Here is a 144,179-nt window from a genome sequence, read left to right as displayed (position 1 = left end):
TGTACCATAGTACTTTTGCACCATTATGTGAATAATTGGCTGCAAAGACAACAGCGCATCTAAAATAAACTGCACGTGTGAAAATAAATTGGACCTGATGCGCCTGAGACGCACTGAATAAATGGACCGCAAAGGGTTAAGAGCTCTGAGGATAGTAGCTGTTGAAGAGCGTTGAGGATAGTAGCTGTTTAAGAGGTCTGAGGATAGTAGCTGTTTAAGAGGTCTGAGGATAGCAGCTGTTTAAGAGTGTTGAAGATAGCAGCTGTTTTAGAGTGTTGAGGATAGTAGCTGTTTAACAGTGTTGAGGATAGTAGCTGTTTAAGAGTGTTGAGGATATTAGGTGTTTAAGAGTGTTGAGGATAGTAACTGTTTAAGAGTGTTGAGGATAGTAGCTGTTTAAGAGCTCTGAGGATAGTAGCTGTTAGGACCTAGGAGTTTATGTTGACTCAGAAATATCTTCATCTAGACAATGTGGGGAAGCTATAAAAAGGCCAACAAGATGCTCGGATATATTGTGAAAAGTGTTAAATTTAAATCAAGGGAAGTAAACAAGATGGGCCGAATGGCCTCCTCTCGTTTGTAAAGTTTCTTATGTTCTTGTGTTAAGAACATAAGAACATAAGACAGTTTGCAACCGAGAGGAGGCCATTCAGCCCATCTTGCTCGTTTGGTTGTTAGTAGCTTATTGATCCCAGAATCTCATCAAGCAGCTTCTTGAAGGATCCCAGGGTGTCAGCTTCAACAACATTACTGGGGAGTTGGTTCCAGACCCTCACTATTCTCTGTGTAAAAAAGTGCCTCCTATTTTCTGTTCTGAATGCCCCTTTATCTAATCTCAATTTGTGACCCCTGGTCCTTGTTTCTTTTTTCAGGTCGAAAAAGTCCCCATGGGTCGACATTGTCTATACCTTTTAGGATTTTGAATTTTGAATCAGATCGCCACGTAGTCTTCTTTGTTCAAGACTGAATAGATTCAATTCTTTTAGCCTGTCTGCATACGACATGCCTTTTAAACCCGGGATAATTCTGGTTGCTCTTCTTTGCACTCTTTCTAGAGCAGCAATATCATTTTGTAACGAGGTGACCAGAACTGAACACAATATTCTAGGTGAGGTCTTACTAATGCATTGTAAAGTTTTAACATTACTTCCCTTGATTTAAATTCAAGACTTCTCACAATATATCCAAGCATCTTGTTGGCCTTTTTTATAGCTTCCCCACATTGTCTAGATGAAGACATTTCTGAGTCAACATAAACTCCTAGGTCTTTTTCATAGTTCCCTTCTTCAATTTCACTATCTCCCATATGATATTTATAATGCACATTTTTATTGCCTGCATGCAATACTTTACACTTTTCTCTATTAAATTTCATTTGCCATGTGTCTGCCCAGTTCTGAATGCTGTCTAGATCATTTTGAATTACCTTTGCTGCTGCAACAGTGTTTGCCACTCCTCCTATTTTTGTGTCGTCTGCACATTTAACAAGTTTGCTTACTATACCAGAATCTGAATCATTAATGTAGATTAGGAATAGCAGAGGACCTAATACTGATCCCTGTGGTACTCCACTGGTTACCTCACTCCATTGTTCTTGTACTGTGTGTGTTTTTTTAGGCCTGGAGGGGAGGTGGGCAAAGGTCTTGGACCCCCAGAGATTTTTTTCTTTTTAGGTTTTTTTTTCAATGTTGGGTTCAATGTTTTTGTAAAAGATTTTGTATTATAATAAAGGTGGTTATTTAAAGCATGATTGTCCTGACTGAAGTCAGATTATGGTGGCTTATAGCTATACTTTATATTGACTATGGTGCTGCCATAACTGTGATTTAATCCAGCCCCTGGTAAGGTTCTTGGTGGTTCACAACAGAGGATGAATACTGTGTTCCTCTTTTTTGTGCAGCACATTTTATTATGTATAAACTGTGTACTAACATGTTTGGTAACACTTGTGTTTTGTGTTTCTAAAACACTTTTATAAACTAGGTGTGTCTATGATTTGTTCCATAAGATTTGTGTTTAATTGTTAATCATTTGGTTTTCCTGTGCTGTTTTTACAGAATCAAGCAGATGCAGACACAATGAAACTATTGGGTAGCCTTGATAGTGTGCCAGGGACTTTCTATGGAGAAGGGCATTTAGATGATGAAAAGATAGCTGACTGCTTGACATGCAGAAGTACAGAAAACAATGAATTACTTTTGTGAAAGAAATGTTCTTATTTATATCTGTGTCGTCAGCACTAATTATGTCTCTGTCTTAGTACTGTTGGGTATCAAGAGGGTAAAATAACATGAGTGTGTTTGTAGCAGGATAGCATCAGAAACGAGACTCAGAGGCTGAAACACTGCAGTGAAAACGCTGTTGCACACGTTTATTAAACCCACAGGGGGACAAAACAACAATAAACAAACAAATGGGGCATGAGGGCCAAGACAAAACAACAATAAACAAACAAATGGGGCATGAGGGCCAAGACAAAACAACAATAAACAAACAAATGGGGCATGAGGGCCAAAAGAAAGAGTAAAACAGAAAGAAAGAGTAAAAACCACAAGCACTATAGATATAATACAACAAAGTTACCAATGCTAGGCTGGGCAATGCCTTCCCTGGCTTCTCCTTACCCCTTCAACTCCTCCACCAAACAAAGGATTGTTCTTTATATACATGTGGCCGTTCTGCAATTAGCACTTAATTATCTAATTAGGCAATGGCCACATTCCACCTGTGACTGTTGGCAGGGACAGATTTAATCTCATCCCCGCCAACCTTACATTCCCACACACACTATTTACACCAGCAGGGCTTTCATCCTGCCACATGGTAGCTGTGTTATTATATTCATTTATTTCATGCAGAGAAAATAATTAGTTAGCTACAATGACTTTAATAACAATATTGCATGACAGACTGTCACAAAGACGGCCGGAGTGGGTGGCGTCAGACCAGATGCAGGAAATAAATAAACAGAGAGATGTGGTTTGGTATAAGCTGAGCGCGTGATGGCGCTCAGCATTTAATAAACAGAAAATAAAAGGTTTGAAACAACAATAACACAGGACACGGCACTATCGCCAAAATAAATATATAAACAAAACGGACTAAACAGTGACAAACAAGGACGAACAAACACGGTGAGCACAAACAACATTTACGTTCTTTCTTTCTTTCACTTTTTAGTTTCTCCTCTCTCTCCCGTTCTCCACTCACCGAACACCAACCCCGAGTGACTAAAAATGTGCCTATTTATACTGTTGTGCTGGGATTCAATTACTAATTAATTATTCACTTGAATCCCAGCACGTGAATTAATTCTGTGCAACCCCGTGCTCACATATTACATTTAACCAGCACGTGAAGTGATTTGTGCTCTCCTCGTGCCTAAATACAAATCTACACTTTAAATACACGTGAAACACAGACCCGTTTATATCCCGTGTACCAATCTATACACCAACATTAACACACACACGCACGCAACATACAACACAGATCACACAAATGCACACAGGGGCGGGGCACTTTGCCACATATACCCCCCCTTGTGCGCAGCACACATGGCCTCAACGGCCACCTCCCCCCTTAAAAACCCAGCAGTCCAGAACAAAGTCTCGGGCTGGGAAGGGAGGCTTCAGTGGGCCCTTGGCTGGCAATGCTGTCAGCACCCCTGCCGGTAGTGGCACGGCTGACAGCCTGTTGGTCCCATCCTGCAGCGAAAAAGCTGCGGGGGCAGGTGGTCCCCCGACCTCCCCCTTCTTCGTAGCCGGCAGCTCCCTCCTGTGGGGCTCCGGCCACAAGAACTCCTGCAGCGAAACTGCTGCTGGGGAAAGTGGTCTCCAGACCTCCTCCCCCTTCTTTGTGGCCGGCAGCTCCCCTTTCTGGGGCTCCGGCCACCGTACTCCCTGCGGAGGTACGGGCAGCAGAGGCAGCTCCTGCTCCTCTGCTCCGGGCGGTGGCGGAGGCAGAGGCAGCTCCAGCTCCTCTGCTCCTGGCGGTGGTGGAGGCAGAGGCAGCTTCAGCTCCTCTGCTCCTGGCGGTGGTGGAGGCAGAGGCAGCTCCTGCTCCTCTGCTCCTGGAGGTGGTGGAGGCAGAGGCAGCTCCTGCTCCTCTGCTCCTGGAGGTGGTGGAGGCAGAGGCAGCTCCTGCTCCTCTGCTCCTGGAAGTGGTGGAGGCAGAGGCAGCTCCTGCTCCTCTGCTCCTGGCGGTGGTGGAGGCAGAGGCAGCTCCTGCTCCTCTGCTCCTAGTGGAGGAAGCGGTGGAGGTGGCGGAGGCAGAGGCAGCTCCTGCTCCTCTGCTCCTGGTGGTGGTGGAGGCAGAGGCAGCTCCTGCTCCTCTGCTCCTAGTGGAGGAAGCGGTGGAGGTGGCGGAGGCAGAGGCAGCTCCTGCTCCTCTGCTCCTTCCGGTGGAGGTGGCGGAGACAGAGGCAGCTCCTGCTGCTCTGTTCCTGCCGGTGGAGGTGGCGGAGGCAGAGGCAGCTCCTCTGCTCCTGGCGGCGCTGGCTCCCTCCGCTGTGGCGGCTGGGCTGGTGCGCGCCGTGCTGCCTTCAGCAGCATGAATAGAGGCTGCTGGGGGACACCAGCCTCCTGCCCCTCTCCCCCCCAAAAATTTCCAGGGGGTTGGGCCTGTAACTCCTCCCCTTCCGGCTCTTGGGGCTGAACCAGCAGGCATTTTCCCTCTGCTGGTGGCTTGGGTCCCAGAGCTGTGGAAGCCCCGACTTGCCTCCCTTTGGGCTGTGGACGCACCGACTCCTCCCTTTTGGGCTGTGGACGCACCGACTCCTCCCTTTTGGGCTGTGGACGCACCGACTCCTCCCTTTTGGGCTGTGGACGCACCGACTCCTCCCTCTTGGGCTGTGGACGCACCGACTCCTCCCTCTTGGGCGTAGGACGTTCGGGCTCCTCCCACTCAGGCGTAGGACGTTCGGGCTCCTCCCACTCAGGCGTAGGACGTTCGGGCTCCTCCCACTCAGGCGTAGGACGTTCGGGCTCCTCCCACTCAGGCGTAGGACGTTCGGGCTCCTCCCACTCAGGCGTAGGACGTTCGGGCTCCTCCCACTCAGACGTAGGACGCTCGGGCTCCTCCCACTCAGACGTAGGACGCTCGGGCTCCTCCCACTCGGGCTGTGGACGCTCAGGCTCCTCCCACTTGGGCTGTGGACGCTCAGGCTCCTCCCACTTGGGCTGTGGACGCTCAGGCTCCTCCCACTTGGGCTGTGGACGCTCAGGCTCCTCCTCATAACTGCGGAAGGGACAGTTGGCGAACAGATGATCCTGGTCGCAGAGGAGGCACCCCGGCGTTGGCTTCTTAAATCGCCGTGGATGTCTGGCCCTTAGGCGGCACTCCTCCTCCCTGTCCTTCACCTCTTTATCCTCCTTCCATCCCATTTTATTTATTTATATATATTTTTTTTTTTTGTAATCCAACAATTTCTTTTTTTTTTTTTTTTTTCCCCTCAAAAATTGCGGTTCCTGCTCTGGCCTGAGTCCTGGAGGCGCTGTCGATCCCACGCAGGACACCACGTGTCACAAAGACGGCCGGAGTGGGTGGCGTCAGACCAGATGCAGGAAATAAATAAACAGAGAGATGTGGTTTGGTATAAGCTGAGCGCGTGATGGCGCTCAGCATTTAATAAACAGAAAATAAAAGGTTTGAAACAACAATAACACAGGACACGGCACTATCGCCAAAATAAATATATAAACAAAACGGACTAAACAGTGACAAACAAGGACGAACAAACACGGTGAGCACAAACAACATTTACGTTCTTTCTTTCTTTCACTTTTTAGTTTCTCCTCTCTCTCCCGTTCTCCACTCACCGAACACCAACCCCGAGTGACTAAAAATGTGCCTATTTATACTGTTGTGCTGGGATTCAATTACTAATTAATTATTCACTTGAATCCCAGCACGTGAATTAATTCTGTGCAACCCCGTGCTCACATATTACATTTAACCAGCACGTGAAGTGATTTGTGCCATCCTCGTGCCTAAATACAAATCTACACTTTAAATACACGTGAAACACAGACCCGTTTATATCCCGTGTACCAATCTATACACCAACATTAACACACACACGCACGCAACATACAACACAGATCACACAAATGCACACAGGGGCGGGGCACTTTGCCACACAGACCGATAGGGGTCATTAAAGTTTAAAGTTTATTTATTTATATAGCGCCTTTCACCAACAGCAAGGCTTCAGTCTTACCTGAGTTTAACTGCAGAAACTTTTGGGACATCCAGCTTTCCACCTCCGACAGACATGCAATCAGCGTGGAGACAGCCGATACATCCCCAGGTTTCACAGAGATGTAAAGTTGTGTGTCATCAGCATCACATTGAAAATGTACATGGTGTTTATGGATAATCACGCCCAATGGTAGCATGTATAAGGAGAATAGTAAGGGGCCAAGAATAGAGCCTTGGGGGCCCACAGGAGATAGTAGATAACTGTGGTACAGAGTCTGCTATTGAAACAAAATGATGCCTCCAGTAAGATATGACCTAAACCAGTCGAAAGAAGTTCCTGACAGCCCGACCCAGCATGATCAACGGTGTCAAATGCTGCACTTACATCTAACAGAACCAGAAGGGATGGAACTGGAGTCTGCGCTCATTAGTAAATCATTTAGCATTTTGACTAGGACAGTCTCTGCACTGTGACCAGATCTAAAGACTGATTGAAACTTTTCAAGAATTTTGTTACCACCAAGAAATATATTGAGTTGTCCAGCTACCACCTTCTCTAAGCGGTAAAAGGTAAGTTGGATATAGGTCTAAAATTGCTTAAAATAGTAGGATCTGAATGGGTTTTTTGAGTATGGGCTTAACCAGGGCACTGTGAAATACAACAGGAACTATTCCAGCTGACAAGGATTTATTTATCATTTCCAAAACAAAGGGACACAGATCGCTGAAAATGCCTTTGAAGAATTCAGTGGGGATTGGATCTAAAATACAAATGGAGGAGTTCATCTGCATCAATAGCTTATTCAGGTCTTGGAACGTGAGAAGAGAGAACGATTCCATAACAGAACCGACTAGTCTGTTTGGTACATTCCTGTTCGGGTCATTCTGCGAGATCTGATCCCTAATATTAATCATTTTATTTTGAAATGATTAAGAAATTCTTCACACTTAGCAGTTGTGGCTTCAGTCAGAGGAGGCACATTAAAGGGTTAATTAGTTTTTAAATAGTTGAAAAAAGAAACCTAGAATTATTATTGTTTGCACTAATAATACTGGAAACATACGAGCTTCTGGCTGCCCTCAGAGCATTATTGAAATTCACCTGATGCCGTTTCCAGATATCAAAATGGAGAAGCAATTTCGTAGTCCTCCATCTGCGTTCCAATTTACAACCTTCCCTTTTCATCTGACATGTGTCAGCAGCTACCCCAGGGGAAGTGTGTTTAGAGGGGAGTTTGTTTAGCAAGATCTCATTTGAATAAATTATGAAAACCTGAGCCCCTCGAGATGACCATGTCTAAAGTCTGGCCATGATTATGCGTAGGCCCTGCAACATGCTGGGTGTAGTCTAAAGAATCTAAGAGCCTTACAAACTCCACAGACTGTGAACAAGATTCATTATCAATCAGTATATTAAAACACTCCACAGACTGTGAACAAGATTCATTATCAATATGTATATTAAAATCCCCAAATAAAAGAACCCTACTCTGCTTAGCAGAGAGTATTGATAGGAAATGAGCAAACTCAAAAAATAGGAACTATATTTTGTTGGTCGGTATATAACAACAATAAGAATAGGTAGTTTGATATTTAACATTAATATCTAATGTTCAAATGAAGAATAATCTTCAATGTTACCCTGTTTGATATTGTGTGTACTGAGACAGATAGCACTAGGAGCTTCCAGTGCAACCTCACTCAGTGAATCCACACACAGCCCAGTTCAGACAGCTCTCACACTGGCTCGCCTCACCACTCAGTGAATCCACACACAGCCCAGTTCAGACAGCTCTCACACTGGCTCGCCTCACCACTCAGTGAATCCACACACAGCCCAGTTCAGACAGCTCTCACACTGGCTGCCTCACCACTCAGTGAATCCACACACAGCCCAGTTCAGACAGCTCTCACCCAGTGAATCCACACACAGCCCAGTTCAGACAGCTCTCACACTGGCTGCCTCATCACTCAGTGAATCCACACACAGCCCAGTTCAGACAGCTCTCACTCAGTGAATCCACACACAGCCCAGTTCAGACAGCTCTCACACTGGCTGCCTCATCACTCAGTGAATCCACACACAGCCCAGTTCAGACAGCTCTCACACTGGCTCTGCCTCACCACTGATGATGTCATTGGTTATTCTTTTTCTAATTGGTCCTCTCAAACCCATCGCTGTGTGATGGGATTTTAGGAGATTTTTGTAAACAAGAGAAGCTTGTTCATCAACTTCTACAACACTGATGTTTGTTATGTAGGGTTACCATGTGGCTCCAGATTAACCGGACGCTGTGAGACAGAACGGGATTTCAAACTTGCCCCTAAATTGAAATAAATGAAGGTGTAAATGAACCATCCTTAGCTACAATTAATAATGGTGCTTAAATACCCGCATGTGCGTCAAATAATTGTATTATACTAAGAATGATTTGCAGCCAGTCGCTATTTTTTTCTGTTTGTTAAAATTCAATCGCCCATATTATTCTGCAAATACAATTTCATCATCATCTCGATGCTCTATCGATAAATTAGCTATTCGTTCATTAAGATCTGATCAGAAGCAGCTGATCAGTGTGAATTGTTTGCTGCGCCCAAGCAATTCCACCACAGCAGGATTAATCTCAGCAAAGGTGGAGCCCATTTATACGTGAATTACTTTCAATTTAGGGGGAATTTTGAAATCCCGGTCTATCTCAAAGCGTCCGGTTAATCTGGAGCCATATGGTAACCCTATTGTTATGAATGAGGAAAATAAATGTGGAAGTCGCCTTTAAATCTAACACAGCCAAAGGGTTTCTTAACTCCACAAGCACTCAGAATCACTCACTTCATCCTGTATTTAATACACATCTACTGAGATCACAAACACTCTGCCAGTGACAGAGAGGAATCACTCACTTCATCCTGTATTTAATACACTTCTACTGAGATCACAAACACTCTGCCAGTAACAGAGAGGAATCACTCACTTCATCCTGTATTTAATACACTTCTACTGAGATCACAAACACTCTGCCAGTAACAGAGAGGAATCACTCACTTCATCCTGTATTTAATACACTTCTACTGAGATCACAAACACTCTGCCAGTAACAGAGAGGAATCACTCACTTCATCCTGTATTTAATACACTTCTACTGAGATCACAAACACTCTGCCAGTAACAGAGGGGAATCACTCACTTCATCCTGTATTTAATACACTTCTACTGAGATCACAAACACTCTGCCAGTGACAGAGAGGAATCACTCATTTCATCCTGTATTTAATACACTTCTACTGAGATCACAAACACTCTGCCAGTAACAGAGAGGAATCACTCACTTCATCCTGTATTTAATACACTTCTACTGAGATCACAAACACTCTGCCAGTAACAGAGAGGAATCACTCACTTCATCCTGTATTTAATACACTTCTACTGAGATCACAAACACTCTGACAGTGACAGAGAGGAATCACTCACTTCATCCTGTATTTAATACACTTCTACTGAGATCACAAACACTCTGCCAGTGACAGAGAGGAATCACTCACTTCATCCTGTATTTAATACACTTCTACTGAGATCACAAACACTCTGTCAGTGACAGAGAGGAATCACTCACTTCATCCTGTATTTAATACACTTCTACTGAGATCACAAACACTCTGCCAGTAACAGAGAGGAATCACTCACTTCATCCTGTATTTAATACACTTCTACTGAGATCACAAACACTCTGCCAGTAACAGAGAGGAATCACTCACTTCATCCTGTATTTAATACACTTCTACTGAGATCACAAACACTCTGCCAGTAACAGAGAGGAATCACTCACTTCATCCTGTATTTAATACACTTCTACTGAGATCACAAACACTCTGCCAGTAACAGAGAGGAATCACTCACTTCATCCTGTATTTAATACACTTCTACAGAGATCACAAACACTCTGCCAGTAACAGAGAGGAATCACTCACTTCATCCTGTATTTAATACACTTCTACTGAGATCACAAACACTCTGCCAGTAACAGAGAGGAATCACTCACTTCATCCTGTATTTAATGCACTTCTACTGAGATCAAAAACACTCTGCCAGTAACAGAGAGGAATCACTCACTTCATCCTGTATTTAATACACTTCTACTGAGATCACAAACACTCTGCCAGTAACAGAGGGGAATCACTCACTTCATCCTGTATTTAATACACTTCTACTGAGATCACAAACACTCTGCCAGTAACAGAGAGGAATCACTCACTTCATCCTGTATTTAATACACTTCTACTGAGATCACAAACACTCTGCCAGTAACAGAGAGGAATCACTCACTTCATCCTGTATTTAATACACTTCTACTGAGATCACAAACACTCTGCAAGTAACAGAGGAATCACTCATAAGAACATAAGAACATAAGAAAGTTTACAAACGAGAGGAGGCCATTCAGCCCATCTTGCTGGTTTGGTTGTTAGTAGCTTATTGATCCCATAATCTCATCAAGCAGCTTCTTGAAGGATCCCAGGGTGTCAGCTTCAACAACATTACTGGGGAGTTGGTTCCAGACCCTCACATTCTCTGTGTAAAAAAAGTGCCTCCTATTTTCTGTTCTGAATGCCCCTTTATCTAATCTCCATTTGTGACCCCTGGTCCTTGTTTCTTTTTTTCAGGTCAAAGTAGTCCCCTGGGTTGACATTGTCAATACCTTTTAGGATTTTGAATGTTTGAATCAGATCGCCGCGTAGTCTTCTTTGTTCAAGACTGAATAGATTCAGTTCTTTTAGCCTGTCTGCATACGACATGCCTTTTAAACATGGGATAATTCTGGTTGCTCTTCTTTGCACTCTTTCTAGAGCAGCAATATCCTTTTTGTAACGAGGTGACCAGAACTGAACACAATATTCTAGGTGAGGTCTTACTAATGCATTGTAAAGTTTTAACATTACTTCCCTTGATTTAAATTCAACACTTCTCACAATATATCCGAGCATCTTGTTACCCTTTTTTATAGCTTCTCCACATTGTCTAGATGAAGACATTTCTGAGTCAACATAAACTCCTAGGTCTTTTTCATAGTTCCCTTCTTCAATTTCACTATCTCCCATATGATATTTATAATGCACATTTTTATTGCCCGCATGCAATACTTTACACTTTTCTCTATTAAATTTCATTTGCCATGTGTCTGCCCAGTTCTGAATGCTGTCTAGATCATTTTGAATGACCTTTGCTGCTGCAACAGTGTTTGCCACTCCTCCTATTTTTGTGTCGTCTGCAAATTTAACAAGTTTGCTTACTATACCAGAATCTAAATCATTAATGTAGATTAGGAATAGCAGAGGACCTAATACTGATCCCTGTGGTACACCACTGGTTACCTCGCTCCATTTTGAGGTTTCTCCTCTAATCAGTACGTTCTGTTTTCTACCTGTTAACCACTCCCTAATCCATGTGCATGCATTCCCTTGAATCCCTACTGCGTTCAGTTTGAGAATTAATCTTTTATACGGGACTTTGTCAAAAGCTTTCTGGAAATCTAAATAAACCATGTTGTATGCTTTGCAGTTATCCATTTTCAATGTTGCATCCTCAAAAAAGTCAAGCAGGTTAGTTAGACACGATCTCCCTTTCCTAAAACCATGCTGACTGTCTCCCAGGATATTGTTACCATATAGGTAATTTTCCATTTTGGATCTTATTATAGTTTCTATAAGTTTACATATAATAGAAGTCAGGCTTATTGGTCTGTAGTTACCTGGTTCGGTTTTGTCTCCCTTTTTGTGGATCGGTATTACGTTTGCTATTTTCCAGTCTGTCGGTACAACCCCTGTGTCAAGAGACTGTTGCATGATCTTGGTTAGCGGTTTGTAAATAACTTCTTTCATTTCTTTGAGTACTATTGGGAGGATCTCATCTGGCCCAGGGGATTTCTGTATTTAATACACTTCTACTGAGATCACAAACACTCTGCCAGTAACAGAGAGGAATCACTCACTTCATCCTGTATTTAATACACTTCTACTGAGATCACAAACACTCTGCCAGTGACAGAGAGGAATCACTCACTTCATCCTGTATTTAATACACTTCTACTGAGATCACAAACACTCTGCCAGTGACAGAGAGGAATCACTCACTTCATCCTGTATTTAATACACTTCTACTGAGATCACAAACACTCTGCCAGTAACAGAGAGGAATCACTCACTTCATCCTGTATTTAATATAGTTCTACTGAGATCACAAACACTCTGCTAGTAACAGAGAGGAATCACTCACTTCATCCTGTATTTAATACACTTCTACTGAGATCACAAACACTCTGCCAGTGACAGAGAGGAATCACTCACTTCATCCTGTATTTAATACACTTCTACTGAGATCACAAACACTCTGCAAGTAACAGAGAGGAATCACTCACTTCATCCTGTATTTAATGCACTTCTACTGAGATCACAAACACTCTGCAAGTAACAGAGGAATCACTCACTTCATCCTGTATTTAATACACTTCTACTGAGATCACAAACACTCTGCCAGTAACAGAGAGGAATGACTCACTTCATCCTGTATTTAATACACTTCTACTGAGATCACAAACACTCTGCCAGTAACAGAGAGGAATGACTCACTTCATCCTGTATTTAATACACTTCTACTGAGATCACAAACACTCTGCCAGTAACAGAAAGGAATCACTCACTTCATCCTGTATTTAATACACTTCTACTGAGATCACAAACACTCTGCCAGTAACAGAGAGGAATCACTCACTTCATCCTGTATTTAATACACTTCTACTGAGATCACAAACACTCTGCCAGTAACAGAGAGGAATCACTCACTTCATCCTGTATTTAATACACTTCTACTGAGATCACAAACACTCTGCAAGTAACAGAGAGGAATCACTCACTTCATCCTGTATTTAATACACTTCTACTGAGATGGAATGTATGGCACAAAAAACTATTTAAAACTATTTTACAATAAGATGCATGTTTAAATAATGCATTGAAGTAGGTGTCAGTTGAATTGTTTCCTTTTCATCAGCCCATTTAGAGAAGATTAGCTTGGTAGATATTTCCTAATATGTTAGAACATAAGAACATAAGAAAGTTTACAAACGAGAGGAGGCCATTCGGCCCATCTTGCTCGTTTGGTTGTTAGTAGCTTATTGATCCCAGAATCTCATCAAGCAGCTTCTTGAAGGATCAAAGGGTGTCGGCTTCAACAACATTACTGGGGAGTTGGTTCCAGACCCTCACAATTCTCTGTGTAAAAAAGTGCCACCTATTTTCTTTTCTGAATGCCCCTTTATCTAATCTCCATTTGTGACCCCTGGTCCTTGTTTCTTTTTTCAGGTCGAAAAAGTCCCGCGTAACAGTTCACTGCGTAACATGTTAACAGAACAGCAACAAAAAATGAAGCTGTTTGATAAAAGGTTACTTTTTAAATGTGTGTGTTGCTTCCTAACTGTAATAGATTTTGAAGATTTTGTTCTATTCCTGTTTGCTCCATCAAACTGGGCTGCCATGGCTTCCTTTACATTTCTTTACCCAGCTTCACTGTTTCCCTGGCAGTGCAGCTGATTGGTTTCTTCTATTCTGCCAGTGCTCATAATAGCACAGTATCCCAGTGCTCATAATAGCACAGTATCCCAGTGCTCATAATAGCACAGTATCACAGCTCATAATAGCACAGTATCACAGCTCATAATAGCACAGTATCCCAGTGCTCATAATAGCACAGTATCCCAGTGCTCATAATAGCACAGTATCACAGTGCTCGTAAGAGCACAGTATCACAGCTCATAATAGCACAGTATCCCAGTGCTCATAATAGCACAGTATCACAGTGCTCATAAGAGCACAGTATCACAGCTCAAAATAGCACAGTATCCCAGTGCTCATAATAGCACAGTATCACAGTGCTCATAAGAGCACAGTATCACAGCTCATAATAGCACAGTATCACAGTGCTCATAAGAGCAAAGTATCACAGCTCATAATAGCACAGTATCACAGCTCATAATAGCACAGTATCACAGCTCATAATAGCACAGTATCACAGCTCATAATAGCACAGTATCACAGCTCATAATAGCACAGTATCGCAGTGCTCATAATAGCACAGTATCACAGTGCTCATAATAGCACAGTATCGCAGTGCTCATAATAGCACAGTATCACAGTGCTCATAATAGCACAGTATCGCAGTGCTCATAATAGCACAGTATCACAGCTCATTATAGCACAGTATCACAGTGCTCATAATAGCACAGTATCGCAGTGCTCATAATAGCACAGTATCACAGCTCATAATAGCACAGTATCACAGCTCATAATAGCACAGTATCACAGCTCATAATAGCACAGTATCACAGTGCTCATAATAGCACAGTATCGCAGTGCTCATAATAGCACAGAATCACAGCTCATAATAGCACAGTATCACGGTGCTCATAATAGCACAGTATCACAGTGCTCATAATAACACAGTATCACAGCTCATAATAGCACAGTATCACAGTGCTCATAATAGCACAGTATCCCAGTGCTCATAATAACACAGTATCCCAGTGCTCATAATAGCACAGTATCACAGCTCATAATAGCACAGTTTCCCAGTGCTCATAATAGCACAGTATCCCAGTGCTCATAATAGCACAGTATCCCAGTGCTCATAATAGCACAGTATCACAGTGCTCATAATAGCACAGTATCACAGCTCATAATAGCACAGTATCACGGTGCTCATAATAGCACAGTATCACAGCTCATAATAGCACAGTATCCCAGTGCTCATAATAACACAGTATCCCAGTGCTCATAATAGCACAGTATCACAGCTCATAATAGCACAGTATCACAGTGCTCATAATAGCACAGTATCCCAGTGCTCATAATAACACAGTATCCCAGTGCTCATAATAGCACAGTATCACAGTGCTCATAATAGCACAGTATCACAGCTCATAATAGCACAGTATCACAGCTCATAATAGCACAGTATCACAGCTCATAATAGCACAGTATCACAGTGCTCATAATAGCACAGTATCGCAGTGCTCATAATAGCACAGAATCACAGCTCATAATAGCACAGTATCACGGTGCTCATAATAGCACAGTATCACAGTGCTCATAATAGCACAGTATCACAGCTCATAATAGCACAGTATCACAGTGCTCATAATAGCACAGTATCACAGCTCATAATAGCACAGTATCACGGTGCTCATAATAGCACAGTATCACAGTGCTCATAATAGCACAGTATCACAGCTCATAATAGCACAGTATCACAGTGCTCATAATAGCACAGTATCCCAGTGCTCATAATAACACAGTATCCCAGTGCTCATAATAGCACAGTATCACAGCTCATAATAGCACAGTATCCCAGTGCTCATAATAGCACAGTATCCCAGTGCTCATAATAGCACAGTATCCCAGTGCTCATAATAGCACAGTATCACAGTGCTCATAATAGCACAGTATCACAGCTCATAATAGCACAGTATCACAGCTCATAATAGCACAGTGTTATTGCATTGAAATCACATTGATTTCACAGCAGATTGTGTTAAAGAAGCGATATAGTGGGTCACATTGATTTCACAGCAGATTGTGTGGAAGAAGGGATATAGTGGGTCACATTGATTTCACAGCAGATTGTGTTAAAGAAGGGATTGATTTCACAGCAGATTGTGTTAAAGAAGGGATTTACTGGGTAACATTGATTTCACAGCAGATTGTGTTAAAGAAGAGCTATATTGGGTCACATTGATATCAACTGCAGCAGATTGTGCTACAGAAGGAATATATTGGGAGACATTGATTTCCTCTGCAGTCATGGTTTTGATGTGTGGCTTTCTGAAAAGCTCAGGAGAAGCTGTTTGGATGCTCTGGTTTGTTTGATGCATGCTGTCTCACCAAACACTGCTCTGATGTATCAAACTCGCTGACTCCAGAGAAGCAGGCAGGTCACTGCAGGGCACGCAGCACAGAAGTGAAAGCTGTGGCCCTGTGGGTGTGCTTGTGAGAGCAGAGGAACAGAATATCAGAGGTGAGCTGGGGTTAGGGAGCCAGGCTGGGATTCAGTCTCTCCACACGTCAGCTTGTTTGCTGGATTCAGTGATGAGGTTTCAGAGAGCTTGGAGAAGTGGTTTAGATGCCGTGGATTGTTTGTGTTTCAGAGAGCTTGGAGAAGTGGTTTAGATAACGTGGATTGTTTGACGCACACTGTTTCACCAAACACTGTTTAGCTGACTCTAGACAAGCTCAAAGCCACAGCAAGATATAAAACACAGAAGTGACTACAATGCTTGACTGCTATACAGTGATCAAGCCGAACAGAGTAAAAAGCTATTAGATTGCACTAAGTTTGAATTGTTTTATTTACTAAGTGTACTAAACTAATAAGTGTAAACCACTGTATTTTCCCAGGGGCTCAAACCTGGTCCAAGCAGCTTGGCTGGTCTCGTCTAGTCTGTGACACATTTGTAAAAAGGAAAAACAAGAAGATAATGAAATGTTTGCAGAAGCTGTTTGAATCCCAGTCTGTTTCATCATCCTGACATGTACACATGTTTTTGATGGTCTTCAGTTTTTCTCTACTCCAGTCAGAATCAACATTTATTGCTACTCAGGAGAATGTTATTGAAATTGAGGAATATTAGTCTATTCAGTTCCATTATCTGTAACCACTTAATCCTATAGAGGGTCATGGTGAGCCGGAGCCTAACCTGGCAGACACAGGGAGCAAGGCAGGACTAGACCCCAGTCCATCGCAGGGCAACTAAGGGACAATTTAGAGAGGCCAGTCCACCTACCCAGCATGTCTTTGGACTGTGGGAGGAAACCGGAGTACCTGAAGAAAACCAACGTGAACACGGGGAGAACGTGCAAACTCCACACAGACAGACCCCTGAGGCTGGAATCGAACCCAGGACCCTAGAGCTGTGAGGCAGCAGCACTAACCACCGCGCTGCCCTCTGTGCATACACTGCTGTGTAAAAGTCTTAGACACATTCAGGAGTTACAATGTATATGGATGTTGTGAGCATCAGTGGTTTATCCCGGGCCTCCGCTGGTGTTTTCTGCTGTTGTGGCAGTGTTGACTGTTGTTGATGCAGCTTGGTTTGGGTGGGGGGAGGCCAGGCTTGTTGTTTAGTGTCTTTGGTTCGCGTTGATCAATGTCTTCAAGAACTTGTGATCACGGCAACTCAGGGTGAACTGTGCATGGGCAGCTGGTTTGAGGTGTTGTGGTGGCGAGTCCATCACATTTACACAGTGGTTCTCAACAGGGGGGGTGCGAGAAGCATCCAAAAAAAAAAAGTAAAACATATATATATATCAATAGAAAGGCAATTAAAAATCCTTTAAATTGATGTAAGGCATGGCAGGATCAGATAAACATTGCGCAATTGAGACGCGACACAAAAAATGTCTAAGACTTGCACAGCAGTGTATATTTTAAAAAAAAAATGGTTGCCCATGTTAGCAAATTAAAAATGAACAGCAGTACCTGAAAAATTGAAAGTGTCAAGTCCTGCAAAATACAATAAATCTCTGGAAATAAGAGGGTAACACATTTTAGAAAAATTATCTGCAGTGGTTTTAGTACATTTTAGGCTGCTAAAATGACCCAGAATGTATAGCTCATTTTGAGAGATGGACTCCAATTGCCTTTAGGGTGAATTTAATACTCTTATAGTACAATGATACTCCAGAAATGAAAATACTGTGTATTAGTGAGATGCCTTGCTGTGTTGTTATTAAAAAATAAATATAGGGGGCATTAGAGAACTCATAATCTCACTATTTGAATCCGCACACTCGGCTCACACGCAGCTTTGCTTAGCAACGGCTGATGTAATTGCTCTTCATTGTTGTGACTGGACCTGGAAAGCCCCGCAATCTCTCCATTATGTGAAGGGCTTCTTGTAAATAGGTGTGACTCTGCATTCTGAGTGTTCTGTTTCATTACCAGCACCAGAGTCTGCAGCACATTCTCTCACTTTCAAAGATACATTTTACCCGGCAACAGATGATGCATCACTTCCATTCACAGTAATGCTACAAATGATTGACATTGATGATATTGACATGGATCTTAGTGGCTTATTTCTGGAAACTGTTTGCTTTTCAATCTTCCAGTTCCAGGTTTGACAGCAGTTTGTTTTAGCTATTTGTGTATGGGTACTCATGGGCCACTTCCAACAGGAGACGCACCAGTCTGTCCCAGGACTCGAAATGAGCACCGGCCATGCGTCAATTCACGGCCATTATAGCTGCAGTTCCCTTTCAGCTACAGCAATTAGAGAGACGCTTGTATTACATAAGAACATACAAACATAAGAAAGTTTACAAACGAGAGGAGGCCATTCAGTCCATCTTGCTCGTTTGGTTGTTTGTAGCTTATTGATCCCATAATCTCATCAAGCAGCTTCTTGAAGGATCCCAGGGTGTCAGCTTCAACAACATTATTGGGAAGTTGGTTCCAGACCCTCACAATTCTCTGTGTAAAAAAGTGCCTCCTATTTTCTGTTCTGAATGCCCCTTTATCTAATCTCCATTTGTGACCCCTGGTACTTGCTTCTTTTTTCAGGTCAAAAAAGTCCCCTGGGTCGACATTGTCTATACCTTTTAGGATTTTGAATGCTTGAATCAGATCACCGCGTAGTCTTCTTTGTTCAAGACTGAATAGATTCAATTCTTTTAGCCTGTCTGCATACGACATTCCTTTTAAACACAGGATAATTCTGGTCACTCTTCTTTGCACTCTTTCTAAGCAGCAATATCCTTTTTGTAATTAGGTGACCAGAACTGAACACAATATTCTAGATGAGGTCTTACTAATGCATTGTAAAGTTTTAACATTACTTCCCTTGATTTAAATTCAACACTTTTCACAATATATCTGAGCATCTTGTTGGCCTTTTTTATAGCTTCCCCACATTGTCTAGATAAAGACATTTCTGAGTCAACAAAAACTCCTAGGTCTTTTTCATAGATTCCTACTTCAATTTCAGTATCTCCCATATGATATTCATAATGCACATTTTTATTGCCTGCATGCAATACTTTACACTTTTCTTTATTAAATGTAATTTGCCATGTGTCTGCCCAGTTCTGAATGCTGTCTAGATCATTTTGAATGACCTTTGCTGCTGCAACAGTGTTTGCCACTCCTCCTATTTTTGTGTCGTCTGCAAATTTAACAAGTTTGCTTACTATACCAGAATCTAAGTCATTAATGTAGATTAGGAATAGCAGAGGACCTAATACTGATCCCTGTGGTACTCCACTGGTTACCTCGCTCCATTTTGAGGTTTCTCCTCTAATCAGTACTTTCTGTTTTCTACATGTTAACCACTCCCTAATCCATGTGCATGCATTTCCTTGAATCCCTACTGTGTTCAGTTTGAAAATTAATCTTTTATGCGTGATGTAACTTAAAAAAGAGGATGGTGAGTAAGTAGATTCAAGAAACTGCACAGAGTCCTTTTCTTCAGTCAGTTGTTAGGTTTATTGAAATATGCAGGGAGTCTGGTCCCAGGTACAGGACACAGAATACTCGTTCTTACAATTGTTGCATGACATTAAATACCCTTCTGCATAGGTGTCTCTCTCCTCCTCTTTCTCTGACACTTAACCAATAGAAAAGGTACAACTCATTATCATTATGTGTGTGTGTGTGTGTGTGTGTGTGTGTGTGTGTGTTCTAGTGTGAAGATCTCTGAACTCAGTGCTTTCTTCAGACCCTGGTGTCACAAAGGTCCATACATCTGGTTTTTGTCATCTTCCTTGTTCCTATCTCTCCGATTTGCCTAAGACACTTTGATCCCAGTTTCATTATCTCTTTTTGGCTCTTCGGTCCCCCTTGAAAACTAGCTTTATGACCCCGTCATAAACCAGCTGTATTTTCTAAGCAAAAACCTGTTAACTAGTTTTATAACCCAGTGGACTCCCGAAAGGCAAACTTCTTTCATGTCAGGGCTGGAGATCAAAGGACTTGTTTGTACAGCCGTGTGCTGCTGGCCAGCCATTTGCTTTGACACAAATGAATCTTAACTTCTCTACCATATTGCAGCTTTCATCTATCACAGCAGTGCTTGCATTTTTGGAACTAACAGTTTTTTCTATCCAATGTTAAATCACTTTTCAGAAAAATAACATGAATACAGCCGTCATTCCTCATGCGTAGCAAACTGCTATTCAATACTTGTTCCATGTTTTCCAACAATGCGGGACTTTGTCAAAAGCTTTCTGGAATTCTAAATAAATTATTTCGTATGCTTTGCAATTATCCATTGTCGATGTTGCATCCTCAAAAAAATCAAGCAGGTTAGTTGGACACGATCTCCCTTTCCTAATTTTCACAGGCCTTATGTATACTCCCCAGTAATGTTGTTGAAGCTGACACCCTGGGATCCTTCAAAAAGCTGCTTGATGAAATTCTGGGATCAATAAGCTACTAACAACCAAACGAGCAAGATGGGCCGAATGACATCCTCTCGATTGTAAACTTTCTTATGTTCTTATGTTCTTATAACAGAATAATGTCCCCCTTTTTTATATAGACATATAAGTTGTTCAATTTGCAGTTCATTTCTTCTATTCGCGAGGTGGTTTAGCTCACAGCAAGCCCCCCAGGGTAATCTGGTTCACGATGACAATTGTTGTATTGGCTGGGGGGTGGGGGGTGGGGAGGGAGACTGAGGAGGTGGAAGTAGAAGGGGGAGGCTGGGATTTGGGGGTTGATAGGGAGTGGACTCTGTGAGCGAGAGGGAGTACAGATGTTAAATGTGGCTTGAGCTTTCTGATATGTAGTGTGCTCTCTTCTTTATCATTTTACATGTTTGCATCCACGCTCCCTTCTCAGTTTATTTTACTGTGTTTTTGTCAATACTATGCCACTGTCCTATAGGATATTGCTATATGATGAGTGCCGAGTCGGTGGTCTTTCTACATGTCATATTTCCTTGCTTTCTCAGTGCTATGTCTTTTACTCATTCACTCTCCCTGATCTTTATTCCTATCTTTGACCATGGGTAGTGTTGTCATTAATTCCTGGAATTTACGAGGGGCCAATCATCCTGTAAAGAGAGCACAGGGCTTAGATTATCTCTTAAGAAAAAAGGTTGATATTTCATGAAACTCATCTGGTTTCAAGTGATGTTGCTTGTTTTCAAAATAAACATTACAAAGTAATTGCGCGTTCCTCTGCTCAGAATAAACATAGGGGTGTCCTTATTCTTGCCAAGAGACAGCTGAGCCTTCAAATTCATCTCCAAGGAAATGATTCAGAGGGGAGATTCTGTTATGTGACTACGTTGTTGAATAATGTAGAGGTCTGTATTGCCATTCTCTAATATTATTGACGCACAGTTCTTCGACCAGGTGAAACATACATTGGCTTAATTGGTGAATATTCCTGTTATACTGGCTGGGGATTTCAATCCGCTATTCAATCCAGTGTTAGATACTTATCACCCTTCAGCCACACATTCTCCTAAAACTACTCAATTATTAAACGAATTTGCTAAAGATCTATCAATTTGTGACCCCTGGCGGATTCAGAACCCCTCTACATGTGATTATAGTTTTTTCTCGGGCAGGCACAAAACTTATAGCAGAATCAATGCTATTCTAGTATCCTGTAATATTTTGGGGTTTGTGAAGTCCACAGAGATCCAAAAATATATTAATCTCAGACCATGCCCATATTATACACTTTCAATTTTATTCCTGAGGTAAGACGGGCCAAGCACTGGAGGTCTAATACTTTTCTGCTGCAGGATAAAGCTTTTGTTAAGCATTTAATGGAGAGTTTAGAAGAATTCCTGGCACTTAATTTATCCTCAGAGGTGACCCCCCATACAGTATGGGAAGTATGAAATATATTTGAAGTTATGCTTCGCAAATCCAGATCACTAGGTTAGTGGAGGATGTTGAATCGCAACTGAAGCTCATCTTTTGTAGTTCCAAGATGTCTAGAAATCAAGCGGAATTTCTTTTGCATAAATCTAGACAGCTTTATTATGAACATGCTGAACACCCAAGCAGATTATTGGCTTTGCTCTTAAAACAAGCAGAACAATTTGCCTCTATGGATGCAATCAAAGATACAATGGGAAGGGTGGTTTACCAGCCGGAGTGACTTTACACATCTGAGGCTACCGACTGACTGCTTGTTAAAACGTTAGTCTGGAGCCCTGGCTAGGCTGCTAGCTGACAAAAAAAACCCAGCATTTTCTGAATAAATAAATAGGTATTTTTAACTGTGTTTTTCTTCCTGTGGCCATTAATTTGCTTTATTATTATTTATTTCTTAGCAGAGGCCCTTATCCAGGGCAACTTACAATTGTTACAAGATATCACATTATTATTATTTTATTTTTATTTTTTTCACATACAATTAACCATTTATACAGTTGGGTTTTTACTGGAGCAATCTAGGTAAAGTACCTTGCTCAAGAGTACAGCAGCAGTGTCCCCCACCTGGGATTGACCCCACAACCCTCCGGTCAAGAGTCCAGAGCCCTAACCACTACTCCACACGACAATATATCAACAACACTGCACTGAGATCACTGCAGCATGTCAACACTGCCCTGAGATCACTGCAGCATGTCAACACTGCCCTGAGATCACTGCAGCACATCAACACTGCCCTGAGATCACTGCAGCATGTCAACACTGCCCTGAGATCACTGCAGCATATCAACACTGCCCTGAGATCACTGCAGCACATCAACACTGCCCTGAGATCACTGCAGCATGTCAACACTGCCCTGAGATCACTGCAGCATATCAACACTGCCCTGAGATCACTGCAGCACATCAACACTGCCCTGAGATCACTGCAGCACATCAACACTGCCCTGAGATCACTGCAGCACATCAACATTGCCCTGAGATCACTGCAGCATGTCAACACTGCCCTGAGATCACTGCAGCATATCAACACTGCCCTGAGATCACTGCAGTATATCAACAACACTGCCCTGAGATCACTACAGCATGTCGAAAAGGTAGATAGGGGGCACTATTTGAATCCACACAACGTTTCACAGACAGCTTTGCTTTGCAACAGCTGATGTAATTGCTTCCTGTTTTTGTAATTGGTCCTGGCAAGCCTAACAGTCTGTCACAGTTATTCTGATGACTTCTTGTAAATAGGTGTGGTTGAGTCAACAGTGTTGTGTTTTCAGGAACGGCTGAAACCCCCTTTAGTTCAGCAACACAGTCTGGAGCAGAGTTTCAGCCCTTCAGAGATACATCTACCTGGTAACAGATGAGGCATCATTTTTAATTACAGTTACCCATAATACCATAAAAAATAAAACACACACACACACATTTATATATATATATATAAGGGGGGTCGATTAATGACACCTGTGGGCTTTGATCGGTTAAAAAATAATTGACTGATAATCTTGTATCAAATAATAAAAATTTTGAAAAATGTTGCAGGGTACTTACTGGAAGGTATACCCAATGTTTCACAATATCTCCAAATGAAGAAAAAAAGACTGCAACTTGCAACATTCTCTATCGTTGCTATTAATATTGAAAAGCAGTCTGGCTTACTGATTTAACTACAGTGTATACAGTTAGTGTTTGCTGTTAGGAGCGTTAAAACATAAGCTAAAGAAAATATCCAATGCTTGGAAACAAAACTTTATTTTTGTTTTACTTTTAAATGTTACTTTATTGTACGCCGTAAAAACAATGCAATTTATCAATTGATAAAAACATGCAAACAAGAGTTAATCAAATAAACAAATACATCTTGACATTCCAAACAATCAGACACACATCTTCCCTCTCCTTTGCTTTTAAAAGCACGATACACTTTTTAACCCGTCCTCAACACCATTGATTAAAAAGAAAAAGAAAACCTTCTATTTTTAGTTATCCCTTCTTCCCCTTTCAAATTAAAAAGAGCCAGGTGTGAGCCTCCCAACCCATAAAACACCACAAACAACAATTCAAAACTAAGCTCATATTTTAAATGACTCACATTGGCTAACTTCCAATTACATGTAAGTAAGAGACTAACAATGCAAACTGCAAAGCAATATAAGTCGCTAACTCTTTAGCCAGTGACCCTCCTTGGATGATGTTTGAAATTTTAAGACACATATTTTTTAAAACAAATCTCCCAGCAAAAACACAGCAACCTAAAATTACCCGATCCACACTGTCATAAATATGTGATATTAAAAAGGACATGAAAAATATAATTTATAAATATGAATAAGTAGATGGGTTTATACCTCCATTGAGAGGCATGTATTTGGTTCACTGCTACTGAAGTTAATGCTGAGACTTGTGACACTGATGCTACAGCTGCAACTGGTAAGACTAGTGCTGCCACTGCTGGGACTGGCAAGACTGGTGTTGCCACTGCTGGGACTGGTAAGACTGGTGCTGATACTGCTGGGACTGGTAAGACTGGTGCTGATGCTGCTGGAACTGGTAAGACTGGTGCTAACACTGCTGGGACTGGTAAGACTGGTGCTGACACTGCTGGGACTGGCAAGACTGGTGCTGACACTGCTGGGACTGGCAAGACTGGTGCTGATACTGATGGGACTGGCAAGACTGGTGCTGACAATGATGGGACTGGCAAGACTGGTGCTGACACTGATGGGACTGGCAAGACTGGTGCTGACAATGATGGGACTGGCAAGACTGGTGCTGACACTGATGGGACTGGCAAGACTGGTGCTGACACTGATGGGACTGGCAAGACTGGTGCTGACACTGATGGGACTGGCAAGACTGGTGCTGACACTGATGGGACTGGCAAGACTGGTGCTGACACTGATGGGACTGGCAAGACTGGTGCTGACACTGATGGGACTGGTGCAGCTACTGCTGGGACTGGTAAGACTGATGCTGACACTGCTGGGACTGGTAAGACTGGTGCTGACACTGATGGGACTGGCAAGACTGGTGCTGACACTGATGGGACTGGCAAGACTGGTGCTGACACTGATGGGACTGGTAAGACTGGTGCTGACACTGATGGGACTGGCAAGACTGGTGCTGACACTGATGGGACTGGCAAGACTGGTGCTGACACTGATGGGACTGGCAAGACTGGTGCTGACACTGATGGGACTGGCAAGACTGGTGCTGACACTGATGGGACTGGCAAGACTGGTGCTGACACTGATGGGACTGGCAAGACTGGTGCTGACACTGATGGGACTGGCAAGACTGGTGCTGACACTGATGGGACTGGCAAGACTGGTGGTGACACTGCTGGGACTGGTGCAGCTACTGCTGGGACTGGTAAGACTGGTGCTGACACTGATGGGACTGGCAAGACTGGTGCTGACACTGCTGGGACTGGTAAGACTGAAATTGACACTGCTGGGACTGGTAAGACTGAAATTGACACTGCTGGGACTGGTAAGACTGGTGCTGACACATGGGACTGGTGCAGCTACTGCTGGGACTGGTGCTGACACTGCTGGACTGGTAATACAGGTGCTACCACAGCTGGGACTAGTAAGGCTGGTGTTGGTGCTGACACTGTTGAGACTGGTGTTGACACTGCTGAGACTGGTAAGACTGGTGCTGACACTGCTGGGACTGGTAAGATTGCTGATACTAGTGCTTAGACTGATCAGACTGCTGAGACTGTATGATGCCACGATTTAGAAGTCTTACTTTAAATATAGAGTTTGCCAATCCTCCTCCTGATCTATCGAAACGCTGTAACACTTCCTCCGTCTCTGTGGAGATATCAGTGTATGGCGGAGTGTCCCGTCCCTTTGTTTATTATTTATTTATATTATGATTTATATGTTTATATGACGGTGAAAGCCGATATTATGCAGACTATGGCCGAGGTGTAATAAGATAATTAATTAACAGCTAGTTAACCCCTCGGCCAGAATATAAAAGCCTGCAGCTATCTGCGCTCAGGGAAGAGTGTTTGAGAGTGGAGAACGAGTGAGAAGTTAGGAGGTAGAATTATTAAAATATAAACAATTGCTAAGTGTACTGGTTTGTACACCAGCACGATACGTATTTGTTTATTTGTTTGGCCAACGTGCAATTCTCTGTGTAAAAAAGTGCCTCCTATTTTTTGTTCTGAATGCCCCTTTATCTAATTTCCATTTGTGACCCCTGATCCTTGTTTCTTTTTTCAGGTCGAAAAAGTCCCCAGGGTCAACATTGTCTATACCTTTTAGGATTTTGAATGTTTGAATGTTAGATTGTGAGGGTCTAGAACCAACTCCCCAGTAATGTTGTTGAAGCTGACACCCTGGGATCCTTCAAGAAGCTGCTTGATGAAATTCTGGGATCAATAAGCTACTAACAACCAAATGAGCAAGATGGGCTGAATGGTCTCCTCTCGTTTGTAAACTTTCTAATGTTCTTATGTTCTAAAATAAATATAGGGGGCATTAGAGAACTCATAATCTCACTATTTGAATCCGCACACTCGGCTCACACACAGCTTTGCTTAGCAACGGCTGATGTAATTGCTCTTCATTGTTGTGACTGGACCTGGCAAGCCCCACAATCTCTCCATTATGTGAAGGGCTTCTTGTAAATAGGTGTGACTCTGCATTCTGTGTGCTCTGTTTCATTAACAGCACCAGAGTCTGCAGCACATTCTCTCACTTTCAAAGATACATTTTACCCGGCAACAGATGATGCATCACTTCCATTCACAGTAATGCTACAAATGATTGATATTGATGATATTGATATGGATCTTGTAGCTAATTTCTGGAAACTGTCTGCTATTTAATCTTCTTTTAGTCTTTAAGTCATTTGTGTATGGGTGCTCACTGGGTCACTTCCAACAGGAGACGCATGAGTCTGATTTTGCCAGTCCACTGTACTAACTGGGGCTGACATATAAACTGGTTCTCTCTGCTGCTGACATGAACACTGCTGATTTATACTGGTTTCCTTTTTTTGTTCCATTTTTTTACGCTAATATGCTCCTCACACTCTCATGCAAAAATCGACTATTTATAGGTGATTGAAAAAATTGTCCTGTTGGTTATTAAAAATGTTACAAAATAAAAAAGCAGTTACATATGGTATAGGACCAGGCAAGCCGTGCATAAAACTGCCAGGCTGTGAAAAACAACCTTGTCTTTATACAATGATATGAAGAAGTGTTTAACCTTTCACTTTCACCTTCTTATTTATACTGCAGCTAATCACTGCTTGTGACCCAGTATTCATATTATAAGAACATAAGAACATAAGAACATAAGAAAGTTTACAAACGAGAGGAGGCCATTCAGCCCATCTTGCTTGTTTGGTTGTTAGTTGCTTATTGATCCCAGAATCTCATCAAGCAGCTTCTTGAAGGATCCCAGGGAGTCAGCTTCAACAACATTACAAACAATTACCCATTTTTACAGTGGGGTTTTTACTGGAGCAATCTAGGTAAATTACCTTGCTGAAGGGTACAGCAGCAGTGTCCCCCACCTGGGATTGAACCCACGACCCTTTATGCACTGTTAATACTCACTCACAAACACAGAGGTACAAAGCACTTTATTTAATATACATTGAAAAGCTGCTGTATTTTCTGGTTACTCTACAATGAGGGCATTTGTATTTTTTACACCGGGAAGAAGTTTTTAAAAAGAGGCGACCGTTTGCTTTTGGACACGTGCTGGATTATAGCTTTTGAATTTCTTATAAAGAAAAAGTTAATTACAAAACAATGGGACTGATGTAACTGAGCCACCTTGTATATGTGTTTTCAAGTGCTAGTAAACATTAGTTAGTCTGCACATTTTGATTCAGTTATATTTTTTAAAAATTAAACATAAAATGCAGTAAAGGTTCACTCAACTGTAAAGGTTAACAAAAAAATAAATTATTAAATAATATAAAGCCCATATTTCATACCTGTGATTTTATTCCATGTCTTTCTAAGTGCACCTTTTCTTTGTGTGTCGGGTTTGAAAATATATGCGACCAACAGCAAAATAATAATAAGTGCATATTCAAATTTTAAACAGGATGGACTAAATTACTTCCTGTAATTATGAAATATGAGGTGCAGTCCTCTGTATTGAAAACATGTTTCATGCAAATCTGTATTTTTCATAGCAGCTCTGAAGTTAATGAAGCCACGTTCCAAATCACAATTCCCATATACATCTTAAATAAGCTCTTTATTGCAAAGGTTGGAAGTATAACACATATATAAAATATAATGGTTTATGAACGAAACACTGCAGTCACATATGCCAAAATTGTTAAATGAATAAATATTTCTAATTACTGCAACACCATGAGGCAAGGCTGTCTGAATCTTATCTATTCTCCATGTTCACCAAGAAATCTTGAGATAAGCAACATGATTTGGACATTTTGACTTTACTGTGAATTATGAACATGAAGTTGTGATAACGAGAGAAAGAATCGAAGCCGTAAATCTCCCTCCCGACCAGAAAGGGCGCTGTGTAAGGATGGTAGTACACTTCCCCATAGATGGGTCGGCTTGACGGTGGGCAGAAACAATTCCCATGCGATCAGCTGAGGGCCAGGCAGTGATTGGTTACACCGGGGCGCCGGGCTGATTGGTTACACCGGGGCGCCGGGCTGATTGGTTACACCGGGGCGCCGGGCTGATTGGTTACACCGGGGCACCGGGCTGATTGGTTACACCGGGGCGCCGGGCTGATTGGTTACACCGGGGCGCCAGGCTGATTGGTTACACCGGGGCGTCGGGCTGATTGGTTACACCGGGGCGCCGGGCTGAGTGGTTACACCGGGGCGCCGGGCTGATTGGTTACACCGGGGCGCCGGGCTGATTGGTTACACCGGGGCGCCGGGCTGATTGGTTACACCGGGGCGCCAGGCTGATTGGTTACACCGGGGCGACAGGCTGATTGGTTACACCGGGGCGCCGGGCTGATTGGTTACACCGGGGCGCCGGGCTGATTGGTTACACCGGGGCGCCGGGCTGATTGGTTACACCGGGGCGCCGGGCTGATTGGTTACACCGGGGCGCCGGGCTGATTGGTTACACCGGGGCGCCAGGCTGATTGCAGGGAGGAGTTGGGCAGTACAAAGGAGACGCAGCTACGTGAGTACAGCACCTTGCGCTGAAAACGTAACCGACAGCCGGAACTTTGTCTGTTTGTTTTGTGTTACGTGTTTGTTATTGTCTTGCAGAGGAGGAGTAAGGAGCCAACCGATACCACTGAGCACTTCCCTCCCCTCACAGCACCAGCACTCACCACGATCCCGGATTCTGAAGAGCACACTTTCGAAGAGAATTGTGAGAGCTGATTCGGAAAATGTAGTCCTAATATGACAGGGGCATGATCAGATATAACTATGCTGTGATACGTACAAGAGTGAACAGAGGACAGCAGTTTATTATCCAGAAAAAAATAATCAATACGTGAGTGTGTGGTGAACAGAAGAAAAAAAGAGTATTGTTTACCTGTAGGAAATAAAAAGCACCACGGGTCAGAAAACCTGTAGTCTGAAAGAAAGGATCGGGTGGCTGAAGCAGTTTTAGAAAGTGAGTTCGATTTTGAGGATGAGCGATCTCACGTAGGATTTATGCAACAGTTAAAGTCCCCACCCAAAAGTAAGTGATGTGTATTTAAATCAGGAAGTGAAGCCAAAAAATGTGTAATAAAATCCCTGTCATCCCAGTTTGGGGCATAAACATGGCCAAAATCATGGGAATATTGAAAAGTCTGCCTACAACAACATAACGACCGTTCTTATCTGCATTAACTTCAGAAGCAACAAATGATATGTTTGTATGTGCTGCAGCACCTCTGGCCTTGGCATGAAATGCTGAATGATAGAGCTGCCCCACCCGATCCCTGCGCACGCGGAAGTGATCTGACATTCGAAAATGGGTCTCCTGCAAGAATGCAATTCCAGCATTTTAATGCTGGAGATGCGCTAGAACCTTGTTTCGTTTCATTAGCACACATCATAATGACAACAAAAATACAAGATCAAACTATAGGCTGTTAAAAATAAGACAAGGTAAGAGAACTCCATTATCAACTTTAAATCAAATGGTTGCATAAATAGTGCAGTTGTCTGAGACCCAAGAGAAAAAAATCGTTAGGTTAATTACCGTAACCCTGGTTCCCTGAAAGAGATGATGACCACCAAAGGCATTACGTATGAGATATGCCTGCTCATTGGGTAGGTATCACTGAGCTCTCTATACCAGAGCTTCCTGGGATGATGCACTCGGTCCCGCTCACCGAGGGGATAAAACTCTCATCCAAAGGAAGCCATTTCTTTTTTTCCATCGAACCCGTGAGGGCGACCGATGCGACCTCGTGGTTGGTGGTTGTCTTTCAGGGAACCAGGGTTACAGTAAGTAACCTAACGTTCCCTTTCAATTCGAAGACGACCACCAACATAACGTATGGGATAATGTATACCAGAGCCGTCGAGAGGGAGAAGGAACGGCAGCATATGAGGGACGCACAAGCACTGTCTAACCCAGAGGTTAGCGGTGTGAACTCACACCCTCAAGGACCCTTGTGCCTACAGAAGGCAAGGCAGGGTCTACCACATTAAGATGGTAGAACCTGGAGAAGGTATGTGGTGTAGCCCAGCTAGCCGCAGTACAAATATCAGACAGCGAGGCACCACTGAAGAGGGCCCAAGATGTAGCCAACCCTCTAGTTGAGTGTGCAGCTACCCTACCAGGTGGGGGCAAGCACTATATGCAGTCGAGACTGTATCCACAATCCATTGTGACAGACACTGCTTAGAGAGGGGCTGTCCTAGGGTCCGTGTCCTGTGATAGACGAAGAGCTGGTCAGATTGACGCAGAGCTCTTGTCCTGTGCACGTAGCATCTCAATGCCTGCACTGGGCAGAGGAAATTTTATCTCTCATCCTCCGTTGATGCAAACGGAGGTGGATGGAAGGACTCCAGTTCCACAGACTGATTAATGTGGAAGGCTGTGATCACCTTGGGGGGGAAAGCACGGTTGGTGCACAGCAACACCCTGCTGCCATCTTCCCAAATACGCATGAAGAAGCTGGGCACAGACAGCACCTGCAGCTCACTGACCCGCTTAGCGGAGGTGATAGCCAAGAGGAAGGCTGTCTTCATAGACAGGTACTTCAGCTCTGTGGAGTGTCTGGGCTCAAACGGGGCCTTCATGAGAGCCTCCAGTGCAACATTGAGGCTCCATTCGGGGAGAACAGTCCTTCTAGGAGGAGTAGCCAAAAAATGTGCACCCGGAGACATTGAATCTACGGGGACATGGCAAGCAGAGATAAACGCTAAATACACCTTCAAGGTGGAAGGTGACCTACCAGCATCAAGCAGTTCTTGCAGAAACTGTAAGATGACTGGCATAGGGCAAGATATGGGGTCATAGTTTCTAGCCAGACAACAAGCTTGGAAATACCTCCACTTACAGGTATACAAAGATCTAGTGAAGGCTGCCCTCGCGCTCTGCAATGTACCCACAACCGCATCTGATAGACCTAGGGCTAACCAGTGGTCCCTTTCAGGGGCCAGACCCATAGACAGAACCTGCCCGGTTCCGGGTGCCAAAGAGAGCCTTTCGCCTGCTTGAGGGTGGAGTCGCCACTCTGACGGATGTGGACCGCTCCTGGAGAGGAGGTCCACTGCCCAGTTCACTGCTCTGGAAATGTGCGTCGCCTGTAGGGACAGTAAGTTCCTCTGAGCCCAATTCAATAGCCTGCAACCCCGGGGACCATAGGCCCCCCTGGTGGTTGACATACGCTACCACTGTCATGTTATCTGTCCGGATCAACACATCCGTGGTGGAGAGCAAGGGATACCTCTTGCAACTCCAGCATGTTTATGTGCAGGGATGTCTGGCCAGGATCCACATACTCCTCTGCCTCCCCAGACCACCCCCCAATTCAAGTTGGAGGCATCTGTCGTCACCACTTGGTGGTTTGACACTACTCCCATTAGCACACCTTCACGCAGGTGAGAGGATGTCCTCCATCAGCATAGGGCTGCCGAGCACGCGTGAGACACAGTCAGCTGACGGTGTCTGTCATGTTTGGCGTTGAGGTGGAACGCGTTGAGCCACGCTTGTAGTGGACGCATGCGAAGCAGACCCAGCTGAATGGCTGATGTGGCTGCGGCCATCAGGCCCAATAGTTTCTGCACAATAGGAGGGAGACCTGCAATCCCTGTTGAAACAGGGAGAGGCAACCTTGGATAGCTGCAGCTCTGTCGTCTGACAGGTATGTGCGCATCGCAATTGAGTCCACCCAAAGCCCTAAGTATGTAGTGCACTGCACCGGTGTAAGCCGACACTTTGCGTCGTTGATGGTGAGGCCCTACCTCGCCAGATACTCTGTCACAACCGCCGTGTGGGCCAGTGCTCCCTCCCGCGACTGGGAACAGATCAACCAGTCATCGAGATAGTTTAACACTCTGATCCCCTGCAGCTGCAGGGGAGCCAGGATAGCGTCCATGCACTTTGAAAATGTACAAGAAGCTAGGGAGAGGCCGAATGGCAGCACAGCAAACTCGTAAATGCTTAGTAGGGAGGAGAGGTCTACAAGACGACTGGCTCACTTGCACAGCAAGGCGGCCACTTCCTTCTGAAGTACTGAGGCCTGGAGAGGGTCTGTCATGAAAATATTCATGATGCCTTGAAAAGGAGGCGGTCCGAAGCGAAACTGAAGCACGTAACCGTTTTGCACGGTGGCGAGCACCCAGGAGTTTGAGGTGCAAGTGCGCCAGTACTGCAGCTGTTGTGTCAAAAAGGGGGTCTCAGGCCACCAGCCTTCAGGGGCCCTGCTCGGGCTGCCGAGGCTGAGGCGGGGCAGTTTGGGGTGGATGTTTAGGGCACTGGCCCTGAAAACGACCCTGTGACGCTGGTGTGTGGACTGGCCACGTCCTGCATTCCCTGCCGGTTGGGCCCAGTTGCTTGCTGCTGATGTGCTCTGTAGAGTATGCCTTAGGTCACCCAGCGGAGCCGTTGGGACTGTGACTGTTCTGGTGACAGTCCACATCTGAGAAGCTCGCCAGCGGCTCGACCTGCCCCAGGCGGAGGCACAGGGAGGTAACAATGCAGCCACCTGCCGGGACGCCTCGCTTTCCCGGTGGGATTTCTGAAATATCTCCTCCATGGCTGGCCCAAAGGTATGTCCTGGGGATATAGGCACGTCAAGGAGCGCGGCCTTATCCGCATCAGGGACCCTGGCTTGTGACAGCCACAGCTGTCTACGAGCCAAAATCAAGGTGGCCAGGCTCCAGCCAAGAGCTTGCCCTTGGAGACCGGAGATTTGCAGCAGTGTGCTGGACAGGAGACGTAACTCCATGGCCACCGGCTCGGGGAGCAGGGCCTTGCGCAACATGCCGTCCAAGTACGCAGTAAGCACACTCTCTGTATTAGACAGATGTGTTGCCTGCGCCTCTGCTGCATAAGCCTGCTTGAGATGCATTTCCGTCACCTTACACTGAGGGTTCAGGCACGCAGAGTCTCTAGCCAGTCCACCCACCGGCTGGGCCTTAACCAGGGCCGCGATGGTGGAGTCTACTGGAGGGAACCCCGCTAGGCCAAGCTTATCCACGCCCTCCAAGGAGGCAAGTGGTGCTGCATGTTTTAGCACGCTAGGATCCAAGGCCAGGGCCGCGATGGTGGAGTCTACTGGGAAGGCTGGGAACTTCTGAGGGCGAGGAGCCATCGTCTGCGTCCAGAACACGGACCAGCGTGGTTCCACCGCTGGCATCCAGGGGACCTGCAAGAAAGCTGCAGCGCGTCCCATAAGAGCCGAAACTGAGCTGGACAACGGGGGGGGGGGGGGGGGGGACACTGGCTTCTTCCTCAGCAAGGGTCTCGTCCACCTGCATGTCAGAGGAGAAGGAGGACTCTTCCCCAGAGGCCACTATGGAGAGCTTGTCCTCTTGCACCGGCTGATACGTCTCTTCCCATCCACCCTGGGGAGTGGGGGTATGGCAATTGGGGCTGCAACGGGGCCGCTGGCGCCTGTTTAGCCAAGAGCTCTAAGACCTGAGAACAAATAGTTATAATATTAAAGAGACTTAAATATGCAAGTAAGCAAAGACAGTAGCGACCATAGGAGCCAATCCAGCTTGCATATTGTAAAAAACAAATAAACAAAAAAAAACTGTTTGATACTAGCAGTGCAGGTACCATGGCCAGTATTAAGCAGTGCAACTCAAACTACTTACAGCGTAATGTTTTGAAAAATAACTAATTAACATAAAAAAAATACTGAAAGTCTCTCAGCTCTGCGCAAATCACTTGATACCCTGTGCCCACGTTGAAAAAAGGGAAAAGAAAAAAAGGAAATATATAGATAAGCACATACAAACATGCACACGTATACAGTATAAAAAACAGACATATAAATATATAAAATAAAAACCAATAATAAAAGGGGGTATTTAGCATCTAAAAATGACTACAATTACTCAATCAGTATGTGTAAACAATAACAGTTTTAAATATCCACAATGGTGCTAATAACGATATAGAAATAAGTAAGGTACATTCTTAGAAGAATAATATTCTAGTTCACCTAACCATTTTCTAAAAATATATATCCGTAGACCTACTTAACTATTTTCATTGACCAAATAGTTATCTGTACAGTCTATATAAGAAAGGAAAAAAAAGAGGTTTAAGTAACACAGCCAGGCAAACCGTATGTTAGCCACTGAAACCAGGGCTTAATTAAAACCCTATTGACCAGTTCAGCATGGTCTACAAAAACAAAACAGAAAACGATCATAATATATCACTACTTAGGTTACTGGGGGGTTACTGGCATCCAGGCAAGACTGTCACTTTTATAGAAAGCTTCAGCCTCCTGTACCGAAGAGAAGATCAAATTCCGACCCTTAAAGAAAATACGAAATTTGGTTGTATAGAGCAAGCTGAACTTAATACCCTGTTTGTATAGCCTTGTCTTTATGTCCTTAAAAGATTCACAGTTTCTGGCGACAACTGAGCTAAGGTCTGAAAAAATAAAGATATTTTGCTCCCGAAAGGCAAGGGTTCCCCGCTCCCTCGCCACCCAGAGGACAAGCTCCTTGGTCTGATAATGATGGAAGTGGATGATCCTGGGTCTGGGCCGGCTTCGGTGCTAGAGAGCGATGGGGCCAATCCAGCTCCGGAGCCGATCCCAGTGCCTCAACCCCAAGTAGCTCCGCAAAGAAATCAGACATAAACTTAGTAGGGTATGAGCCCTCAGCCCCCTCTGGCAGACCGACGATTCAGAGATTCTGACACGTATTACGATTTTCCAGATCCGAAAACTTCTCCCTGATCGCCCTGTTGTAAACAAGAAGTGTAGCACAGGAGGCCTCCTACTCACGAACCTGATCCCCGGTGTCGTCAGCCGAATGCTCGAGGCTGTCAATGCGGTGTCCATGTGAAGTAACTGTGGTCTGGATGGCATTGATGTTTTAAAAGAGGCAAACAAGTTGTGAAACTCTGCAGTAAGATAAGCGGTAAGGGCTGCGCGAGCTTTTCCAGCTCGGAGACCACGGCGCACATAGAAACCGGCACAGGCTCGGCAGGATCAGCAGGCCCCTTGGTCGCAGAATCCAAAGGTAAAGAATCTGTCATCCCACGCTTAGGTTTATTTGGCTTGGACATCGTATGGCCGGTGTACCAATACGTTACCAAAAAAAGTACAGTGAAAATATATATAAAAATAATGGGTTTGATAAGTAATATTATAATAGTTTGTGGGAGCGAGCGTCACACACTACATCTATCGTTCGACCGGAAGTCCAGTGAACACTTTTAAACATTATTTAATGAAACCATATTTAACCATGGAGCCGCCATCTCTGTAAAGTACAGCGCTGTAATTGTGTTAAACAAATCTGACTTTCAGTTTGCCTTCATGATGTTGATGTTTTGGAGAAGTTGTTTGGGTGTCACGTTGCTCACATGTTTCTCAATGGAATGTGACCCATCTGAGCCACAATATTGTATATGAATGCAGTTACAATTAGAGAGAAACAATGCAGCACTGAATCACTGAATGAAGGAACACACATTATTTGACTGGGCTGAGTCTGGCAGTCCTCCATCACTTAGACTCACACTAAAGGAGAGAAACACATCACTTAATTCAGACAAGGCTGAAACTCAGTGTCTCACACACATTTACCTGGCAACTGGTGTCACAGCTCCCAAGCTTATTTCTGTTTGGCTGTTGAGAGCCTTGGATTGTATGGGGATTTTCTTAAACTGATTCTGCAGTCCAGATTTCCTGTTTTTGTCAAGCAAAGTGAAACTGAAACCAACTGAAGTTTTTCTAAAACACTGTTCCTGTTTATCAAACTTCCACAGATGCATTCTACAGGTGATGGATGTGAAGTAAATAAATTAGTGATCTCTAGTCCATGTGTAATGCTCTGTACAGTTTTCATTTCATGCCAGCAGGAGATAATAAGAAAACATGTTTCTTTTATTTTGGTTTTATTGTTACAGTAGATTATTAATAATAGTAGTTGCTTTTTTATTTTTTGTTTCAATGGATAATTTGAACAACTAACTTTAAAGATGTTGAGCCTCTTTATTTGAAAGAAACTTTTGCAATTCTTTGAATTAGTTGAACAGTGAGGGTTACTGATATCAAGACCATGTCAAAGGCAGGGTTCCCCACCTGCTTCCCCTAAAATCATAGAGAACCCAGAGGAGCTCCTCAGAGAGGGTCCTGCAGCAACCCTGCCAGAGGAGCTCCTTAGAGAGGGTCCTGCAGCAACGCTGCCAGAGGAACTCCTCAGAGAGGATCCTGCAGCAACCCTGCCAGAGGAGCTCCTTAGAGAGGGTCCTGCAGCAACGCTGCCAGAGGAGCTCCTCAGAGAGGGTCCTGCAGCAACGCTGCCAGAGGAGCTCCTTAGAGAGGGTCCTGCAGCAACGCTGCCAGAGGAGCTCCTCAGAGAGGGTCCTGCAGCAACGCTGCCAGAGGAGCTCCTCAGAGAGGGTCCTGCAGCAACGCTGCCAGAGGAGCTCCTTAGAGAGGGTCCTGCAGCAACGCTGCCAGAGAAGCTCCTTAGAGAGGGTCCTGCAGCAACGCTGCCAGAGGAGCTCCTTAGAGAAGGTCCTGCAGCAACGCTTTCTCACTCATTTAAATTGTCACAGTGTTTAAAGGAGACTGCCTAAAGTAAATACATTGTGAATCCTAATCTAGTTTGACATGAGGGTATTTAGTAAAGTCTATTAAATACATAAAGTATCAAGCACCCTATTCACAATGTCAGCATCACCAGAAAGAAGGGTCATGTCCAGCATCCTTGCAGAACTGGGTAGTTCTCAGTATCTGTGAAGGGGACTTCTGTGTGGCACAATAGCAACAATCTGGATCAATCTGTCCATTTGTGCAGCTCACTGGATCAATCTGTCCATGTCTGCTGCTCATTGGATCAATCTGTCCATGTGTGCTGCTCATTGGATCAATCTGTCCATGTGTGCAGCTCACTGGATCAATCTGTCCATGTGTGCTGCTCATTGGATCAATCTGTCCATGTGTGCTGCTCATTGGATCAATCTGTCCATGTGTGCAGCTCACTGGATCAATCTGTCCATGTGTGCTGCTCATTGGATCAATCTGTCCATGTGTGCTGCTCATTGGATTAGTTTGTCCACGTCTGCAGCTCATTTTGCAGATGGGGAAGTCCTAGCACCACACCATCCCCATCAAAGCTTATTTACTGCAGCTTCACCATGTTTTTAATTAATTATTTGTATTTATCAGTGGGGTGTTCTGATCACTAGACACCGAGGAGTTCCAACACTCTATTCTATTGTATTTTTCAATAAAGGAGTTCCAACACTCTATTCTATTGTACTTTTCAATAAAGGAGTTCCAGGCATAGTTGAACATGTTCTCTCTTCTTTAATAAACATTGACAGCATGTGTGTTAACATAGTAAACCTTTTATAGTTATATATCAGGCTCATTTTATTTCTTTAGAATCAGGTTTCTAGTATGCCCACCTCTACTAAGATTTTTCTTTTGTAAGGGTATAAATGGTGATCCATTTCATGTAGACATATTAAAAAGTACTGATTAGAGGAGAAACCTCAAAATGGAGCAAGGTAACCAGTGGAGTACCACAGGGATCAGTATTAAGAACATAAGAACATAAGAAAGTTTACAAACAAGAGTAGGCCATTCAGCCCATCTTGCTCGTTTGCTTGTTAGTAGCGTATTGATCCCAGAATCTCATCAAGCAGCTTCTTGAAGGATCCCAGGGTGTCAGCTTCAACAACATTACTGGGGAGTTACTTCCAGACCCTCACAATTCTCTATGTAAAAAAGTGCCTCCTATTTTCTGTTCTGAATGCCCTTTTATCTAATTTCCATTTGTGACCCCTGGTCCTTGTTTCTTTTTTCAGGTCGAAAAAGTCCCCTGGGTCGACATTGTCTATACCTTTTAGGATTTTGAATGCTTGAATCAGATCGCTGCGTAGTCTTCTTTGTTCAAGACTGAACAGATTCAATTCTTTTAGCCTGTCTGCATACGACATGCCTTTTAAAACCGGGATAATTCTGGTTGCTCTTCTTTGCACTCTTTCTAGAGCAGCAATATCCTTTTTGTAACAAGGTGACTAGAACTGAACACAATATTCTAGGTGAGGTCTTACTAATGTATTGTAAAGTTTTAACATTACTTCCCTTGATTTAAATTCAACACTTTTCACAATATATCTGAGCATCTTGTTGGCCTTTTTTATAGCTTCCCCAAATTGTCTAGATGAAGACATTTCTGAGTCAACATAAACTCCTAGGTCTTTTTCATAGATTCCTTCTTCAATTTCAGTCTCTCCCATATGATATTTATAATGCACATTTTTATTGCCTGTGTGCAGTACCTTACACTTTTCTCTATTAAATGTCATTTGCCATGTGCCTGCCCAGTTCTGAATGCTGTCTAGATCATTTTGAATGACCTTTGCTGCTGCAATAGTGTTTACCACTCCTCCTATTTTTGTGTCGTCTGCAAATTTAACAAGTTTGCTTACTATACGAGAATCTAAATGATTAATGTAGATTAGGAATAGCAGAGGACCTAATGCTGATCCCTGTGGTACACCACTGGTTACCTCGCTCCATTTTGAGGTTTCTCCTCTAATCAGTACTTTCTGTTTTCTACATGTTAACCACTCCCTAATCCATGTGCATGCATTTCCTTGAATCCCTACTGTGTTCAGTTTGAGAATTAATCTTTTATGCGGGTCTTTGTCAAAAGCTTTCTGGAAATCTAAATAAACCTACTGCGTTGTGTTCATTAGGTCCTCTGCTATTCCTAATCTACATTAATGACTTAGATTCTCGTATAGTAAGCAAACTTGTTACATTTGCAGACAACACAAAAATAGGATGAGTGGTAAACACTGTTGCAGCAGCAAAGGTCATTCAAAATGATCTAGACAACTTTCAGAACTGGGTAAACACATGGCAAATTACATTTAATAGAGAAAAGTGTAAGGTACTGCACGCAGGCAATAAAAATGTGCATTTTAAATATCATATGGGAGATACTGAAATTGAAGAAGGAATCTATGAAAAAGACCTAGGAGTTTATGTAGACTCAGAAATGTCTTCATCTAGACAATGTGGGGAAGCTATAAAAAAGGCCAACAAGATGCTCGGATATATTGTGAGAAGTGTTGAATTTAACAAAAGGGAAGTAATGTTAAATTTTTCAATGCATTAGTAAGACCTCACCTAGAATATTGTGTTCAGTTCTGGTCACCTCGTTACAAAAAGGATATTGCTGCTCTAGAAAGAGTGCGAAGAAGAGCAACCAGAATTATCCCGGGTTTAAAAGGTATGTCGTATGCAGACAGGCTAAAAGAATTGAATCTATTCAGTCTTGAACAAAGAAGACTACGCGGTGATCTGATTCAAACATTCAAAATCCTAAAAGGTATAGACAATGTCGACCCAGGGGACTTTTTTGACCTGAAAAAGAAACAAGGACCACGTGTCACAAATGGAGATTAGATAAAGGGGCATTAAGAACAGAAAATAGGAGGCACTTTTTTACACAGAGAATTGTGAGGGTCTGGAACCAACTCCCCAGTAATGTTGTTGAAGCTGACACCCTGGGATCCTTCAAGAAGCTGCTTGATGAGATTCTGGGATTAATAAACTACTTACAGCCAAACGAGCAAGATGGGCCGAATGGCCTCCTCTCATTTGTAAACTTTCTTATGTTCTTATGTTCTTGTACTACCTTTTTGTAGGGAGATATAGGAAGAGAGTGAGAGAGAGATTTGGGGAGCCGTGTGTGTGTCAGGATTAGAGTTAGGGTTAGGGAGATTAATCCAACCCCTTATAGTGCATTAATTCAATACGTGAGGATCATGCATTCTGTCACCTGTTTGCACTGCTGGTTGTCCATGTCCTGCTGTGATGTTTTATTCAGTCTTGAATCTTCTGCTTTTTATTTGGAAAGTCCCAGAGTAATAAAGAGCTGCATGTATTTCCTTATTTATAAGTAATTCCATAGTGTGCTTGCACATGTGCACTTTGAGTCCTGACAGAGGGAATAACCATGTAAACTACCAAGGGCACAAGAATTAAACACAATACCACTTCTATTGGAGCATTGCTACTAATTTAAACAAGTCTCTATACATTCAAAACCACAGTATTTACAAACAGGACATGTACTACTATTAAAAGTAACAAGTGATAATGTGCATGCAATCGACCAGGGTCAGATACCAGAGCGGTGTGTATAGATTGTATAAAGATCTCATCCTGGTACATTGAGTGATTCACTGGTAGAACAGTTTGCAGAACAGTGTGTATAGATTGTATAAAGATCTCATCCTGATACATTGAGTGATTCTCTAGTAGAACAGTTTGCAGAACAGTGTGTATAGATTGTATAAAGATCTCATCCTGGTACATTGAGTGATTCTCTAGTAGAACAGTTTGCAGAACAGTGTGTATAGATTGTATAAAGATCTCATCCTGGTACATTGAGTGATTCTCTAGTAGAACAGTTTGCAGAACAGTGTGTATAGATTGTATAAAGATCTCATCCTGGTACATTGAGTGATTCACTGGTAGAACAGTTTGCAGAGCAGTGTGTATAGATTGTATAAAGATCTCATCCCGGTACATTGAGTGATTCGCTGGTAGAACAGTTTGCAGAGCAGTGTGTATAGATTGTATAAAGATCTCATCCTGGTACATTGAGTGATTCGCTGGTAGAACAGTTTGCTAACACTGAAAGGTTCCACTCATACATATTTATTAAAACAACAACATTTCATTGATTGCAAAATAGGTTATTAAAAGCATACAGGAGTTTGGTAGTAAAAGGAACTTTTATTGAACTTAAAACAGGTACAGAGATTAGCTGCATAAAACACTTTAAAATCAACAGAAAAATACATCTATGTTCTTAAATCAAAATGTATACCGTAAGTCAAACATCTTTATTAACACACAATTCATATGTTGTAATAACTCTATCAGAAAAGCTCTTAATGTAGCGAATTTATTTAAGCAAATGCCATTACTGAACAAATATATAGGCCTGGTCTAACCCGGTTAATGAATACAGAGTAGGAAAATGTTAATCAAGGTCACATTGAAACTGTAATCAGGTATAAACTGTAAAGACTGAAGCATCTGTAGCAAATACAATGACTAAAAGCATGACTGTTTACCTTTATTCCCATTAGCATTCAATGTGGTGAAACAAACGGTAAAGTTGATTACTGTAAAGTTACTGCATTATTGAAATTACCAATTTTGTATGAATGATTTGAAAGAATCTACATGAATGTTATACAAAGTAATACAATTTTAAATCTTCACATCCACCCCTTCAAGGTGTGCACCAGTGACCAAAGAATCCTGTTTAGCCGCCACTTCAGGAACCTGTCAAATACAATAAATGAAGGCATTACATTGTCATAAAATAAAAATCTATTTCAACCAGAAAGTCTTTATACTCTGCCTTGTGTTCAAACAAGCAATTCACAATATTGATACAGGGCTGAACAGACAGATACTCAGATTGAGTAATTCACAATGCGATACAGCACTGAGCAGATACTCAGATTGAGTAATTCACAATGCTGATACAGGGCTGAGCAGATACTCAGATTGAGTAATTCACAATGCTGATACAGCACTGAGCAGATACTCAGATTGAGTAATTCACAATGCTGATACAGCACTGAGCAGATACTCAGATTGAGTAATTCACAATGCTGATACAGCACTGAACAGATACTCAGATTGAGTAATTCACAATGCTGATACAGCACTGAACAGATACTCAGATTGAGTAATTCACAATGCTGACAGAGGGCTGAACAGACAGATACTCAGATTGAGTAATTCACAATGCTGATACAGCACTGAACAGATACTCAGATTGAGTAATTCACAATGCTGATACAGCACTGAACAGATACTCAGATTGAGTCATTCACAATGCTGACAGAGGGCTGAACAGACAGATACTCAGATTGAGTAATTCACAATGCGATACAGCACTGAGCAGATACTCAGATTGAGTAATTCACAATGCTGATACAGGGCTGAGCAGATACTCAGATTGAGTAATTCACAATGCTGATACAGCACTGAGCAGATACTCAGATTGAGTAATTCACAATGCTGATACAGCACTGAGCAGATACTCAGATTGAGTAATTCACAATGCTGATACAGCACTGAACAGATACTCAGATTGAGTAATTCACAATGCTGATACAGCACTGAACAGATACTCAGATTGAGTAATTCACAATGCTGACAGAGGGCTGAACAGACAGATACTCAGATTGAGTAATTCACAATGCTGATACAGCACTGAACAGATACTCAGATTGAGTAATTCACAATGCTGATACAGCACTGAACAGATACTCAGATTGAGTCATTCACAATGCTGACAGAGGGCTGAACAGACAGATACTCAGATTGAGTAATTCACAATGCTGATACAGCACTGAGCAGATACTCAGATTGAGTAATTCACAATGCTGATACAGCACTGAGCAGATACTCAGATTGAGTAATTCACAATGCTGACAGAGGGCTGAACAGACAGATACTCAGATTGAGTAATTCACAATGCTGATACAGGGCTGAGCAGATACTCAGATTGAGTAATTCACAATGCTGATACAGCACTGAACAGATACTCAGATTGAGTAATTCACAATGCTGATACAGGGCTGAGCAGATACTCAGATTGAGTAATTCACAATGCTGATACAGCACTGAGCAGATACTCAGATTGAGTAATTCACAATGCTGATACAGCATTGAGCAGATACTCAGATTGAGTAATTCACAATGCTGATACAGCACTGAGCAGACACTCGGATTGAGTAATTCACAATGCTGATACAGCACTGAACAGATACTCAGATTGAGTCATTCACAATGCTGATACAGCACTGAGCAGATACTCAGATTGAGTAATTCACAATGCTGATACAGCACTGAGCAGATACTCAGATTGAGTAATTCACAATGCTGATACAGCACTGAACAGATACTCAGATTGAGTAATTCACAATGCTGATACAGGGCTGAGCAGATACTCAGATTGAGTAATTCACAATGCTGATACAGCACTGAGCAGATACTCAGATTGAGTAATTCACAATGCTGATACAGCACTGAACAGATACTCAGATTGAATAATTCACAATGCTGATACAGGGCTAAACAGATACTCAGATTGAGTAATTCACAATGCTGACAGAGGGCTGAACAGATACTCAGATTGAGTAATTCACAATGCTGACAGAGGGCTGAACAGATACTCAGATTGAGTAATTCACAATGCTGATACAGCACTGAGAAGATACTCAGATTGAGTAATTCACAATGCTGATACAGCACTGAGAAGATACTCAGATTGAGTAATTCACAATGCTGATACAGCACTGAGCAGACACTCAGATTGAGTAATTCACAATGCTGATACAGCACTGAGCAGACACTCAGATTGAGTAATTCACAATGCTGATACAGCACTGAACAGATACTCAGATTGAGTCATTCACAATGCTGATACAGCACTGAGCAGATACTCAGATTGAGTAATTCACAATGCTGATACAGCACTGAGCAGATACTCAGATTGAGTAATTCACAATGCTGATACAGCACTGAGAAGATACTCAGATTGAGTAATTCACAATGCTGATACAGCACTGAGCAGACACTCAGATTGAGTAATTCACAATGCTGATACAGCACTGAACAGATACTCAGATTGAGTCATTCACAATGCTGATACAGCACTGAGCAGATACTCAGATTGAGTAATTCACAATGCTGATACAGCACTGAGCAGATACTCAGATTGAGTAATTCACAATGCTGATACAGCACTGAACAGATACTCAGATTGAGTAATTCACAATGCTGATACAGGGCTGAGCAGATACTCAGATTGAGTAATTCACAATGCTGATACAGCACTGAGCAGATACTCAGATTGAGTAATTCACAATGCTGATACAGCACTGAGCAGATACTCAGATTGAGTAATTCACAATGCTGATACAGCACTGAACAGATACTCAGATTGAGTAATTCACAATGCTGATACAGCACTGAACAGATACTCAGATTGAGTAATTCACAATGCTGACAGAGGGCTGAACAGACAGATACTCAGATTGAGTAATTCACAATGCTGATACAGCACTGAACAGATACTCAGATTGAGTAATTCACAATGCTGATACAGCACTGAACAGATACTCAGATTGAGTCATTCACAATGCTGACAGAGGGCTGAACAGACAGATACTCAGATTGAGTAATTCACAATGCTGATACAGCACTGAGCAGATACTCAGATTGAGTAATTCACAATGCTGATACAGCACTGAGCAGATACTCAGATTGAGTAATTCACAATGCTGACAGAGGGCTGAACAGACAGATACTCAGATTGAGTAATTCACAATGCTGATACAGGGCTGAGCAGATACTCAGATTGAGTAATTCACAATGCTGATACAGCACTGAACAGATACTCAGATTGAGTAATTCACAATGCTGATACAGGGCTGAGCAGATACTCAGATTGAGTAATTCACAATGCTGATACAGCACTGAGCAGATACTCAGATTGAGTAATTCACAATGCTGATACAGCATTGAGCAGATACTCAGATTGAGTAATTCACAATGCTGATACAGCACTGAGCAGACACTCGGATTGAGTAATTCACAATGCTGATACAGCACTGAACAGATACTCAGATTGAGTCATTCACAATGCTGATACAGCACTGAGCAGATACTCAGATTGAGTAATTCACAATGCTGATACAGCACTGAGCAGATACTCAGATTGAGTAATTCACAATGCTGATACAGCACTGAACAGATACTCAGATTGAGTAATTCACAATGCTGATACAGGGCTGAGCAGATACTCAGATTGAGTAATTCACAATGCTGATACAGCACTGAGCAGATACTCAGATTGAGTAATTCACAATGCTGATACAGCACTGAACAGATACTCAGATTGAATAATTCACAATGCTGATACAGGGCTAAACAGATACTCAGATTGAGTAATTCACAATGCTGACAGAGGGCTGAACAGATACTCAGATTGAGTAATTCACAATGCTGACAGAGGGCTGAACAGATACTCAGATTGAGTAATTCACAATGCTGATACAGCACTGAGAAGATACTCAGATTGAGTAATTCACAATGCTGATACAGCACTGAGCAGACACTCAGATTGAGTAATTCACAATGCTGACAGAGGGCTGAACAGACACTCAGATTGAGTAATTCACAATGCTGATACAGCACTGAACAGATACTCAGATTGAGTCATTCACAATGCTGATACAGCACTGAGCAGATACTCAGATTGAGTAATTCACAATGCTGATACAGCACTGAGCAGATACTCAGATTGAGTAATTCACAATGCTGATACAGCACTGAGAAGATACTCAGATTGAGTAATTCACAATGCTGATACAGCACTGAGCAGACACTCAGATTGAGTAATTCACAATGCTGATACAGCACTGAGAAGATACTCAGATTGAGTAATTCACAATGCTGATACAGCACTGAGCAGACACTCAGATTGAGTAATTCACAATGCTGACAGAGGGCTGAACAGACACTCAGATTGAGTAATTCACAATGCTGATACAGCACTGAACAGATACTCAGATTGAGTCATTCACAATGCTGATACAGCACTGAGCAGATACTCAGATTGAGTAATTCACAATGCTGATACAGCACTGAGCAGATACTCAGATTGAGTAATTCACAATGCTGATACAGCACTGAGAAGATACTCAGATTGAGTAATTCACAATGCTGATACAGCACTGAGCAGACACTCAGATTGAGTAATTCACAATGCTGATACAGCACTGAACAGATACTCAGATTGAGTCATTCACAATGCTGATACAGCACTGAGCAGATACTCAGATTGAGTAATTCACAATGCTGATACAGCACTGAGCAGATACTCAGATTGAGTAATTCACAATGCTGATACAGCACTGAACAGATACTCAGATTGAGTAATTCACAATGCTGATACAGGGCTGAGCAGATACTCAGATTGAGTAATTCACAATGCTGATCCAGCACTGAACAGATACTCAGATTGAATAATTCACAATGCTGATACAGCACTGAGCAGATACTCAGATTGAATAATTCACAATGCTGATACAGGGCTAAACAGATACTCAGATTGAGTAATTCACAATGCTGATACAGCACTGAGCAGATACTCAGATTGAGTCATTCACAATGCTGACAGAGGGCTGAGCAGATACTCAGATTGAGTAATTCACAATGCTGACAGAGGGCTGAACAGACAGATACTCAGATTGAGTAATTCACAATGCTGATACAGGGCTGAGCAGATACTCAGATTGAGTAATTCACAATGCTGATACAGCACTGAACAGATACTCAGATTGAGTAATTCACAATGCTGATACAGGGCTGAGCAGATACTCAGATTGAGTAATTCACAATGCTGATACAGCACTGAGCAGATACTCAGATTGAGTAATTCACAATGCTGATACAGCATTGAGCAGATACTCAGATTGAGTAATTCACAATGCTGATACAGCACTGAGCAGACACTCGGATTGAGTAATTCACAATGCTGATACAGCACTGAACAGATACTCAGATTGAGTCATTCACAATGCTGATACAGCACTGAGCAGATACTCAGATTGAGTAATTCACAATGCTGATACAGCACTGAGCAGATACTCAGATTGAGTAATTCACAATGCTGATACAGCACTGAACAGATACTCAGATTGAGTAATTCACAATGCTGATACAGGGCTGAGCAGATACTCAGATTGAGTAATTCACAATGCTGATACAGCACTGAGCAGATACTCAGATTGAGTAATTCACAATGCTGATACAGCACTGAACAGATACTCAGATTGAATAATTCACAATGCTGATACAGGGCTAAACAGATACTCAGATTGAGTAATTCACAATGCTGACAGAGGGCTGAACAGATACTCAGATTGAGTAATTCACAATGCTGACAGAGGGCTGAACAGATACTCAGATTGAGTAATTCACAATGCTGATACAGCACTGAGCAGACACTCAGATTGAGTAATTCACAATGCTGACAGAGGGCTGAACAGACACTCAGATTGAGTAATTCACAATGCTGATACAGCACTGAACAGATACTCAGATTGAGTCATTCACAATGCTGATACAGCACTGAGCAGATACTCAGATTGAGTAATTCACAATGCTGATACAGCACTGAGCAGATACTCAGATTGAGTAATTCACAATGCTGATACAGCACTGAACAGATACTCAGATTGAGTAATTCACAATGCTGATACAGGGCTGAGCAGATACTCAGATTGAGTAATTCACAATGCTGATACAGCACTGAGCAGATACTCAGATTGAGTAATTCACAATGCTGATACAGCACTGAACAGATACTCAGATTGAATAATTCACAATGCTGATACAGGGCTAAACAGATACTCAGATTGAGTAATTCACAATGCTGACAGAGGGCTGAACAGATACTCAGATTGAGTAATTCACAATGCTGACAGAGGGCTGAACAGATACTCAGATTGAGTAATTCACAATGCTGATACAGCACTGAGAAGATACTCAGATTGAGTAATTCACAATGCTGATACAGCACTGAGCAGACACTCAGATTGAGTAATTCACAATGCTGACAGAGGGCTGAACAGACACTCAGATTGAGTAATTCACAATGCTGATACAGCACTGAACAGATACTCAGATTGAGTCATTCACAATGCTGATACAGCACTGAGCAGATACTCAGATTGAGTAATTCACAATGCTGATACAGCACTGAGAAGATACTCAGATTGAATAATTCACAATGCTGATACAGCACTGAGCAGACACTCAGATTGAGTAATTCACAATGCTGATACAGCACTGAACAGATACTCAGATTGAGTCATTCACAATGCTGATACAGCACTGAGCAGATACTCAGATTGAGTAATTCACAATGCTGATACAGCACTGAGCAGATACTCAGATTGAGTAATTCACAATGCTGATACAGCACTGAACAGATACTCAGATTGAATAATTCACAATGCTGATACAGGGCTAAACAGATACTCAGATTGAGTAATTCACAATGCTGACAGAGGGCTGAACAGATACTCAGATTGAGTAATTCACAATGCTGACAGAGGGCTGAACAGATACTCAGATTGAGTAATTCACAATGCTGATACAGCACTGAGAAGATACTCAGATTGAGTAATTCACAATGCTGATACAGCACTGAGCAGACACTCAGATTGAGTAATTCACAATGCTGACAGAGGGCTGAGCAGACACTCAGATTGAGTAATTCACAATGCTGATACAGCACTGAACAGATACTCAGATTGAGTCATTCACAATGCTGATACAGCACTGAGCAGATACTCAGATTGAGTAATTCACAATGCTGATACAGCACTGAGCAGATACTTAGATTGAGTAATTCACAATGCTGATACAGCACTGAACAGATACTCAGATTGAGTAATTCACAATGCTGATACAGGGCTGAGCAGATACTCAGATTGAGTAATTCACAATGCTGATACAGCACTGAGCAGATACTCAGATTGAGTAATTCACAATGCTGATACAGCACTGAACAGATACTCAGATTGAATAATTCACAATGCTGATACAGGGCTAAACAGATACTCAGATTGAGTAATTCACAATGCTGACAGAGGGCTGAACAGATACTCAGATTGAGTAATTCACAATGCTGACAGAGGGCTGAACAGATACTCAGATTGAGTAATTCACAATGCTGATACAGCACTGAGAAGATACTCAGATTGAGTAATTCACAATGCTGATACAGCACTGAGCAGACACTCAGATTGAGTAATTCACAATGCTGACAGAGGGCTGAACAGACACTCAGATTGAGTAATTCACAATGCTGATACAGCACTGAACAGATACTCAGATTGAGTCATTCACAATGCTGATACAGCACTGAGCAGATACTCAGATTGAGTAATTCACAATGCTGATACAGCACTGAGCAGATACTCAGATTGAGTAATTCACAATGCTGATACAGCACTGAGAAGATACTCAGATTGAGTAATTCACAATGCTGATACAGCACTGAGCAGATACTCAGATTGAGTAATTCACAATGCTGATACAGCACTGAGCAGATACTCAGATTGAGTAATTCACAATGCTGATACAGCACTGAACAGATACTCAGATTGAGTCATTCACAATGCTGATACAGCACTGAGCAGATACTCAGATTGAGTAATTCACAATGCTGATACAGCACTGAGCAGATACTCAGATTGAGTAATTCACAATGCTGATACAGCACTGAACAGATACTCAGATTGAGTAATTCACAATGCTGATACAGGGCTGAGCAGATACTCAGATTGAGTAATTCACAATGCTGATCCAGCACTGAACAGATACTCAGATTGAATAATTCACAATGCTGATACAGCACTGAGCAGATACTCAGATTGAATAATTCACAATGCTGATACAGGGCTAAACAGATACTCAGATTGAGTAATTCACAATGCTGATACAGCACTGAGCAGATACTCAGATTGAGTCATTCACAATGCTGACAGAGGGCTGAGCAGATACTCAGATTGAGTAATTCACAATGCTGACAGAGGGCTGAACAGACAGATACTCAGATTGAGTAATTCACAATGCTGATACAGGGCTGAGCAGATACTCAGATTGAGTAATTCACAATGCTGATACAGCACTGAACAGATACTCAGATTGAGTAATTCACAATGCTGATACAGGGCTGAGCAGATACTCAGATTGAGTAATTCACAATGCTGATACAGCACTGAGCAGATACTCAGATTGAGTAATTCACAATGCTGATACAGCATTGAGCAGATACTCAGATTGAGTAATTCACAATGCTGATACAGCACTGAGCAGACACTCGGATTGAGTAATTCACAATGCTGATACAGCACTGAACAGATACTCAGATTGAGTCATTCACAATGCTGATACAGCACTGAGCAGATACTCAGATTGAGTAATTCACAATGCTGATACAGCACTGAGCAGATACTCAGATTGAGTAATTCACAATGCTGATACAGCACTGAACAGATACTCAGATTGAGTAATTCACAATGCTGATACAGGGCTGAGCAGATACTCAGATTGAGTAATTCACAATGCTGATACAGCACTGAGCAGATACTCAGATTGAGTAATTCACAATGCTGATACAGCACTGAACAGATACTCAGATTGAATAATTCACAATGCTGATACAGGGCTAAACAGATACTCAGATTGAGTAATTCACAATGCTGACAGAGGGCTGAACAGATACTCAGATTGAGTAATTCACAATGCTGACAGAGGGCTGAACAGATACTCAGATTGAGTAATTCACAATGCTGATACAGCACTGAGCAGACACTCAGATTGAGTAATTCACAATGCTGACAGAGGGCTGAACAGACACTCAGATTGAGTAATTCACAATGCTGATACAGCACTGAACAGATACTCAGATTGAGTCATTCACAATGCTGATACAGCACTGAGCAGATACTCAGATTGAGTAATTCACAATGCTGATACAGCACTGAGCAGATACTCAGATTGAGTAATTCACAATGCTGATACAGCACTGAGAAGATACTCAGATTGAGTAATTCACAATGCTGATACAGCACTGAGCAGACACTCAGATTGAGTAATTCACAATGCTGATACAGCACTGAACAGATACTCAGATTGAGTCATTCACAATGCTGATACAGCACTGAGCAGATACTCAGATTGAGTAATTCACAATGCTGATACAGCACTGAACAGATACTCAGATTGAGTAATTCACAATGCTGATACAGGGCTGAGCAGATACTCAGATTGAGTAATTCACAATGCTGATACAGCACTGAACAGATACTCAGATTGAGTAATTCACAATGCTGATCCAGCACTGAACAGATACTCAGATTGAATAATTCACAATGCTGATACAGCACTGAGCAGATACTCAGATTGAATAATTCACAATGCTGATACAGGGCTAAACAGATACTCAGATTGAGTAATTCACAATGCTGATACAGCACTGAGCAGATACTCAGATTGAGTCATTCACAATGCTGACAGAGGGCTGAGCAGATACTCAGATTGAGTCATTCACAATGCTGACAGAGGGCTGAACAGATACTCAGATTGAGTAATTCACAATGCTGATACAGCACTGAACAGATACTCAGATTGAGTAATTCACAATGCTGATACAGCACTGAGCAGATACTCAGATTGAGTAATTCACAATGCTGATACAGGGCTGAGCAGATACTCAGATTGAGTAATTCACAATGCTGATACAGGGCTGAGCAGATACTCAGATTGAGTAATTCACAATGCTGATACAGGGCTGAGCAGATACTCAGATTGAGTAATTCACAATGCTGATACAGGGCTGAGCAGATACTCAGATTGAGTAATTCACAATGCTGATACAGCACTGAGCAGATACTCAGATTGAGTAATTCACAATGCTGATAGAGGGCTGAACAGATACTCAGATTGAGTAATTCACAATGCTGATACAGCACTGAACAGATACTCAGATTGAGTAATTCACAATGCTGATACAGGGCTGAACAGATACTCAGATTGAGTAATTCACAATGCTGATACAGCACTGAACAGATACTCAGATTGAGTAATTCACAATGCTGATACAGCACTGAACAGATACTCAGATTGAGTAATTCACAATGCTGATACAGCACTGAACAGATACTCAGATTGAGTAATTCACAATGCTGATACAGGGCTGAGCAGATACTCAGATTGAGTAATTCACAATGCTGATACAGCACTGAGCAGATACTCAGATTGAGTAATTCACTTTAATATGTTTGTCAGCAGCTATTAATTAAAGCCTATTTAAAAACATGTCAGTACCACAAAAAGAAAGCTTCCTTTTACTGATCCATACAATGGAGTACAGATCAATGACAATGAGCTTCCATGTTGAGCACATGTTCCTTTCACTCGGGACGCTGGCATTTCCACAGCCACACTGCGAGGAGTACTAATCAGCAACAATGTGACAGTGGGATTTAATACAGAACCTGTCGTGATCAAACACAATACAACCAGGCATATATGTATCTGTGATTTGTCACACCTTTCTGATTGATTACCTGTTTGATTTCACATCCTGATTTTTCACTTTGCTCGTTTCCATAGCCATGTGTCTCACAGTGTGCACAGTGCATTGTAGTCCTGGCAAGATTTACCTTTGATTAAACTCGACAACTACATCTCCCAGTAACTGTGACCAAAAGTGTTGCACCACCCTATAGAATGAACTTATTTTGCCTTATAAAGTCCAATGTCTTTGATTACACGCTGTTAAATAAAAGATCAAATTATATTCATATTTTTTTTTTCCTTAATGATGTCTCAATCCTAAAATTCTAGATGATGCTAAACTTTTGGCCATAGCTGTACAGCTCTGCTAGATAAATGACAGTGATTAGTGATTAGCTCCTACGGTAAGGCTAAAGAAACCTTTAGACAATACAACACATGAATTGGAACTACACAGAAAATCTGAGTGAGTATCTGCACAGGCCTAGTAAATACTGAGTCAGCTACCTCCACTTGGGCAATACAAACTCAAGGGACAGGTGGAGTTAATTATTTCTCTATGAGATATAGAACACAGATGGGTAGTGGTGACAGGTCAGAGCTGAGCTGGAGCCTCAGCTGATTTCTGTCACCATCAGGCATGGTCACCATGGATACAGTGTGGCCCCAGTGCTTGAATAGGAGCCACACTGATGAGTATTTGGACTTCTCAGCAAGTAGAGCTGGAAAGCTGATTCTGCACTTGTGATGATTCTGCACTTGTGATGATTCTGCACTTGTGATGATTCTGCACTTGTGATGATTCTGCACTTGTGATGATTCTGCACTTGTGATGATTCTGCACTTGTGATGATTCTGCACTTGTGATGATTCTGTATCAGTGAATCTTACCTTAATCTGATGGCACCAAAATGCGACCTATTAAAAAAATAAAATGAGCATATGTGAGGCTTAAGTTATACGATAGAAACCAAAGAAAAAAACAATGAAGGCTATCTGTAAACAGTAGCAATTGAATAATATTAGATGTTTAGCTACATGTGTTCCTCTAATAATTGGAGTTACATCTTTAAGCTTTATAAATTGCATCATTTTTCTAAATGTTTTATTGGTTTATTAATGCACGGTGTATAGTGTTGTCATTTTAATAAGTGAGTGTGTGCAGCCCTGATCATTGTGAGACAGATTATCCAAACCCTGCGTTCTGTTCTATCATGCTCATTTATTAAAGGTGAAGTTGCGTGTCTCTTAAAGAGCAAGTAGCGGGGTTCTGAAAAATATAGCGTTACATGTCCCCACGTGCTGCTACAACTGTTTAAATAACGTACCTGCAATTTTTCTTTTCATTGTTAACATCCTGACAGCCTTTTACACTTATAACTTTAAAGTCTGTTTCAAAGCTTTTTAAAATGGGCACTCTAGTGCTCTGATAGTGTCAGGATTATTGCCCACATTGTCAAACAGGTAACACAGCAATAACGATCCATGATGTGGCACGGAACAGAAAAGCCAGTGCACTTTTTTTGCAGTGATTTAGAGGACAGATCTCAAATCCCTGTGCACTAGAACAGCCATTTTGAAAACAGCTTTGAAACAGTCTTTAAAGTGGAAGTATAAAAAGTTGTCAGAATGTCAATGAAAATAAATTATAGGTATGTCATTTAAACAGTTGTAGCAACACGAGTAACATTATTTTTGGAACCCCACTATTACTCTTTAAAGACTACTGGTTGGAAGTATTGGCATGGTTTATTACACAGCGCTGTCCTCTCTCATGGTTTGTTACACAGACACAGCACTGTCCTCTCATTCTCATGGTTTATTACAGACACAGCGCTGTCCTCTCATTCTCATGGTTTATTACAGACACAGTGCTGTCCTCTCATGCTCATGGTTTATTACAGACACAGCGCTGTCCTCTCTCATGGTTTATTAAAAAGACAGTGCTGTCCTCTCGTGCTCATGGTTTCGTAAACAGGCACAGCACTGTCCTCTCTCATGGTTTATTACACAGGCTTAGCGCTGTCCTCTCTCATGGTTTATTGGAGACACAGCACTGTCCTCTCTCATGGGTTATTACACAGACACAGTGCTGTCCTCTCTCATGGTTTATTACACAGAGACAGTGCTGTCCTCTCTCATGGTTTATTACACAGAGACAGCACTGTCCTCTCTCATGGTTTATTGGAGACACAGCACTGTCCTCTCTCATGGTTTATTACACAGGCTTAGCGCTGTCCTCTCTCATGGTTTATTGGAGACACAGCACTGTCCTCTCTCATGGTTTATTACACAGACACACCACTGTCCTCTCTCATGGTTTATTACACAGACACAGCACTGTCCTCTCTCATGGTTTATTACACAGAGACAGTGCTGTCCTCTCTAATGGTTTATTATACAGACACAGCGCTGTCCTCTCTCATGGTTTATTACACAGACACAACACTGTGCTCTCTCATGGTTTATTACACAGACACAGCGCTGTCCTCTCTCATGGTTTATTACACAGACACAACACTGTGCTCTCTCATGGTTTATTACACAGACACAACGCTGTCCTCTCGTGCTCCTACCTGTAGCCTTCTTTTTGTAGTAGATCAGTCCAGCGGCTGCAATGACCAGGCCCAGAACGATTCCAGAAGTTCCGATGATGATCTTGTTTCTCTTAGATTCAGGCATCGCTGGATCTGTAAAACCAAGGTTCATACTATTAGTGTATTTAAAAACCAAGGCAAATGTTTAAATGAAGAATTCAGATTTATTGAATGAAAAATGACACAATGTGGCCCAGCATCTTGCCTCCCGGGCCAAGGGTTGCCCCCCCTTCATTCAGGTGACATGCCTGAAAGAAGTCAGTCATCTGAGACACAGAGAAACAAGCAAGTCCTGAATTCAGCCTCACCCCTAGAAACCTCCCCAGGGCTGCAAATTAACGACGGGCATGCATCATTTGCTGTGGCAGCCCTTCTCAATTGCCACAATGCCCCTCAAAATTATGTCATTCATGGCCATTATGGCTGCAGTGCCCTTTCAGCTAGAGAGGCGCCTGTAGTAGGAAGTGTTTGGAACCAAACAATAACATGATTGCGTGATTTGCGTGGTTACTTTGCATCAGCAGGAATGTGGCTGGGCAGAAGCCATGCTGTGTAAATAGTGTGTGGGAATGTAAGGTTGGCAGGGATGGGGTTAAATCTGTCCCTGCCAGCAATCACAGGTGTGACCATTCCCCAATTAAGTAATTTTTGCTAATTGGGGAATAACCACCTGTATAAAAAGGAGACAGAAATCCTCAGTCTGTTGGAGGATTTTGGGAGTGCTTGTACGAATGCCCAGCCTGACAGCGAAATTATTTTGTGCAACCTTTTATTTTGGCCGTCGTGCCGTGTTTATTTGTTCCTGTCTTTTGTGTTATTTTGTTTAATAAAGTGTGCAACAGCGCTTAGACTGTAGGTTTCTGTCTCTGGATGCAACTCCTGCTGGTAGCAGCCTGGGCCGTGACGCTGCCCTGTCACAGGGGAAAAAAACAACAAACAAGAATGCCACCCTTCAAGCACGTGGATTTCTACTGCACATAATAATGCCATCTCAGAAAAGAGTCCTGAAAAAAAGTAGGCGGCCTTGCACAATCTACATAAAATAATGTGTCAGTAGTTTAGAAAGGTTTAGAGAATACTTGGAAGTGAATTTCTTTCAGGTTTTATATATATTTACTGTAACTCACTTGAATATGGTTCAATTGGGGTTATCCCCTTACTTTATCCTTTACCACATGAAAACAAAATGGTAGGAAACACTTTTCTAAATTGTATTTATTATCCTTATTTGTCCATCTTATCAAAAATAAGTTTGTTTTGTTCAGTTAATCAACAAATGCAACACAGCACCTTTGCATTTTGTATGTTAATTGTTTTATAGGTCTGTGGCAAAGGGTGAGTGAATACAGGCGAGTGCAGTGCAGAGTGGGTACAAAACAGACAGACACTGATTTCCAGGTGCAAGGGTGTTTATTGATTTAATTAACAAATGTCCAGAGCCTTATGGCAAACACCTGTAAATAATAATGTTGGAGTGATACAGCGGCGTGTATCACTCGGTATTTGTAATTCCCCGGGTTTGACCCGCAACCAAAAGTCCAGTTTTACACACCAACACTAAACACAAAACACAAACACAGTTCTTAGTGATAGTGAATACGTGCAAGTGGTGTAATACAGTTCTCTGTGAAATGCAGGGGTGAAAGTGATGTCTGGGTTTATGCTGGCTTTCGCTGAGCTCCGGATCGTGCAACTGGTAGTCAATTAAAAACAGACGACAGTTAAAACACAAAACTCACGGTTCACGATACTGCAACACAGACTCCTTGTAGGTTTAACACACTAACCATTTACGTAGGAACAGATCACTTACACTACGCCCCCCTATTTATACCCTCGCTCATGACCCCTAGGTTAACGAGCGCATCCGCTCCTCCAATCCTCGGATGCCACGCCGTTTCCCGTCAGAGTCATTGAGTTTGGATACCGTAGCTCTGCCCCCTTCCTAAATGACCGACTTCCACCTACCCCAAGTATTAAATTGTCGTGCTATTTAGTTAAGGGTACTCTGTTCCTTTTATACAGTGCCCTCACAGGTAGAGAGGGACATCCAACACCAAGAATCATTCAATCTCCGTCACAAGGTCGTACTGGTGTATGTCGTTCCCCCACCTTTGAGACTTCAAGTTTAGGAAAATACAATTTTTGTGTTAAAATAGCTTTTTTACAATATATTTTTTCCCTCTACATGCTCAATGCCGATAAATAAAGAAAGATACACAGGTTCAGTTTCGAAATAACCCTTGTTTGCAACATGTTATTCCATTAATGATTTTAGTGTTTTTTTGTTTTTAGTTGAATTGCTAGAAACTATTCTGTTTTTCAAGTAAATTTAAATGCACTGTCAAAATACATCAAATATACTGTGAGAAGGAGCAGAGAAAGTGTAGTCCTGGGGAACACAGGATTACACCTCCCAGAAGGACACAGGCTGAAAAGCCTTCATGCTATTATCATGTGGTTAACTGTATTAGTGATAATTGTTAATTGTCTGCCAGCTGGGAATAATTGTAAATTTAAGGCGGCTATAATGTATAAAAAGCCAGCAGCCAGTCTGCTCTGGGCTGCTGCTGTGTGAAGAGCCCGACGGTGTGTCGTTAAAGAAAAGGTACTGTGTAAATCTTTTTTTCTGCAAAGTGTGTTTTCGTTTTAAATCGGTAAGCAGAGTAGCTGGATGATTTGTTAGTGGAAGAGTTTAGTTTAGTACTCCGAACTGAGTTAGGTTTTGTTTTATTTGTCTATAAAAATAAAAATAGTGCAACCGCGCTTTGAAAAATCAAGTGTTTTGTGTGGCTTGGTCATAGTGCTGAAAAAGAACCCGAAGGACTGAAATCCTTCACAATAGATATTGTAGCGATCCGTGCATTTGTGTTTATGTAGTGTATTCCCTGTCTGTTTGCATGCTGTGTGCTACTCCCTCGTTGTATTCCGCCATTGCTGGTTTACTTTTTGTGTGTGTGTGTGTGTGTGTGTGTGTTCCCGTGCCAGACAATAGTTCCAGCTGCATAGGCTTTTACAAATTCATTGATTCAAATTTAAAAGAGAATTATTAAACAGTGCTGCTTGTATCAATTAAATAAAAAAAATAAACTAAACAGTGTACCATCCAATAAACGGTGAACAAAACATCTTAGTGTTGCAGTACATTTCTAGCTGTACTGACATGTAGAACAAGTTACAGTATGTATTAGTCATTCAAAAGTACTCCATTCAAAACAATGTTTTCAACATAAACATGTTCCTGCTCTATAAGCTCGTTTTTCTTTCGCCATATTGAAGTTTGTCTGATTTCGTCTCCACCATACCTGTCAACAGAGCTTTCAAAATATGTGAGATTTTGTAAACTGAAATCTCATACCTGTCAACTTTTGAAAATGGAGAACGGGGTGGTGCAGGTGTGTGGCTAAGTATGTGAACTTCCCTCGCACACTGAATGCATGCCTGCCACAGGACTCCCCTGGGTCCTAAACCCTGCTACGCAGAGACAGGGATTCCCGTAATCACACACCGGCCATGAATTTTGTAGACATTAAAGGTTTGCTGACATAAGGGGGTTTAACAGTAGAATACAGGAGAGTGCTAAACTTAACTTTTTTCTTTCTGATTAATCCTAAAGCTGCATCCACACTGGACGCGAGCAAGCGAAGTCGCCGAATGTCAATCCACACCAGACGTGACTTGGAAACGACCCAAAAGACTTGAAATAAATACATGACCCCGCCCATGCATTGCTATCGGGCATGCTAGAGATAGGCTGTCCCATTACATAACAGGTCTTGTTTTGATAAAAGGTTACCACCCTGACCTCCGGCAACTCTGTTGTAAAATAAATGTTGGACTTGTAAAATCTATACATCAGAGTTATTGAACATCCCTATATATCCAACAGTTTTGTTATCATATATTAGTAAATACAATAGTAGTGTAGTTGAACTGATATTTCCAACAATTATTTTCAACAAAATTGTTATACTTTATATATACACACACACACACACACAACTTAATTGTTCTTTACAAATTCCTTCACTGATCCTTTATATTAACTTCTTTAAATATTTTTAAAGTGCATTATTATTATTTTATTATTATTATTTCATTGTTGGTGTTAAGGATACATAATCACTATCTTAACAATTAATAATAATAAACAACAACTAGAGTTGCCAGCAAATTTACGGCTTCCAGTAACAGCAACAAGCACTTTAGCAAATAGTACACAATGCCATTATTACATAGTAGCCATGACTACGTGTACTCTATAAGGAGTTATAAGCCAGTTTTACATTTGACCTTTAGGAAAGGTCAGAGGTCATGGGCAGTGACTTTTTATAGAGCGTACGTGGGTTACTATGTGTTCCATAGTAACCATTATCCTATCTTCACTCTAAGGAGTTATTAACCAGTTTTGTATGTTGATGATGTCATCAAACGTTGCCGCCATGTTTTTTTTTATTGTAGCAACTTCCATTGTCCCCAGGATGATGCCTACCAAGTTGAGTGAGTTGGTTGGTTAAACTATTTGCAAACAGAAGCAGTTTGATGTTTGGGGCGCATTTTGGAGAATTTGGTGGCAGACATTTGGATAGTAAAATTTATCGCAGCAACTTCTGCTTCGCAAACTTGAAGTGGTTGATGTATGCGAAGTTTCAGATTAAAATGGTTCACCACTTCCAAAGAAGATGATTTTGAAAGGTTTTTAAAGAAATTGCCTAGGTCTTTTTCATAGATACCTTCAATTTCATTATCTCCCATATGATATTGAAAATGCACATTTTTATTGTCTGCGTGCAGTACCTTACTTTTCTCTATTAAATTTCATTTGCCATGTGTCTGCCCAGTTCTGAATTCTGTCTAGATCATTTTGAATGACCTTTGCTGCTGCAACAGTGTTTGCTACTCCTCATATTTTTGTGTCTTCTGCAAATTAACAAGTTTGTTTACTATACCAGAATCTAAATAATTAATTAGTGTAGATTAGGAATAGCAGAGGACCTAATACTGTTCCCCGTGGTACACCACTGGTTACCTCGCTCCATTTTGAGGTTTCTCCTCTAATCAGTACTTTGTTTTCTACATGTTAACTACTCCCTAATCCATGTGCATGCATTTCCTTGAATCCCTACTGCGTTCAGTTTGAGAATTAATCTTTTATGCAGGACTTTGTCAAAAGCTTTCTGGAAATCTAAATAAACCATGTCGTATGCTTTGCACTTATCCATTGTTAATGTTGCATCCTCAAAAAAATCAAGCAGGTTAGTTAGACACGATCTCCCTTTCCTAAAACTATGCTGACTCTCTCCCAGGATAGTTACCATATAGGTAATTTTCCATTTTGGATCTTCTTATAGCTTACATATAATAGAAGTCGGGCTTATTGGTCTGTAGTTACCTCGTTTGGTTCTGTCTCCCTTTTTGTGGATCGGTATTACGTTTGCAATTTTCCAGTTTGTCGGTACAACCCCTGTGTCAAGAGACTGTGGCATGATCTTGGTTAGCAGTTTGTAAATAACTACTTTCATTTCTTTGAGTACTATTGGGAGGATCTCATCCGGCCCAGGGGATTTGTTTATTTTAATAGCTCCTAGTCCCTTTAACACTTCTGCCTCTGTTATGCTAAAGTTATTTAAAATTGGATAGGAACAGGTCGACATGTGGGGCATGTTGTCCGTATCCTCCTTTGTAAAAACCTGTGAAAAGTAATCATTTAATATATTTGCTACTTTTTTTTCTTCATCTATGATTTTGCCATTTGTGTCTCTTAGACATTTAACCTCCTCTTTGAATGTTCTCTTGCTGTTAAAATATTGGAAAAACATTTTGGAATTGGTTTTAGCCCCATTAGCGATATTGATTTCTATCTCTCTCTTGGCTTTTCTAACTTCCTTTTTGACTTGTGTTTGCAGTTCCAAGTACTCTTTCTGTGTACTTTGTTTTTGGTCCCTTTTAAACGCTCTGTAAAGTGCCTTTTTTCGCTGAATATTTTTTTTCATTGATCTATTAAACCATTTTGGCCATTTTGTTTTAGATTTAGATTTGTCTACTTTTGGGATGTAATTGTTTTGCGCCTCTAGTATTAAATTTTTTAAAAACAGCTTTTTGGGTTTTAAAAATCACTTCAAAATGAGACCATGTTGTGGTCTGAGTTTACCAATGGTTCTCTGACCTCTGTTTTAGTTATTCTGTCTTAGTTATTTGAAAAGACTAAATCAAGGCATGCCTCCCCTCTAGTCGGTGCCTTGACAAATTGCGTTAGGAAGCAGTCATTTGTCATTTCCAGCATTTCAATTTCGTCCGTCGTGCTCCCCATCGGGTTTTCCCATTTTATACAGGGGAAGTTGGAATCCACCATTAGTATGGCTTCTCCTTTTCTAAACGCATTTCGAATGTCATTGTAGAACAGATTATTTTGCTCGGCGTCTGAATTTGGCGGTCTATAGCATGCTCCTATTATTATGCCCTTTGAATTTTTGTCCATTATTCTGACCCATATTGATTCTGCATTGTTTTCTTTGTCCTGATTTAACACCTGGGCTTCAAGAATATTTCTTATAGCGCTACCCCTCCGCCTCTTCTGTCCTGCCTGTCTTTCCTATATAGTATGTACCCACTAATATTAGATTCATCTCCATCACTCTGACAACCAAGTTTCTGTAACACCTATCACATCGTAGTTACTTGTTAGTGCAGTAGCTTCAAGTTCTAACATTTTGGTTTCAGAGACTTCTAGCATTTAGATAAATACGTTTAATAACAGTCTTACCCGAGTTGTTGCCCTTGTTTTTATGTGGCCTCCCTTCTGTTTTCTTTTTTGGTTTCTCCCCCCTTCCTTTCTAATTGAAATGCTTCTGGACCTCCTCGAGGATCCTTTCTCTGAGTAGATTGGTTCCCTTTTTATTTAAGTGCAGTCCGTCCCGCCTATATAGATAGTCCTTGCTGTAGAATGTGCTCAAATGTTCAAGATAGATGAAGCCTTTCTTGCACTGGCATATCCGTCGCTCCCCCCTTTAAATGGCCCCGCAAAAATGACTAGAAAATCTACCTATACCACAGTTTTTACTGTATATGTGGGAACTACTCGTGCATCAAACATACAACAGCTATTCTCTGCTCCATCCTCAAATCATTCCCTTCTCCCTCGTCCATGCACCCTCCTCCACACTCCCTGATGCCTCCTCCATGCCCTCTGATCTCTCCTCCCTGCTCCCTCTTCCATACTGCTATTATATTATTATTATAGCTCCTTTTCAAACCCAGAGATAGTGCTTTCCCTCCCACCCCCCATTTATCATGCAACAGTTATTTATTTATTTTTTTTACACACCTTTTTTCCCCATAAAAACCAACCATGTGAGGGTACACCTGTATTAAATCACCTGGTTACAGGTAGCAGGAGTTGAAGTATTTTGAGTTGGTTCTTGCTAGTTTTTTATTGCTTTAAGAAAAACTAGTATACTTTGCAATCTACAATAGCACACATTGTAGACTTATTTTTTATGTAAGTGTGTTAATTATGGAACTACAGTAGTATTTCGTATCCTAGTTATGGCTTGACATATTACATTTTAATTAAATTGGCCTCCGAGACAGATTAATATTTAGCAAACTATAACAAACATTTATTTTCTTTGGTCTCTCGCCCCACGTCTCCTCGATAGCCTCAGCGAGGCAGTTTGAACTCACCCCACTTCGATAGCCTCAGTGAGGCAGTTTGAACTCGCCCCACTTCCCCTCGATAGCCTCAGTGAGGCAGTTTGAACTCACCCCACTTCTCCTCGATAGCCTCAGTGAGGCAGTTTGAACTCACCCCACTTCTCGATAGCCTCAGTGAGGCAGTTTGAACTCACCCCACTTCTCCTCGATAGCCTCAGCGAGGCAGTTTGAACTCACCCCACTTCTCCTCGATAGCCTCAGTGAGGCAGTTTGAACTCACCCCACTTCGATAGCCTCAGCGAGGCAGTTTGAACTCACCCCACTTCTCCTCGATAGCCTCAGCGAGGCAGTTTGAACTCCCCCCACTTCTCCTCCATAGCCTCAGTGAGGCAGTTTGAACTCACCCCACTTCTCCTCCATAGCCTCAGTGAGGCAGTTTGAACTCACCCCACTTCTCCTCGATAGCCTCAGTGAGGCAGTTTGAACTCACCCCACTTCTCCTCGATAGCCTCAGCGAGGCAGTTTGAACTCAGGCCACGTCTCCTCGATAGCCTCAGTGAGGCAGTTTGAACTCACCCCACTTCTCCTCGGTAGCCTCAGTGAGGCAGTTTGAACTCACCCCACTTCTCCTCGGTAGCCTCAGTGAGGCAGTTTGAACTCACCCCACTTCGATAGCCTCAGTGAGGCAGTTTGAACTCACCCCACTTCTCCTCGATAGCCTCAGCGAGGCAGTTTGAACTCACCCCACTTCTTCTCGATAGCCTCAGCGAGGGTACTGTGCTCCACCCTGCAGGTGTAGGAGTCTCCGGACTGGGGGGTGAGCTCCAGGTACGAGTGGATCTGATAGGTCCAGTCTCCATCATGGAGCAGCTCTGAGGAGGATACATCAGCCGTCACCTTCGCTCCGTTTCTCAGCCAGGTCACCTTTATCTCACGTGGGTAGAAGCCAAACGCGTAGCAGACCAGCATGGTCTGGTGCTGAGAGCTGAAGGGTTTCATAGAGCGGACTCTGACAGCGGGTGGAACTGCAGACAAAATATACTTGAATTATTTAATGTTAGCTAAATCACATTATAATTATAAACCAGTCAAGTATTGCCCCTTGAAATATTGATTTTGATAGAGATTCCATTGCATATTTAAAAAAGAAATATTTTTATATTAAAGAAATTCCACCTTGCTCATGCTTGCTCAGAGACAACTCAAAGGTCAAATATGTTGCTGACTTCAACATGTCAAATATCCACAGGGAGTATGGTACAGGGACCTGCCACTGACTGACGTTCATTAGACCCACCACAGGTATAAAGGAGACACTGTTGTTTATTCACCCAACTAAGAGATGAAGAGTCTGTTGTCCATGAGGAAGATAAAACTGCTCGGGAAATTATCCTTAATTCCGGCCACTATAAAAAGGTATTTCCATCAAAGTAACACATAGTTAATTGGCCATGACAGGGTAATTAAACATATTTAAAAAAAAAAACAAAACAAAAAAAAACCCAACATTTCTATTAAGTATTCCTTTAATGTTCCTATTACTGAGACTCCCTGATTTTTCTTTAAATGTAGCTGTGGTAGTTTGCACAGGGCAGGACCATTCTAAAAAGAGTTCACTAAATTCTAAATCAATTTCATCTCCAAGTCAGATCTTCAACTCGCTACTGAAGTCTTCTTTCCAATCTTTTGCTTTTAGCAGGTAGCATTCTGCCCATTCTGTACCGCTGTGGTGTTTCTAGGCTACAGCTATGAACTGTGTTTCGAATCCTATCTCAGAGCAAGATTGAAACTGAAGCCTCAACAGGTTTATAAAGGGGCTATTTTACCACTGGATATACAGGTGTGCTTTGGAGGAAGATTGCAGGTGAGATATCCTTAGTAACATGTCTATGCAGTTTGAATTCCCTAATTAAACAAAAAAAAACACCACCACACACCTTCATGGCTTCTCATATTAATGCATACATGCACAGAAAAAAATTACCATATCATTAAAACACTGCTAGTTCATTACATTAAAAATTCTGCTCTTCACAAGGGAGAAAATACCTTAAGAAAAGAGAATGAACATCAATCTAATGAAAACTAAATGAGCTAAATCTGTTCCAGGTACAGTACAGGCTCAAGTTTTTTAGGGTTACATTTAATTATCAATACTAAAACGATGCCTATTTAAATGCTGAATTAGTTATTCAAATAGCTAGTATTTATTTTGTTTAATTATACTTTTATTACAGAAGTTGACCGAACAACATCTGCCTCCATACAATATGTACTATTTAAATAACAGGTTTTGCTTTTGTTTGTATTTTGGCAATTCTAATCAGCTGGCTTAGTTTCTCTAATGCAGGGGGTCAAACTCCAGTCCTCGAGGGCCGCAGGGTCTGTTGGCTTTCATTCCAACTTTCAATTAACTTCATTGATCCAATTATTTGGAGTGCCCTAAATGTGTCCCGTTAAACAAATAATTAAACCAATTAAGTGACTGAGAGATCGGGTGGAGTAAAAGGCAAAAGGACTGCGTCCCTCCTGGAGTCTGACACACCGCTCTAAATCCTTTGCTTGAATATTTAACAGTGGGGTTCAATGTATTTCCTTATCTTCTCAATGATTACTAACAGCTTTTTTCAAGTTGTCTTTTTATGCTGCAGTTGAGTGTAGTGCTATTACTTACTTTTCCTATCTGTTGTGAAGCTCAGGTCGAGTTCCGCGTTGGGTTTGCAATATCCATCCACCTGACCCAGCATCCCTGCCAGCTGGGCCTTATCCTTGTTCCACTCCTCCGCATTCTTCACCCCACAGGCTGTGTTCCCGACGTACTTCTGGATCTTGGTGTCGTAGTGAATAAACTCCTTCTTGTTAAAAACATAGCTCCGGGAAAACACCATGTCCGTCATGCTGCTGTCACTGTACTCGCAGTCAGACATCACCTGCATCAAGTAACCGTCTGAAAAAGAAGAAACAATATCAAATAAATAGTTACACTTCTCAAAATGTCATGCTGCTGTCCCTGTACTAAACAGTCCCAAAGCAAACTTGACATGCAATTTTATTAAATGACATGAATATACTTTTTTTTTTTTTTTTTTTTTTGCTAGATGTAAATTATTGAAGACAGTGGATTAATTGGTAGAAATCACCTGCTGGTCCTAAAACCTACGGGGCCTTGTGTATACAAACGATATCACACCAACGTAAAACGTTACATGCAACAAAATAAATGAATAAGATGATCAGACAAAAAGAATCCCCCAAAACAGCACTTTATAAAGTGATCACCACAACGCAGAGAACAGCACTTTATAAAGTGATCACCGCAACTCAGAGAACAGCACTTTATAAAGTGATCACTGCAACTCAGAGAACAGCACTTTATAAAGTGATCACCGCAACGCAGAGAACAGCACTTTATAAAGTGATCACCGCAACGCAGAGAACAGTAAATGACGATTTTTTTTTTTTCTTTGTTACATTTTTAATTGATGTAGGTCACAGGTAAATTATGTACCGTTTGTCTGTTTAAATAAAGTTTTATTAATTTGAATTTAAGTTCGGCAGGGATGGTGTGAATTCCATCCTTGCCAAATCCACGTGTGGCATGTGGCATGAGGCTGGGTCTTGATTGAATAATTGATCAGTTCCAGACACATGGTATAAAGGGGAGCCAAATCCTTTGTTTAGTTGGAGGAGTTTAGGAGAACCTTTAGTGAAGGCCACTGCCCAGCCAAAAGGGAAAAAGTTTTGTTTGAACCTTTTATTTTGGTCCCTGTACCCTGTTTACTGGTTCCTGTTTTGTTTGTATGTTTAATAAACGTCCACTTTAACTGCCGCTTCGTCTCACTCCTGCTGGTAACAGCTCGGGCCGTGGCGCTACCCTGCTCCATTAGCTACCGCTTCCCCTCCCACAGTGCTGAACAAATAGTTAGCTTTTCACTTGTATTAAGTTTTCTTATGATTTTGAATGTTCAGGTAACCGCACAAAATCAATATGCAACATATCTATGCATCTGTATTAAATAATTTTGATGTATTTATGCTTGTACACAACAGTCACAATGTATCTGCAAATTGAAATCTGTAACTCTGAAGGGTACAAAACAGACACTGTGAAGCATAATTGTGTGCTGTGTCGGGAATATTGCTGTGACATATATTATAATTTTACACTGCGATAGTGTTTGCTCTTAGAAAAGAGCTGCTTGGAGATGTGAGAACTGAGAACGTTGACAGGCTCCTAGAAAGAACAGGAGATGACCCCGTAGTAGTCGTCCACATCGGTACAAACAACATTGGAAGAGACAGACCAAGATCCCTGCAAAACAAATTCAGAGTGCTAAGAAGGAAATTAAAAGACAAGACCAAAACTGTGGTATTTTCTGGGATACTGCCGACACCTTGCAAAGGAAAATATGGACAGCTGGAAATACAAAATCAAAATGCATGGCTGAAATCATGGTGCACACAGGAAGGCTTCACCTTTCTTGAACATTGGAGCACTTTCTACAACAAGGACTATCTATACAGGCGGGACGGACTGCACTTAAACAGAAAGGGAACCAATCTACTCGGAGAAAGGATCCGTGAGGAGGTCCAGAAGCATTTAAACTAGAAAGGAAGGGGGGTAGAAAACAAAAAAAACAGAAGGGAGACCACATCAAAACAAAGGCAACAACTCAGGTAAGACGGCTATTAAATATTTTTCTTAATGCTAGAAGTCTCAGAAACAAAATGTTAGAACTTGAAGCTACTGCACTAACAAGTAACTACGATGTGATAGGTGTTACAGAAACTTGGTTGTCTGAGTGATGAAGACTAATATAATATTAGTGGGTACACACTATATAGGAAAGACAGGCAGGACAGAAGAGGCGGAGGGGTAGCGCTATACATAAGAAATAGTCTTGAAGCCCAGGTGTTAAATCAGGACAAAGAAAACAACGCCGAATCAATATTGTAGCAATTCCCATGCTACATAATGTGGGTGTAAGTCTCACCCACCTGTCCCTTTTAATTAGGGTCAGTAGCCTGGCCAGGTTAAAACTTCATTTCCCATAGTTCCTTGCAACCACCCTCTGTTCATCCTCTCTCCCCATTGGCTCATTCAGATTTCCACCCCTCCAATCTCAGAGCTCCTTAGTAGCCATCACTTGTATTAAAGCTGGCTAATCAGGCCTGAGGGAGACTCCCTTTCTCAGAGGAATCCATTAAACTACAGCATTTTCTTTACTTAAATTTCAGTGAATCCATTACCATCCTTAGATAATTCCAGTGCATCCGTTCATTTTCTTTTGTTGCTGCGCTTTGTCTAAGCTGCTCTTTTTGTTTTCACTGTTACTTGTTTAAGTGTAGCTGTTTTTCTAGGTCTGTTTAGTGTTTGTTGTTTTATGTGTGACCGCCTCCATTTTTTCCTGATCCTCCTGATTTTTTCCAAACAACTGTTCACCATTCAACTCAACACTACTGGACAGTCTCAACAATTTCAACGTACTCAATGTTTTCAACCTTCTACAATCACCATCATTTCGGGACACTTTGCTGGACTGCCTTATTTGTGGGTGAGATCATTTCTTTTTTGTTTGGATTTTTTCTACTTTAATTTGATACTTTGTTTCCTGTATTTTTTGTTATTTTGTTACTTTGTATGGATTTCAATTACCCTGCTATTACTGGACTTGTTGGGCCTACCTGTCATTTTCCCGCCATTGCCATAGAGACTGTTAAATGTAATTGTTTCCACAAGTCACTGTTTTTCATCTGTATCTATTTATTTATCCCTGGTCTTTATCTGTGTGTTGTGTTTGTGAGTGTGGGTTTATTGGAGACCCTCCGGACACTACATTCATTTCTATTTGGTGATGATGTTTAGCCTTCTGTTTGTTCCTACATACTTATCTGTACCAGCTTTATTCTTACCTGTTACCTGCAATTATTTGAACTCCTTTCTTATCATTATTCATTTCATTCATTTGTTCATTTTTTCATTTGTTGACATTATTGTTCACAATAATAATAAACCGATTGTTCTTGAAATTGACACCTCTGACGTCCCTGCTTTTGCTGTCTGTCACTCTTGCTGACTTATTTAGCTATAGGAATAGGGCCAGTAGTATCTCCTTAGGGAGGACAGTGCAACTGCTTCTCAGTTGTGCAGAGTGATCATTACAATATGGGTCAGAATAATGGACAAAAATTCGAAGGGCATAATAATAGGAGCATGCTATAGACTGCCAAATTCAGACACTGAGCAAAATAATCTGTTATACAATGACATTAGAAATGTGTGTAGCAAAGGAGAAGCCATACTAATGGGGGATTTCAACTTCCACTGTATAAAATGGGAAAACCCGATGGGGAGCACGACGGACGAAATTGAAATGGTGGAAATGATAAATGACTGCTTCCTAACGCAATTTGTCAAGGCACCGACTAGAGGGGAGGCATGCCTTGACTTAGTCTTTTCAAATAATGAAGACAGAATAACTAAAACAGAACAGAGGTCAGAGAGCCATTGGCAAACTCAGACCACAACATGGTCTCATTTGACATATTTTTTAAAACCCCAAAAGTAATGACTAAAGCTAAGGTTTACAATTTTAGAAAAGCAATCTATGAAGGTATGAAACAGAGACTAAGAGAAGTAGATTGGAGTAAAATAGAGAAAACATCCACAGAAAAAGGATGGCTGTTTTTTAAAAATGTAGTACTAGAGGCACAAAGCAATTACATCCCAAAAGCAGACAAATCTAAATCTAAAACAAAATGGCCAAAATGGTTTAATAGATAAATTAAAAAAAATATTCAGCGAAAAAGGCACTTTACAGAGCGTTTAAAAGGGACCAAAAACAAAGTACACAGAAAGAGTACTTGGAACTGCAAACACAAGTCAAAAAGGAAGTTAGAAAGGCCAAGAGAGATAGAAATCAATATTGCTAAGGGGGCTAAAACCAATTCCAAAATGTTTTTCCAATATTATAACAGCAAGAGAACATTCAAAGAGGAGGTTAAATGTCTAAGAGACACAAATGGCAAAATCAGACGAAGAAAAATAATAGCAAATATATTAAATGATTACTTTTCACAGGTTTTTACAAAGGAGGACACGGACAACATGCCCCACATGTCGACCTGTTCCTATCCAGTTTTAAATAACTTTAGCATAACAGAGGCAGAAGTGTTAAAGGGACTAGGAGCTCTTAAAATAAACAAATCCCCTGGGCCGGATGAGATCCTCCCAATAGTACTCAAAGAAACGAAAGTAGTTATTTACAAACCGCTAACCAAGATCATGCCACAGTCTCTTGACACAAGGGTTGTACCGACAGACTGGAAAATTGCAAACATAATACCGATCCACAAAAAAGGAGACAAAACCGAACCAGGTAACTACAGACCAATAAGCCTGACTTCTATTATATGTAAAAACTTATGGAAACTATAATAAGATCTAAAATGGAAAATTACCTATATGGTAACAATATCCTGGGAGACAGTCAGCATGGTTTTAGGAAAGGGAGATCGTGTCTAACTAACCTGCTTGATTTTTTTGAGGATGCAACATCGACAATGGATAATTGCAAAGCATACAACATGGTTTATTTAGATTTCCAGAAAGCTTTTGACAAAGTCCCACATAAAAGCTTAATCTTCAAACTGAACGCAGTAGGGATTCAAGGAAATGCATGCACATGGATTAGGGAGTGGTTAACATGTAGAAAACAGAAAGTACCAATTAGAGGAGAAACCTCAAAATGAAGCGAGGTAACCAGTGGTGTACCACAGGGATCAGTATTAGGTCCTCTGCTATTCCTAATCTATATTAATGATTTAGATTCTGGTATAGTAAGCAAACTTATTAAAATTGCAGATGACACAAAAATAGGAGGAGTGGCAAACACTGTTGCAGCAGCAAATGTCATTCAAAATGATCTAGACAGCATTCAGAACTGAGCAGACACATGGCAAAATAAATTTAATAGAGAATAGTGTAAAGTATTGCATGCAGGCAATAAAAATGTGCATTATAAATATCATATGGGAGATAGTGAAATTGAAGAAGGAATCTATGAAAAAGACCAAGGAGTTTATGTTGACTCAGAAATGTCTTCATCTAGACAATGTGGGGAAGCTATAAAAAAGGCCAACACGTTTTCTTTTGAGCACTTGTATGTTTTGATTTATTCTATTATGTAGAGGACACGTTGATTTATTTTATTCATGTTTGCTTTGTTTTGAATTATTCACGGATAGTATTTTGTGTAGTTGCACTTTGTCACCGCTAATCATCCCCCGATTATTAACCAGCTGCTTGCTAATGATGTACACATGTTGATTATCTGGGAGGGCTTTAAAATGCAGACTCGTTAATACAGCAGCAGTGATACATAGATACTGATCCTCCTCTCGATTTTAAGGTTGGTGTTGTTTTGGGGATTGTTTTAATGTGAAGAGCGATACACAGATACTGATGCTGTTGATCTCTCGATTTTTAAAGGAAACTAACGAAACAACCAGGATTTTTAGGCTGCGCCTGCGTTCCGGTCCCCCCTCGCATCTCCTTGTGGAAAGTAGTCAGGCTGCATTAGTACTTTTATCTTTAACACTTGCTACAGATGTGCGTCCCGAGTCAAAAGCGAGGGCACTAAGGAAAGTCAAGGTCAACTATTACACGGTAGAGCCATCATCGAGAGGACACTATTTATATTAGAAAATGTTAATGTTGTTTTCTTTAAAAAAAACAAAAACAAAAAAACAAACCTAGATTAACCTTGAGCTTGTACTGATTCGTCAGGTACCTTTCCGCTGAGTAAAGACGTTCTAAGGAAATAGTCCCGAACATTTTTTTAATTAAAAAACCAGGATGACATGCATATAAAGAGAAAAACAATGATTTAAAAATTAGTAAATCGATTTAAATGTTTTATTAAACTTGTCAGGGTTTTAAACCCCTATTTATAATCTGGACATTGCCTAAGGAATGAATGGAGCAATTACTGGACAGTCCCTGTACGATGGAGTCTGAACTCCCAATACAATCTGTCATTAAATAGAGGCTGAACTCCCAATACAATCTCTCATTAAATAGTCTGAACTCCCAATACAATCTCTCATTAAATAGAGTCTGAACTCCCAATACAATCTCTCATTAAATAGTCTGAACTCCCAATACAATCTCTCATTATATACCACTCTAAAATGCCTCCTAACTCACCATGTTTCTACCTTCAGCCAAAACCTCTCTCTCCTGAATCTATATGAATGGAGCAATATTACTGAACTGTCCGCGTCTCGCTTTGTTGTTGTTGAAAGACGCTGTGTCTGTGCTCCAGTCCAGCTGACAGTCTGTGATTGGCTCTCGGCATTTGCAGGTACAGGATTGGTTGCTTTCATCAATGCAAAGTATTGGTTGGCTGGTTTTGGTGGATAAATAATGAATTTGGACCAATTGTGTCTTTGTTTAATATTTACTGTCAAATAGATGTGAACTACGCTGAAAAATACAGCAAGTCAAAAAGAAAAAGCCAGCACTTGGGAGGATTGATTTTAAATTTGATTCACAGTTGGCGCTGGGACATTCCAGCGGGCATCTACCGCTAGAACTGGAAGCTGACTGTACTGAATCAATTTAGAATCTGAAACTGGGGGGAGGGAGGGGGGCACTGGACCTAAACTGGACGGGCCAGGCCCCCTAAGGCCGGGCCTGTTTGTATCTCAAAGGCAAACCTGCCCCGTCTTCAAAATCTCTAGTGATAATAATGAGGCCACGCCCCAAATATGTGACGACCCTGGCGGTACCAAAATCACTTCACAAGTCTGATTGCTCCTGCTTGCTTCTAGCTTGCTTCTAGCTCTCCATAATCAGGCACAAACAAAATGTGCCTTAGCGTTACTGCCTTACCCAGTGATCAGAATTGAACCCATGTAGTTTCTTTATTTATGTTTTGTATGGTTAGTCTTAAGCAGCGGTTCTCAGATGGTTTATTTTTTTATACAAATAGATTGAAAACCCTCTTGTTTTTTCTATGACATTTGCCTTCAATGTTTAACCAGACATGCGTTTCAATTCATATACAACAACATTAAAAACACACAGCCTTAAACAAACATGAACAGGAAACTTGGTGAACTATAATGGAGAATTTCATATCTTCAGGGTCAACTTTAATGTAACTTTTTTCAAATACACACCCTGGCTTAATGTTATGGTAAGCAGAACTGAGGGGTGGAATTTCCATATGGTTACAGAATAAAAAGGTAGTCCTACATTACATTTATCCCATTTAAGCAGATCCCATTAAGCATTGTGGTGAAATCTCTCTACTGCAGTTGAATGTTGGATTCAATAATCCCCTAAACTGGATCACACTGTACAGGTGCATCACAGAAGAATGTGCCACACACTGCATTGCTGATTCTTACTGGCTGTGACTGCATGCCCTGTACGGCAGAATAAGTGCTCTACTAGTCTTGATGGGCTGTTGAGCGTAATTCTTTAATTCATATTATATATAACACACACACACACACACACTATTTATTTTTATATACATACATACATACATATACACACACACACACAAAGTCATTTTGGGTTAGATTTGTAAAGCTTTTGCAAGTCACCAAAACAGCATAATGTTAAATAGAATACTTATTGCTAGCAAATAACATGTAAAAACGTGATGCAAGATGATAGGCAAGTATTAATTGATTCATAAGTTAATAAACTGAAAAAAAACAGACTAAAATTACTTTCAGGGTTTACTTACCGACTCCAATGCTGGTTTTGCTACTGCACATCATCAGAGAGACCAGAACCAGTCCCCGCAGGCACTGTGTGTACAGGCTGGAGATCTGCAAAGAAGAGGTTCCCATTGTGAGGGAAGGCTGCTTGTTCACTGGAACTGAGAGGCTGCTGCTGTACAGAGTGAAACACGCTGGAGCTGAGAGGCTGCTGCTGTACAGAGTGAAACACGCCGGAGCTGAAAGGCTGCTGCTGTACAGAGTGAAACACACTGGAGCCGAGAGGCTGATACTGTACAGAGTGAAACACGCTGGAGCTGAGAGGCTGCTGCTGTACAGAGTGAAACACACTGGAGCTGAGAGGCTGCTGCTGTACAGAGTGAAACACGCTGGAGCTGAGAGGCTGCTGCTGTACAGAGTGAAACACAGAGAGGGGGAGCTGCACATTTACACAACACGCTCAGGAACTGCACCAATCAAAGCCACTCTTTTAAAACATCAGCTGTTTCTAGGCAGACGTATTGTATGAAGTTTTATGTCACATTGCCTCTCCAACTGATAGACTAAACGTGTTTTTTGTTGATGACAATTTGTAAATACTGCGACACCCACGTACCTTTTCATCACGTGTGCTTGACACGGTGGGAACTTTATCCTGGTCAGCACGGATAGTTATGGTTATTGATTTGGAAACAGAGGGTAGCTAAGTTACTTACCAGTTTTAAAATCTTTTAATTATACAGTATTCTGTTTGTCTTTTCCAAACTCTCCTTTACCCTCCAAATCTAACCGCCAACACCATAAGTCTATCCCAGATCAACCTCAAAAAAAGGAATCAGTTTCCTTCATCACCCAGCACAGCCACTTGATAACTAACACCTGTTAAACACTTGCAGCTGTGCTGGTTTACATTTCACTTAAAACCCCTAGCGTTCCTGGCCCTTGTAGATTCTTTGGTGGCCGCCATTTTTGTAGGCCCTATTAACTACAACTCCAGCATTGTCTTTTGGGAGATGCAGTCTATATATGGAAACTATAATAAGATCTAAAATGGAAAATTACCTATATGGTAACAGTGTCCTGGGAGACAGTCAGCATGGTTTTAGGAAAGGGAGATCGTGTCTAACTAACCTGCTTGATTTTTTTGAGGATGCAACATCGACAATGTATAATTGCAAAGCATACAACATGGTTTATTTAGATTTCCAGAAAGCTTTTGACAAAGTCCCGCATAAAAGATTAATTCTCAAATTGAACGCAGTAGGGATTCAAGGAAATGCATGCATATGGATTAGGGAGTGGTTAACATGTAGAAAACAGAAAGTACTGATTAGAGGAGAAACCTCAAAATGGAGTGAGGTAACCAGTGGTGTACCACAGGGATCAGCATTAGGTCCTCTGCTATTCCTAATCTACATTAATGATTTAGATTCTGGTATAGTAAGCAAACTTGTTAAATCTGCAGATGACACAAAAATAGGAGGAGTGGCAAACACTGTTGCAGCAGCAAAGGTCATTCAAAATGATCTAGACAGCATTCAGAACTGGGCAGACACATGGCAAATTACATTTAATAGAGAAAAGTGTAAGGAACTGCACGCAGGCAATATAAATTTGCATTATAAATATCATATGGGAGATACTGAAATTGAAAAAGGAATCTATGAAAAAGATCTAGGAGTTTATGTTGACTCAGAAATGTCTTCATCTAGACAATTTGGGGAAGCTATAAAAAGGCCAACAAGATGCTCGGATACATTGTGAAAAGTGTTGAATTTAAATCAAGGGAAGTAATGTTAAAACTTTACAATGCATTAGTAAGACCTCATCTAGAATATTGTGTTCAGTTCTGGTCATCTCGCTACAAAAAGGATATTGCTGCTCTAGAAAGAGTGCAAAGAAGAGCGACCAGGATTATCCCGGGTTTAAAAGGCATGTCGTATGCAGACAGGCTAAAATAATTGAATCTATTCAGTCTTGAACAAAGAAGACTACGCGGTGATCTGATTCAAGCATACAAAATTCTAAAAGGTATAGACAATGTCGACCCAGGGGACTTTTTGGACATGAAAAAAGAAATAAGGACCAGGCGTCACAAATGGAGATTAGATAAAGGGGCATTCAGAACAGAAAATAGGAGGCACTTTTTTACACAGAGAATTGTGAGGGTCTGGAACCAACTCCCCAGTAATGTTGTTGAAGCTGACACCCTGGGATCCTTCAAGAAGCTGCTTGATGAGATTCTGGGATCAATAAGCTACTAACAACCAAACGAGCAAGATGGGCTGAATGGCCTCCTCTCGTCTGTAAACTTTCTTATGTTCTTATTTTCTTATGAATAGAAAATATTTTTAATACAATATACTGTATGCTTATTACAATATGGAAAGGGAAATAAATCCAAAATGTCTTCCAATATAATGAAGTATATTTTGAAAAATCATCTGTAACTTAAACAGTCAACAGTGTTACATTTAGAAATATTCAAGCAATATGAAGATGACCGCACACAAAGAAGTCCTAGAAAGTCTTTATCTGCATCAGAACAATAAATGATAACGTTTCTAAGACTTCTTTGTGTGCGGTCAACTTTTTGCTTGAGATTATTGTTTTGACAACACAGCTACAACAGTCTCTTGAATGTGCGCTGCATTCTGTACTGAAATATAAAAAGAGATTACCTTTCAGGTCTTTTTTTATTTGAAGACATGGAGAAAGACTTCTAGTCGAAATGTTTGTCGTTGAATTTATTAAGTTTCTTTTAGTATTTCTATATTTTGAAAAATATGTGACAATACCATCATATTATCATATTTACCACGTGCATCAGTTTAGTATGCAGTAGCGTGTTCAGGAGACACAGACACCACACAGAGACTCCTGTAGCCAAGCTTAAGACTAGTGCTTCTGGAGTTGCATTCTTATTAATAACACAGTAAAAGCAGTGAACTCATTGCCACCATTTTCTGCAGGTTTCATACCCCCCTCCTAAAACCTATGGCAACGCCATCTGCAAGCATTCATCTAATGTGACATAATCCTGCAAGCATGAGGGAGGCTTCCGAGGGCATCGGCACCTTTATAGGGGTGGAGATGGCATGGCTCCTCCGTCAGGGTATACGCTAGTGTGCAGAGCAGGGGAGGACCAGCCTTACTGCCTCCTGGATATCTTGGCCAATTGAGAGTCAATGGACCAACCTCCACATCTTCCTCCATAAAATGCTGGACTTATTGGGGGTTGTCGTCAGGGCTGACAACACAGATGCGGTGCTCCACTTCTCTCTGCTCCTTCCTGTAGCAGTAGTGGCACCCCATCTCTTCACAGTGTCTGTGGGACAAATCTGCATTGATGTGGTTAGCACCCGGATCTGTGGTGGATGTGGAATTTGTATTGCTGTCATTTTTTTAATCAGTGGGCAAGCTGGCCTTCTGATGACTTGAAATTATTATTATTATTATTATTTATTTCTTACCAGACGCCCTTATCCAGGGCGACTTACAATCGCAAGCAAATACAAATACATTCAAGTGTTACAATACAAGTCTGTAACAGGGCGAGCAGCCCTGTACATTTGTTTATTTATTTTTAGATCGGGGTCTCCCCCTCCGCCCCTGTGCAGATTGTTTTGTATTGTTTATTTATTTTTAGTGTATTGTATTTATGTCGGCGAGCGCCGTATGTTTTATTGTTTTGATTAAATGACGGCGTAGCGCCGTGTTATTGTTTTGTTTATTTTTAAAACGTGTCCTGGCAGAGGCGAGATCGGTGCTCGTCCTCTGCCAGGTGTAATGAAAAAAAACTCGTGCAGAAGGTGGCCATCTCCCGAATTAAGTGATTAATTTAGTTGCTAATCGGGAGATGGTCACCTGAATATAAAAAGCCTGCAGCTCTCCAGTTCAGGGTGGGTGTCAGAAGGAGAGTGTGTGCGAGAGGAGTGACGGAGAAACGAGAGAAAGAAAATAACATAGGAACAGTGAAGGCAATCTGCCCAGCCTGACCTGTGTTTTATTTATTTTGTGTCCGTGATTTGTTTATGTTTAAACCTTTTATTTAGCTCTGTGAGCGAGTGTTTATTTTTGTTTGAATATTTTATTTATTTTTGGTTGCTTTAAATAAAACGGCGCCCGCGCCACTGCACCATACCTTTTTGTTGTTGTTGTGCCTTCTTCTGCCGTGACGTCAGACCCTCAGCCATTCCTGCCACAAAGTCATACAATAAGAAATGCAGGAACCACTGAATTGAGGCATGATCTGTGTGGAGTATATATTACTGACCATTGAGACAGGTGTGGAAGTGCTCCACAGCAGCAAGCAGATCCTTGTAACACAGTAGTTTTGTTCTGGCTTAGACAATGCCTGACTGAAATAACCTAGAATAAAAGGTCTCCCTAGCAGGGGAAATGCCAGTACTGGGGTGCGGCAAAGCTTCTCAGTTGTTTAAAGCTTGATGTTAAAAGCTTGTTCACACTTTATTCCCTTCTGAGAGAGCTGGTAAAGTGTCCAGGTGATAGTGGAAAAACCCCTAGCAAACCTGTGATAATATGACACAAGGCCCAGGAAGCTCCTGAGCTAGCAGACTGACCACTTCAGGACAACCTCTATATGATGGGTGTGTTTCTACTTCTTGTGGCTGACTACATGTCTGAGAAGAGTGCTCTGGTGTTGAAGAAGGTTAAACCTGCCTGGATGTAGTTTAAGGCTGGTCAGGCGGAAGCGTTTCAGTAGTCAACGCAGAAGTGGAGCTGGCCATTCTTCTTGGGTACCAGGACTGCAGTTTTTCAGGAGCAAGAATTTGTCTAAATGACACTTTGGTGCTGCATTTCCTTGACAAGGCACAATGCTTCTTTGTACTTGAACCAAGATGGGAGGGGCGTGTGAATCGGAACTGCCAGGCCAGTATATATGGGATTTCTGATCAAATATATTGATTATTAACTCCAAATCAATTCAATTTTCTAAGAGAGGTCATAACTACTATCATTATAGCAAGAGACGTACCTTCGTGTTAAAATATTTTTCAACAGCAGGATTTGATGCTGTGATTTTAATTACCTTATGCTCAAGTTTTACTGACTGATCTACAGAGAGTTTTGCTCCGTGCTGACATTTCAGTGGTTGTAACAGCGACAGTGTGGAGGAGGTGTGTCTATCATCTTTATACTGTATTTGTAATTTATATTTATGAAGAATGTACAATAAAGACAGATTAATCTGTTTTGAGATTATTCAGATAAGTCTGTTGTGTGATTCCTGAGTATGTACTTTTGACTTTTCCTGGGGAAGCGCTGGTGTAGCTCTGAGCCCTTTCCCTGGTTGAGAGTCGTGTTGAAGCGCTGGTGTAGCTCTGAGCCCTTTCCCTGGATGAGAGTCGTGTTGAAGCGCTGGTGTAGCTCTGAGCATTTTCCCTGGGTGAGAGTCGTGTTGAAGCGCTGGTGTAGCTCTGAGCCCTTTCCCTGGTTGAGAGTCGTGTTGAAGCGCTGGTGTAGCTCTGAGCCCTTTCCCTGGCTGGCTTTTTTAATATTTTTATTTGGCTTACTAAAGGTGAATCAGTCATTATTTAATTTAGACTAATAGACCTTTAAAGTTTGTTTGTGGTTCCAAACTGAGCAGTTCTACTGACATATTTACATGGTTTGGAATCCTTGGGGATGGGAGGTGAGTGGGGAGGGTATGGAATGCGTTACCTAGTCATGTTGTTGATGCTGAATCACTGGGATCCTTTAATACCCGACCTGACAACATTTAGATCAACCAGTTACACTGACCGAACACTGGCAGGCCAAATGGTCTCCTCTCATTTGTGAATGTTCTTGTGAATAAAATAAAGTTGTATAATCATCAAACTGTTCTAGACTGCAGTGGAAGAAGCCAACCACAGTCTAGAACATTTTCATCAATATCAAACTTGATTTCATTCATAAAAACAGACTCTTATAAGTGCAAGCTTTAGAAGAGGTCCTAGCATTGCAGACATTCCCATAAGACATAACAAAACAACATTCAAAAGGCAAAAGATTTTATTTTTGAAATAACACATATAAAATAAATCTATGAAAACAAGGCAGAATTTCAATAGGGAAAAAGTATGAATTTTATTTCAGAATTTTTTAAAAGGAAGTTTAACTTTAAATTACAATATTAAAGTTACAAAAAGCTTCAAAATCCCTCTGTTTATTATGACTGATTACAATCCACTGTATAGCTATAATGATTCTCCTAAAAGAACATTTAAAAAGACACATTTAAAAAAAAAACATACTGTCAGTGTCAGCCCTCTGAAGCATCACATACATGAATTAAAATATGAAGCTATACAGTAACGTTTTCAATTTAAACCACACAGAAGATATCTTGGGTGGGGGGTGGGAAAGAAGAGATTCCAGGAAAGCATCCATGGGTCACAGAGTGAAGGAATTGCATTATTGAGATACAGTAACATTAACGTGTATCTACTGTAAACTCCACTGGGGTCACCTTTGTCTATAGTAACTCTCTGATGTTAATATCTGGATTCGATGAATATAATGTATTGGGTAAAGGAGTGGTTGTTTTTTTATACCATATAAAATCTGTAGATAAAAAACTAATATATTCCTAACGGTCTCTCCCTGGTATCTAATCTCTTCTGTTGGTTATATGACCCAATTCTAGATGGGCCGTTGGAGTGGAACTCAGCTACTAGCGTTTATGCCTGGACATAGACCCAACTTACACTTCTAGGTTCTTATCTGCATATTCCAAATTGGAGTCTAAAATACATGCAAAGAACCAAAAGACCTTCTATACAAGAAAAAGGGCCAGTGATCATAAAGCTAATATGAGCTATGAGAATAGATTTTAAAGATGGTCAGCGCTCCTTTAAAATTAATTAAATTAAAGAAATTAATATTTGTTGCTTTTACGGTATCTGATGTCAGCAATTCACGATTAACACTACTTTCAGTTTACTCAGCTGACTTACCAGTTATCATGTATACTTTTATAAAGCACCCTGGGATGCCTAGTCATGACTTTAGATACATTTACATTATATTTTATTGCATCACTAGTTTTTAGGGTTTACATGAGGTTTAAAAAACAGCTGCACAGCACTTCCATAGTTTCCCTTTTTTCCCCACAGCAGCAGACAGACATTTACATTAATGAGAATTAAACACAAGCTGGAGCAGAGCAGGATTTATTCATCAAAAGGAAAACCCTGAAAAAAAAGAGCAATATTTCAGTACTGGTATAGGATGTGCAGGAATACCATAAAAAATAGTTAGTGTCACATTTTCAATACCCAGGCTTCTCTTCTTGCTTAACTACGAATGTTGTCTTTGTGTAGTTAGCAATGCTGCAATAACCACACCAGTAAACAGTGCCAGAGCCGTGTAGCTACCTGTAATCAGTTGCACTTGTTCCCTTTGATGAGGAAGAAGGTCCCGACAGCCACTCCCAGGAGCCCCAGAGTCAGCCCCACAGCGCAGTACGCTGTCTCCCCAACATCAGAATCTGTCTGCACATCCGGCTCTGTGTGGAGAGGGAGAGCAGTGTATTTGAATTGATCTTTCTTATTGTGTTTCAAATATATACGCTTAATGCAACATATATCAAAACTTTGTTTCAGTGATGAGTTGTGCAGGGGGCTCTCCCTGACGTAAGGCATGTTTGCTGCTGCCTTAATATCAAGTCATCTGTTTCTGTTTCTGTTTCTGGTATAAAATTATTAGACCTAAGTCCCGCCCCCCCCTCCTGTAGGTCAAAAATATATTTTCCACTTCTTACTGTAGGGGTTGGGGCAGCAAACCAGGATGGCATAGTACTACTGTAGTCCATGTGTTCAAATAAATACTACATTTATTTTACTTACAAATGCGTAGAATGGTAAAGACTTCTGTTAAAAAACAAACAAAATATCTGAGCTTTGACCTTCTGTCTGACTCCACACTCTTCAATGATTGTATTCATATTCTGAGAAGTTACATTGAGATGTGAAGGTATGGATTTCCTATTGAGAAACATGCATCACAATGAACAGGTTTCATCGTTGTTCTAACCGAACAGTGTGGGAATGTTTGCTGGAAACTTGAAATGCAAATATACTTAAAATACACGCAATGTAATACATATGAATACATGTGATAGAGGAGAGCAGTGACAGAGCATTGTACTGGCCGTCTGTTTGCTTTTTAAATAATAAAGTATTGATTATATGTCCGGTAAGTAAATGTGTTGCTGCTTACATCTCCAGGAATACTTCACTGCTTTTAGAGGACCTCTTACATGGCATAACAAAAGAGACTATAACCTGTTACCTAGCTTTACTTGTCGATTCAACATTTTTGTGCACCGCTGTAGTATTTCATATTGAAAGTCTTTTTTTTTTTCCTTTGCTAAAAGTGCTTGCAGACAATCAACCAAAAATGACAGTACATGAAAAAATGTTCGTGTCACATGTTCTGGACAGACAGAACCTGGAGAATATGAAGGTCGTCAGTCAGTCTTTCTGCTATCTGTTTTAATTTGAAAATGTAATTTAAATTACATCTTTAAATTACATCTTGAATTGCTTTAATCAGAAAACACTGCAGCTTAAAGTCTAACAGCTGCATGTCTTTTTCTGATAACAAGCTGAAACTCGGAGCAGCGGATTCAAATTAGCCGCCATTCTGAGACACGAGGGAGGGGCGGAGCCCGCAGCACAGAAAACAAACAAAAGCCAGGCAGTGTTCACAGCGACAGCGTGGGAGAAGTACGTGTGGACAAGTGCAACACAGTTAGAAGCAGTTAGAAGCAGTTAGAAAGCAGTTAGACAGCTGCAGAAGCTAAACTAAACTTCCAAAAAAAAAAAAAAAAAAAAACATGGTCTTCAAGCCAGTAATCTGTGACAACTGCATGATGTGGGGAATCTGAAAAAAACCAACAGAGCGTGTGTAAAGTGCTGCACGATCCAGGACTTGCTTCAACGAGTAAGTCTGTTAGAAATGGAGCTGGAGGAAATGAGACAGCAACAGGAGCTTGAGGAGCTGGCACACCCACAATTCATGGAAGTCTGCACCCCTAGCAGACTGAAAGCCACCAGGGAGATGGAAGAGGGTTGAAACAGCTGGGTTCAGATAGGCAGAAGCAGGGAAAAAAAGAAACTTTGTCAAACACAACCACCAGAAATCAAAACATCCAACAAATTTGAGCCACTTCAACATTTAGATGACCAAAACCAACATCAAGAGAACAAAAGGAACAACATCCAGGACCCTATAAACAGTGCTGGCCAGGCAGCAAAAAGAAGGGAGGTCATGATTGTTGGGGACTCCATACTGAGAAACACAGCAAGTTCAGTTCACAGTTTGGACCCCCTTACTACAACAGTGTGCTGCCTTCCAGGAGCCTCTGTCAAGCACATCACTGAGAACGTGGACTGGCTCCTAGAACGAACAGGAGACGACCCGGTAGTAGTCGTCCACATCGGCACAAACAACATTGGAAGAGACAGGCCAAGATCCCTGCAAAACAAATTCAGAGAGCTTGGATACTGGTAAGTGTAGTCCTGCTTCTCTAAAGGTAAGAATGGTAAAACGTACCAAAATTAATTGGGTTGCTAGTTGAAAAGCCAGAACTGTCCCACTGAACACAGAGCCATATGGTCATCTTAACTGAAGAGAACATTAGTACTTCTATTACAAACTACAGTACTACTTTAAGAAGGATAACACTTTTTTTGTAAAAATGCTGACGACAACAGCTGTCAGCAGAAGTGCATCCTACGATTGTGGCCATAAACATGGGTTTAAAGCTGTTTTGTACATCGGTCACAGAGACCCGGGGATTAAAAGCTAAAAACTCTTACTCTCACACCAGATGTAACAGCTGGTCATATTAGACCGCATGGCAGTACTTCGGTTTCTGATTGGCCATATGTGACAGGGGTGTAATAGGGTCCCACTGTAATCCGCCCTCCCGATCTCTTGTGGCGTTGCATGGGGCAGCCCGAAGTCGGGGCGAGCGACCTGAAAATGATCATACTGGGAGTTCTGGTGTGGTTGGTCGTTTCGCCCTGACGCGGAACCGCGTGGTCACCAAGCTCGCTTTCTGCAGTCAGCTGTGCTGTGTCCGCCGGTTGGCTGAGGCGGGGGCATTAGCTGATTGCGGAGGCGGGGTTGGGCAGTATTTAGGCTGCGCTGTTTCTGCATTCGGGCTCTCTGTCCTGGGTTAGCAACAGGAGTACGCTGGGCTGTTGTGTGTGTTGCTACTTTCATCTGCTCCTATTCCAGACCGCTGAACAGGCGGCTGCCTACGTCCCGACTACTTTCTCCTTCTCTTCAGAAGTCTCGTTTCCACTCAGGGCAGTGAGTGCTGGAGTATGCCACAGCTAGTGTTGGAAGGAGCCAACTGCAGACACAGCGCCATCACCACTAACGTGGCCATTTAAAGAACGGCAGCTACTATCTTTTTGGTGTTCTATATTATTATTGTGTGGGACTTTTTGTTTGTTTACTCTTTTTATTTTTAACCCGGTTCTACCATAGTTGGTACTACCGGGGGTTTTAGTATTTATTTTTGTAATACCTGCTACCCTGCCTGGGTGGTGACTGTGGCTTTGGCCCTGTTGTTTTTTTTGTTTATCTTTAATCAATAAACCACTACTCAGTCGCCAGGTGGCACTGAGGTTTGCCCACAAGCTTCCTGTGTGTGTGATGTCATTGCTGGTCCTCCCAAAGACTACACCCTCTAACACCATACATTCTGTATTTTGAAATGAACCAATAGTACTTAAGTTACAATAAACTTTAATCGGGTCATTGCAAAAAAAGAAATATTGATTTGCAGGAAAGAACGCACTCAGGAAATAGTTAAAATTAGTTAAAGACTAGGCTTTTATTTATTTTTTTTAAATATGTATTTTTTTATCCCAAAGACAGACTGCAGTACATACATTAGAAAGTTTACAAACGAGAGGAGGCCATTCAGCCCATCTTGCTCGTTTGGTTGTTAGTAGCTTATTGATCCCAGAATCTCATCAAGCAGCTTCTTGAAGGATCCCAGGGTGTCAGCTTCAACAACATTACTGGGGAGTTGGTTCCAGACCCTCACAATTCTCTGTGTAAAAAAGTGCCTCCTATTTTCTGTTCTGAATGCCCCTTTATCTAATCTAAATTTGTGACCCCTAGTCCTTGTTTCTTTTTTCATGTCAAAAAAGTCCCCTGGGTCGACATTGTCAAGTGCCCAACTGTTTATATGACATTTAAACAACAGAGCTTATTTAAAACATACATATTTAAAATGTAAATTAGTCATGTGTGCACTGAACGCTCTGTAACAGCACATCAGTCTGGTGTTAGCGATTAAACGTTGATTAATTGACAGAAGTTTGCAATAGATTGGTAAGTGGTACTACATAAAATGCGTTGTCTGCCATTTCAGAATTTTACTCGCGTACCCAAGTTTGAAAACCGCTGCATAAGAAGAAACCACATTACCAACAGATACAGATTAATAGTAGTAGTATTTCAATACCGTTGTCCTGACTGGTAAATTCTTACCTTCCAGCTGCCCCTATATTTTGACAATTTCCATATCAAAAATGGCTTTTTTTTCTTGACAATTTTCATTCTTCAAGCAAATATTTTGGACAGTTTTTTTAAAACAAGTTTTGCTTTATTTTTGCAACACACGTTGATGTTGTTGATATGATAAACGTGTATCTGCTTCAGGTATTGTATTGAATTTTTTTTCAAAGTTAAACGATGGCCCGTATTACACAGAACACTAAAAATAAAATGTCAAATATACAATATATATTTTGTTGGTTTTGTGGATTTGCTATATTTTAAACATATTTTAGTACTGCACATAATGATATGGTTTTGAAAATGCTACTTACCAAAACCATGCTGCACGTGAACTGTATTACATAATAATGTCCTTTATTCCGATTCCAGTGGTGTTTTCTCAATGCAAGATATATTATATACAGTGCTGTATAAAATCACATACACTATATATATATATTTTATCATGCCGTGTGACAGAGATCGATCGAATGGTGCTTGGTGTTAGATCTCCCTCTCGACCTGTGAGGGCACGGTGCACGAGGAACCGAGTACCCTTAACTAAATGGCACGACAATTTATTCCTTAGGATAGGTGGAAATCGGTCATTTAGGAAGGGAGCGGAGCTACGGTACCCAAACACAATGACACGGACGGTAAATGGTGTGGCATCCGAGGATTGGAGGAGCGGATGCGCTCGTTAACATAGGGGTCATGAGCGAGGAAATAAATAGGGGTCATAGTGTAAGTGATCTGTTCCTTCATAAATGGTTAGATACAACCTACAAGGAGCCTGTGTGTATTGTGCTGAAAAACTGTGAGTTTTGTCCTGTCTGTGTTAGTGTCTGTTGCAACTGTCTGTTTGTTATTTTAGACTACTAAACATGATCCCGAGCTGTCGCTATTCAGCCAGCATCAAACACAGACACCAGCACTTCCCTTTGTTCACGGAGAACTGTATGTGCACTATGAGCACTAATATCACTCACTGTTATCTGTGTTGTGTTTCGTGTGGGTGTAGTAAATTGGACTTTTGGTTGCAATTTTGAATGCTTGAATCAGATCACCGCGTAGTCTTCTTTGTTCAAGACTGAATAGATTCAATTCTTTTAGCCTGTCTGCATACGACATGCCTTTTAAACCCAGGATAATTCTGGTCGCTCTTCTTTGCACTCTTTCTAGAGCAACAATATCCTTTTTATAACGAGGTGACCAGAACTGAACACAATATTCTAGGTGAGGTCTTACTAATGATTTGTAAAGTTTTAACATTACTTCCCTTGATTTTAAATTCAACATTTTTCACTATATATCCGAGCATCTTGTTGGCCTTTTTTATAGCTTCTACACATTGTCTAGATGAAGACATTTCTGAGTCAACATAAACTCCTACATTCTACAACAAGAACTATCTACATAGGTGGGAGAGACTGCACTTAAACAGAAAGGGAACCAATCTACACGGAGAAAGGATCCTTGAGGAGGTCCAGAAGCATTTAAACTAGGAAGGAAGGGGAGAAAACAAAAAAACAGAAGGGAGACCACATCAAAACAAGGGCAACAACTCAGGTAAGACAACTATGAAATGTATTTATATTAATGCTAGAAGTCTCATAAACAAAATGTTAGAACTTGAAGCTACTGTACTAACAAGTAACTACGATGTGATAGGTGTTACAGAAACTTGGTTGTCTGAGAGTGATGGAGACGAATATAATATTAGTGGGTACACACTGTATAGGACACGCAGGCAGGACAGAAGCAGGTTAGTTAGACACAATCTCCCTTTCCTAAAACCATGCTGGCTGTCTCCCAGGATATTGTTACCATATAGGTAATTTTTCATTTTAGATCTTATTATAGTTTCCATAAGTTTACATATAATAGAAGTCAGGCTTATTGGTCTGTAGTTACCTGGTTCGGTTTTGTCTCCCTTTTTGTGGATCGGTATTACGTTTGCTATTTTCCAGTCTGTCGGTACAACCCCTGTGTCAAGAGACTGTTGCATGATCTTGGTTAGCGGTTTGTAAATAACTTCTTTCATTTCTTTGAGTACTATTGGGAGGATCTCATCCGGCCCAGGGGATTTGTTTATTTTAAGAGCTTGTAGTCATTTTAAAACTTTTACCTCTGTTATGCTAAAGTTATTTAAAACAGGATAGGAACAGGTCGACATGTGAGGCATGTTGCCCGTATCCTCCTTTGTAAAAACCTGTGAAAAGTTAGAATTTAATATATATTGCTATTTTTTTTCTTTGTCTATGATTTTTCCATTTTGTATCTCTTAGACATTTAACCTCCTCTTTGAATGTTCTCTTGCTGTTATAGTATTGGAAAAACATTTTGGAATTGGTTTTAGCCTCCTTAGCAATATTTATTTCTATCTCTCTCTTGGCCTTTCTAACTTCCTTTTTGACTTGTTGGCAGTTCCAAGTACTCTTTCTGTGTACTTTGTTTTTGGTCCCTTTTAAACGCTCTGTAAAGTGCCTTTTTTCGCTGAATATGTTTTTTAATTGATCTATTAAACCATTTTGGCCATTTTGTTTTAGATTTAGATTCGTCTACTTTTGGGATGTAATTGTTTTGCGCCTCTAGTACTACATTTAAAAAAAAAACAGCCATCCTTTTTCTGTGGATGTTTTCTCTATTTTACTCCAATTTACTTCTGTTAGTCTCTGTTTCATACCTTCATAGTTTGCTTTCCTAAAATTGTAAACCTTAGCTTTAGTCATTACTTTTCAGGTTTTAATAAACACTTCAAATGAGACCATGTTGTGGTCTGATTTTCCCAATGGTCTAGAGCATGCTCTTATTATTATGCCCTTTGAATTTTTGTCCATTATTTTGACCTATATTGATTCTGCATTGTTTTCTTCGTCCACATTTAACACCTGGGCTTCAAGACTATTTCTTATGTATAGCGCTACCCCTCTGCCTCTTCTGTCCTGCCTGTCTTTCCTATACAGTGTGTACCCACTAATATTATATTTGTCTCCGTCACTCTCAGACAACCAAGTTTCTGTAACACCTATCACATCGTAGTTACTTGTTAGTGCAGTAGCTTCAAGTTCTAACATTTTGTTTATGAGACTTCTAGCATTAAGATAAATACATTTAATAGTGGTCTTACCTGAGTTGTTGCCCTTGTTTTGATGTGGCCTCCCTTCTGTTTTTTTTTCTCCCCCCTTCCTTTCCAGTTTAAATGCTTCTGAACCTCCTCAAGGATCCTTTCTCCGAGTAGATTGGTTCCCTTTTTCGTTAAGTGCAGTCCGTCCTGCCTATATAGATAGACTCAGAATGTAGCCTACAATTTAAATATGCGGCACCTTTTTCCTTTCTCATTTATTATGGTTGAGGAACAAAATATTCTGAAGACTGGTTTTGTTTTATTCATAAAAATGTTGCAAAAACTGTAAAAGTGCCACACAATAAGATACTGCTATATTTAAATAATAATAATAATAAAAAAAGGACGTTTGATGTATTCAATCTAACCGACTGAAATGTCACATATATAATTAGTATTATATAAACAACACATTTAGGACTTAGCGTTCAGTGTCAGTGCAGCACTAGGGTATCGGCAAGTTAAAATGCAAGTATGATCCGTGTGTGGAATGTGCACAAAAAACAAGTACAATTAGGTCTATCGATATAGATTATGAATATGTATTTTAAATGTGTTTGCCCGAATCACGCCTAATGTAGCCTTACAATAATGCTTTTTTTATCATTAATAGGCCTACATGTATTACTGTATTTGCTTTTTTCATATTTCTGACTTTTTTGCCGGTGCTTTCAATATCCTCAATGTTTTTAATCAAATGTTTGTAATGACGATTGTACAAGATGTCTGACTTTGTCTTTACACCTTAAATTGTGAATTTCCATCCGCACTTGCCGAGGCTCATTATGGGTTAGTCCTCATTGTCTGACTAACTTGTTCCACTTGTTCAGACTAGCTAAACCACATGCTGTTTGGTACGCTGCAATCAGGACTAACTTAGTACAGATATGCAGGATTTGCTAGACCACTTTTTAGTCCACTTGATGCGGACTAGGTCCTGTCCACACTACGTCTTATTAGTTGCCTTTAAACCAGCTTAAAAGTGCTAAATGCGGTTTGCGTCCACACTACACAGCGTTTAATACCCTACTTGGGAACCGGACTTAAGTCCACCTCAGGGGGTAGTCTCGAGTCCAGTTCTAAATTAGATCACATCAGGTAGTGCGGTTTATCAGAAGTGTGGACGCTGAATACCGAACTACACTCCAATATCCCCAAATGCTTTGTGGTATGTTTGGCGAAATACTGCCGCCAGAAGGACTTGCTATCAGTGTACACTCCGCAATGGGTATTCATTTTTATGCTTAAAAGAAAGACTGTCAGGACATCTCTGTTAAACTAGTGGGGGAAATAACAAAAGAACAACGTTAAATTAGACGACCGCGTAACTTGTCAGCTCTGTTTGAAATAAAATTAAGGGGACCAGAATTAGGGGCAGGCAGATATGAAGGTAAAAACAAAGAATATTTTGTAATTAACAGCTTTTTTTTATGAGTTTAATTATGAAAACAGAATCAGCTCAATTTGGTAATAATTGGTCCAATTAAGTAATGTAGGGCACAGTTGGAACAAACACCAGGAGGGACACCGGCCCTCCAGGACCAGGATTGGACACCCCTGGTTTAAAGGGATGTCACCTGATTAAAAATAAAACCCGAAAACTTCAAGCACTACTTGTGTGTGTTCGCAATTACTTTTTCCAAAATACTTCTTTTATTTATTTTTTGCAATATGCACCACTATTAACATGAAGCATACCACATTATTTTAAAAAAAAATGCATTCATTTCCAATATTCATTGTGCTGCTAGGAACTGTAACCGAACTATTGTAATATTGTGTGGACGCATTAAGCCTGACTAAACATGAAATGGTGCTTTAGTGTGGATGCTTTGAGCTGGATTAATTAGAGCGATTTCCAGTACGGTTCTTCAGAACGGTTATGTAGTGTGGATGCTTTGAGCTGGATTAATTAGAGCGGTTTCGAGGATGGTTCTCCAGATGATAGTGTGAAGCTGCGTACTAACCTGCAGACTGGCTAGTACGGTACTGTCTCGGGATCAGCCTTCACTCTGTACTAATTTAGTACCCATTGCAACGAAGAAAGAAGCGGAACATAGTTGGGTATCAGCTGATCCACAACCTTAATACACAGCACAGGATTAAACTCTTCATAGCGCATTACCAAACAGGACCTGAAGGGGGAGCTCAAAATATGGAGTTGGTTTCAGTTTATTATATAATTCAAACTATAAATAAATTATAAATATCATCTAGTGTTATTCACAGGATATCAGCACCCCTGTCATAGACGTGAGGAGGACTTGCATGGACACAGTTAGTGATGAACCTAATGATCCTTGTGAACCCGGTCAGACAAACCAGCATAAGAGAGAAAAGAACCTCAACGGGCACAAGCCTGGAGTTAAATGGCCAAGAGCTTGTGAGAAAACTGCATGGGACACAGTAAACACAGATCTCTGCGTTGCATTAGAAAGATTAAGTGGAACAGTTGAAAAGAAGCTGGATAAATTTGGGGACATCATCTACGCATATGGAAGCGAGAGGTTTAGAGTTGAAAAAAGGAAGGAAAAAGTACAAACTATTCCTGGAAAGTCTAGACGGCAGCAGGAGATTGAACGCTTAGTTAGAGAAAGGAGACAGCTGAGGAAGCAATGGAGAAGAGCAGAACAAAGTCAGAAGGAGGGACTCAATCTCTTACAAAGGGTCATAAAAGATAAGCTTGCAATATTGCGCAGACCTGAGCACCTACGGAAACGCTACAAAAAGAAGGAGCGTGCGAGAGCTAACTTTTATAAAGACCCATTCAAATTTGTAAAGAAGTTATTCACCAGTGAGAAGAATGGCACACTAAAAGCATCTAAGGTTGAGCTGGAGAGATATTTGGAGGAAACACATACAGATTCAAAAAGGCAGAAGCCTATGTCAATTCCGTCAGACATCCCACCTATCAATCCACCAGAATACCAAATGGAGGACTGTGCACCTAAGTGGAAAGAAGTAGAGCAAGCTGTGAAAAAAGCAAGGGCTTCATCTCCAGGGCCTAATGGAGTTCCATACAGAGTGTACAAGAGTGCTTCAGGAGTTCTACGAATCCTGTGGAAATTGATGAAAGTGGCATGGGAAAAACAGGTTGTACCAAGAGCATGGCGCCGAGCAGATGGAGTCTTTATACCTAAAGAAAAAGATTCTACAAGCATCAGTCAGTTTCGCCCTATTTCCCTATTAAACGTAGAAGGCAAGATTTTCTTCAGCATTATTGCTCAGAGATTGTCAACTTACCTATCAAAGAACTGCTTCATTGACACTTCCGTACAAAAAGCGGGCATTCCAGGTTTCCCAGGATGCTTAGAACACATCAATGTGATCTGGCAACAAATTCAATCAGCTAAAAAAGGAGAGGAAGGAACTCCATGTGACATTCCTGGATTTGGCTAATGCATATGGTTCAGTGCCACATGAACTACTTTGGGCAGCATTTGATTTTTTCAGTGTACCGATGACAATAACAAATTTAGTGAAAGCCTACTTTGGAGATTTGCAATTTAGTTTTTCAACTTCAGAATTCAGCACTACATGGCAATGCCTAGAGGTTGGAATAATGGCAGGATGCACCATTTCTCCACTGGCTTTTTCCATGGCAATGGAAGTAATCATTAGGGCATCAAAATGGGTAGTAGGAGGAGAGCTGGGCTTCTGGAATGCGACTACCACCAATTCGAGCATACATGGATGACATGACAACCATGACTACAACAGTAGCCTGCACTAATCGGTTATTGGGCAAATTAACCAATAACATTGAATGGGCACGAATGCAATTCAAGCCCACTAAATCAAGGAGCATCTCTATAATTAAAGGCAAAGTAGTAGATAAAACATTCTTCATTAATGGTGAGGCAAAACCAACAGTGTCTGAGAAGCCAGTGAAGAGTCTTGGGAGATGGTACGACGGGGAACTAAAGGACACAGTTCGTGTGGGAAAAGTTAGACAACAAGCAGTGGAAGGTTGAAGAGCATAGACAGCTGCGCTCTACCAGGCAAATTAAAACTCTGGTGCTTTCAGTTTGGTCTACTGCCGAGGCTGCTGTGGCCACTGACTGTATATGAGGTTTCTTTGACAACAGTAGAGAAGCTGGAAGCTTTAATCAGTTCATACATCAGGAAATGGTTGGGAGTTCCACGCTGCCTCAGCAGAGTGGGACTTTATGGTAAAGGAATACTGCAGCTACCAGTCTCTGCTCTAACCGAGGAGTTTAAGTGCGCCAAGGTCAGACTGGAAATGACATTAGTAGAGTCACGCGATAAATGCGTAAGGGAAGCAGCACCTGTGTTGAAAACTGGAAGAAAGTGGGCGGCAAAGAAAGCTGTGGAAGATGCAAAGGCTGCCCTTCGAATTGGTGATATCATGGGGCAAGTTCAGCATGGAAGAGGGGGTCTTGGACTTAGTTCAGCTCCTCCTACATGGCACAAGGCAGCCCCAGCTCAATGGAGGAAGCTGGTAGTCAACGAGGTGCAAAAGCAGGAGGAGAGGATGAGGTGCATAAAGGCAGTTTCCCAGGCCAAGCAGGGAGAATGGATGAGATGGGAGAGTGTGGAACAACGCAAGATTGGCTGGCAAGACCTATGGTCAATGGAACAGAGCAGGATCAGTTTCCTCATCAGGTCAACATATGATGTTCCCCGTTCACCACAGAATCTAAACCTCTGGGTAGGAGAGGATCCCTCATGTCCTTTGTGTTCATCACCTGCAACATTAAGGCACATTTTGACAGGATGTAAGGTGGCTCTTAGTCAAGGACGGTTTACTTGGTGCCATGACCAGGTGCTGCGATGTTTGGCCTTAGCATTGGAAGACTGGGTTTACCCAGTGGAGGTGGGTTGTCGAGGATTTGTGGCACACTCTACAACCCGGTTTCTGAGAGACGTCGGATTCAGTGGCCAAGAGTTGCGTCGCACAGTGAAGAACTTATCTGAAGCAGCAGAGAGGAGCAGCAACTGGCTGTGGTTGAGACAGAAAGATTTTGGCTGGGGATCTCAAGCACAATAGAAAGAAAGAAACGCTGATGTACGGGTAAGTAAGCTGGGCTGAGTTGAGTGGGGGACGGAGGTGGGTGATGCTGGCGCCAAGAATCACCGTCGAGCCCTCTTGAGGTGTCGTGGGCTAGTCGACGAAACACCGAGGATGGAAGGTGCCCACTTGAAGACCCCAGAGATGTACCCTACTTAGCTCAATCCAGACAGCTGTCATGCTGATGCGCTGGGGAGACCGCACTGTGGTTGAACCCCGGAGCCAGCATCACAGCCGTTGTGTGTGCTGATGCGCCAGGGAGGCAAAATAAGCTGATCCCTGGAGCCAGCATTACACTTCAGCCATTAACACCAGACAGAAGGATATCTACATCATCATATGGAAGGAAACGTAAATGGATGGAGACACATATGGATCACATTAGTTTACTGTAAAGCTACGTCTTAGTTGGTGCTTATCTTGGCGAGAGCAGAGTCCAAATCAGCATGAAGTTTTAACATCTACTCTCGTGTAATGGAAATCTGGTGCTTAATAACAGGAACAACATTTTATTTAGAGTTGGTGTTGAACTTAAATCCAATCATGGCCATCAGCAACACGAATCTACTAACTACTAAAAAAAAAAAAACTAAAAAAAAAATCACCTGGTTCTCTACTACCCTTTTTTTAATGAATATAATTTAATACTGAATAAAAACAAACTATACTAACAGCTACCCAACCTATATTAATTAATACATCGCGTTCTGTCGGCTCCAAACTGCCCAGCATCTTGATGCAGACACGCTGCTGCGGACGTCAGCTGTAAACGGCGCAGTGCGGACTGCGGGTTAAACCGATGTTCGTGTAAGGGGCATTTTATTGTGTTTTCTTCTTCTTTATCAGTGTCATACTTTTGGCGTCTTCTGAATTACTTTCCATCTTTTTTTATTACATTTTAAACCTTTTAAAAGGCAAACCCATAACAACATAAGTGTATACTGAGCAAAAAAAAGAGGGGCAAAATATACACCGGTATTGTCTCCCCTGTGCTCTATGGGTTGAGCACCATGGTCTCAATCAAGTTACAATTCAATGAGAGAAAAAATATATACCCCCCACCCCGCCATTTTTTGGCATTTCTACACGAATCATAGGAATGGACCTGGGTGAGGCCATTTTGACTTTTTCACCTATGCGTACTGTACATCCTAGTGTTGCCCTTTGCAAAGGTTGAGCAATGACGTATAGGCCTTCATTGCCAAGTTCGTTACTTAGCAACCGTAAAAAATAAAAAACAAATCCGCGGAAGCAGCCAAAAAAAACAGACAGAGACAGAGAAAACAAAAATGTAGTCTTTAACAACATATAGTGCAGTTCAAATAATATGAAACATTTTCTGAGCAATCTTTCCAAGATTTTTTGAATGTATTCTTTTTCCAGGCCTGGAAATTGGCTTTTTCAAATTCCAAGACTTTTCCAGGAATTCCATGACCGTACGAACCCGACTTTGTTAGCGCCCGACCCCCCCCCCCCCCGCCTCCCGCCTCTCAAAACAGTTCTTTTCCGAGGGTGCACTTCACGTGTACGTGTTTTGTGACCAACAGAACATAAACAACCAATCACAGAACACTCACACACACACAGAAACAGAACATTCAGTCCAGTGGCCACACACCCCTGTTCTGACTGAGGCTCTCAGCTGTCAATCTCGCTCGCAGCAACACAACACAGACGCTGTATAAATATCTGCCTGTCCAGAAAAAAGCGTCATAGCAAACCTCAGCTGTTTTTCTGTTCGTTGGGGGTGAGGGTCGGGGGCTATAGCTTGCTCAGCCCTTCCTTGGTGCGCCATTGAGCCCAGGCACAGCTGCATAAGGCATGGACCACTTGGGGTTGGGAGCAAAAGAGATCTATAAATTATAAAACAACAATTGATACTCGTGCTAAAAACATCACGATACTTGTTTGGTTCAGCGTCTGTTTATTTTGGCCACCGTACCGTTTTGTTTGTGTTTAGCGTTTTGTTTCCTGTTTTGTTTAAATGTTTTATTTATTATTTAAAAAGAGTGCAGTTGCAACTCACCCCCACAGCCCTTGTGTGCGCTTGTATTTCCACCCGTGACATCATCCTGTTCACATTTATATTTTTTTGCAATAATGTATATGGTGCACAACACATTATTTTAAAATAAAATACAGTGCATGGTGGGATACTGTCGTATTCATTTCCAATGTTCATTGCGCTGCTAGGAACTGTAACCGAACTATTCTAAATAGCGTGTGGAAGCAGTAAGCCCGACTACACATGAAACAGAATTTCAGTGCGGGAGCATTGAGCTGGATTAATTGGAACGTTTGAGAGTAGGGTTGTCGAGATCGGTTACAGAGCCTTAGTTGGGAAAGTTAAATAATGCAGTCTTTTTACATAGTGAGATTTTTAGCCTGTAAACCGAAAAATAGCAAAAATACTCTCAGGCAAGTGGGTTTGTTTGATTTATTGTCCAAGTTAAAGTTTGGTTCTGTACACTGAGTATAGCGGAAAGCAAGACCATACAAAGAACGAGACGAGAAAACATGAGAAAAGATTTAAATAAGGAGATTCGAGAAGGGAATGAAGATTAACACGGAACAGAACGAGGGAGGAGCCCGAGCTCCTGCACCCTATAACTCACCCCAAGGTTACAAAATAAACAGAAGTGTGCTGAGAATAGCACCGAACCATATCAACCTCTGTCAGTGTCAAAGCCCTTTCCCTCACCCGGTCTACCTGTCCTGTTACAGTGACATACATACAGATGTATAGTCACCCTACAATACATAAATATCAAGCAGTCTGTGTGTTACTCACCCCAGAACGTTGTGAGTGTTTCAGGCAGAGCGCTGTGCTGGACCTGGCAGGAGTACACATCTCCCAGCTCCGGAGTGAAGCTCAGGTACGAGAACATGTTGAGGGTGAAATCTTTATTGGAGTAATACTGGGTGAGGGTGACTCCCTCAGTCACTGGCAGGGTATTCTTGGTCCAGGTCACTTTGATGGCTGCCGGGTGAAAGTCAGTGATGAAGCAGATGAGAGTGTTGGGCTTCCCCAGCTCCAGGTCATTCTCATGGAACAGTGTAACACGAGGGGGGTCTGTGGAACACAAAGGTGTTTCTACATTGTAAGAACAGCACTAACAAATATTAAAGCCAGGGACAAAAACAGTTCAATTAAATCACCATTAATGTGCTTCAAGACCCATAATTGACGTGCTTGACACGCATCTCAGCCCATTGAAGTGAATGGAGAGACGAGGGCTGGATGTGAACCACAGAGCACACAGTTTAAAGACGAACATCTCACCATTCAACTAAAGAGCGAGCTCTGCGTTCGAGAGGTAAATACGAGTCATGCTGATATCAATGTTATTAACTCAGCAGCGGCTAGGAAGACATTAATTACAGTGCAGGGCTTGAATTTCATTTTTGTGTGCTGGGGGGGATTTCCCCCTATGCTCCAGCCAATGGGGGGGATTCCAAAATTTTAGGGGGGAATGGCAAAAGAAAAGGCACTTTTGCACATAAAAAAAAATATATGTATTTTACTGCATCATCATGCACTCTGGTGTTGCTTTAAAATAAGCTGCTTTCAGGAGACCTAACAGCTGTTCATCACTGTGACACAGAGCACTCTCCATTGCTTTTGCCATTGCCTGACATGAAGTTTTTGCTGCAGCAGAAGAAAAATGTGCTTTTCATTTTAACCAGAGCTCCATTTCTTTTTTTAACTCTTTACACTCAGCCCTATTTCCGTCTGTTTTTCACTGTTTTCATTTATGTATGTTTAACTACCGGATAGTTAATACTGCATGCATGTAACATATCAAATGATAGGCCACATAATTTTTCCTTTGATATTATGTAAGTTGCAACAGGATCAGGCATACTATGTGGTAGTAAAAAACGTTTTTCCAAAATAATCATGTTTGGTCACTGATATATATGTTGTAATCATAGATGGTTAAAAAAAAAAACACTGCACCATTGAACCTCAATATGAAATTAACATGGGGATGGGGATGGGGATGGGGGTGGGGGGTGGGGGGGGGGGAGGGGGGAGCTGAGCTTCTAAGCTTTCCAACGATACCGCCCCTTCCAGTCTAGCCGCTACAGTGATGGAGTAACAGACTCCAAACGAAACCTAAGCTGTGAACTCTGTCACACGATGTGTTGGGAGAGGATTATTCATTGTTTTATTAACAATAATATGATAACCAATCAGAGTGCAGTGTCCTTACAGGAACATTTGGTGGTACCTTTGTAAGGACAGCTACCGCATATACCATAAACATATGGCATACACACACTGAATATATACACACTGAATATGTCTTTGGAAAGCCCCGAGTCTGTACTTTTAAACAAACCAGGTAGGTGTCTTTTACGATGTCCGAGTATTATGTGCGTAACCTTCGGTGCCCTGGCGCCCCAAAGTGAATGGGGCTGAGTTTTAAGTTAAAGCGGAAGTCACCGCTTGAAAAACACCTAGGAACACTTAATATCGTATTAAAAAAAAAAGAGTTTGCTTTCTGCAGTCTACTGAGTTACTAATAATCCTAAAGACAGCAGCTGAGAATCACGTACCAGAGAATTTCTCAGAATGTTCTAGCTGTCACTATCTGTAACTACAAGTTGCTAAGAAACTAGATACACATTTTGCTTGCTTCTGCACTTTTCTTCCACAATGCAAAATACTATCCACTGTTGGTAGGAATACAATGTTACTATAAGAAGTTTGTTAACATGTGATTAGTTACAAGTAGAATACTTGTAAAGACTTGATTGGTTACTGTCTTATGTAGAATCATGCCTGTTTAGCTATATAAACTCGTTGTTTCTGCCTGCATGCAGAGAGAACTCTTGGGTTGCTACAAGAACTCACGTTCAGTTGCTCTCTTGATTGTCTCTCCCTGCGATTGCTTGAATATGATAAAGTGCATTGAGTAACTCTGGATCTAAATTTTGACTGAAGTGTTTATTCTTCCACACTGTGCTGAGAACCTCGTTTCCAGCTAAATATGGCTGTTTTCGTTTTCACTGCATTTTCTCAGGTACAGCTAAACAAAGATATTGCGTTGGCTGAAAAAACGTAACAAGCAGACAAAAATTGTTTTTTTTTAAACAACCTTGAGTGACAAAATCAGCAACATTTTTCAAGTTTTATAAACCTTTTAAAATTATGTTGACACGCTAATGAAAAGGAACGTGCAATTTGCTGCCAGTAAAATAAATCTTATGCACGGGAGAAAAGTTAACGGCAAACCTTAAGCCTGGCAAAGACAAAACCCAAGTTTTTGTATTTCTTTACATTTCTAATACTACGTAGAAATAATACTGAAATCATAACATCAGTGCTGTAACATATATATTACAAATATAACAGAAAATGTCCAATGCATTAAATGTTGCTGTTAAACTTAAGCATCGTCAGTTGGTTAACCATGCGTTCTATAATAGATTGACGTTGTTCTGTAAAAACTTGGCCATAAGAAAAAAATAAATTCTACCCATCGGTGTGCAGAACACCAGGTGGATATTGCTGCGTGCATTCACTCAATGAAATGCATTTTGATTGCAATGTCTTTGACTCCATGTTTAGGTCTCTCGATTTTTCTTTTAACGCATCAATTTATTCAATTACCATTTATACTCATCATAATTAGCTTTTATTTTTCTAATTAGTCAAAGCGTAATGTGTTGATTTCTTAATTGTGAATTAGATTACTATAACTGGAGTGGCTGCAGGGACATCTAGGGAACAGCAGTTGAATTACAATTGAAAAAAACAGGTCGCGTAAAACAGGACCTAGTCATGACACTCCAGAAAATCGCACATATCTCTTCAAACGACAGCAATTTTAAGCTATTTGTCAGCATTCAGCCAGCTGTCTTAATCATGTTAACTCTAGCCCTTCTACTAAACTAAACTCTTCAAAGTGTGTGCAGATTTGTTTTGCCATGTTGACCGCCGCACTAACTTACTTTAAAAATGCACATTAAAATAACGTCTGGGACTTTAACAGACTTTCATCCACGCCAACTGCCTCACAAGCTGTCAATCAAATGTGGCTTGCACATGATTTGTTGTGTGAGAGGAAGATCCCACCCAAATATTGCATCACAATTATGACTTTGCTTTGATTGGTTCAGAGCCTGCGATAGTTAAAAAAAATAGCCTATTTCACTTAAACTTAAACACCCTCCTTCAGGGTGCATTTATTATTATTATTATTTTTTATAAATGTATTTAAACATGGCATTCACATAGGCGCAGATTTGGGTGGGCCTGTGTGCGAACTGGTCCTATGCTCACCCGTGGCTACTCCCCTGCTTGGTTACTGTCTTGTTACTTGTGAAGTATGAAATTTGCATTGTTTAAGATATATTTATTTATTTAGTATTTCTATCTTCTGATGGATATACACAGTATATTATGAAAACTGTGTTGGAGAGACAGGAGCTGCAAGTCACATGTGCTTGTTTCCCAAGCTTCACAAACAGGGAATGCGGTGCTGAGTGAGGCAGCAGTGAAGAGTTTATTGTATTCATTCTAGTCATTTTTATATAGTATATACCAGGGTGGCCAAACTTCTTGGCCCTGTGAGCCGCATACCAACATTTTCATTTGGCCAAGAGCCGCAGTTAAACTAAATCTTGCACTTACTAGGCCTATGTGCAGTAGTTATTTCTTGATGGCAGCAAAATACACAAGAACAAGGGATAGAACATCGCAGGGCCTTACACAGTTTATGTGCATTATGAGCAGCAACTGGCTGTGGTTGAGATGGAAAGATTCTGGCTGGGGATCTCAAGCACAATAGAAAGAAAGAAACGCTGATGTATGGGTAAGTAAGCTGGGCTGAGTTGAGTGGGGGATGGAGGGGGGTGATGCTGGGATGCCAGATTCACCGTCAAGCCCTCTTGAGGTGTCGTGGGCTAGTCGACGAAACACCGAGGATGGAAGGTGCCCACTTGAAGACCCCAGAGATGTACCCTACGTAGCTCAATCCAGACAGCTGTCATGTTGTCATGCTGATGCGCTGGGGAGACCGCACTGTGGCTGAACCCCGGAGCCAGCATCGCAGCCGTTGTGTGTGCTGATGCACCAGGGAGGCAATAAGCTGATCCCTGGAGCCAGCATTACACTTCAGCCATCAACACCAGACAGAAGGATATCTACATCATCATATGGAAGGAAGCGCAAATGGATGGAGACACATATGGATCACATTAGTTTACTGTGAAGCTACGTCTTAGTTGGTGCTTATCTTGGCGAGAGCCGAGTTCAAATCAGCATGAAGTTTAACATCTACTCTCATGTAAGGAAATCTTAAACTTTAAATGAACACTCGTGTTTTCCCATTACTGTTGGGGCACGCCTAATCGGGATACGGATAATCAGAATTTAATGGGATAGAACTCTGGTAGACGATTCTTCTAAATGCTATGTATGTCATTTAATTGGGATACAGTATTTTCAAATGCTGAACGGAGATTGCTTTTCAGAGCAAGACGTTCGCGTAGCACCATGCTCTGAGTACGTGAATATGTGATTATGCTATGACTTCCGTAAATTGCATAAACCACGTTGAACTCTTGAAGGAGCTGGTGGGAGTGTCCTGTGGTTTCTCAGGTTGCTGTGGCAGTGTCGCCTTGTGATAAGATGTGATTTCCGTATTTTTCATTTCATTTCATTTAGAAATAAAAAAAACAATGACTCATTATAGAATTGACTCATATTTTAAATTTATTTTAACATTTATTCATAATGTGATTTCATTGTGTTTCTTTCCATTTAGAAATTTAAAAATGTAAAAATACTTATCCTCTCTTGCACATGTGTATTAATTCAACTATTGTTAATTGATTTAACAGCTTGTGTGTCGATTCTACGCTTCAGAAAAAATAACGCACCACAACAACAACAACAACAACAAAAAAAAAATTAAAAGACCTCAAAACAATATGTACATTTATTTCTGGTGTGTATTGATAATTTATTAATTGACCAGTTCTTTGGTTAAAAAAAAAGCGCATTGTGCATAACAGCCGATCAGCATGCAGCATCCAAACATTTTGGTTTATAAACACTTTATGGGCAGGGGTTCTGTGGTATTAAAACTAATATTGTAATATTGATAGCCCAAGGAGGCTGTGTGGTCCAGTGGTTAAAAAAAAGGCTTGTAACCAGGAGGTCCCCGGTTCAAATCCCACCTCAGCCACTGACTCATTGTGTGACCCTGAGCAAGTCACTTAACCTCCTTGTGCTCCGTCTTTCTGGTGAGATGTAATTGTAAGTGACTCTGTAGCTGATGCATAGTTCACACACCCTAGTCTCTGTAAGTCGCCTTGGATAAAGGCGTCTGCTAAATAAACATGTAGCAGGTGGGAACATTACGACCCTAGGGAGGTGGCTTAGCTTAACTATTTAGATTAGTGATTAATTATCACCTGATTGATTTTACCTATAAAACGCCAGGTCTGGCTGTATTCAGGAAAGGCTGCTTAGTTGCTTTAAACCTCTCCTTCGGTCAGCTGTGTTTTCCGATCGGAGTTCCATCGTCGGCTTGGTAAATTGGCTGCGCCGCTTCACCCAGTGCAATTTTTTTTATTTTTGTTGAACGGTATTTATTTTATACTGTTTCGTTTGATAGTGTTTTATTTATTTTGTGTGTGTTTTTTTATTTTACTAGTGCACGCTCTCATGGTGCCTAGTTCACAGACTTAACATCACGATTAGACAGATTCTCGTTGAATACCTTTAATCAGAGCTATCGAAGATTGCTTTACTCTGATTGTTGGAACTTTGTTCCTCCGACTGTTATCAAACGGGATAAATTGCCACTTAAAACTGAGTTTGTGTCCACGTTATTTATTGTGGTTTAAAGCATTGTATTGGGGTTTGTTTTTGGTTGTTTTTGAGTTTTGCTGTGTTACTTTACACGTTCACTTTGTTCCTTGTGTGTAATTCTTTTTTTTTTCTATTTTGAAGTTTACCTTGTTGGTGTGTGGTCGGAGGGAGGTTTTAATAGAGCTACAGTTTACATTATCAGCACATGATGAGCATAAACATACCTTTTTGTTAGCTAGTAAAGAAGATTCTGTCTGATACCTCATTCAATTCTTGTGTCATTTGATGATAAACTCTGTTTTTAACTGCACTGCTGTCTCTGTTATCCTTCATTCATTTGAGGGGGATTTGAAGGTTTGCAACTTCTAGGCAGAGGTGTGTATATATAATACAAATACACAGTACAATATATTTTATAACCGATTACCCCAAACAGGCAGTAGTGGTCGGTAAATTAACAAGAAAACACAAAGAAAAATTGCCAAACACAGCAAGATATTACTGAGCTTAAGTTAAAGCACTGCTGAGAGTAGGAGCCTCGGGGAGAAAAAGGGGCAGACGCGCAAAATAAAAGCAGATTAAAACTGTGAAAAGAACAAAGTTGAACAAATAAGACAAACAGCATTAGTTTAAAGTTAGACTAAGTAAGACCAAAATAATTAGACTTGCAAATTTTATTTTCATATTTAAACAGTTTAAATATTTTCTGTCTCTCCGGAAAGTAATACACTATGCAAGACTGAGAAGTAACGCTCTACAGTTTGTGAACGACTCGTTCTTTTCGACCGAATCATTCTGATGAATCATGGGAATCGGATCAGTCTCCACTGAACCAGTTCTTTTGATGCGCCCAATGAACGAATTGCCTGGTACACAGGAGTCAAGTTACCAGCCTATCAAACTCATGCAATGATTCAGCCCTTCCGATTCGCTGTAACGAGGAAACCAGGCTCTTAATTGTCATGATGGATCTATGTTCTCTCTAACTTGGTGCATTATGCGGACTTTGTGAGCCAAAATGGCGTCAGTTACACACTACAAGCCGTAGCGATCCTGTCACTGGCAGGGTGCTGCTTTACGCTGTCCATTAAATCATATTGTAGCGTCGGACCCCGCAGAACTGACGAGTGGGACTGATGTTCATTGAACTGCTGGGGGCGGGATTTGTGTTAATAGTGTATATGGTGTTCAGTGTCTGTCTGTCTAACCAGGTCCGCTCTTTACTCTATATAAGGTGCAGCCTGCTTGCTGTTTGGGATTGTGTGCTGAGAGAGTGGCAGCGAGTAGAGCGAGACAGAGAGCTATCTTCTGTAATACATTTTATTACCTGCTTTTCAAACCAACTGCACTTTTAAACGCCAGACCTCGCCCACAGCTAGTGCAATAAACGGCACTTACAACGGCATGGGGTAAAAGCCGGAACGGCGCGGAACGGTACTTTAATGAATTCAATTGCTATAAAACAAAAAACAAAAAAAAAACAGCATACAAAGTTACAGACACATGAGGAGAATATTTTAGCAACCAGAACCGATTAATAATGCGCTGTCATTAACCCGTTCCGGCCCAGAACCCTCTTTTTATCACCAAAAAGCTCCCGGAACAAAAGGGAGGAGTAGGTGCGTCCACGGCCCGAAGAGAGGGAAGTCGGGGCTTCCACAGCCCTAGGACCCAAGCTGCCAGCAGAGGGAGAATGCCTGCTGGTTCTACCTCCACCAGCAGAAGAACAATGCCTGCTGTCCCCATCTACACCAGCAGAGGAACAAGGCCTGCTGTCCCAGTGTCCACCAGCAGAGGAAGCATGCCTGTTGGTTCACCTGCTGCTGCCATCCCAAGAGCCAGAAGGGGAGGAGTTACAGGTTCAACCCCCTGAATTTTTCTGGGGGGGAGAAGGGCAGGATGCTGGTGTTCCCCAGCAGCCTCTATTTATGCTGCTGAAGGGAGCACGGCACACACCAGCCCAGCCGCCACAGCCTCCCTCTGAGTGGCCAGCATCTGCCCCATCGCCACTGCCTCCACCACAGTCCCCTGCAAGTGAGGCAGAGCCGCACCAGTCCCCTGCAAGAGAGGCAGAGCCGCACCAGTCCTCTGCAACGTCAGGAGACTACACGCTGCTCCCACCTCCATCGTCAGGAGACTACACGCTGCTCCCACCTCCACCGCTTCCTCCACTAGGAGCAGAGCAGCAGGAGCTGCCTCTGCCTCCGCCACCTCCACCAGCAGAGGAGCAGGAGCTGCCTCTGCCTCCGCCACCGCCAGGAGCAGAGGAGCAGGAGCTGCCTCTGCCTCCGCCACCTGCACCACCAGAGGGTGAATACCTGCTGGTTCCACCTTCATTGTTGTGGGAGGACTGCTTGCCCCTCCCACCTCCACCAGCAGAGGGTGAATACCTGCTGGTTCCGACACCGCCAGGAGCAGAGGAGCAGGAGCTGCCTCTGCCTCCGCCACCGCCAGGAGCAGAGGAGCAGGAGCTGCCTCTGCCTCCGCCACTGCCAGGAGCAGGAGCTGCCTCTGCCTCCGCCACCGTCAGGAGCAGAGCAGCAGGAGCTGCCTCTGCCTCCACCGCAAGGAGCAGAGGCAGCAGGAGCTGCCTCCGCCACCTCCACCAGCAGAGGGTGAATGCCTGCTGGTTCTGCCTTCCCCAACATGGGAGGACCGCTTGCTGCTTCCACCTCCACCACAAGAGGAGCTGCAGCTGAGTTTTGCACCGCCCAAGGATGCCAGCCTCGCTTCGCCCAAGGATGCTTGCCTTGCATCGCCTGGGGCTGCCTGTTGCTCCGCATCGCCTGGGGCTGCCTGTTGCTCCGCATCGCAGCAGGAAGTACTGTGGCCGGAACCCCACCAAGGGGAGCTGCCGGCCACAAAGACGGGGGAGGAGGTCTGGAGACCACCAAACCCAGCAGCAGTTTCGCTGCCGGAGATCGTGGGGGAGGTCAGGAGACCTGCTCCCACTGCAGCAGTTTCGCTGCAGGAGTTCTTGTGGCCGGAGCCCCACAGGAGGGAGCTACCGGCTACGAAGAAAGGGGGAGAGTTCAGGAGACCAGCATCCCCCGCAGCAATTTCGCTGCAGGAGTGGACCAGCATGCTGTCAGCCGTGCCACTACCGGCAGGGGTCCTGACAGCATTGCCAGCCATGGGCCCACTGAAGCCTCCCTTCCCAGCCCGAGACTTTGTCCTGGACTGCTGGGTTTTTAAGGGGGGAGGTGGCCGTTGAGGCCATGTGTGCTGCGCACAAGGGAGGGTATATGTGGCAATGTGGCCACGCCCTTGTGCGTAGTTTGTTTATATGTTACGTGTTGTGTGTAAATGTTGGTGTATAGAGATGGCTGCACGGGATATAAGTGGGTGTGTGCAGCACGAGTTATTTAAGATGTAATTGTATTTAAGCACGAGGTTGCACATAATTAATTCACGTGCTGGGATTCAAGTGAATAATTAATTAGTAATTGAATCCCAGCACAACAGTATATATAGATGCACATTTCATTCACTCGGGGTTGGGTGTTCGTGAGTCGAGAATGGGATAGGAGACGGAGGTAATAATTGTAAAAATAATAAGAACATAAATATAAGTGTTCTCACTCACCGTGTTTGTCTGCTCGTTTGTCTGTTTACTGTTTAGTCCGTTTTGTTTATATATTTATTTTGGCGTAAGTGCCGTGTCCTGTTTTTGTGTTTTGTGTTTAAAACCCTTTTATTTCGTTTAATAAACGCTGAGTGCCACCATTGCACTCAGCATTACTCATCACCACCGTCTGTCTGTGTGTTTCTTCCGGGTCTGACGTGTCACCACTCAGCTAGCCTTGTGACAGCTATCATACAGAGGTGGGTCAACTACAAACCTACACCATCACCTCAAAACAAAGCACCCAACAGTGCGGCCTACACCTGCAAGAACTGTGGAAGCTGGACCTAGCTCAGAGGTAACTGGAAATCCAGCTTCTTCAACACTTACACAAAGTGCCAGAGAAGAGGATCAACCAGCGAGACCAACAAGCAGTGGTAGAACACTGCAAACGAGCCTTACTTGTTGTGCCATGCAACCTACAGCTCCTGCAAAGCAGAAGAAACTTGACAAAGCCCTTGCAAAAATTATAGTAATGGACTATCAGCCATTTTCAATTGTTGAAGACAAGAGCTTCAGATCCTTTGTAAATTTGCTAAATCAATCTTATGAATTATCTAACAGAAAGATTTTGATGAGGACAGTCCTTCCCCAGCTGAAATGCAAGAAAAGGTGAAGGCAGCATCAGCTGTGTGCCTTACCACAGACTGCTGGACATCAATGACAATGTCCAGCTACATATCAGTAACTTGCCATTATATTTCATCAGATTTTAAAATTACTTCATGCCTTTTGGACTGTTTTTCATTCACCGAAAGACACACAGCTGAAAACTTGAAGGACAAACTTCTCCAGGTTGTGACAGAATGGGATCTTCAAGAGAAAGTAGTCACAGTTGTCAGTGACAATGCTGCTATGTTACTGCAGCAAAAGGCTCCCAAGATGGAAGCACATGCCTTGCTTTGCCCGCACTTTAAATCTTGTGGTGAGAGAAGCACTTAAGGAAATAAAGCCCACTGTGGATAAGGTAAAAGGCATAGTGGAGTACATCCACCAAAGCACTGTAGCCTCTGAAAAACTAAGGTCTACAAAAAAGCAAATGGGAATTCAGGAGCTTAGATTAAAACATTGTGATGTGACAAGGTGGAATTCAACCTACCACATGTTGGCTAGGTTCCAACAACTTAAAGAACCGATTATATTGACACTTGCACTGGTCAATGCCACCCTGCCAACCTTGAGCCCAGAAGAATGGGATGTTGTGACTGAATCATGTGATGTTCTGAAACCATTCGACAAAGTCACAGTTGAAATTAGTTCAGAGAAATCTGTGTCAGCCTCAAAAGTAATTATTATAGCAAAAGAGCTTCAGAAGATCACCACTACAATGCTAAGAAATGCTACTTTTCACAAACCAGTGATAAGGATGCTACGTGTCATGCAGACAAGTGTGATTCCACAACATCGACTTTCAGACATTCCTTGCATCAATTCTGGATCCTTGCTTTAAAAAGTGTGCTTTTACTGAGGACAGAGCAGCAGAAGAGGCAGTGAAAAATATCACTGCAGCCGCTGGGAGAGCGAGTGCTGCTAACCAAACTACAGAAAGAAACACGGAAACAGAAACAACTACAGAAAGTCAGACAGCAATTTTTTGGAAGGATTTTGATGACTGTGTTTCAGATATTGTTACATCAAGTAGTGCCACATCAGAATTGATTATGGAAGTCAGATGCTTCATAGGTGAGCCTCTACTCCACAGAACAGCTAACCCATTGAAGCGGTGGCAAGATCGTCAAATGGTGGGTCATGAAGGTCATGAAGACAAAACTCTGCATAGTGCCACATCTGTACCAAGTGAACGAATTCTCTCAAAGACAGATCAGATTATCACTGAAAGTACGGAAAATTGTTTTTCTAAATGCAAACCTGGGGACATTATTAATCTCAAGTATCACAGGCTGTTAGTTTATTGGATCTCAAACTCCTATTCGGCCTGTCAGCTGTCAGCTTTAATAGCTTGCTCTCACCCTGCATAACTGTACAGTGTGCATAGCTAAATGACTGTTTTACACTTAAATTATTATATAGTACATCAACGTGAATGTTCATATAGAGACTTAGTAGTAGTTATGCCAGTTTATTATATAGTTAGTAGTGTATTTAAAACAATAGGCTACTTTATAATTCAAATGTATGATATTTGTTTAGGCCACAGGATGTTATTTCTGTTATGTATCATTCTCTACTGTAGTTTTGGCCTAGAATATCATTTGGTAATAATACATTTTTTTGTTTGTTTGTTTTTATATACTTTGACACAGTATATAATAAAACTGTATTAAATTGGGATTGGGAAGTATGCCATAATAATTGGTGTGTGTGTGTGTGTGCGAGAGAGAGAGAGAGAGAGAGAGAGAGATTTGTTTAGTAACAGTATTGCATTGTATTTTGTGTTTATGTGCAGTTTTTCACGTTCAAATAAACCTCATCTCTTAACCACGTGATTCAGTCTTCATCGATTTTTGCTTCGTTTCACTGAATCAGCGAACAATATTTCAACCCTTAAAATAACAACCGCGTGTACAGATGTAAGTAATTCAATATTATTTTGTATTGATATAAAAAAAAAAACCCAGCAGATTCGCTTTTGTTAGGTTGCAGGTATTAAGTTGAATATATAAACAACGTAAAGTCCCCCCCCCCCCCCCCCGGGATTCTTGTTTGTCAAAATGTTTAATTTTAGGTTTAAGAATCTAGACAACCAGGTTTAGATTCTAGCTGTGCGCAGTTCATGAACAAGTTCGTCTTTCCAGTTCAAATAACCCGCATTAACCAAGTGATTCACTATTCATTCATTGGTTTCATTTCAGTGAATCAGTGAATCAAATGAATCTTTTCAGTCGGCCCACCAAACTCAACTGAATCAAATTAAGAGACGTAGTCGTGCTGCTCATATTTATAGCCTTTGTTGTGTTGGCACATGTGCGCCGATCGCCTGATGCACGCCCCCGGCTCGCGCCACCGTTCTGACAGAGCTCTCAGCTTTGTGTAGTGCTGCCAGGTTGGTGGTTTTCCAGCCAAATTTGGCTTGTTTTGAAAACACCTCAACTGGTAAATACTGTCTTTGGCAGTTTGTCTCTTTTTTGGCTATTTTTACTGTGAATGGTGTTTTTGTTTGTTTGTTTGTTTTTTCTATTTTGATTATGAGGTCGTCCTCAGTGGAAGACTTCAATCACCACGATGTGATATCACAGCGCGCCCCTGGCCCTGTTTGTGGATCTACCGCATCTCATCACAGAAACAGCAGTGCTGGTACTGTACATTGGGCTGAAAATCAGAGCAATGGTATAACGTCCTGTAAGATGACAGGTTTTTGGTTTTTTAATCAATGATATGATCTATTTTTAGTTTCTTGTGCAGATTTTTCTTTTATCTTGTGTTGAGGTGTTAAATTCAAGACCTAGTCCAGGGCCCAAGACCTGATTTCAACTTTTACAAATGTCCTCATGTTGCTGTGAGAGTGTGGCCCCGGGATCAAAATGAGGTTGAGTGTCAGATGCGTGCCAGGGCCAAGACATGACATGATTTGTAGGAGCATGATCTGGCCAATATTTCCAGAATTCTGGTAATTTAATAAAGGGGGTAGGGCAATATAAACCATAAACCACAGCGCAGTGAATACTATAACATCATAAATAACCTCTTATGGTATTTTCTTAAAAAAAAATGTTTATGCTGATACTCTGATAATGGTCCCTTTGCTTATGAAAATGGAATCAAAATCTAAACATATGTAAGCTGAGAATCTACGTTATGTCCTGCTATGACAGAATGGTTCATCCCGCATGTGCTGCTGATGCAAAGACATATGAAGTTAGAACGACTCGCTCACCTCCTGTTATGACTGGAGCATGTGCTGAATCTGTCAAAAGATGAGCCACAAAGGAAACAAGCTCACTTCTGTTTCAGTGTGACCTCTCTCTCTCTCTCTCTCTCTCTCTCTCTCTCTCTCTCTCTCTCTCTCTCTCTCTCTCTCTCTCTCTCTCTCTCTCTCTCTCTCTCTCTCTCTCTCTCTGGTGGAGTGCCTCTCAGGAGCCTCCTCTACACACACACAGAGCTCTGGTAAAGACAGGGTGCGTGGGTGGGAGGGGTCTGTTTCGAGGGTCTCTTACCTTGCTCCTCTGTAGGGTATTCATGGCATTGTGCAGCGACGGCCACGTTGTGTATGCAGGTCTGTCTGTCTGTCTCTGCTTGTGCTGGTGCACCCGGAGGAGGAACCCAGAACTTAGCGAAGTCGGGGATCCTCGGCACCGCCTCCTTCTTATCAAAATCAATATGAAACTTCTCGTCATCGTCCAGCTCATAATCACGTTCCGCCTGTGTGCCGTTAGTTTGGCAGGCAGTTAATCGTCTGGTCACATGTGTCACTGTGAATAAAAACAAAAAACTCAATATCTTCACTTTAATGAACTGCACAGTTTGTACAAAGCATTTCATCATTTAATCTGTGCAGATCTCAGCAGCTCAATTTAAAAAATAACATATAAAAACAATCTTGCTTTGCAGTGATTCACTTCTTAACAGAAAATGCTGGTATTTCCCTTTTCAGTGCTAGGAACCTGAAGAGAGGAATGAAAAGGTTTATTAGTTACATAATACATACAACATAAAATACTATATATTATAGACAATTGCATCTGCAATTTTACAAAAAGAATATTAAACAGCAGACCATGATGTTCTATAGAGATTTTTACAAGTCAATATTAATAAAGTATGCTGGCAGTTCAATTGGAATTCCGAGATCAGAGTGTTGAGCTCTACCCATTGTGATGTCACAGTGTAATGGAATCTTAGAGAGACAGGGCGCATTCTAGAATTCCATTACAAACACAGCTCTGTCAGTTTGAATGTAGCGCCGTTTTGTGCTTCATTTACACACATTATAGCTTAATATAATTGTATAATAAAATTGTGATTAAGGGTGTACTTATTAATCAGTTTAAAAGAGATATTTAGCATATGCTTATTTAAATAATCTTATTGTTTTTTTTTAGATCATATAACCCATAATAGGTAGGAATTAGGTAATAAACCCCATATAAAACCCTGCTAAATGTATTATACAGGTAATTGGTAGTGTCTGGGGCATACTACAGTAAAATACTTCAAATATTTCTTTAATAATAGGTTTACCATAAAACAGCTGTACATTTACATATTTGTAATTTCTAAAGTGAAATCCCACACAAGTGTGGACAGAAAACTGATGTCTTAAAAACTATATTTAACCAGTTTAACCAGTTCTTCAACCAGTACGAGTCAACCAGAGAGAGAGAGAGAGAGAGAGAGAGAGAGAGAGAGAGAGAGAGAGAGAGAGAGAGAGAGAGAGAGAGAGAGAGAGAGAGATACTCAGTGTGCGAGCGAGTGGCACAGCAACAGGGGTCTGGAGTTCATGAACCAGTATGGTGCAGATCCTCACCATTTATAACTTTTAACTGGTCTGTTATAAATTAATATAGGATACACATCCTTAAATGTAAAGAAACCAGGTAAATATTAGTATTATTAGTATTATTAATAATAATAATAATAATAATAATAATAATAATAATAATAATAATAATAATAATATGATTGCACAAGGAGATTCACAGCCTTGTTTGCAGTCCTGTTTTTTTTCAGCTGTCAGGACACAAGCATCCTCCCCTTGGAGCAGGAGCTGGAGGCTATACACTGACACCCTGTTACACTTACAAAGATGCAAAACTAAAAGGAAATGTGCTTGCTTTTCTGAATGTGTTTTTGTTATACTGAGAATACTGAGCTTTTACATGCATGTATATGATTGTATTACAATGTGTTTTAATACATCCACACATGTGGAGCAGTGGATCTCACTCTTGTTCTCACTGGGACTCACTTTGTAGTGACTTTATACACCCCCTTTCATATCATACATATACCACAGGAATACAGCTACAGATTTAACATTTAACGCACGTGTTTTATCATTGATCAGGTGGACTTCAACACAACTCATCAACACTGAGCAGATAACAATAGAAAGATCTGAGTTGATCGCTAGAGGGGAAGCATGCCTTGATTTAGTCTTTTCAAATGAAGACAGAATAACTAAAACAGAGGTCAGAGAGCCATTGGCAAACTCAGACCACAACATGGTCTCATTTGAAGTGTTTTTTAAAACCCCAAAAGTAATGACTAAAGCTAAGGTTTACAATTTTAGATAAGCAAAGGTATGAAACAGAGACTAACAGAAGTAGATTGGAGTAAAATAGAGAAAACATCCACAGAAAAAGGATGGCTGTTTTTTAAAAATGTAGTACTAGAGTCACAAAACAATTACATCCCAAAAGTAGACAAATCGAAATCTAAAACAAAATGGCCAAAATGGTTTCATAGATCAATTAAAAAAAATATTCAGCGAAAAAAGGCACTTTACAGAGCGTTTAAAAGGGACCAAAAACAAAGCACACAGAAAGAGTACTTGGAACTGCAAACACAAGTCAAAAAGGAAGTTAGAAAGGCCAAGAGAGAGATAGAAATCAATATTGCTAAGGGGGCTAAAACCAATTCCAAAATGTTTTTCCAATATTATAACAGCAAGAGAACATTCAAAGAGGAGGTTAAATGTCTAAGAGACACAAATGGCAAAATCAGACGAAGAAAAAAAATAGCAAATATATTAAATGATTACTTTTCACAGGTTTTTACAAAGGAGGACACGGACAACATGCCCCACATGTCAACCTGTTCCTATCCAATTTTAAATAACTTTAGCATAACAGAGGCAGAAGTGTTAAAGGGACTAGGAGCTCTTAAAATAAACAAATCCCCTGGGCTGGATGAGATCCTCCCAATAGTACTCAAAGAAATGAAAGAAGTTATTTACAAACCGCTAACCAAGATCATGCAACAGTCTCTTGACACAGGGGTTGTACCGACAGACTGGAAAATAGCAAACGTAATACCGATCCACAAAAAGGGAGACAAAACCGAACCAGGTAACTACAGACATAGAAGCCTGACTTCTATTATATGTAAACTTATGGAAACTATAATAAGATCTAAAATGAAAAATTACCTATATGGTAACAGTATCCTGGGAGACAGCCAGCATGGTTTTAGGAAAGGGAGATCATGTCTAAATAACCTGCTTGATTTTTTGAGGATGCAACATTGACAATGGATAATTGCAAAGCATATGACATGGTTTATTTAGATTTCCAGAAAGCTTTTGACAAAGTCCTGCATAAATGATTAATTCTCAAACCGAACGCAGTAGGGATTCAAGGAAATGCATGCACATGGATTAGGGAGTGGTTAACATGTAGAAAACAGAAAGTACTGATTAGAGGAGAAACCTCAAAATGGAGTGAGGTAACCAGTGGTGTACCACGGGGATCAGTATCAGGTCCTCTGCTATTCCTAATCTACATTAATGATTTAGATTCTGGTATAGTAAGCAAACTTGTTAAATTTGCAGACGACACAAAAATAGGAGGAGTGGCAAACACTGTTGCAGCAGCAAAGGTCATTCAAAATGATCTAGACAGCATTCAGAATTGGGCAGACACATGGCAAATGAAATTTAATAGAGAAAAGTGTAAAGTATTGCATGCGGGCAATAAAAATGTGCATTATAAATATCATATGGGAGATAGTGAAATTGAAGAAGGGAACTAGGAAAAAGACCTAGGAGTTTATGTTGACTCAGAAATGTCTTCATCTAGACAATGTGGAGAAGCTATAAAAAAGGCCAACAAGATGCTCGGATATATTGTGAGAAGTGTTGAATTTAAATCAAGGGAAGTAATGTTAAAACTCTACAATGCATTAGTAAGACCTCACCTAGAATATTGTGTTCAGTTCTGGTCACCTCGTTACAAAAAGGATATTGCTGCTCTAGAAAGAGTGCAAAGAAGAGCAACCAGAATTATCCCGGGTTTAAAAGGCATGTCGTATGCAGACAGGCTGAAAGAATTGAATCTATTCAGTCTTGAACAAAGAAGACTACGCGGTGATCTGATTCAAACATTCAAAATCCTAAAAGGTATTGACAATGTAAACCCAGGGGACTTTTTTGACCAGAAAAAAGAAACCAGGGGTCACAAATGGAGATTAGATAAAGGGGCATTCAGAACAGAAAATAGGAGGCACTTTTTTACACAGAGAATTGTGAGGGTCTGAAACCAACTCCCCAGTAATGTTGTTGAAGCTGACACCCTGGGATCCTTCAAGAAGCTGCTTGATGAGATTCTGGGATCAATAAGCTACTAACAACCAAACAAGCAAGAGCTGAGTGGCCTCCTCTCGTTTGTAAACTTTCTTATGTTCTTATGTTCTAGTCTGAGCACCCTGGGCAGCATATATAAACCCTGACTATATGTTCCAGTTCATTGTCGTTATCAAATGAAACACAAACAGCACGGTCTTGTAACCAACTACAGTGTTATAAAGTGGAGCACAGTACTTAAAAAAAATGACTGCTTACAAAACTGTAGTAAAAGCAGAAGTGTCTGATCTAGACCCTTCATATTACAAACACAAAGGACTTATCAGGGACTTGCCTTGCATGCTTTACTTTAAATATACAGCACATGATACACAGTGTTCGGTGCTAATTTAAATATACAGCACATTACACACAGTGTTCAGTGCTAATTTAAATATACAGCACATTATACACAGTGTTCAGTGCTCATTTAAATATACAGCACATTACACACAGTGTTCAGTGCTAATTTAAATATACAGCACATTATACACAGTGTTCGGTGCTCATTTAAATATACAGCACATTATACACAGTGTTCAGTGCTAATTTAAATATACAGCACATTATACACAGTGTTCGGTGCTCATTTAAATATACAGCACATTATACACAGTGTTCAGTGCTAATTTAAATATACAGCACATTATACACAGTGTTCAGTGCTCATTTAAATATACAGCACATTATACACAGTGTTCAGTGCTAATTTAAATATACAGCACATTATACACAGTGTTCGGTGCTCATTTAAATATACAGCACATTATACACAGTGTTCAGTGCTAATTTAAATATACAGCACATTATACACAGTGTTCAGTGCTAATTTAAATATACAGCACATTATACACAGTGTTCGGTGCTCATTTAAATATACAGCACATTATACACAGTGTTCGGTGCTCATTTAAATATACAGCACATTATACACAGTGTTCAGTGCTAATTTAAATATACAGCACATTATACACAGTGTTCAGTGCTTCAGTTCATATACATAGTTTATATCTACAGTGTTCGGTTCCTTACCGGTCTCAGCCTGCACAGCGGTCCACACAGTCAGCAGCAGCACGGCCAGGAACACACAGGACTTCATGTTCACACAGTATCCGAGTCCTGACTGTATCCAGATGTGATGTTTCCAGTGCAGTGAGAGGGTCTGGTCTCTGGCTAGCTCTGTCACAGCACACTCACACACACCTGCTACTTGTGAACTTCACAAGAGAACTGAAACTGCTCTCTGCTGTCTGTGCTTTAAATCAGCACCCTTTCACATCCACCAATCACAAAATTCACAGGCTCCCTGTGATGCTGTTACCGGGTAGAGCAGCGTTTTCCACATTGAAGAATAACACAAGGCTGTGTCTCAATGCGCTCCCTGCAATACCTACCTTACGAGAAATGCACTTTACTGTCTGAAAAGACTAGACCGGTGCATTAACATTAACACTAACACTATCACTATCACTAACATGAACCCGCTAGCGCCACCTAGCCCCCCAGATTGGAAGCCAGGCCTCCAGAGGAAGATGAAAGGCTGGTCTAGTGCATTCACATTAACACACTGCACCAAACACTTTCTTTCTTTCTTTCATGAAGTCTATATTAACCACCATTTTAAATTGAAATATAAAAAGGTTGTATTTTATATCTGTAAAAAATAAAAACCATTGTTCCAGTCATGTGACACCCTGAGGTCCTTTGCTCTGATGTGAACTACCCATCCTTACCAGATGTAAAAACATGATCACATCACCCCCTGTCTTGCCCATCTGCACAGACTACCTGTCAAGTTCAGGATTACTTTCAAAATTCTCCTGCTTGCCTACAAGGCTCTTCATCACACAGGTCCAGAGTATCTCCTCAACCTGCTGACCCGCTATGTCCCTGCACACAAGCGGAGGTCCTCTGACTCAGGCCTGCTTGTTATACCCAAGCAAAAGCGCGCCACACTCAGAGAGCGCTCTCTTAGCTTCATGGCCCCGACTCTCTGGAACTCTCTCCCAGGTTTAGTGCGTGATGCTCCCACAGTCGCTCGCTTCAAATCAACTCTCAAGACCCACTTGTTCTCTCTTGCTTTCAATGCACTCTAAGCCTGATATGTGAAATTAGCTGCTGTCTAAATTGCTATTTCAGGTTTTTCACTCCATCTTATCTGTATGATTCTGCTTGACACACGCATCCACAATGTTTAGAATCCACATCCTAGCCTGTATTTAATGTATTTGCATTGTTTTTTACTGTTTGTATTTAATGTACTATGCCCTGTATTCACTGTATTTAATGTATTTGCATTGTTCCTCACTATCTTGTAAAGCGCTTTGTGATGGTGGTCCACTATGAAAGGCGCTATATAAAATAAAGATTGATTGATTGATTGTCTGTAATAAGGGTCGCAGGTACATTTTCTAAAGTCTGCAATTTTATTTTTCTACTTAAAAAGAAATAGCAGTTGTAATGTTTTGCTACAATTTTATTTTCCAAAACACTGTCAGATAAAAGTGATTTGTAAATAGAAATATGCTTAATAGAAATGGCTTATCAATTACGTAATGCTATTATTAATACGGTCATTTGGAAATAGAGCTTTAAACAACGTTGAGAGCGAATATCTGTTAATCGCAGTATTGGAGCGCCATCTGCTGGCAGACAGCTGGTATGACACCTAATAAATATCACAAGCACTCTATACTCTGTATAGATACGACCTGTATACATCATTATAGAAATAAAACACACGTATCTCGTGACTGTGTTCTGATAGTGTTGTGGGTGAAGTCATGATGTTTACATACACAATAAAGTTCTGTCAGGCGGGTTTGTTTAAAAACACGTGTGTGTCACGTGATCTACTACACGTTTCTTAATAAATTACTACGTGTAGTACTGTGATACAGTACGCGTTATATTTTATTAACTACACATTTGGGCCAATCAGTTCTTTAGAATTGAAATAAGAGCCAAGGAATTTAAAGAAAATAATACGTGTACTAAATGATCCAATGAAAAGTCGCCTCACATTATCCATGCTCTTCCAAAAGTGATCAGGGGATCTCAGCCTTTGAATATTTTTAAAAGAACACAATATTATGTCGGGCAATGCACATCGTTTTATTAAATACAGGTGGTAACTACACTTAACAGGACAGATCTAGAATACACAGTCACGACATGGGGTTTGCACTGCCCGTTAATTAAAACAATAACTTAAATACTGTAGCGCGCCTGCTGCTGCCGTCTGCACGACTGACAGAGAACTATTGCAGCGGCGTCCCAGAATGCCGTGCGGTCGAGCAAACCTCACTGTCCTTGTTGTTGTTGTTTATTAATTATGTGTTTATTTGGTTGCCTTTGATGCATTTGTTGCCAGTTGTGTCCCCGTGTCCCCCTAATGTGTGTTTCCCAATGTTGGCGTGGCCACCCCCAGCTGGCTGTCTCCCTCAGTGGTGGCCTTCCCCTCTCGTTTCTGTGTGTGTCTCTGTCACTGCCTGTATCTAGCACTTATTAGGGCTACTGTAAGCGCCTGTGCAGAAGTGCTGTTTGAGCAGCTTAATGAAGAGCAACCATTGTTAAGAATCCTGTCTGTTGTCTCTGTTTGAACTACGTCGGCTCACTGGACACTGCAATACAAGATTTCAATTTAAAACTAATTGGCAGTGCAGCTCAGTATGATCACGGAGACGGGGCTCACTAAAAACAACAATAAAACCAATATGCCGCATCTCCAGCACTGCTCTAAAACCCCCATGACTTTTAAAACACTAAAATTGTTTAAAAACACACACAACAGAAAGAAGACCAAAGCGCAGGCAGGGACGCACCTTTAAATTCGGAGGCTCTTTGTTTCATTTTTCTTCTCCAACCACCGGTCGAATCAGGGTCCAGTTGCTAATACTCCTGCTCTGTAACCATGAAATCAGGAACATTTATACCAGGTGCTCAGCTTCTCTACAATCAATTAATTTACACGTACTGGAGCTGCGAACAGGAGAGCATTAACACCTCGTTACAAAAAGGATATTGCTGCTCTAGAAAGAGTGCAAAGAAGAGCAACCAGAATTATCCCGGGTTTAAAAGGCATGTCGTATGCAGACAGGCTTAAAGAAATGAATCTATTCAGTCTTGAACAAAGAAGACTACGCGGTGTGATGTAACTTAAAAAAAAGGATGGTGAGTAAGTAGATTCAAGAAAATGCACAGAGTCCTTTTCTTCACTCAGTTGTTAGGTTTATTGAAATATGCAGGGAGTCTGGTCCCAGGTACAGGACAAACAGAATACTCGTTCTTACAATTGTTGCATGACATTAAATACCCTTCTGCATAGGTGTCTCTCTCCTCCTCTTTCTCTGACACTTAACCAATAGAAAAGGTACAACTCATTATCCTGTTACCATATATTTCATTTAGTGTGTGTGTGTGTGTGTGTGTGTGTGTGTGTGTGTGTGTGTGTGTGTGTGTGTGTGATCTAGTGTGAAGACCTCTGAACTCAGTGCATTCTTCAGACCCCTGGTGCCACAAAGGTCCATACATCTGGTTTTTGTCATCTTCCTTGTTCCTATCTCTCCGATTTGCCTGAGACCCTTTGATTCCAGTGGCATTATCTCTTTGGATCTCTCTGAAGTCTTAGAGCCTGGTCTCTTCTGGTCCCCTTGAAGACTAGCTTTATGACCCCCTCATAAACCAGCTGTATATTCTAAGCAAAAACCTATTTAACTAGTTTTATACCCCAGTGGACTCCCCGAAGGGCAAGCTTCTTTCATGTCCGGGCTGGAGGCCAAAGGACTTGTTTGTACAGCCTTGTGCTGCTGGCCAGTCATTTGCATTGACACAAAGAATCCTTTTCAGTTGTCATAACTTCTCTACCATATTGCCTTCAATTTACTTCCAATGTGCAGTTGTTTAAGTATAGTTAAATATACGTTAACTTGGTGTTTTTCTCAGCTCTCTGCTACCATCCATTGCTCAATGAAGCTGCTATTGTTTTTTGCTTGCTCGGAGTCAATGCAGTGCAAGTATCTATATACCCAGAGTATATAGCCAGCTTTCATCTATCACAGCAGTACTTGCATTTTTGGAACTAACAGTTTTTTCTATCCAATGTTAAATCACTTTTCAGAAAAATAACATGAATACAGCCGTCATTCCTCATGCGTAACAAACTGCTATTCAATACTTGTTCCATGTTTTCCAACATACCCCACTTTTAAAATATAAGATGGAGGGGGGTGACCCGCTATAACCAAGTTGCTGACGTGATCCCGAGCCCTCAGATGTCTTCTTCGCTGGTTCTGAGTAGTCACATCAAGTACCGTGTTTGTATAATATATTATAGTGAAGTATGTTCCTCTCATTCTAAGTCTCTCCATTATGTGTAGGTATCTACCTTGCCTTTGCTGTTTCTCCATGTAAGTATGTCATGAGCAAAAAACAAACAAAAAAAACAAACAAACATACGTAAAAATAATACAAAAAATGAAAAATAAACATAGAAAAATACAGTAAATACAGTTTATCACTGTACACAGGTGTTATTTCTTATTCATGGTGGCTCCCAGTAAGTTTACAGTTTCCCATCTGCCAATGGTCCTTTCTAACTGTCGGTGTTGTTTTTTCCACCAAAAACACTGAATGCTATTCCACAAAATCAATACTATTACTATTAACAGTATTATTAAAACAACATAACCCCCAAAAGTGTGCCCTAAGGCCTGCCCTGACCATCCATATCGTTTCAATACGGTGGCTTTTAATTGTGCCAAATCAACTTCGACCTTAGCTTTGAGCAGCTTCTGTTCCGCTCTTTGTAGGGCTATTTTAACCAATTTGTGCACTTGAGAAAAAATGACCGAATATGAATCTAGATATGTGTCATCCCACCAAGCGGTAATTTGGAACTCCTCTGCTTCAGGTTCAGGTATATATATATCTCCAATCTGAACTGCATGTGTTGGAGAAAAACAAAATCCTGGAGAAGTCTGACAAGTTAAATCACCATACTTAAAATTGGTATGGTTACTCAACACACACCATTGATATTTCCCAACCTGCACTGCTTTTTTCCACCCCTCTAGTGGATGTACCTCTAATTCAGTGCTTATATTTCTATTAATTCCGGTGATTGCAGGACACCGGCAAACTACATGACTATTTGTTTCATAACAGCATGCTTCATGCACCACACCACTCCAGTTCCCTCGTTGAACTTTCCATGTAGCCTTTTCCCAAACTATCACTGTCTCATTGTGTAGTACTCCTATCGGTCTAATCTTCAAACTGTCTTTATACTGGTTATTAGGATCCAGGTATGGTATTGAGAGATAGAACCCTATGAGACCAGGTGGTTCCTTGCCATTCTCCTTTGGCCACACTAAACTAGCTCCCAGGAGGTCAGTCTGATCAGGGTGGATCATTGCCAACCTCAACCTGAGTTCCTCCTGTGCATGTCTAGGTACCACTCTTAGCCTAATGTCCATTATTTCTTCCTTCATTGTTTTTAAAAGGTCACCCGCAAATATTCTACAATCTATTGCTTTGGTCAAATTGCGCAGGGCTCCCTCTGTTCCATCCATTAGCTCATATATAGCTGTACCCTGGAGCCTAATCCCTTGATTTACATACATCTGTCCATTCCCCAATCTTTCTATTCCTTCTCCCACAGTACTTGCTATCCAAGTTTGCCCTTTTGACATTTGATAAATATCCCAGCTGTTCGCAACAGAATTTCCTGCACCAAACCAGCCTGCTATTTCATCAAAAAGTCCCCTCTTCCTACGTTTCTCATTACCTTCATACATTCGTTCGGCTATTCGCTCTTTGTAATCTTTTATTGTACTACCTATTTCCCTTTGAAGCCAATTCTGGATATTGGTGTGTTGCTTGCAATGCTGTTCAAATATAACAGTTAGATTTGTGAAATTATACATTACATATGATAATACTATATTCACATCATCCAAAACAGTTTTTCGTTCTGGTCCGAGAATGATACCTTCCCGAGGTAGGGGGTGCAAAGGGGGACATACTTTGGGTTTGTCCTCCTTGCATGATGTTAATGTAATATTTTTGAGTGATTTGTATGAACAGTTATGACTATGAACTGAAATATTACTAATTTGATTTGGATATTGGTACTGATATATTGTGTCGACATCCTGTATGTCTGATTTTTTAAAATACCTCTTTGGATGTCCAGCCATTAATTGTCCATCTTCCCAACTATCTGGGTTTTCCCATTCTTGTGGAGGTTCACATATGATAGATTCATACCGTCCCTCGTGGTTTTTAGACCACAGAAACCTTTGGGCATCATTATCAGACCAGGTTTTTACTTTATATCTGCAAACCCTATCACGTTGTCCATCACCAGCTACAAAAAAAACTTTAAATTCCCAGACACCTTCCTTTGAATCATCATAGTTTGTAATCGAGTAGGTGCATTTCTCTGGGTTTGTCGTGACCTTTGTTAATGTCCATTCCTCATTATTATACTGGCATAATGAAATATTTCCAAATCTGTCCCCTGGACATTGTAGCATTATGTCCCCTCCTTTTTGGACATATCTGGGCTCTGGCACTTGATTATTACCAGATATTTTCCATACCTTATCACGACCAAACATTTTACCGTCCTTTTTCCATGCCTGGAGCCCCAGGCTATCTTGAAATTGTAACTGCACATACTGTCCTTTCTTTATACACTGTGTCTCTGTCACCAATGTCGTTGGTGGGTCCCATCGTGCTTCAGCGAGCAGGGTGAATATGCCAATCAAGGTTGTTAGTTGGTATTTCATAATTCACCTGTGGGGACACAAAAGACCAGGTTTAGCGTATATTCTTATGCAGTTTGTGTAGGCTCAATGACCTTTTTCTGATATGGCTTACACTGGTCACCGTGGAACCAAAAGTATTGTATTGGTCTGCCACGTTTCTGTATTGCCAATTTCAGGTTGGTTTCACCCAACTTGTCCATAACCTGATATGGACCTTCCCAATTAGCCTCCCAGGCCCCACCTTTTAAAAAGTTTTTTAGCATGACCTGGTCTCCAATTTGAAAGGAGACCCTATATGGGGGTTGGGAGGACTGAACTGTGTATTGATGTGCCGCCCCCATCCGGTTAGCAGCATCCAAAAGTTTGTTTTGGAGAGCTAATTGTACCTGTTGAAGGAATTGGTCATTAGTAACCTTGCTTGTAATAGGGGTTGGGACCCCTGTGGGGTGTGCCACCCGCATTGTCCTTCCTGTCATTAGCTCAAATGGGGGATATCCTGTTGTTCGCACTGGAGTTGCTCTAATTACCATTAGCACTCCGGGCAAAGCTGCAACCCAGTCAGGTGTAGATCTACCTAAATCAGTAGTTGCTTTTAATACAGCCTTCTTGAGACCATCTTTCAATGTGCGATTCATCCGCTCCACCATACCACTAGCCTCCGGGTGGTAAGGAATGTGGAAGTGTTGTTCTACCCCTAACATTTTACATAGGCAGGCCATTACCTCGGATGTAAACGCGGTTCCACGATCACTTTCTAGTCTCTTAGGGAAGCCCCATCTAGTGAAGACCTGTTCCCATAGAATCCTGGCTGTCGTAAGAGCATCGCATCGACGTGCGGGAAATGCCTCCACCCAGCGTGTAAACATGTCAACTACCACTAGGATATATCTATATCCTCCTTTGGCTGTAGGTAATGGTCCTGTGTGATCAATTTGAATAGATTCCCAGGGCCCATCATTCCAATGTGAGGTACCCATTGGGACCTTGCGGCGTGTGGGAGCTGGATTCATTTGTGCGCATATTAAGCACAGAGCAAGGTGGTGATCTATATCTGCTTTCATGTCTGGCCACCAGTAGCATCCCTGTAAGAGGTCTAACACTTTTTGTGATGCTGCATGACCACTCACTTGATGCATGTAGATGACTAGATCCTTGCGTAAACAGTGAGGTGTCACCCAGGCAAGCTGGGGTGTGGTATGATACAATGTTCCTTCAAATACCAACAATGTGTCCTTGTATTTATGGTAAGGCTGTGGAAGTGTCTGCTGTGCATTAATGGCGTCCATGACCTCAACCAGTTTAGAATCGAGTGCCTGTGCCTTTTTAAAATCTAACATGGTGGGTGTGGCCGTGGTGACAGGTGATACATGAACAGGATCAGTTGAGGAATCCCATGGGATCCCATCAATGGCTGCCTTCTTGGCTAGCACGTCTACAGTATTATTTGCATCTCCCTGTACCGTTCTGCCTTCCGGTTGATGTGATTTGACTTTACAAATGGCTAGTGTGCCTGGTGTACGCTCATAGGCCAGATCCCAGATCTGCAAGAGCTGTGCGTAATGTGTTAGCGGTTTACCTTCGGCTGTACAAAAACCCCGTTTCTGCCACACCGGCAAGTACTCTGTAAGGGAATTACAAACAAATGCGCTATCTGAATAGATAGTAAGCCTCCCTGTGAACTCCCTTAGTGCTGCTATGTGGCAAAGTGCCCGCCCCTGTGTGTATTTTGCGTGTTATGTGTTGTATGTATGGTGCGTATGTTAATGTTGGTGTATAGATTGGTACACGGGATATAAACGGGTCTGTGTTTCACGTGTATTTAAAGTGTAGATTTGTATTTAGGCACGAGGAGAGCACAAATCACTTCACGTGCTGGTTAAATGTAATATGTGAGCACGGGGTTGCACAGAATTAATTCACGTGCTGGGATTCAAGTGAATAATTAATTAGTAATTGAATCCCATCACAACAGTATAAATAGGCACATTTTCTGTCACTCGGGGTTAGGTGTTCGGAGAGTAGAGAACGGGTGAGAGAGAGAAGGAGAAATAACTTTAAAATATCAATTGCTATTACGTGCTGGTAGGACCAGCACAATACTTGTTTATTTAAAACTCACCGTGTTTGTTTGTGTGTCTGTCCGTGCACTGTATAGTCCGTTTTGTTTGTCTCTTTATTTTGGCGTGAAGTGCCGTGTCCTGTGTTTTTGTTGTTTCAAACCTTTTATTTTCTGTTCTGTTTATTAAATGCTGAGCGCGATCACGCGCTCAGCCTAACCAAAACCCCAAGTCTCTGTCTGTTTACTTCCTGCTTCTGGTCTGACGCCACCCACTCCGGCCGTCTTTGTGACACGTGGTGTCAGAAGAGGGATAATAGCGCCTCCAAGTGTCAGACCAGGAGAGGGGGTTTTGTGAAAAAAAAAATAATAAAAAAAAAATATATATATATAGTAAAGCGAGGATGGGAAGAAAGAGCTGCAGGAAGCAGCAGAAGCAGCAGCAGCAACAACAGCTGCAGCCCTCATCCTGCATGCCGGGCTGGGAGGAGGACAGCCACAACGGGGCAGTAGCCACCCCTCTACCCCCACTGCCACCGGGTTCCCCACCGTCCCGGGAAATATGGGACTGGCTGGTGCACCCCGAGGGGAACTTCGCCAGTGACCTCCCCTGGGTTATTCACGCACTGCAGATGCGAGATGGGAAACGATGGGAGGACTGGGAGCAACAGCACAACCCGGCATCCGTTCGTGACCTCAGCATGGTGGTGCTGGGTTACCTAGCTGCAGACATGGGAGGGATGCCTTCCAGTGAGCAAGAGGGAGAGGAGCAGTCGCTGCCCTCTCCAGTACCCGAGTGGGAGGAGCCTGAGCGTCCACAGCCCGAGTGGGAGGAGCCTGAGCGTCCACAGCCCGAGTGGGAGGAGCCTGAGCGTCCACAGCCCGAGTGGGAGGAGCCTGAGCGTCCACAGCCCGAGTGGGAGGAGCCTGAGCGTCCACAGCCCGAGTGGGAGGAGCCTGAGCGTCCACAGCCCGAGTGGGAGGAGCCTGAGCGTCCTACGCCTGAGTGGGAGGAACCCGAACGTCCTACGCCTGAGTGGGGGGAACCCGAGTGTCCACAGCCCAAAAAGGAGGAGTCGGGGCGTCCACAGCCCAAAAGGGAGGAGGTCGGGGATGATGGCTGGGAGGTTTTTTTAAAGAACCTCGCAGCAGAGTTATGCCCTGGCTGTGGGGCTTATGGGCACACGTTAGCCATATGCCCCACCCAGTATGAAGAGGAGGAACTAGCGCCCAGACGGGGGGACCGCGAGCGTCCAGCGCCCAGACGGGGGGACCGCGAGCGTCCAGCGCCCAGACGGGGGGACCGCGGGAATCCGAAGCCTGAGAGGCAGCTGTTCCCACCTTCACCAGCAGAGGAAGAATGCCTGCTGGTTTCCCCATCACAACCAGCAGAGGAAGAATGCCTGCTGGTTTCCCCATCACAACCAGCAGAGGAAGAATGCCTGCTGGTTTCCCCAGCACAACCAGCAGAGGAAGAATGCCTGCTGGTTTCCCCAGCACAACCAGCAGAGGAAGAATGCCTGCTGGTTTTCCCTTCAGAGGCAGAGCCGCACCAGTCCCCTGCAATAGGAGCGGAGCCGCACCAGTTCCCTGCAAGAGAGGCAGAGCAGCACCAGTCCCCTGGAAAAGGGGGAGACTATACGCTGCTCCCACCTCCATCGGCAGGAGACTACACGCTGCTCCCACCTTCACCGGCAGGAGCAGAGCAGCCGGAGCTGCCTCTGCCTCCGCCACCTACACCGGCAGGAGCAGAGGAGCAGGAGCTGCCTCTGCCACTTCCAGGAGCAGAGGAGCAGGAGCTGCCTCTGCCACTTCCAGGAGCAGAGGAGCAGGAGCTGCCTCTGCCTCTGCCACTGCCAGAAGCAGAACAGCAGGAGCTGTCTCTGCTTCCCGTACCTCCACCACGGGGAGTACGGTGGCCGGAGCCCCAGAAAGGGGAGCTGTCGGCCACGAAGAAGGGGGAGGAGGTCTGGAGACCACCAACCCCAGCAGCAGTTTCGCTGCCGGAGATCGTGGGGGAGGTCCGGAGACCTGCTCCCACTGCAGCAGTTTCGCTGCCGGAGATCGTGGGGGAGGTCCGGAGACCTGCTCCCACTGCAGCAGTTTCGCTGCCGGAGATCGTGGGGGAGGTCCGGAGACCTGCTCCCACTGCAGCTTCTTCGCTGCCGGCAGTACTGTGGTCGGAGCCCCACCAAAGGGAGCTACCGGCTACAAAGACAGGGGGAGAGGTCAGGAGACCACTTTCCCCAGCAGCAGTTTCGCTGCAGGAGTGGACCAACAGGCTGTCAGCCGTGCCACTACCGGCAGGGGTGCTGACAGCATGGCCAGCCATGGGCCCACTGAAGCCTCCCTTCCCAGCCCGAGACTTTGTCCTGGACTGCTGGATTTTTAAGGGGGGAGGTGGCCGTTGAGGCCATGTGTGCTTTGCACAGGGGGGGGTATATGTGGCAAAGTGCCCGCCCCTGTGTGTATTTTGCGTGTTATGTGTTGTATGTATGGTGCGTATGTTAATGTTGGTGTATAGATTGGTACACGGGATATAAACGGGTCTGTGTTTCACGTGTATTTAAAGTGTAGATTTGTATTTAGGCACGAGGAGAGCACAAATCACTTCACGTGCTGGTTAAATGTAATATGTGAGCACGGGGTTGCACAGAATTAATTCACGTGCTGGGATTCAAGTGAATAATTAATTAGTAATTGAATCCCATCACAACAGTATAAATAGGCACATTTTCTGTCACTCGGGGTTAGGTGTTCGGAGAGTAGAGAACGGGTGAGAGAGAGAAGGAGAAATAACTTTAAAATATCAATTGCTATTACGTGCTGGTAGGACCAGCACAATACTTGTTTATTTAAAACTCACCGTGTTTGTTTGTGTGTCTGTCCGTGCACTGTATAGTCCGTTTTGTTTGTCTCTTTATTTTGGCGTGAAGTGCCGTGTCCTGTGTTTTTGTTGTTTCAAACCTTTTATTTTCTGTTCTGTTTATTAAATGCTGAGCGCGATCACGCGCTCAGCCTAACCAAAACCCCAAGTCTCTGTCTGTTTACTTCCTGCTTCTGGTCTGACGCCACCCACTCCGGCCGTCTTTGTGACATGCTAGTACAGCTATCACTTCTGCTTTTTGTGCAGAGTCTGTGGGTTTACACTTTATCAGTACCTCCTTTCCAATAGCTGGAGCCCAACATGCTGCACCTGTGTGATACAGGCCATTGTCGTAAAAGCGAGAGCCATCGACATATATAGACAGAGAGTCAGCAAGCGGGACTGTCGCAATAGGACCAGCCTTTGCCTCCAACTGTCGTGTCGTACATTCATGAGCCTCCCCTTCATAGGTGAGCATGTTAGCAAGTGTGTAGGACGCAGAGTGTTTAACTGTGATGTTTTTAGATGCAAGTTCAGTAACCCATCTGCCCCATCGTTGGGCCGACACTCCCTTCACCTGACCTCTGATGAGCAGAGCGACTGGGGTGTGTGGTGTATGTACTATTATTTTCCCAAACTGACAAATGTATTCAGTGTGCGTCACAATCCAATGTACTGCCAGAATCTGTTTTGTACATTGATCATACGATCTTTCTACCGGTGTAAGCATACGTGAGAAGTACCCCACAGGTATACACTTACCATGCACTTCCTGCATGAGTACTGCTGACAAACTAGAGTCTGATGCAGCTGCCTCAATGATGAAGGGAAGTGTGGTATCTGGACTACGCAGAGCTGGAGCCTGTGTTAGTGCCGTCTTGAGTGTCATGAAAGCGTTCTGTGATGCACTGTTCCAGGTAAGTGTGTCTTCCTTACCTGGGTTTCCCTTCAGATGTTCATACAGAGGTGCAGCTTTCTCACTGTAGCCCTCTATAAAGTCCCTACAGAAGCCTATTATACCTAAAAGTGATCGTAAGGCTGTAACTGTGTGTGGGCGGGGCAGATTTTGAATCAACTTAATCTTTTCTGGGTCAGGTATACGTCCTCCAGCTTCCACCTGTACTCCTAAGAAGCAAACAGATGATTTCATTAATGCAGCCTTTTTCAGGTTCAGCTTCATGCCGGCCTCCTCCAACAAAGTGAGAACCTCATCAAGGAGCCCGTAATGCTCCTCCCTGGTATCAGTCTGTAGAAGTATGTCGTCCACATACTGGATGATGTTATCTGTTTGAGAACAACTTTGCAAAATGTTAGCCATGCATTGATGAAACAGCGTGGGACTATTATTATACCCTTGCGGTAACACAGCCCAGGTAAATTGCTTGTCTTTGAAGGTAAAAGCAAACTTGTACTGACTATCTGGGTGTACTCTAATTCCCCAAAATCCATTCGAGACATCCAGTGTAGAGTACACTGTTGCTGTTCCTTTCAATTGTGACATCATGTCTGGTGTGGTGGATACCAATGCTGTAGCACTGGGGGTGTTTTTGTTAAGCTGCCTGTAATCAATAGTTAGACGCCATGAACCGTCCGGTTTTTTTACAGGCCATACAGGTGAGTTTACAGTAGAGACACATTCACGTATTACTTTCTGTCTTAACAATGAATCAATTGTCCGACTAACTGCAGCTTCTGCTTCCTTTGGATAGGGATATTGTTTCTGTGGAGGGGGATCAATACTATTCACAGCTACTATCATACCTTTAAACTTACCACAATCATGCTTGTGCTGTGCCCACACTTTAATGTGACGCAACAGAATCTCAGCCAGCCGGCTGTCACTAGTATGTAGTAACTTCACAACATCATAATCTTCTGTACCCTTCACAGTAAACACTGAATGCCTATCTGAAATCATGATTGGCATCTTAATGCCCTGGGGATCTCTTGCCCCTAGCCAAATCAAACGATTAGAAAGATCAATAATCAATCGAGCGCGGGCGATCCCGTCAGAACCCAAAATACAACCTTCATGTGTACTGACCATACATAATGGTAAATCAAATTTAATAGTACCCAATTGCAATGTAATTGGAGTGGATATTCTGGCTTTGGTTACCCCTCCCCCTACTCCTACAAGCTGAATAGACCTCCCACTGGATGGTAGGTCTGTGTGGTAAGTGAGAGAGCAAGCAGCCCCTGTGTCTATCAGAAATGTGTCTTGACGGCCTCCAGCCAAAACTTTAACACATGGGCGGCCCTCCTTGTCAGCAGTAATATAACTCACCGCTGCAATAGAGGCCTGACCCCTTCATAGGGCAGATGAAGGTGGGGGTTCCTGTGGGCTGTGGGAAGGGTTCTGTTGGCCATTGTTTCCTACCTGCTTGGAGAAGGTCTGTAACAATTGTCTCAGTTCCTCATAAGAGAGTGTAGGTGCAGTAGGTAACCTCGAGCTATTGACAGCCCGTTGCTTTTGTTGTGGACCCTGCCCCTCAGCACCTCCCCCTCTAGACCAGCATTGATTCTTTGTATGTCCAGCGCGTTTGCAGTTTGCGCACATTTTAGACATCTTACATTCCTTTGACCCATGACGCTGCTTACCACAATTAAAACAGCCTGACTTAACACCACCCTCGTTGGTAACAATCATAGCGATTTTCTTTTTCTCTATTGGTGCTTTATCTGTTTCCGACTCATTCCAATCTCTTAAACAATCATGTATGCCTTGCCCTGTACCTTGCGGCACAGGATCTACTGACAGTGCCCTGCTGTACTGTATCAATAGATGCTTGCATGTAGGAGAGACTAAGTCTTTATATTTATTGATTACCAACTGCCAGAACATGGCGTTATCATCTGTAATAGCAACTCTTGCTGCAGCTCTCTCTCTGTGGGTATTATACGTTTGCACAAAACTTCGAATGAAGTCAGTAGGATGTTGTCCCTTTTTGGGAACAGCGTTAAGAACCTTACTGAGATCTGGTGCATGACGATAATTAGCAGCCACACACATTAATCTAACTCTCTCATCATGTCCTGGATATTGTGGGTTAGCACCTGGTGGTGTGAATTCAGTTGGTGCAATCACTTCAACTGGTAACACTGAACTCAAGATTCTGCAACAATCCCTGTCAGTGAGATTAAACATACGTTGTATACCACGCAGCTTTTCACACAAAGGTGTAGGATCTGTATTACCATCCCATTTGGGCAACTGTTCTTTCATCAAAGCCAATTCCGACAATGTCAAATCCCTATTGACCGGTTCATCAGCATAATCATATGTAGTTATTCCAGTTTGCTGGTCCAAAGTACCAGTTGTGCGCATCCTACGAGTCATTACAGGAGCTGTTTTGACATACTTGCCTGCAACATATACTCTCCCTTTTGGTTCTGTTCTTTCAGCATTGCGCCTCCTTGATTTAACATTTTCTGCAATACTGGACATATAGTCCCCTCTAGCGTCTTCCTCTTGATACTGAACCTCCTCAGGTGCTATAGCAAAGTCCTTTGACTCCTCTACGTCCTCCACCTCTTCATCCTCTTCACTCTCCTGTTTAGGATCCCAGTCCTCAGGACCATCACTCTCCTCACTATCTGTTTCTTGCTCATTATCAACCAATCCCAATGCTGCAATTCTGCGCTGCAAAACCTTATTATTCTTCCGTTGTTCACATGCTTTTTTACGTACCTCCCTCAACTCTTGTACAATGTGTCTGTCTTTGTTTTCTCCAGACACATTCCACAATTCCTGATATGCAATCCGTGCATTTTTCAAACTTGATTCCAAATTACTTATCTTTCTCTGACAATCTATCAATTGTTGTTTTAGGGTTGCGTTTTCCTTACGCATCTCCAATTGTTGTGCGGCAGCCAATTTCCTTTCAACCATCGAAGCACTTGTACCTGATTCTAATCACTTAATTTCCTCATGCAAACCTTCATTCTCAACAGATAATTTCTTACAATTTTCTCTTGTAAAATCGTATCTTGTTTTCAATTCTTCAATAGTTTGCCTCATTGCTCTTACGCAATTAGCCTGTTTCACTTTCTTATTCTTTTCTTTTTCATTCCGAGACACACATTCCTGCCCTATACTATTGACTGGTTCATCACTGTCTTTTGTATAAGGTCCCTCCTTGCCATGTTTAAAAACATAGTCTATACTCCAGATTCTCCAGTCATCCATTCGATGACCGTCACTATTATCTTCTAACATATTTGGAGTTGATCAGACTCCCAACAAAACACAAAACTAACAAAAAAACAACAACACTTTTTAGTTTTGTCTTGTTTTTACCAATATTCCGTGTTTAAAGCTATGCTTAATGAAGCATAAACTTTTATTTTGGTTTATTGCACATTTAATTTACACTTTTGTATGTGCTATTTGGGCTTAACTGGAACTTATTGTCTGATTGTTCCTTATCTGTACCACCTAATGTGGACAGTTAAATAAGAGGCTTATCCTATTGCCCCCTTATCGTGACTTATAAACCAAACAGTAAAAACAAAGACAAAACAGGTGTAACAAATCCTTTCAAAAACAAACATAAAACATAAATCCGAGTATGCCCGTACCTGTTGAGCAATACAAGTCCGTGTAACTAGTCCAATAGACTCTACTGGCACGTCATAACACTACACGATTTACTCCAACTTTTTTAGGAATACAGAGGTTCTCTTTCATACCTAAAGTCCTAATAGTCAATACACTTTTAGTTCAGCGGTCAATTCTAGACTTAACTAAATATTTTAGTTCAGCGGTCTATGTCAGACTTAACTAAATATTTTAGTTCAGCGGTCTATGTTAGACTTAACTAAATATTTTAGTTCAGCGGTCTATGTTAGACTTAACTAAATATTTTAGTTCAGCGGTCTATGTTAGACTTAACTAATTGTGTCCTCAATGTACATGAATTATCAAGAAGTCAAAAGTCCTCTTTCATACTCTACCCTTGATTCTCACTACATTCTAAAAACTGCATATAAAACAATAAACCAGTAACTACTCACCAATGTACGTGATTATATGTTCGAGCTGAAGTCCTGATCCAAAGATTCTCCACACCGTCTGGTCAGAAGTTAGAAGCAGTCTCTGTCCATTCGCTTTGTCCTGGTCCTGTGTGCACGGGATTCAGGCTGGGCAAATGGGTTTCTCTGCAGTCAGGTATCAACCCCCCCGGTATTTTGAAAAAAAAAGTATCAGGAAACAGTCCGCAGGTGGCTCGCCAAATGATGTAACTTAAAAAAAAGGATGGTGAGTAAGTAGATTCAAGAAAATGCACAGAGTCCTTTTCTTCACTCAGTTGTTAGGTTTATTGAAATATGCAGGGAGTCTGGTCCCAGGTACAGGACAAACAGAATACTCGTTCTTACAATTGTTGCATGACATTAAATACCCTTCTGCATAGGTGTCTCTCTCCTCCTCTTTCTCTGACACTTAACCAATAGAAAAGGTACAACTCATTATCCTGTTACCATATATTTCATTTAGTGTGTGTGTGTGTGTGTGTGTGTGTGTGTGTGTGTGTGTGTGTGTGTGTGTGTGTGTGTGTGTGTGTGATCTAGTGTGAAGACCTCTGAACTCAGTGCATTCTTCAGACCCCTGGTGCCACAAAGGTCCATACATCTGGTTTTTGTCATCTTCCTTGTTCCTATCTCTCCGATTTGCCTGAGACCCTTTGATTCCAGTGGCATTATCTCTTTGGATCTCTCTGAAGTCTTAGAGCCTGGTCTCTTCTGGTCCCCTTGAAGACTAGCTTTATGACCCCCTCATAAACCAGCTGTATATTCTAAGCAAAAACCTATTTAACTAGTTTTATACCCCAGTGGACTCCCCGAAGGGCAAGCTTCTTTCATGTCCGGGCTGGAGGCCAAAGGACTTGTTTGTACAGCCTTGTGCTGCTGGCCAGTCATTTGCATTGACACAAAGAATCCTTTTCAGTTGTCATAACTTCTCTACCATATTGCCTTCAATTTACTTCCAATGTGCAGTTGTTTAAGTATAGTTAAATATACGTTAACTTGGTGTTTTTCTCAGCTCTCTGCTACCATCCATTGCTCAATGAAGCTGCTATTGTTTTTTGCTTGCTCGGAGTCAATGCAGTGCAAGTATCTATATACCCAGAGTATATAGCCAGCTTTCATCTATCACAGCAGTACTTGCATTTTTGGAACTAACAGTTTTTTCTATCCAATGTTAAATCACTTTTCAGAAAAATAACATGAATACAGCCGTCATTCCTCATGCATAACAAACTGCTATTCAATACTTGTTCCATGTTTTCCAACACGGTGATCTGATTCAAGATTGACAATGTCGACCCAGGGGACTTTTTCAATCTGAAAAAAGAAAGAAGGACCAGGGGTCACAAATGGAGATTAGTTAAAGGGGCATTCAGAACAGAAAATAGGAGGCACTTTTTTACACAGAGAATTGTGAGGGTCTGGAACCAACTCCCCAGTAATGTTGTTGAAGCTGACACCCTGGGATCCTTCAAGAAGCTGCTTGATGAGATTCTGGGATCAATAAGCTACTAACAACCAAACGAGCAAGATGGGCTGAATGGCCTCCTCTCGTTTGTAAACGTTCTTATGTTCTTATGTTCTTAATTAAGTCAAACATGCTTATTTAAAGTAATGTGAGCAACCCAGCTACATTACTAATTACATTTCATACATGAATTGTCAATGTTATTAAAAATAATAGTTTTAAAACACCATGCAAGACACCGTAATGTAAACATTTTCTTTGTTTTATTAAAAAAAAATACATAAAAATCTTAACCTGACTTGTCTGAATGAGAATTATAAATACTATCAGTTAAGATGCATATACATACACGCACACGCACATTATATATTTTCTGCTTATAAAGTCAATCTTCTTTCTCTGTGAGCAGGTCAGTGTTTTGAGCAGTTATTATGCAGCCCTATAAGGGCAGTTGGGATTGGCTGTGGCTGAAATTCCACAGTGCAATGTGGGCGGGGTTACGAAGTACCATGTGATTTAAAAATGATACACTGATTGGCTATGTGCATTAATATGCATAGTGAAACAGTCATGTGATGAGAATGCTACCCTTTCATTGGCACTTTCACACTGCGTTGCCAAAATTCCTTACGCTTTGTGTCAATACGTTTATGGCCCTGATGGCTTGCCATAAATGTGTACTACACAACACATTTTTTACCCAGATGGTCTTCCATAAGATGACCTTTGTGGCAAAGTGGTGAGTGGATACAGGTGAGTGCAGTGCAGGTACGAATCACACGGACAATTACTAACAGGTGCAAGGGTGTTTATTGATAAATTACAATGTCCAGAGCCTTAAATGCAAATACCTGTAAATAATAATGTTGGAAGTGATTACAGCAGCGTGTATCACTTCGGTTTTTGTAAACTCCCACGGGTTTGACCCGCACCCAAAAAGTCCAGTTTTATCACCCACACAAAACACAAAGACACAGACACAGTTCCTACGGTGCGTGAATTAAGTGCTTGTGGTGAAAAGACAGTACGTTGTGAAACAGGGAAGTGCTGGTGTCCGGATTTGTTGCTGGCCTGCGGCTGCAGCTCCGGATAGTGTTAGTAGTCTTAAAACGACACAAACAGAACAATGTTACAAGACAGACTAACAAATACAACACTCACGGTTCTCACAAATTGCAGGGTTTCCTTTTGGTTCTTTCTAACCATTCACAAAGGAACAGATCACGTACGCTACCCCCCTATTTATATCCTCACTCATGACCCCTAAGTTAACGAGCGCATCCGCTCCTCCAATCCTCGGATGCCACGCCGTTTACCATCTGGATAATTGAGTTTGGATACCGTAGCTCCACCCCTTTCCTAAATGACCGACTTCCACCTACCCTATGGAATAAATAAATGCCATTTAATTAAGGGTACTCTGTTCCTGTTACACAATGCCCTCACAGGTCGAGAGGGAGATCTAACACCAAGCACCATTCAATCTCTGTCACATATCCCACCGCTCAGAGTGGAGCAGAAGGAACACTCGGCTAAATCTACCTTTCCCATTACTCCCCCCTCCCGGGAAAAATAATCCGCATTTTGGTGGTCTTTCCCTGCACGGTGTACCATGTGGTACATGAAGGGCTGCAAATGCCAGATACCACCGAGTTATCCGGGCATTGCTGTCCTTCATTGTGCTTAACCACGTGAGTGGGGCGTGGTCAGTTACAAGATCAAATGAGTGTCCCAGCAGGTAGTATCTGAAAGAGTGAGTAGCCCATTTGATGGCCAAACACTCTTTTTCGACAACAGAGTAGTTGCGCTCCCGAGGGAGCATCTTTTTACTTATATACAGAATGGAATGTTCTACTCCATCTACCATTTGGGACAGGACTGCACCCAAACCGACATCCGAAGCATCGGTGTGGAGGATGAATCTCTTGGTGAAGTCTGGAGTGATGAGAGCAGGGGCCTGGCAAAGTCTCTGCTTAACAATATCAAATGCCCCCTGACATTCTTCTGACCACTTAATTGAATTGGTGCGCTCTTCTTAGTGAGGTCAACTAAGGGATTAACCACTGTGGCATACTCTGGGATAAAGCGACAGTAATAACCGGCCAACCCCAGTAGAGACCTCACCTGAGCCTTGGTTTTGAGGATTGCCGCGTCCACCAAGGCCTGGACCTTGGTGACAATGGGTTTCACCCTGCCATTCCCCATTATAAATCCCAAATATTGTGTCACACATTTTCTCCAGTTAGCTGTCAGCCGGGCTGCCCTTAGAGACTGAAGGACGGCTGTGATCCTAGCAAAATGCTCTCGCCAGGTGGAGCTGTAAATTACCACATCGTCAATATACGCTGCCGCATATTCACGATGTGGATGTAAAACCTGGCCCATCAGTCTCTGGAAGGCAGCAGGTTAACGGGAGTTAGCGGGATCTGCAAATATCCCTTCGTCAGATCCAGAGTGGAAATAAACCTTGCCGTCCCCAGTCTATCTAGAAGCTCGTTGACCCGAGGCATGGGATTGGCATCAAACTTGGCAATAGCGTTTACCTTGCGGAAATCAACACAGAAGCGGTTGGTGCCGTCCTTTTTGGCCACTATCACAATTGGACTGCACCACTCGCTCCTGGAAAGTTCAATCACCCCAAGCTTGAGCATGTCCCATTCCTCTTTGCGAACGCCACTTCATCGACTTTCTGGAATCCGATAAGGTCTCTCTCGCACTGTGATACCTGGGGGAGAGACAATGGTATATTCAACAAGGTTAGTTCTACCGGTCATGTCAGAAAAAACATCGTTGAATTCCTCAATTAACATACGCAGCTCATGTTGCTGATCAGGAAGTAACTGTTCCCCCATCGAAATGTCCTTTGTGCTAGAGGTCTCTAGCTCGGGGCCCAAATCATCCTCTATATTGCCTGGGGCTATAAATAAGACCTTCCTTGCCTGCCAGGGCTTTAATAAATTTATATGATAAATTTATTTTTCATTACGGCGATCGGGCTGTCTGATTTCATAATTCACCTTTCCTATAGCCCGAATCACTTCATATGGCCCCTGCCATTTAGCACATAGTTTTGATTCTGAGGAGGGAAGCAGCAGCATTACCTTGTCTCCAGGTCGAAAGGTTCGAATTGATGCATTTTGATTGTAATGCTGCTGTTGTCGGTGTTGAGCCGATTTGAGATTGTTCTGGGCCAAACGACCGACCAAATCCAGGCGATCTCTCAGTAGGAGCACATGCTGCACTACATTTTTGGACAAGCCTTTGTGCTCCTCCCACCCCTCTCTCAACAGATCGAGGATGCCGCGAGGCTGTCGGCCGTACAAGAGCTCAAAGGGGGAGAACCCTGTCGAACTCTGCGGCACCTCTCTCACTGCAAAAAGGAGGTAGGGAAGGAGCATTGCCCAATGTTTCTGCTCCTGATTCACAAATCTTCTCAGCATCACCTTCAGGTCTGATTAAAATGTTCCACCAAACCGTCCGTCTGTGGTTGATAAACAGACGTCCTGATGAGACGTATTTTTAATATTTTGTATACTTGCTGTAACATATGTAGCAGCGTGGGGTGTTATTTACCACAGTACTCAGCAGGTCTTTCACAGCGGTCCTCTAGTGTGGTGTTGCAATTACACTCAGACAACAGAAATAAGGTCTAAACAGGGCAGGACCTGTGTGTTTATTAGTTTTACTGTGTCCTGTCAAAGGGACACAGAGTCACCAATTTTTTAAACCAAAAATTACAAAACAAAATAAAACTCTATCTCCTTTTTTTGGAGAACTTACTAATACAACAGCCGTTTACCCTAACTGTCACCCAGGCAGCTAAGCAAACAAACTCAAACCAATACACACAACCTACAATAGTTCTTGTTATTACCGTTATTTAATTTTCCTTCACTCCAGTCTCCTCTGTTGTTCACAGAAGTTAGCCCCACATTCCCAGAGAACCCCTCAGTTAGGGCGTTTAAATACTCATCATTAATTATGCACAGGTGCAGCCCATTCTCCTGTAATCTAGCCACTCCAAGCCCCTTGGGAAATGTAGTCTTTTAGCCCGCCGCCATTATCTCCCTGAACTACATTTCTTATCTCAGTGGTCAGAAAGGGTATATGCTTCTTTCCAGGCGTGGCCCTATGTACCCGCCCCCCTCACTTTACCCCACACTTTATCACACGTATTAGACAAGAAGTTAGTTCCATGATCAGTCAAGATCTCTTTGGGGATCCCTACTCTAGCCATAATCTGTATTGCAGCGACACTAGTGGACCTCAATGGAACTGCCTCCGGGTATCGTGTTGCATAATCCACCACCACTAATATATGCGTATACCCGGAGTCAGAAGGTAGCAAAGGGCCCACTATGTCCATTGCAATGCGTTCAAAGGGGGTGGAAATAATCGGCAGTGGGACCAAAGGGGCGGGGCGCACTCGACCCGGCGCTACTCGCTGGCAGTCTGGGCAGGTGGCTACATATTTCGACACTTCATTATGAAGAAAAAAAATAAAATAAATAAAATAAGGAAGAAGATGGGAAGAAGCGGGTGGAAGAAGCAGCAGCAACAGCAACAGCAGCAGAGGTCCCACTGCATCTCGACCACGCTGGACGTCTGCCTCACCTGCTTGAAGGGTGAGGAGTGGTGCTTCGCTATTGGCGAGTTTGGGCACATAGCACCCGACCAACCCCCTCCATGGCAGGAGAAGGAGGAGCCAGAGCATCCAGCAAGGGTGAGGGAGGACCTGCATCCTCCAAAGAGGAAGAGTGCACTCTCCTCTGAGGGAGTCTGGGACTGGCTGGTGGAGCCGGGGAGGGATTATGAGGAAGCCCTCCCTGCAGTGATCAACCTCCTGTGGGCCCGAGATGGGGAGCGCTGGGAGACCTGGGAACAGCAACACCACCCAGCTCCCCTCCCAGACATCGCGGCCATGGTGCTCAATTACCTGGCTGCTGACATGGGAGGGGTCCAGCCATCTCCAAGGAAAAAGGGAGAAGCCCCGCTGCCGTCTCCAGCGCCCAAAGGGGAGGAGCCATCACTGCCGTCTCCCGAGGAAGAAGCCCTGCCGAGGTATCCAGATCCAGCGGGAGAGGGGAAAGGGAAGGTCTGGGACGATGGCTGGGAGGCAGTTGCAAGGCGCCTTGCGGCAGAATTGTGCCCCGGCTGTGGAGAGTATGGCCACACCGTGGCTATCTGCCCCTCCCAGTACCAGGAGGAACCCGAACGTCCTACGCCTGAGTGGGAGGCGCCTGAACGTCCACAGCTCAGAAAGGGGGAGCCCGTGCATCCAGCACCCAGAAGTGGGGAGCCCGTGCATCCAGCGCCCAGAAGGGGGGAGCCCATAGGTCCAGAACCTAGGCCTCCAGGAGCAAAGCAGCGGGAGCTGCCTCTGTCTCCGCCACCTCCATCGCTTCCACCGCCAGGAGCAGAGCAGCTGGAGCTGCCTCTGTCTCCAACATCTCCACCGCTAGGAGCAGAGCAGCAGGAGCTGCCTCTGTCTCCACCCCCGCTAGGACAGAACAGCAGGAGCTGCCTCTGTCTCCACCACCGCTAGGAGCAGAGCAGGAGGAGCTGCCTCTGTCTCCACAGCCAGGAGCAGAGCAGGAGGAGCTGCCTCTGTCTCCACAGCCAGGAGCAGAGCAGCAGGAGCTGCCTCTGTCTCCACCACCGCTAGGAGCAGAACAGCAGGAGCTGCCTCTGTCTCCACCACCGCTAGGAGCAGAGCAGGAGGAGCTGCCTCTGTCTCCACCACCGTTAGAAGCAGAGCAGCAGGAGCTGCCTCTGTCTCCACAGCCAGGAGCAGAGCAGCAGGAGCTGCCTCTGTCTCCACCACCGCTAGGAGCAGAACAGCAGGAGCTGCCTCTGTCTCCACCACCGCTAGGAGCAGAGCAGCAGGAGCTGCCTCTGTCTCCACCACCGCCAGGAACAGAGCAGCTGGAGCTGCCTCTGCCTCCGCCACCTCCACCACCAGGAGCAGAGCAGCAGGAGCTGCCTCTGTCTCCACCACCGCTAGGAGCAGAACAGCAGGAGCTGCCTCTGTCTCCACCACCGCTAGGAGCAGAGCAGGAGGAGCTGCCTCTGTCTCCACAGCCAGGAGCAGAGCAGCAGGAGCTGCCTCTGTCTCCACCACCGCTAGGAGCAGAGCAGGAGGAGCTGCCTCTGTCTCCACCACCGTTAGAAGCAGAGCAGCAGGAGCTGCCTCTGTCTCCACCACCGTGGGAGATAGCTTGCCGCTCCCAGCTCCACCAGCAGAGGGTGAATGCCTGCTGGTTCCGCCTCAGCCGCCGTGGGAGGACTGCTTGCCCCTCCCACCTCCACCAGCAGAGGGTGAATGCCTGCTGGTTCCGCCTCAGCCGCCGTGGGAGGACTGATTGCCCCTCCCACCTCCACCAGCAGAGGGTGAATGCCTGCTGGTTCTGTCTCAAGTGCCGTGGGAGGACAGCTTACCACTCCCACCTCCACCAGCAGAGGGTGAATACCTGCTGGTTCCATCTCCACCTCCACCAGCAGAGGGTGAATACCTGCTGGTTCCATCTCCACCGTCATGGGAAGGACTGCTCCTGCCCTGCCTCGCACCGCCCAAGGATGCCTGCCTCGCACCGCCCAAGGATGCCTGCCATGCATTGCCTGGGGCTGCCTGTTGATCCGCATCGCCTGGGGCTGCCTGTTGCTCCGCATCACCTGGGGCTGCCTGTGGCTTCGCATCGCCTGCAGAGCCACCAGTTACAGGGTACGAGGGAGAAGTGGAGCTCCCGCTGCCGCCTCCATGGCCAGGGGCACCTCTCCCGAGTTCCCCTCCGAAGGGTCCGCTGCTGCTGTCGTCGCCTCCTGAGGGTCCGCTGCTGCCACTGCCATCGCCTCCCGAGGGTCCGCTGCCGCTGCCGTTGCCTCCCGAGGGTCCGCTGCTGCTGCCGTCGTCTCCCGAGGGTCCGCTGCCGTCGCCTCCCGAGGGTCCGCAGCTGCTGTCGTCGCCTCCCGAAGGTCCTGCTTTGCCTGGGGTTGCTACCAGTCCTGCCATGTGGCAGGAAATACTGTGGCTGGAGTCCCCTGAAGGGGAGCTGCCGGCCACGAAGAAGGGGGGGGAGGTCAGGAGACCAGCTCCCCCCGCAGCAATTTCGCTGCAGGAGAACGGGTGGCCGGGGCCCAACGGAGGGGAGCTGCCGGCCATGGAGAGGGGTGAGAAGTCAGGAGACCACCTCCCCCCGCAGCAATTTCGCTGCTGGAGTTTGGGTGGCCAGAGCCCCACCAAGGGGAGCTGCCGGCTACGAAGAAGGGGGAGAGGTCCAGAGACCACCTTCCCCCGCCGCACTTTCGCTGCCGGAACATCTGTGACCGGAGCCCCAGAAGAGGGAGCTGCTGGCTGCAAAACAGGGTTGGGAGGAGGACCTCCCACCATGGCTGCCCCCTGGACATATTGGTGCCCCTGTTCCTGGGCCGGGACAATGACCGGGACTTTGGGACTAAGGGGGGGAGGTGGCCTTTTAAGGCCATGTGTGCTGCGCACAAGGGGGGAGATATGTGGCAGTGTGACCCCGCCTTGTGTGTATTGTTTGTTTATATGTTGCATGTAGTGTGTCAAATGTTGGTGTATAGTCATTGGTACACGGGATATAAATGGGTCTGTGTAACACGAGTGATTTCAAATGTAGATTTGTATTTAGGCACGAGGATTGCACATCACTTCACGTGCAGATAAAATGTGTATACTGTGTGTCACGGGATTGCACTTAATTAATTCATGTGCAGTTGTACCGAGATTCCAATTGAATGATTAATTAGCAATCGAGTCTCGGTACAACTGCATAAAAGCAGCATGTTTTCACCCACTCGGGGTTGGGTGTGTTTGAGAGTGGAGAACGGGTGAGAGAGAAAGGAGCGTGTACTGTAAATAACAATTGCTACTACGTGCTGGAGAACCAGCACGGTACTTGTTTGTCCGGTTCGTCCCATTTGTGTTTGTTTACTATTTTGTTTGGCCCTTGTGCCCATTTGTTTTGTGTGTGTTTTGTTCAAACTCTTTTATTTGAATTATTATTTAATAAAGAAACCGAGCACGTTCGCGTCTCGGTTTTTCCCACAGCTGCTGTTTGTTTGTGTCTTCTTCCGGGTCTGACGTCACCACTGCAGCCATCCTGCCACACATGGGTTTTCACATTTCCCAAAATTGCATTAACAATACAAGGCCCCTCCCGACCATTTCCCCCTCGCTTACCCGCTTCAGATGCCAGATTGCATACGGCCACGTCACACTCCATCGCAGATGGGCACGACCTGGCCTGATGACCCGGCTGGTGGCACCTAAAACAGGTAGGGGGAAAGGAGGGTACAGCGGTTAGGTATCTGTCCCACTGCTGGTGTGGCAACGGGGTAGGGGCAGCACCTCTACCCCAGCTGGGGGCCAACCTTGGTCTCCATGGAGGGGAGGCAAGGTTGCCAGTTGGGGCCGGCGGTCTAGAAGGTCATTGAGCTGGTCCCGGTGGTGGGGGTGGAAGTGCAGAGAGAGGGGGTGGTGCTCGGATGCTCCGCGGTGTTGGAGCGATGAGTAGCCCGGACTGGGCTGACACCAGGGAGTCCTCGAAGTCCTCTGTGAGTTTTACTGCCTGGTCCAGGGTGTTGGGGTTGTGACGCCGTATCCACACCTTGGTCTCGGCGCCGACCACATGGCAAAACTGCTTGATAACAATGGCCTCACCCATCTGCGCACTTGTTTTCAGTGCCGGGGTGAGCCAGTGTACCATGTGGTCACAGAGCTGTTGCTCCACCACCCTGGGGCATGTATTCGGGGACCTCTTGTACTCTCTGAGCCTCACTCGGTGGGTTTCCTCCGTAATATTCAGACGGCAGAGGATGGCTAGCGTCACCAGGTCATACTGAGCGGCGTCATCATCCGACATAGCCTGGTAAGCTGCCTGTGCCTCTCCAATTAGGCAGGGTCCCAATTGGCTTGCCCAGAACTCTCTGGGCCATGACGCGGTGTTAGCCAACCACTCAAATGCCACCAAGTAGGCTTCCGAGTCATCCTCCACCGTCATCTTGTGAGTCCTCGCCTTTGGGGCCGTCATGACGGGTACCGCTGCTGTCTGTGCTCCCAGTCCGACCCTCTCAATTAGCTCCGCGTACCTCTCCTCTCTCCGTCTCTCCTCAGCCTCCCATCTGCTGCCCAGCTGCTCCAGCAGCACTGACCGTGCTGCGTAGTCCATCCCTCTTCTGACACCGCGTGTGGCAAAGTGGTGAGTGATTACAGGTGCGTGCAGTGCAGAGCGAATATAAAACAGACAGACAATGATTTCCATGTGCAAGGGTGTTTATTGATTTAATTAACAATGTCCAGAGCCTTATGGCAAACACCTGTAAATAATAATGTTGGAGTGATACAGCGGCGTGTATCACTCGGTATTTGTAATTCCCCGGGTTTGACCCATAACCAAAAAGTCCAGTTTTACACACCAACACTAAACACAAACACAGTTCTTAGTGATAGTGAATACGTGCAAGTGGTGTAATACAGTTCTCCGTGAAATGCAGGGGTGAAAGTAATGTCCGGGTTTATGCTGGCTTTTCCTACAGCTCCAGATCGTGCAACTGGTCTATTAAAGAACCGAAGACAGTTAACAAAACACTAACAAACACAAGACAAAACTCACTGTTCACGATACAGCACACAGACTCCTTGTAGGTTTTCAACACTAACCATTTACCAAGGAACAGATCACGTATGCTAAGTCCCCTATTTATATCCTCGCTCATGACCCCTAGGTTAACGAGCGCATCCGCTCCTCCAATCCTCAGATGCCACACTGTTTACCGTCTGGGTCATTGAGTTTGGAAACCGTAGCTGCGCCCCTTTCCTAAATGACCAACTTCCACCTACCCTACGGAATAAATTGTCGTGCCATTTAGTTAAGGGTACTCTGTTCCCTTTACACAGTGCCCTCACAGGTCGAGAGGGAGATCTAACACCAAGCACCATTCGATCTCTGTCACAGCCTCTCAGGAGGGTCAGTGTGATCAGTCTGTGTGGTATTGTACTGGTTCTCAGGAGGGTCAGTGTGATCAGTCTGTGTGGTATTGTACTGGTATAGGTATTGTATAGGTGGCAGTAGAATCGGACGTGCGGTCTGCCAGCGCTTTGCCAGGGACGGGGCCTCAGTGGTGGTGGCTGACGTCAGTGAGGACTCAGCCAATGAGATCCTGTCACATGACCTGCAGGGGCAGGAGCACGCTGCGCTCTGTGTGGACGTATCATCGAGGCAGAGCGTGGAGCAGCTCATCACACTGATACAGGTACAAGACAGATAGGGCAATACACCAGGTATAGAAACATCACTGTATACAGACAGGGCAATACATCAGGTATAGAAACATCACTGTATACAGACAGGGCAATACACCAGGTATAGAAACATCACTGTATACAGACAGGGCAATACACCAGGTATAGAAACAACATTGTATACAGACAGGGCAATACACCAGGTATAGAAACATCACTGTATACAGACAGGGCAATACACCAGGTATAGAAACATCACTGTATACAGACAGGGCAATACACCAGGTATAGAAACATCACTGTATACAGACAGGGCAACACACCAGGTATAGAAACATCACTGTATACAGACAGGGCAATACACCAGGTATAGAAACATCACTGTATACAGACAGGGCAATACACCAGGTATGGAAACATCACTGTATCACTGC

General features: G+C 42.6%; 2 protein-coding genes and 1 pseudogene across 2 annotated transcripts; 1 reads left to right on the top strand and 2 right to left on the bottom strand.

The window, feature by feature from the left end:
* Positions 1-41,508: 41,508 nt before the first annotated feature.
* Positions 41,509-74,351, bottom strand: LOC117969055 (class II histocompatibility antigen, B-L beta chain-like). The gene is made up of 6 exons (XM_059010743.1): positions 73,933-74,351; positions 65,844-66,116; positions 63,913-64,194; positions 55,496-55,609; positions 53,811-53,837; positions 41,509-42,086 (listed from the first exon to the last, which is right to left on the bottom strand). The coding sequence occupies exons 1-5, from the start codon at positions 74,036-74,038 to the stop codon at positions 53,812-53,814; spliced, it is 801 nt and encodes a 266-aa protein (XP_058866726.1). The 5' UTR covers positions 74,039-74,351; the 3' UTR covers positions 41,509-42,086; position 53,811.
* Positions 74,352-79,906: 5,555 nt separating this feature from the next.
* Positions 79,907-115,542, bottom strand: LOC117969056 (H-2 class II histocompatibility antigen, A-U alpha chain-like). The gene is made up of 5 exons (XM_034916960.2): positions 115,324-115,542; positions 110,168-110,422; positions 96,389-96,670; positions 81,289-81,419; positions 79,907-81,105 (listed from the first exon to the last, which is right to left on the bottom strand). Exons 1-4 carry the CDS (start codon positions 115,388-115,390, stop codon positions 81,295-81,297), a joined length of 729 nt encoding a protein of 242 aa, XP_034772851.2. The 5' UTR covers positions 115,391-115,542; the 3' UTR covers positions 79,907-81,105; positions 81,289-81,294.
* A 26,990-nt stretch (positions 115,543-142,532) lies between these two features.
* Positions 142,533-144,179, top strand: part of LOC117970488 ((3R)-3-hydroxyacyl-CoA dehydrogenase-like) — a 15,431-nt pseudogene continuing 13,784 nt past the window's right edge.

Source organism: Acipenser ruthenus, chromosome 41 (genome assembly GCF_902713425.1).
Source record: "Acipenser ruthenus chromosome 41, fAciRut3.2 maternal haplotype, whole genome shotgun sequence".
Taxonomy (NCBI): Eukaryota; Metazoa; Chordata; class Actinopteri; order Acipenseriformes; family Acipenseridae; genus Acipenser; species Acipenser ruthenus.
Note: the sequence above shows the minus strand (reverse complement) of the source record. Positions and strands in the feature narration are given on the sequence as shown.

What these genes read in the sequence shown, in the direction of transcription:
- LOC117969055 (XM_059010743.1), bottom strand. Translation starts at nt 74,038, where the DNA reads ATGGGAACCTCTTCTTTGCAGATCTCCAGCCTGTACACACAGTGCCTG. An exon ending in CAAAACCAGCATTGGAGTCG is followed by an intron (nt 66,117 to 73,932) that starts GTAAGTAAACCC and finishes CTTCTTTTTCAG; the next exon opens with ACGGTTACTTGATGCAGGTG. An exon ending in CTTCACAACAGATAGGAAAA is followed by an intron (nt 64,195 to 65,843) that starts GTAAGTAATAGC and finishes TTTTGTCTGCAG; the next exon opens with TTCCACCCGCTGTCAGAGTC.
- LOC117969056 (XM_034916960.2), bottom strand. Translation starts at nt 115,390, where the DNA reads ATGAAGTCCTGTGTGTTCCTGGCCGTGCTGCTGCTGACTGTGTGGACC. An exon ending in CGCTGTGCAGGCTGAGACCG is followed by an intron (nt 110,423 to 115,323) that starts GTAAGGAACCGA and finishes TTTTATTCACAG; the next exon opens with TGACACATGTGACCAGACGA. An exon ending in AACACTCACAACGTTCTGGG is followed by an intron (nt 81,420 to 96,388) that starts GTGAGTAACACA and finishes CTCTCCACACAG; the next exon opens with AGCCGGATGTGCAGACAGAT.